This window comes from Zosterops lateralis (genome assembly GCF_965231275.1).
Source record: "Zosterops lateralis genome assembly, chromosome: 10".
Classification (NCBI taxonomy): Eukaryota; Metazoa; Chordata; class Aves; order Passeriformes; family Zosteropidae; genus Zosterops; species Zosterops lateralis.
The window spans coordinates 15,341,222-15,463,117 of record NC_139770.1 but is presented as its reverse complement, the minus strand read 5'-3'; the positions used below and the strand labels follow the sequence as shown (position 1 = coordinate 15,463,117).

The 121,896-nt window shown below is 38.3% G+C and overlaps 2 protein-coding genes across 13 annotated transcripts in view; both read right to left on the bottom strand.

The window, feature by feature from the left end:
* Positions 1–11,968: 11,968 nt before the first annotated feature.
* On the bottom strand, positions 11,969–89,930 carry TRIP12 (thyroid hormone receptor interactor 12). Of its 12 annotated transcripts, XM_083868316.1 has the most exons (43): positions 89,798–89,930; positions 63,900–64,046; positions 55,359–55,484; positions 53,738–54,399; positions 53,600–53,659; positions 44,704–44,809; positions 43,312–43,448; positions 42,292–42,375; positions 40,827–40,922; positions 39,722–39,870; positions 39,369–39,404; positions 39,192–39,287; positions 38,678–38,770; positions 38,380–38,541; positions 36,709–36,777; positions 36,431–36,596; positions 35,620–35,737; positions 35,317–35,473; positions 34,852–35,005; positions 34,094–34,322; positions 33,270–33,388; positions 32,461–32,668; positions 31,389–31,489; positions 31,094–31,268; positions 30,576–30,717; positions 29,558–29,749; positions 28,740–28,891; positions 26,805–26,977; positions 26,292–26,365; positions 25,973–26,172; positions 25,058–25,185; positions 24,609–24,760; positions 24,022–24,164; positions 23,321–23,477; positions 22,235–22,333; positions 21,579–21,693; positions 21,144–21,298; positions 20,455–20,619; positions 19,092–19,256; positions 15,601–15,714; positions 14,739–14,833; positions 14,428–14,531; positions 11,969–13,363 (listed from the first exon to the last, which is right to left on the bottom strand). In XM_083868316.1, the coding sequence occupies exons 2-43, from the start codon at positions 63,995–63,997 to the stop codon at positions 13,167–13,169; spliced, it is 6,123 nt and encodes a 2,040-aa protein (XP_083724442.1). In that variant the 5' UTR covers positions 63,998–64,046; positions 89,798–89,930; the 3' UTR covers positions 11,969–13,166. The 12 variants fall into 12 exon arrangements, with proteins under 12 accessions (XP_083724442.1, XP_083724432.1, XP_083724441.1 ...); XM_083868306.1 differs by having other exon boundaries at positions 53,600–54,399; XM_083868315.1 differs by having other exon boundaries at positions 26,805–26,962; positions 53,600–54,399.
* Positions 89,931–117,766: 27,836 nt separating this feature from the next.
* SLC16A14 (solute carrier family 16 member 14) overlaps positions 117,767–121,896 on the bottom strand; it is a 10,758-nt gene continuing 6,628 nt past the window's right edge. Inside the window, exons 5-6 of the mRNA XM_083868866.1 lie at positions 120,289–121,281; positions 117,767–118,769 (exon numbers count right to left, since the gene is read on the bottom strand). Coding sequence (XP_083724992.1) covers positions 118,621–118,769; positions 120,289–121,281 — 1,142 coding nt within the window. The 3' untranslated portion in view covers positions 117,767–118,620. The remainder of the gene's footprint in view (positions 118,770–120,288; positions 121,282–121,896) is intronic.

The following is a 121,896-nucleotide window of genomic DNA, read 5'->3' as shown; positions in this document are numbered from 1 at the left end:
TGGCAGCATTTCCCACATCCTCACCTGTTTGCTTGGTTCACAGCAACTTTTATCAGCCTGTGTAGGTTTTATGTATTTTTAGAGCAATGAGATAAAATAGACATAGTATAGATATTTCATAAACAGAACAACTCTTGGATATCTATGATCTTTCTCTGAAGAGAAAAAAAAAATTCTCAATGGCAGTTGCACCTTTCACCAAAAAGCTGTACACATCCTTTGAACATAGGCACTCTTTAGCCAAGATGTGCTTTTTGTACTTTTATAGTGTTTTTTATCACCATTTTGTAGACCACCACAGCAAATATTACTGTACTTCATAAAATGAGAAATTTATCATAGGAAAAAACTGATCTGGACCTACCTCTAAGCAAACTGCATTGGGTAGAATTCTCTATATTTATACCAGGTTTGAATTCACTTGTTCAAAAAGTCTCTCACAAAACTGATGTTGTAACTAACAGGTTAGCTCTTTAAATCCTATGATGTAGATACAACAAAGTAATTAAAAATATATAGGATTTGCTATTTACAGTCTTCTGCTTTATTCTTAAGCTGTGACTTAGACTTTCAAATAGTAATCTAATGTAACTACAATTCCAATGGAGATAAAGAAAATAATTCATAAGGTATCACTCATACAGACAGTAATTTTTAGTTAAAGAAACAGAGCAAGTGCAAAGCACAGGATCAGAATTAATTAATGTCAGAATTACCTTAAATCTTCATCCTAGAATTTATAGAGATGTTTCAGTAATTCAAGTGTCGTGCTTAATATGGCAGCAATCAGAAGTATTTGACCGTAACAACTTCAAGGAAGCAAGGTATCTGAAAAAGAGCTATATTTATATCCAGCAATTAAATGACTTTTTATTTATATGAATTTCAAGATGTGTATGGCAGAGGATGTGACGTCTGTGTTCTGGCTGACTGGAAACCTTACACATTAGAAGCTGTACAAAGGAAAAAGAAAAGTAAAATGCCAATAGACACCTGACCCTACCTCTTTGTTCCCCCCTCAAAAAAGAAAAAAGAATAAGATAATTCACAGTTTTTAAGGCTTAATGCCTCTTTTGTTATTCTTCCTGAGCAATAAACAAAAAGGTGATGCCTTAGTTTGTTGGTAGACACAAAAGAGCAGTACCTGAGATTCCCAAGGGGCAGCCAGCAGTAAAAAATACCCCAAATAAAGAACTGCTTTTATTGCTTTAATTTCAGCAGAAAATTTCACAGAAAATACAAAACTGAATTTATATGTTGCATTTTTTTCTTTCATGCAATTTTTCTTTCAAATCTTTTTCAGGTATTCATTTGAAGTTTTTCAGTTTATTATTGCTCCATAATATCAACCTCACTAGTGTTGAAACTCACAGTAAAATATCACTTTTTTTGCTATCTGGTCTTTTACATGTGTTTATAATTAGTAGACTGTGGCTCAGTCTGGACTTGTCTTTTCAATTTCATTCTCTGCTTTAGCATTTATTTCAAGAAGAGATCATAGAATTACAACATGGTTTGGGTGGGAAGGGACTTTAAAGATCATTTAGTCCCAACCCCTGCCATGGGCAGGGACACCTTTCACTAGACCAGAGCTCCATCCAGCGTGGCCTTGAACACTTCCAGGCTTGGGGCAGCCACAGCTTCTCTGGACAACCTGTTCCTGTGCCTCACCACCCTCACAAAGAATTTCTGCCTAATATCTAATCTAAGCCTACTCTCTTTCAGTTTGAATCCATTGCCCCCTGTCCTGTCAATACACATCCTTGTCAAAAATCCCTCTCCACCTTTCTTCAGGGCTCCCTTCAGGTACTGGAATGCCACAGTTAGGTCACACCAAAGCTTTCTCTTTTCAGGCTGAACAAACCAAATTCTCTCAGCCTTTATTAATAAGAGAAGTTGGTGGCCTCCTCTGGGCTTGTTCCATCAGGTCGCTGTCCTTCCTGTGCTGGGACCCCAAGTCTGGATGCAGAGCTCCAGGTGGGTGTCACCAGAGCGGGGCAGAGCAGAGGGGCAGAATCCCCTCCCTCCCTCCCCTGCTCCCCGCGGGGCTTTGGATGCAGCCCAGGACACGTTTGGCTCTCTGGCTGGCTCGAGTCCAGCCTCTAACACACCAGCACCCCCGAGTCCTTCCCAGCAGAGCTGCTCTCAGTCCCTTCATCCCTCAGCCTGGACTGACACCGGGGTTTGCCCGAGGAGCAGCAGCTGGCACTTGCTCTCATTAAGTGGTATATGCACCTATTTTAATAAATGTGGATCCACAAAATATCTCGACTCCTTTAAAGGCTGGATGTTCAGGGTCCCAGTTACTTGAGTGCTGATTATGACTCACCACCTCCTCCTCATCAACCCTAAATCATCCTGATTTATCCCAATTTTACAGGTCAAGCTTCAGATCCTAAACAATTTAAAGAATTAACCAACAAGCTGGATTCTTGCCTAACAGCTACAGAGAGGTTGTGGTAAGTACAAAACTCATCCTAAAGCTCTGAACTACTGGTTTACACAATGCTGAACCTTGCTAGAGAAAACAACCAGGCTCTAATTTCTGTAAAAATTAAGAATAAATATTATATGTTTATGGGAAAACAATGAAGCCCATATGACTTCATTGTCATGAAAAGGAGGGTCACTGTGCATGACATAGTCTTTACATCAGCCCAAACTGAGGGAAAAGTAGATCTGACAGATTCAAGATATCCGTGGTGTTTGCAGAGGCAGTGGATGTGTGCTGGCATCCCATACAGTCCACAGACTTAATGACAGCTTGTTAGAAACTCTATCTACTGTTTCTTAAAACCTTTTCAAAACAAAATGGTAATGTTGTAAGACAGTTCTGGGCCAATTTTCATGAGGCCTCCCACATAAGGAACCTCTCATTTATTTTATATTCAGACTAGAAATATAGATAAATTACAGTATCCAGTCTTTATTTGAAGACCACTAGTGATGAAGACTCAAGGTATATTTTTCTCAGGAATCATAATTTTCCTCTGAATTATTCTAGTTTTCAGTCACCAGATCTAATTTTACTTTTTTCCCTCACAGATTAAGGCGCTACATGCTAATAAAAAAAAATTAACATAGCATTTTTACTTTGTAGGTGATTCTATATTAAGATCAAGCTGTTTTTAACATGCTTTTAGATGAGCTGAACATTTTGTGGTCACTATTTATTACGACTAATGTGCTATAGTTCATATGGACATATCATGGCAGTAAAAGTTGAGTCTTCACCATTTCTCCTTGTGTAACAACTGCATATACATTTTCTTCATGCAGTTATCTCCCACTAAGAATTACTGGCTTCTGAGAAAACAGGTTGTATGTTTAGCTTATGTGGACCTATCAAGATTTTATAGGGGGTAGGCAAAAAATTACATGGACTTTTCCTTATACTGTAAAAATCTTTAGAAAGAAATGCCAGAGTGTGTAAAGTCACATGCACATAAGTTACAATAAACAAACAAATAAACAGATAAATATCTGTTATGAAATGTATTATTAATTCAATATAAAGGTTCTCTGTTGCTTTTGGTAATTGTGAGAGGACCGGGGCTGTCTGGGAGGTGTTCACTGGATCAGCAGTGGTGTTATGCAATCATGGCTGAATGACTTGAGCCCTGCCTGTCTCTTGGGACTCAGAAACACATAATATAAAGACTCTTAATCTGTGCCTTAGTACTAAAATCATTCAGTCTTTGACATCATCAGACAGAAAGCAATGGAGGACTTGCCAAATAAAAAACCTTAGAGAGTGACTTTAATATGCTAACCTGTTGGGTTTTTTCAGACTGGCAGGTACTACTTAACACACTAATGGGTGGAATTACTTCCTTTATTTTTAGTTCTAGGTTAATAAATTCTATATGAATATTTTAAGTTTCTGAATTTACTACAAAATTATAGAAATCTACAATACTAAAAACAATAAACAGCTCACTTTCATCTCTATGGCTGCACCCTAGACATTTCTGTATTAATACAGCAGTGACAGCTATTAATCCCATCCCACTGTCTAGTACAAAAACAGAGCAACAGCACATTGTTTATTCTTTATTAATATCTTCTTGCTTAGTTTATAAGTGGCTATAAAGTTGATGCTCTTACACAGTTTAGCAGGTCAATAATCAAATGCAGAATCATTCATCTACGTTCCACATTCAGCTTTATCACTTTTTGCTTTTTTTGATTTAAAGTGTTTGTGTGTCTCTTAATCTCAAAGAATATGATCACAGGATTCTCCTCAGCAGAGGTATACAGATTAAAGTCCCTAATTTTGCTCAAGTAATAAGAAATCTAAGTCATAAAGACTTGGTGTGCTATCTCAAAGATACGTGTCAGGTTCTGTCAACATCTAGCACATACACTCATGTGTGCAAGAGTCACAGGTGATCTCTCTCAGGCAATTCCGTGTTGGGTGGTAGCTCTAGAAATGAGGCTTTGGCTCTGGAGAGGATACTGGTTGGTTTTGCTGAAGACAGTGTCAGGATCATTTTAAAATTGCTCCAGCAATCATCAGTTCTGAAAAAAAATAAATAAAAATTAACATGTTTAAAAAACTGAAGGAACTGAGTTACTCATCTTTGCAAGTTTACTGATGATTTTTAATAAAGACACATAAATTGGGAATGAAAACCAAAGTGCTATCTTTGACTGCACACAGAGCAAGGGATAGTTCAAATGGTGTCTGGCTTTCCACTGTCGCATGATTTTTTTTTCTACTCTCCATAGTCAAAAAAGGAAGATATTAAGTACTTTATATTACAAAAAAAAAAAAAAAAAAAAAAAAAAAAAAAAAAAAAAAAAAAAAAGGAAAGAACACAAAAAGCATATTGCATAAATAGTCTGTGTCATCCATTTGACAGCTTCAGCTCCATGCAGAGGTGCAGTAGCTCAGTCTCTCTGGAAAACAGCAAGACAAGCAGCAGCACAGCACATCCCCACGCTGTGCAGCCTGTCAGCAAATGGAGAGTACCTAATCCCTGAGTCTCTGCAGGGGAAACGCAGACACTTAAACAAAGCTCCAACAAATGAAAAACGAGGCAAGCTCTGTGGAGGAGTGCTTAACTTGAACTCTTCAGTAAATTTCATAAATGGCCCTGGCTAAGTAAGAAGATTACATTGAACTGAGATTAATTTTACTATAAAAATTGAATGAGAGGTGCATATTTACCCTTTGGAAAGCTGATTCGCTGATATGGTGGAATACAAAGCAAATAGTGTAGATTTCTTAACACCTAAAACTCAATGATGTATAAAAGACATTATTATATAATATCATATTCTGATCTGCACATTAATTCAGGTGTGAGAGAGATGCATTTTCATGATTAAGAATCAAATAGGTAGACCTCTTAAAAGTAGTAACAGGAAAAAAAGCCATATCATCTTTGGTAAGTGCTTATATTGACAACTAACTGGAATTGCCTAATTCCATTTGAGAATTAGTTAAAAGCTAGAACTATTGTGATTAAATTGAATATTTTATCTTCTTTCTCACGTAAGATTAAAAAGTAAATCTCTAGCAGCTGGTAATTTTTTGCTTCCATTTCCAGATTGGGTAACAGTTCTGAGACACTTCTCATAACCACATTCTACTTGATGCTGTGCACAGAAAGGACAAAACAGCCTCTCTGTTTTTTCTTACCATTGAAGCACAAGAGGAGGCAAAGTCAGGCACTACAGAAAAACAACCCATCATGAAGGGCATAATGATACAGTATCAACCATCACAACAAGCCACAAGCATCCACAGCAATTGTCATTTATCATGATCATTTCTGGGGCAAATATTATGACAAAGAAACTTTTTGAAGATTTTTAAATTGCCTGAGGCAACCTGAGAATAAATTCAAGTGCAAGGTGAAGAACAGGAGATGTAACAACACTTCATTCTCAGAGCACTGTAGGACAAGAATTTTATATTTAATGTGGTGGAGGAAAGGGAGCTAAGAAATATACATGGAAAAAAGAGACCATTAACAGGCAAGGCTGCAGTCTCTATCTGTCCTCTGAACAGGAATAAGCCTTGTTGTCTTTACTAGCAAAAAAAGTGAAAAGTTAAATGAAAATGCCAGTTACATAATGGATCTGATACAGGCACTAAATGATGTATGTGGACAAGAGAGCACCTGCACAAAACATCAGCACATTCAGATCCCGTGTGGATGCAAGAACCTTTTTCTGAAGCCAGGGTGACAGGTATGGATATATGGACATCAGTGCTATTACATCAGGACTACAATTTGGTCAGAAATAGTCTGCTTCAGCACAGAAGAATAAAACCTTTAAATTATTAGTATGAAGGAAGCAGATGAATGTGCCTTAGTGCAAGACTACTGAAAAATAAACTATGAGAGAAGAAAAAAGGAAAGCAAGAGTGGGGACAGTAATTGTAGCACATAATGTATGTTGCAAAAATAACAAGGATATGAGAAGATTAAAGTGACATATAGGTGTATAATATACAGCTGATATTGTACAGCTTCTGGCTCTGTTCTAACAGTGCTTCCACAATTCAGAAGCTGTAAAATGTCCACTGCCCACCTAATGCAACTTGTACATCACTTCTGCTCTTACTTTTGGAAGAGGTGTGTTAGAGATCAGTGCTGCTAGGGCAGAGCAGAGGCTGCTGAGTTACAGGGTCACCTTTGGTAGGGCACAAAGCACCTGTGTTCCTCCTATGACGTGCTGTCTGTGCAGCTTTAACTCCCAGCTCTTTTGTTCTTCAGACAAATACTTTGCTATGAAACTTCATTAACAAAGACTTGGTGGATCCATAAATGCCTCTCACCAAATAACTGATACACAAAATTAAATCCTGCTTGATTTGAACTGGTAGTTTCTTGATACATCTTTTTCTGTTTATCCTGTCATAGACATGCAGGGTCTATACTAATTCAAAATCAGGCCTCCCATTGAATTCTGCCAACAGCTGTGAACATTATCAAATGTTACTGACACCTGGAATGTGCAAAGGTCTCAACACTGGGCATAGGATCCTAAACAGCATCTTACTCTGTTCCTTTGCCCATACACGTCTTAGGATCAAGGCTTAATTAATCTGTAACCTGCACAGTGAGCTTTGGGTAGAAAATGTATTTTGCAGGTCTGTATCACTTTGCACTTACACAGTAAAGCAGGGGGTGAGTGATGTAACATGACCATAAATGTCCTGAGATCTTCATGGACATCTCACAGCACTGCTGGACTCTCATCTATCAATGCTCATTTTTCAAACTTCACAATTAAACTTTTTCCTGTCTTGTCCATTTCACATTCCTAATTACTATCTTTCCATTTTCAGGATTTTTTTTTTGCTAATACCTGTGAAAACTGCTCTTTCTAGAAAATCCTCTATATGCAATTATGGCATCTCTCCATAATTGCTGTCAAATCATGTTAACTATTTACTCCAGAAGAAATTGGAAATGACCAGGTGCTTGCTGGGGCAGACATGAACATAGAGTCATAACCTTTTCTCATCACAGTAAGTGCCAATTCATTCAATATTAAAAATAAAAGAGGAAGCCAGAAAAACTTTTGAGAACTGAAACTATTTTGAAAAGTAGAAGTAATTAAGGCCTGCAATTTTCAGACAGTTGAAAAGGAGTGCTGTGGAGATTATGCATAATCTTCAGCTGAAACTAAGACCCATGTATTTTCCATTTATTATTTAGAAAACCCTTTCTCTCTGCATATAAATTTCTCCCATTGAGCTTATTTAAATTGAGGGAACTGATGTGGCACAAAGAGTGCAAGGGTAAAATGCATATCAATTTAGTTTGATGCTGTCATACAGTTCTGACTTTAAATTCTAAAGAGAGTTCATTTTAGAATTGTGGTATGTTTTAGTAAAACAAACACATATATCCAGTTGGGTTTTAAGAAAACCACGGGGACTGCACCATCTCTCCTCTGGGGATATGAAGTGAAGGAAATAATCCCTTCCCTTGAATCACTAGCTGTGCTCCCATCCCTGCAGTGTGTGAAGCTGCTGCCTTCCCTGGCTGACCAGGGCTCAGCCTTTCCAGCAGAGCTGCTCTCCAGCCAGTTTCTTCCCTTTCCCTCCCACTTCTGGCCCAGCAGAAGTAGCAAATACTGCTGGCCCTAAATTGAAAATTATCACTCTTAGAACCCAGTGTTACTACAAATAGAGTAATTTTGCTGTTTGATTAAGTTTTAAAATTATTCTTTTTTTGCCATTCAAATAGCATTTATAGTTTTAGTACCCCAGAACTGGTCCTTTGCATATCAAGAAATATCAAAACTGTGGGAAACCTTTCTGATTGGCTACTATGGTTAGTAACATCAGTACTTCCCATAAGTTAAGCCTACCATGCTACAAACTGAAGGCATAAAGATTAACCTTTTTTTCCTGAGAAGCATAGCACAGACTATGGGAAACACTGTGGGGGAAAAAAGTAATCAGGTAGCAAATTTTCACTGTTTAGCCAATGTCTTGACAGCTTTGATACAGTGAAGTAATAATCTGTAAAAAGGGCTGGAAGATGAGGCTGGGAAATAAAATGCCACCTCTTAGATTGGATACCTATTTCTGGATCAGTGCTTGTATCATCCTGTCTGCCAAAGAGGCTTCTGCACACAAGAAGTCCCAAGAACAGCCGAGCTGCAGTCAGACCAGGCCTATATTTAGCCTGGAACACCTTGGATAGCAGCTAAAGGAAGAGTAAATTAATTTGGAAAACAGCAGTTGAGATGGGAAAACTGCAGTACATCTATCTCCAGAGCATGAAGCTGCCTTGGCTTCCAGTGTGTAAGCTCATATTTCACAAAGGGAAACCTACTCCTTCCACTTCTTCCTGTTCTCAGGCCAGGACAGGGTGGTTGCTGTCTAACATTCTCCCCCAGGCTCATCTACTTTTGTCTTTTCTGGAGGTTTAGTAATCCTAATCCTAAAGGGAGGGGTGGGAGAGGAAACAGGACAGAGGCAGACAAGATCAAACCCACAGTGCATGTGCTGCTTTATCCCAACATACTGCTGCCAGCTTGAACTGCTCAGTGCTCTCCCTACGGAAAAATATCACAGGCCTTAGGAATTCCTCGCCGCTTTGTGAAAGGTGGGTGGGAGAGGGGCTTTCATGTCTGCTGTTACACCTTTTAGGGTAGTTTAGGTTTTTGTTTTGTGTCTTTTTGTAGGATTTTGCTCTTTTTTCCTTTTTGAACCAGTTTTCCAGAAGCTGCTGCCAAACTAGATCTGCAGCTATCAGGAACTTCAATCCAGTCCCCTGAAAACACTGCATGTGTCAACTATTCTCCCTCTGCTTAGTTCTGCTTACAGCCCGAGATGTCACTAGTCCCCAGATGCACACAGGATAGGAAGACACCCAGGATCTGTTTCTCCCTCTGTCCCCAAAGCAGCTTCATACCTGATCAATACAGGCACATTTCAGTACCAGGAGACAAGGACATGGTATTCCTCTAGAGGCATCAGTCATTGCCTCAGCCATTTGCTGTCAGTCACAGGCAGCAGAGGATGGAATGTTCCCCATCTGCTGTACAAACAGGCACCACCGTTCTGATCAAGCACTGCCTGTGCTGCTGCACTGGGCTGGGGTGACCACTCCTACTCTTGGGGCAACCACCTACCCTCACCTGAGAAAAGCTCCTGAAAACACTATACAGTGGGGAGGTCCCACAGGATCACAGGAAGAGATCACACAGCACAGATGTTTTTCAATTCAAGCAATCAAAAGACCAGGAAAGGAAAGTAGGAGAAAGAAGGCAAGCCCAGAAAAGGTTCACCCATCAGCAGATTATACCTCCCTTTTGAACTTCAGCATTTCCAGAACCCATTTCAGCAAAGCTTTTAATTTTTCTCCATTCTGCCAACAGCTTCAGCTATAGCAAAGTTTTGGCTTGGGGGAGGCACATTCATACTGAAACCATGGCATTCTCTCTCATGTCAGGTAGGCCCTAATTTCCTGCCTCTGCAGAGTCCAGGCTGCTCAGAGCATGGGAACTGACACTACTCATGTGAAGACAGGGCCCAGAAACTCCACAGATGACAGACCTACCTCCAGCAGGGACCAGAAGAGAGGGCACAAGTGTCACAGGCACCTGGAATTTCACCAGTCCCTGCCCTTAGGCACCCACCTTCACATCAGAGGAGACAGAAGAAAATAAAACACACGGTTGAGGGGAAAGGAGGAAGAATCTGGACAATTCAATTATGCAAGCAGTCTGCATATGGAAATTTGAGTATCTGATAAAGTTTGGCAGTGGGTATGGGGACTTCACATGTGATCGCACCTTCCTAGATGTGCACCTTCCTAGAAAATATGAAGCACTGTAACTAATTCATGTCAGATGGGATGCTAAAGTGTTCCCCAAACAAGAGATTCAGGTATAAAGCCAACATCTAACAACAACAACAAAATATTGCACAAGCTCAGTAGCAGCTATCAGTGTCTGGATGGCCCTTTCATCCACGTGTGATTTTTTTGCTACTTTTGTTAGTACAGAAACTCAGTCAAAACAGTAACTGGTGGCATTACCTAAACCAGTTGAACTTACCATACTAAAAAAGCATCTATTTTAAAAGACTTCTGATTGTACCTTTTATTATACCTTATAAAGGTATACAAAGCAGTGCAGTGCTATGATGACTACACACACCCGTGGATTGATTTTAGTGAGTTTTTTTCCCTTAATCCAAAATTCCTGAAAAGGAGGAATCCTTAAGATCTTGCACCGCCCCTCCACTCATTCTGAACTACTCTTAGATATATAGTTTGCTTGCAGGACAGTACTGCAGTCATGCAAAATGTGACTTTTCAGTTTATTCTTGTAATTTACTATCTTTACACCTTTTAAGCTAGACTGCTCTTATAATATGCTAAAAGCTGCCCTTGGTAGGAAAAAACAAGCATCACCCAAAAGGGTTTCGTTCACTTTTCAGGCAAACTAAACTTAGTCTGAGCTGAAAATGACAGCAAGAACAACCAAAATTCACAACACCATGTGTACTTATTTTTTCCTTCCTTTTTAAACAGGCAACCAACTTATTTTCCCACTGAAACAGTTACACAAACAGTTACACTATCAAATCTGAAAGTTCCTCAAAATTTCCAAGTCAATGAAAGCCAGATTCTAGAGGGAGACAACATGGGTAAAAAAAGTATCAATACACATGATATTTTAATACAAAATATTAGCTTTTTTCTTTTTTTTTTTTTACACAAGTCAGTTTTTTTAAAATATAGAACCTTAAAAAATGAACAAATTGCTATCCACACACTATAAACACTTGTTTGTGCTCAGTTTGATCAAGTTATCAGAACAATTTAAACACCAGTCCATAGTTTAAACACTGCCTTGAAGTTGGATGCAAACTATGCCGCACTGCGCGCTACCATTATTGTATGTACAGGGTGAAGCGCCTTCGGTCAGGTTTAATACGGTAATAAAAAACTGTTCAGTTATCAGGTTCTTTGTGCAAGGATTTCACATTCTACTCATGCTCATGACAGGTTTGAGTTACATTTCAGTGGCACTGGTCTGAGCAAGCACAGGTAATTCTGTGAATGTTCACCGGAAGAATGTCCGTTACATGTTCTGGAAGTACGTGTTCTTCAGCTGGATAAAAGAAAACTTGTTAGTTTAGGGGAAATAACTAACCTGATTAGCCAGAATTTAACAATTTCTAAGCACTGAAAGGAATTTTGATTTCTCAAAGTTGAATAAAAGTAATTAACTATCACATTTTCATAAAGATTACCTATGTAGCAGGTACATCTCAGGAATATTTGTAATTGCCCGTTTTTTGAACGCATAGAAAGGAAAAAATTTCCCTCAAAGTTGGAGGTCTTAAAAGGTCTTGTTTTAGTAGTAAATCATCCATAAGTTGCAGGTTGTTAGCCAAGTAGATTTAGGATGATTTACTTGCATTACAGTAATTTACACAATTGAGCTTTAGGCATACAGTACAAAACTATGAACAAAAAGGTGAAGCAAACTTTTTTATTTATATTCAGGTAAAAACATTAACCTGATGAAGTAAATTATTGCAGATTTGAGAAATCAGCACATAAAACAGTTGGACAGAGCATTGCTTACAGGTGCTTTATCTGTGTCAAAAGACAAAGGCTGAACTGCTTGTTCCAAGCTAGCACGGGGGAAAGAAAAAAAAGAAAAAAAAAAAACAAAAAGGAGAAAAAACTACAAAATCAGCCAGGAACTCAGATCAAGAACAGGAAAACTGTTTACTCAAACAGGGAATGAAACGACTAATTTGTCTTTTAAAAAACTTTACATCAATTCGAAATGCTCTGGGCCTTACCACAATACACACTGGCCAGCCCAAGCTGTTGGACTTCAACTACATGAAAGAAATAATTCTTCCTTGCCTCCAGTATGAGGCTTTTGCTGCCTGAATCACTGTGTAAACAGCTCTGGAGCGCTCTGGTAACGACTGTTGCCATTATATCCTACCACTACAGTAAAACTATGCTATAAGAAAGGTTCTACCTAGTTACAAAGGCTGAATTATATTGACAATATATATTTGATTTCAGTAAAATTTAAATTATCTTAATCAGAGAAAGAGGCATGGAGCAGTTAAATGCCCATGCTAACCAAAACATAACAATTGTTGAATGTTGCACACAAAAAGAACCAAGTGAATTGCACATCAGACAATACATGAGGATGGGTAAAATTAGAGGCAGGTGAGGGTACACAGAACTAGTCTACTAAACTAGATTCGTCAAATACATGGTGTATTTTAATTTCTGTACTTATGTACAAAAGTTGTCTTTGGAGGAAAAACTTCAGACTTAGCTAGATGGATACACACAGCCCAGTATTAAACTGCACAGCGACATTTATTGTTCCAGCCTGGAAAAACATCCCTTTTTAAATTTCACACAGCAAAGCAAGTTAAAAACTTCACTCATCAAATAAATGATAATTTAAACAAGAACTTGCTAAAGAAACCTTGTCACAACAACTTTTAGGGCCTGATCACTTTAAGTCCATAGGGGCTTTTAATGAATATCAACCAAGTGTCTTTGTTTATAATCTGCAAGCCGTTTTTCTACAACAAGAAGGCGTAACACGTTTCCTTGACTCAGGTGATATATTTAGAAAAGAATCATGAGTTTCTCTTTTGCTGTAACAGGCAGACATTGCATTTTTCATTGTGATCAGGAAAGATGGAATGACTGCTGCCCTTCTCTTGCAGCTATCAAGAGTTTTTCACGCATTATCTCAATAGTTGAATAGTCCGGCAATTTGAGATAGTTCACACAAGTCATTACTGAGGGTAAGAAATCATCGGGATTCTCTGTGGACTCAAACGTCTTCCGTACAATCGTCAAGGGAGGATTCAAACTTCGGAAACCTAGTAAGGAGAAAAGACACTCAGAATGAGGCTGCTCCTCCTGAACACCCACAGCTCACTGCACACATGCCCAGGGACAAGCATGCATCACACAACTGACTTCCTGGACACCTTCAGAAGTTCAGAATACAGCTTTATAAAGCTGCATATAAAGCTAAAAATACCTAAAATCCTGCCTGCAGATTCATCTTCCAAGATGAATTTAAAATAAAGGAATAAGGTAGATGAATCTCCTTTTAATTGTGTTCTGTATGTGTAAAAATTCTATTTCAATCATAGTATTTTTAAGTTAGTTGGCTTCACACACATTTTTTAAGATTCTCAGGAATCATCTACGACTCTAGTACCTGATTATTCTTACTCCAGCTCTCGTTTCTATACTCCTATCCTAACACTCAATTGTGTCTGCACCATGTCTCCAGAGAAGAGATCCCAAAATATATTTAGAAAAAAAGAATAATCAAGTCTTCCCCCCAAATCGCAAAGAAAACAAATATTGGAACAGATGCATGAATTCTGTTTTGACCTGCAAAGCACTCAGCTGAGAATTCAGTAAAATGTGTATTCTACAATAGTCCCTGGCAAAGGCAGCAGACTTCTCTGTTCACTGCACTGTCTCTTACTTAAATGCTGAAATTCAAAAGGGGGAGAAATTACTTAAGATTAATACTACCCTAAATGTTGTCTCCTTTCTAGAAAAGAAGACTATTGTTTTCAGGTTACAATGAATCATTTTGTTGCCATAACTTAACACACCTCTAGCCAAAATATACAGCATTAGGAGCTTTCAGCTTTATTTAAATTTTGAACTCTCTTTTGCCCTCTGACAGATTTTCTGGCAACAATTTAAACCTGGAGAGCCAACTGTAGAAGTGTCACGAAATTAACACAAGCGTTATGAGAATTACGCCTGAAGCCTGCCCAGCCGCTTCTGAAATTAGAAATGTGACAGTATGAACATCACAAACACAAGTTAACAAATTTCTTCCTATACTGAAGTAATCACCTTATTCAGAAATACATCAATAACAGTGATTTTATGCACAGCAATAAGGAAAACCTACCTCCTACAGGCAGTCTGGGGCTGCCTGTCACAAACTGAAGAAACAGTCTTTGCTGCTCACTATCAAAACTACTGAGAATTTCAAAGAGATACTTCACTGCTCGACTGAGGAGGGAAAAGAACCAAGAGAATATTATTTTGTTTGTAGTTAAAATAATTGCATCAGATTCATATACAGCACAGTATGAACATTTTCAAATAAATGTCATATCGTTCCTTTAGCTTGAATAACAATGTATGAAGATTATTTCAAGTAGGTATTTTCTACTGTTTTGGTTTTTTTTTTGTTTAACAAGACCAACATGGTATTACCTGTCATGTGTATAACCGTGATCAGGCCTGCAACATTCCATTAAAGTCTTTGCATCCCAGGTGTCTGTCTTGCTGCCACACAAGAGCTGCTCCAACTGTAAAATTAAGTAACAAGGAGTAAATGTTCCTCTTTGCTTTGCAAAGCACCAGGAATACAGGAGTACCACAAAGGCCTGGCTAACACGCTCTTCCAAAGTGTGCTTTAATGTTTGTTCTTAAAGTCACAGGTTTGAGTTTATAAACAACCCCCTCAAAGTACAATTTTCAACCAGTCTCCCTCAAAGAAGAATAAAACATTCTCTCTCCTGGTCCAGAGAACCATAACTGTGACTTGAGTCAGTCCACTTAAGAGTGTTGAGCATTTTTTAAGGAAATTGACATGGTGGTGATGAGAATAAAGCAAGATCAACTATGCTTATTCTTTACCCCTTCATCTGAATTTCTTGTTCCTATCTGAAGCTTTGCTGAAGACCTGACTACTTGTTTTACTGTTTTAATAGAAGATCCAGGTAGCATCCACATCTATCTACAGCTATTCAGAGGTACTGTAATACAAGGAATTAGAATACCCACACTCCATAGAGAAATGAAGTATGATACATAAATTAAAGCACTTCTGAAAAAAGCTGGATACACACAACTTAAAGAAAATGGAGCTGTTCATAATAAAAGCATTAAATAAGTGACTACTGAACAGAGAAATCTTTAAGAGTTAAATATGTAATTTCAGGGAGACTCAGTTTAACTAACGTGCATCAGAAACGCAATGTCAGACTGTCACAAATGCCCTGCACCCAGGTTAAGACTGCCCATAAATACAGATAAAGGTTATAAAAGCAGCAGCAAAAACCCTTTCACCAACCTCTTCAGGATAGAAGTACTGAAGATGACTAAGGGGGAACACCGACTCAAATCCATCTCTGAAGGAGTCAAACTGTCTGGCAACACCTTCATTTAGTGCCCAGAATATAACCAACTGCAGAGAAAGAAAAGAAAAATAAAAATGAGAAATGCAATTTGAACAAAGGAAGCATGCAGTGATCACTACTGTACAACAGAGTACAAGTGCAGCAGCCAAACTCCAGCAGCCCAGCCATATGCTCACTGGAGTTACCAGAGGCTGCACACTGATTCATGGAGCTGCTCTACAGAATTGCCTCATTCTGCCTTAATTGATAATTTAAATTACCCTTAACATGAACATTTGGCAGAATTTAAACAACTTATTTGCCTTTGTTTTTAACAAAGCAAACAGAACTCAGAATAGCTTGTTAAACTGAACTTATTTAACAGAATAATTTAAAGTAAATCTGAACATTTGTTATTGTTAAAAAGCCTTACCTAGGTGTTCTCTCTCTACACCACTTAAAATGCAGCACCTGAAGCAGAAATCCATAGGGCATCGTTGACAGTATTATCTAAATTTCCCCCATGGAAATATATGGGTCCCTATTCTAATATTAAGTTTAAGAAAAGTAACTCTAGCCTGGTTTGATGTATTAAGTAGCTTAATATTCTAAGAATACACAGGAACAAAAGTAACTTGATTTCAAGTTACTGGAATATGGTTAAGAATCATAATGCAAAAGACAGTAGACACTAATCTAGGCTTTTTGAGGGTATTTTTTCTGTTTTGTTTTGGTTTTGTATCTGTGGTTACCCCCCTCAACATTAAATTAGCTTTCAAAGTGGACAGCATATATTGAAACAACAATCAGTGGAGGTGGGGGCAGGAAGGGCATATAACACAAATAAGACCAGAGTTCTTTTAAATCTCTCTCCTGCAGCCAGTATTTCTCCACTAAATTAAGGAATTTTACATGGCAGATTGCAGGCCAAGTTCAGCTTCTTTTGTCAGTCAGTGCTACTGATGATTACATTTGCCTTGGAGACCCTCAACTCCAGCAGGAAATGAGGGCTGGTTGTAAAAGATGTGTTGTCAACACAGAACTACTAGTTTAAAATGTGTTAAAAGCTCTGGCCTGTGGTGCTGATTAAAGTCATCTATGGATGCATCTGAACAGGATTAGAAAGTCATGGGTCCTGCTGGATTCCTGAAGGAGGTATGTAACCCTATCCCAATAACTGAAGAGATCCTAGTCCCAGAAACCTCCCAAGATACAAAAGCTCATTAGGATCTGCTGGTAAGTTTTCTGATAGAAGAGTCTGGCATTGAATTTCATGTGAGATATCTTGCACCACTTTCACAAACCAGTTTTAATACTGAAGAGGAAGGCAGCAAGCACCAGCAGCACAAAAAAACTCTTCTGCAACACAGAACAGCCTATGGCTATTCTAACAGCAAAGCTGCTTACCTACACTTGTGATTACTTTTTATGATCAAGAGCAGGTGGCATAATTAAGCTGCACTGTATTCTTGCAGATTCAAAGAGAAGATCAAATTGCTAGACAAAAATCTACACTACTGAAACTTTTTGTTCACAAATTTAGAACAAGCAAGGTGGCCTCTTTATAATACAGGGGAGAAGAGGGAGAAAAAGACAAAAAAAAAAAAAAAAAAAGAGAATAAAGCCTTTCACTGTATTGGTAATTGAAGCAGTTCTACTTTCTGATAATGGCAGCTCCTGTGGGAACTGTCCTTGGGGGGAAAACAGGGAGGTAGAGGGAAGAGTGACATGAAGGCAAGAGAGGCATGAAAAGCAACGGTAGGATATGCCAGCTTTATAAACTACTTTTCATGTTAATTCTCACACAAGGTTTTAATGAAAATGACATGGTTAAGAGCAGGGCAGCTGACCCAGAGGGTGCTGTATAGGCCAGCTGATCAATTAAATATATTGTTTCTAAAATGCAATTCATCATATTTGTGATGGAGAGCATATTAAGTTTCCCTCTGAAATCTTTCCTATTTCCTTCATATCAAGTCCATAAAGCTACAAAGATAAGAAAAACTACAAAGAGGTCCTTTAAGAAAATAGTTCCAAAGGTTTTCAGGAGGAGAGCAAAGTTTTCTGTTGTCATTTCCTTTCCCTTTATAATGCCAGAAACCTGCAAGCAGGACAAATACAGAACGCCTGAGCCATCTGTAAGCCTCTCTCAGTGTATCAGATAATTGATACACGTTACTGAGGGAAGGAACAACAAAAAAAGACTGCAAACTAAGGAAATCAGACTGGAATACGTGAATGGAACATTATTCAGTAAATAGAAACTGCAAATTCTGTTTCTATTAAACTGCGCAAGGTTATATTGCTCCTCTGTTAGGTCTGCAAATAGTTTTAAATCCAAATACATTTAATTCTGTAAGTGATTCTTGACTAGCAAATTTACTTTTAACAAGTAATACATGAGAAGTGCATAGGGAACAGTTTGGAACTTTAAGGTGAATAGAAACTGCTCAATATTCACTTCTAAGGATTATGGAAGAGCTTTGCAAAAACTTCTCAGCTGACAGGCAGGAATTTACATGACCCTTATTGAATTGTTTCTACCAAAACATCAGATGTGTTTCTTATCAGTGCTTCAAAACTTAAGTCCTCAGAGTGAAACTAGCAGACCCTAACCTGTCAGGAAATGTATTTAGTAAATGGAATAGTGATCCTCCCCCTCCATCTCACTCACAACTTCATGTGATAATATTGCATTGTTCCTGTCTTTCCTCACCTCTTTTCCAGGCTGCTTTTAACCAATTCCCTTTATCGCTTCCTTAGACAGAAACAGCTTCCTATCTTTGTTCAGCAATATCAAACTCCTGTTTTCTATATCCCTTCTGACACAGGAATGAATCAAAACACAGCTGTACTGTCAATTTATTCTGGCAATGTTTTGTTATCTTTTCCTTATTTATTCTTTTAGGGTTTGGGGTTTTTTCACACGTGTTTGGGGCTGTTTGGTTGACTGGTTCGGTTTTCCTTGTGTTGTTCGCTGGTTTGGTTTTTGCTTTTTGGACAAAAAACTAATGCTTTAATTTTGATTCATGACTGCTGATGTTTCTGAAGTTTGAGCCCCAAAAGATTACATTATTATTACAGCAGTTCAAAGGCCACTGGGTTGCAAATGTTAGATCAGTATTGCTAAGTCACTATTCCTAAAAAATTCATTATCATAACCACTTACAATGAATCCACTTACAATACTTTTTCTCCAAAAAGCCCAACTTCTGATGACTTCATTATATATAAACCAGACTTTTTGTACTACACAATTTTCAAGTCAGATGCAATTAGATTCTAACAGTTTTACTGTAGTAATAAACTAGTACAGAAGAGAAGTCATAAGGAGTAAAATTATTATCATGCCTAGTTCATGAGAACAAACTGAAATCTATATGGAAACAAACTATGTGGGAGCAAGAAAAAACAGAATTTTAATCATAGGTTTGCTTTTACATACTCTGAGATACTCCTCTAAATTGTGGATAGTGACCGGTGTATCTTTTCCCCCTTTCTTCAGCTCTATATTCGGAAACCCAGGAAGTGTGAAGTCCAGCCCCAGATCTTCCACTGAGCAGCCATTCATAGTCAGAGCCTCCAATGCATACTGTAGACTTTCTTTGGTCTAAAAAATTGGAAGTGAAAGCCAATGAAAACAATTAATTCAAATAAACTTATCCAAAAGTTATGACTTCTAAAGCAGCTTTGACTAATCAGACATTTCTGTAACAGTATGACCATTAAAACTGGTACAGCTCTCCTTGCTTTCCTTCTAGAGTTTTCATGCATAACAATAAACCAAGAGAAACCAGATAGGCTTAATGGATAAACTGGAAAGATCACAGGTGTACACTTTTTTTCTGGCAGTTTAGGAATTACATAATATGCCAGAAGATAAGCTATCTAGAAAATACTATTGCAAGAAAAGGAAATGTGAAATATATTATGGCTCAGAGGCTGTTTTCTCCTTAGAACAGTTAATGGCATTCATATTTGGCATGCATACTGACATTTTTCAGCTTTCATCCACCAGATTTCAGGTCTTTAAAATTCTTGGGAAATTAAAAGGCGTGACCAAGGAGAGAGAGTGAGAATGAGGCAAAGAGGAGCAAAGACACACAAGCTTTCAATACTTTCACTAGTAACAAAGCAGACATATTAAATTAGGTTATTACTTCCTGTCATCTACTAACATTGGATGCTAGAAAAAGCATGTGTGCCAAAGACCTTTAATCACTAGTGCCACAGTGAACTGTGGTATTTTTAGCTAAGAGTAGATATCCTTGAAAAATTAATGTATGTCTGCAAGAATCTGTATGCTCATGCATGATGACAGTTCACCTCAGTTCTGCTCTGCAGTAAAAAAAAAAAGAAAAAAAAGAAAAAATAACCCTACATAAAAGGCACTTCTACGAAAATCTGAAATTTTGACTAAACCAACTAGTAAAAAAGCCAAACTTGACTGTTCAAGAAGCAATGATAATTTTTTTCCTCTGGTATTTAAGTTGGTTAGTCTTTTTAAAGTGAACCAAAAGAGAAATCAGGCAAACATCTGACAGTTTTAGACATTTCTTCTGTGTTTAATCACATAGAAGAACCCCATAATGAATTTCTCATGCTACACTTTACAAAAAGACTGTTTCAGAATTATTAGCCACTGATCTAGTAACTTTAAACTACTTTCTGTAGGAACAAAGTAATTATCACTATTACAATCAGTTTCAAGCCTTATGATACATTCTGAATTACTGCTATTTCATAAAATTCAAATATGTAAAGATGCACTCTTCCATTCCATTCCATTCCTAGGGTTACTTTCCCACCTGAGATTTATCCTGTTCAAGTCTTTTCTTTTGTCTTACAATATCTTCAAGGTGATATATTGATTTGGCTACTACTGGATCAATACTGAACAAGTCATGCGATGTCAATGAAGTTTCCTGTCGCAGCATCCACTTATAAAAAGGAAGTCCAAGAGGAAGATCCACCTGGAAACAAAAGCATTGAACTGTTTAGTATTGAACTGTCTTCCTAAAGTATATCTTTTACTACTTCATCTCTTGACCAGATCTACAAGACTATCTCATAGTTCTGGCACACACCAAAACACCATGTCCTAGTGTTCTTGCCTTGGAAATTGACAGTCAGGAAAACCCAAGTGACTGCCTAGTGCATAAACATTAAAGCAATCAGCAACTGCAGTAACAATGAGCCAAAAACATTCTTGAAGGAAGACTAGAAAGATATTGCAACACATAGCAATAATGGCTTTTCCTTTCTATTTTATGGTCTCAAAAGCCAGGATAAAGATCTTCAACATGTATCACCCTTTTCCCTCATCAAAGTTCAGCTGCATGCTTGTCCTCCTCCCTGCCCCATCTCAAACTGCCTTTATTTCTAGAGCTGAAAGTAATACTAATACCATTTAACTCTTAATGCTTTTATTCCTCAACAGTCAAAACTAGTACTGTAAAGTTACCCCTTCAGAATAGATTTTTTATTCTGTTCTCACCAGTCTGAAGTCCATGATTGCCTTGGCCATTAGTTTTCCCAGAAAACGGAACTTCATTTTAACTTTTGCAATATGAGCTGGCTTGGCTGTTCTACCAAAAGGAAGTGCAAAAAGGCCTTGAAGGTTATGAATGTACTTGGTACCTTCCTGGCTTCCTGTTGAGGAAGAAAGAAGGAAAAAAGAAAGAGTTCAGGATTTACTCTGATAGTTTCTTTCAAGACGCAAGTAGCATTCAGATAACCTTAACCTAAGCTTCTTATAAAAAAACCCAATCAAACCAAACACACAAAAACTCCAACAAAACCCAAGAAGATCCACACACTATCATCAGGCACATTATCGACACAAAATGAGGTGCTCTTAACATAACTAAAGTCAACTTAGACTCAATTCAATATTAATCAATATTTATAGATTAAATAGTAGAGCAATTACCTTTTGGATTGGCTAAAGTCACTTCTTCTCCCCTCCAAAGGCCTAAGTCTGCTCTCTGTAGTTCCTGAGATACAAGTGCATAGAACTCTAGTGTAGGGCCTAGGCCGGTGCCAACCTTCGGGGGATGGAGGGTGAGGGGAGAGGAGGGAGAATGAGACAGGTAAGTCCATTAGGTCAGTTTGAATGTAAGTCTTTACTTTGTCTGAGAAATAGTATACATTATTTGCTATAAAACAGACTGCATGGCAAAAAGCATCTAGGGAATCTAACTACAGGAACATTTACAACACAACAGAGGCAGCCTGGAAAGACCCCATAGCAGAGGAAGTAACAGTAGAGTTAAAGTATTAACCACCTAATGATCATGTTATAGAGGAAACACACATTCTTTAAGCTGTTTGTTTAAGAGTTAGAAAAAAAAAAAAAAAAGAGCTCTGCTGACTAGAATTGATGATGAAATTTAGATCAGAAAGAGCTTCTCCTAGCAACTAAAAATCACAACCAAGTGGATTAGGGATAATTAAAGGATAAAATTATTTAGCACCAGCAATGTGAAAGACAAAGAGTCTGACCAAGCCGTTTTAGGAAAGCTGTAGCTATTCTGTATTAATATTCAGCAAAAAGGGGTTAAATTAGACTGCATTGATATCACTTACTTCATTCTCATACTGGATTTCCAACATGGCTCTTGAACTGCCTAGATCCTGCATCACAGATTCTGCCTGTTTCAACAGCTCATCTCTGTTCACAGTGCGCTACATGAGAGAAGTTTTATGCAGTGAAATGATGGCTTTAAGTTCCAGCTCCCAAGGCAGTTACAATAGGTAAAAATCAGTTAGGCACATTTTTCCACCCCATGCCAATAGCTAGCTCCATAGTTTAGTTCAACAATTTGTAAGCTTACGCTTTGATATAATAATTCTTGCTTCTTATATGAAAACTGTTTAGAGTGAATGTGTTCAATATGAAATGAAAAAACAATGCCTTACATTTACATCAATATAACTAATAAGTACTGTTCTTGCCAAGAATATGGCAATAGGACTATGATATAGCAAAGTATTGTCATGTGATGTTATGTATCTCAAACTAATATGCAGAGAAGAAAATAAAGATGCTGAAACCCAAACAAAAACCCCCCAACAGCACTGGGATTCCTACACATGGGCAGCTATATTCTTCTTGAACTTGATTCTCATGTCTCCTGCTGGTTTTCCCCCACACATATTCAAGATCATACAGCATATACAGCAGATCTTATATTAAGATAATGTACCTTCAAATTCAAGGCAGACATCCAAGACTCCCCAAAATTTAACACGGTCACTTCTTAGTTTTATTCTGTTGTGACAAGTGATTTACCTTCCCCAAATACAAGGACAGTATTTGTTTATTAAAGGTCTAAATCTTGTTACTTGAATTCTTCTGAGAATCAAGCAAAACAGAGGTCTACAAGCCAATATGTGAAAATATCACTAATGCTGCCTAAAACTCTGTGCTCACTGTTGGAGTTCAGTTTCAGGAATTATGTCAGGATGCCCCTCCTGCCCTCATGTGGCCGGCACGGAGAAGACACTGTGCCTTCTGCTGGGGGACTGCAGGAACAAAACCCACCTCCCCTTCCTTCACTATTCCACCAGAACACGAAGTTCTACAAATAAACCTTGCTCACAATGATATCCTTAAAGACAATATAAAAGGAAATAGAGCCTTCATTCCATCTGAAAGTAAGATGTACTTACTTTTTTCCTGTCCAGGCGCGGTGCCACTCTGCTATCCTGAGAATCCGACTGATTGATTTCTGGATTCGTGTCCAGCAGCCTTTGCATGGCTCGATCGCGATCAAAGGCCGTTACATAAAACAGCATTTGGCGGGTGTCAAACGGAAAGAAAAATGGGCTGTGAAGAGCATTGGATTAGTCAGCTGTGTTCCAAGCAACATCTCTGACAAGCATTTGGTTTAAAACACAACAGAAATGTAATATGTCCAAAATTAGTGCCTTATTACATGCTGTGGTGAAAGCAGCCTCCAAAGGAAGCCTTCTACAACACGCTTCAGTTTTAGTTACAATGCTTAGGAGCAAGAGTTTTGAGAAATGCAATATATGAAGGAGATAAAAAAATCCAGAAACTTTTGACTCTTCTTGAAAAGTAACTCAAAATACTTGAATGCCTTGGCTCTGCAAAGTTTACATCAGAAAATAAAATTCCTTCATAACTACCATACTACAATTAATAAATCCAACAGATCCAAGATTTAAGCTCAAGCTCCCGTATTTGGCAGCAGAAAGAAATGAGAACCTGCCTAGAGCAGCACCACTATTCTACGTTCCATTATCTGCAAAAAACACTCAAGAGTCCTGTAAGGATGATGCAACTGTGCTGCCCAGCCAAGATTCCTACTGAACTGGATTAGAGACACTACACAGCAAACCACTCATACCATGTTTTTCCAAGTTCTGTCAGCCAAGTCGGGATGTTTCCTGTCATAATTACCAAAGGATCCTGAAGCTGCCTGTTTGCTTTTGCTGTCAGTTTACTGTTGATAAACTCCGAGGTTGGAATTATCTCCTTGCAGACTGCATTCTGTGTTAAATAAAAGCAATGTATTTCTAGTTAGATAAATGCTGAAAAAAATAGCAAGTCTTTGTTAAAAAATAATTTTAATGCTTTTAATTTGCTTATCATGGAAAGTAAAAAAACTTTTACTGCCTCATCCAGAGTCTCAGACATAAAAGAAGGATTGAGTAGATGTTTACTACTAATTTCCTTTTCAGAAATAATGTTGGTCTTTAAACTTAAGGACAAAATATTGTGTTCAACACAGTATAAAGAAAATATGACTAACTGTAAGAATTTACAGCCTTCATCTTCTCAGAAGTTAGAGAAGCATCTAGGGGAAGATGGCAATATTTGCATTACTCTGTCTTCCTGAGGGGCAGTGGACAGGGGGAGAAGGTTATTTAAAATCTTACAGATGGTTCTGTCCTGAACCAAGTATCAAAGTGATTTAAGAAGTGCTCTACTCACATCATACAAGTAATACCAGTATCGACTGATAGCATGTAAAACTCTCAAAAGAAGAATAACATCTAATGAGGGATCTTCAAATGTTATATTTTCAGGTGGAGTAGATATGAGGTAAATTTCCAGAGGATTTAACACCGAAGGGCATACACCATCTAGCAGGAAAAAACAGCATGTTAGTAAAACAATTAAATGAAGTTTTCTCAAGATTTAATTGTTATGAATCTGGGCAGTATTAGCCATGGCATTCACTTAACTACAACAGTTCAGTTAAACAACTAAGTAAATAGCTTACTTCTAGTTTTAATATACAGCCAAAAATATATACTTATATATGCTTACTATTTTTATATTATGCCTACTTTAAAAGAAACTATAGTGTCAGTAAACACTGTGAAAGTTCTGAAAGGACTGAGAGGAAATCTAACATATACCCAAGGTACCACACTCACCATGCCACAATTCATCATGTTTTTTAGAATTTCTAGGGGAGGTTTTTGTGGGAGCAGTTTGTGCTCTTCCTCTTTTACCCCCAACACAGTCCTTATTACCATCTTCATCCTCTCGCACAGGTTTGTACCTAAAAAGTAAAAAAAAGTTAAAAGTTTAGAAGTTTTGAAATGCTAACTTACAGGGAAACAAAAGAACTTTTAAAGGTGTTAGTTCTCAGATTTCCAGAGTTTTACTTGAATGACAGCTAAAAGCAGAAAGACAGGAACACTGCACTGGGATATGATCCAGTCTCTGAAGCAAAGTATTTCATAGGGGGAGAAAAAACGGACTCTTTGGCTCCATGAACTGGAAGGAGAGAAGGTGAATGTGTAAACAAAACCCCAAAGTGATTGAGGTTAGAATTAGGGTTAGGTTAGGTTTTGGCGTTTTTTTGGTTGTTGTTTTATGAGGTTTTATGTGCTTGCTTTTTTCTTTAGCACATTTAAATGTTAAGAAGAAAGTGACTGGTGAACATTAAGATGTTCAGCACAATCATGCGTCTGTTTCTTGCAAAGTATGGCCAAAGAATATATTCACTTTCACAGCAATCAACTGGGAAAACCAGTACGCAGTTGACCATTAGTTGCACATTCTCTAATGTTTGTGGTTAGTTATCTAACACTAAGAATGGTTTCTCCCCATCTAGATGGTGTCATTTAAAATTTCCTATTTCTTGTTCACCAGCTTTACTCAGGACCTAGAAATACTCTAAGGAGCTAGCAGTGAAATCTTACTAAGTTTTAAGTATCTCAAGCACATCAGGAAATTCAAAGCTCCACAGTCCTCAAAGGGATAAAAAAGAAGACAGACAGACAATTTTCTTAATAGCTTAGTAAACTGGAGAAATTATTTCTGGATTTCTTGAGGCGACTTACCAAATGGTGTGCGTTTTTGTCCAAATCCCAGCTCTTCCCAGTGGGTTGCTTTCATCATCTGTAGACTCCCTCTCTTCCTCAGCTTGTAAACTGTACTGCCTGACTGCTTGGTACACAGTCATATTGTATGGCAGCAAGTGATCTCCAATGTAAAACTGCAATCTATGTCTCACATTCCCTGAATTTAAGAATTGAGCAGCCTGGACAAAAAAAAAAACAAACCAAAACACACATACAACTCAGGAAATTTGTTGCATAGCATTTCTTTAAGGCCCTTCACATATTACACCCTCCCCAAACTCTCCAAGCAAAACCTTACCAAAGATTCATCTATTTCTTCATCTGACCCATCATCATCACTATCTTCATCATCTTCTCTCACTCTTCCATAGCCTGAGGCAAGAGAGAAGAAAGACATCCTCATTTGCTTTTTTTCCATGAAAGATAATAGTACTTTGTGACTCTGTTTTAACTTCTAAAACTTTAAAACAGTTCCAAAATGCATCAGTTAAAAGCAGTAAGATTCAGAACTGCTAGAACAAATTTCAGTATCAACACCTGGCATCAAAACTGCCAAGCTACAAGCAGTGTGACAGTAAAGCAGTAATACTTCTGTTAGTATTTTGACTGAACTGTTTACCACAGGAAACAGTTTGTCCCAGAAAAAGAAGATTCTCTACAGCTTTAATCTCCTCCCTTGTCAGCAAGGTATCTTCATAGGTACCTTCTGTTTGTCTTCAGCATAATCCTCACAGGTTTTAACAGACTCCACACTGAAAGCAGGAACTATTCCAAAAAGGAAAACACAAGTGACTGTATAATAAATAAATACCTCTAACTACAAGGTATCTTTCAATGGCTTGTACCAAAGCCAGAGGATCAATCTTCACAGGTCCACCTTTCCACTGTTTCACATTAGCACAGTCTGGATGTCTTTGCAGTTGGCATTTTAATTGATGTGTATTGAAGAATTTTAAAGCTTGGGATCCTCTGTTAAGAGAAAAACTCAAAATAATTTGTGAAAAAAGTTGCTACACAAAGAATCTAATAACCATAATTGCATCAAAATGCAGTAAAATAGGCTTATACATGCATTTACAATTTTATTTGTTCAGAGTATTATTTGTCAGACTATTTCTCTAAAAATAAGCTACTGTGGTTTGGATAAATAACTTAAAAGTTTTCTTCTACAAGAACATCAGAATCCAAGTTGAACAAAATCTGGAAGCTATGTGAATTGAGAGAAAGCCCAGCCTGAGGTCTGATTACAATATACCATCTATACTACATTGTGTATAATATATTGGCCTATACTGACCACCTTTGAAATCTGAAGTAGTTCAATGGTCAGCTGATGGCAAAGGAGACTCAGAGTTGTGTTTACATGCAGTGCAACCCAGATCAGAAATGGGCATGGAAAATGCAAGTATTCATTTAAATGGATTTTTTTTCAATAAAGAAAATAGAAAATCTGAAAGCTCCTCTGTTTTTTTTCCTTGCCAAGAATAGTTTACATATACATTCTACCTCACCAAACTAACAATACTGAAAGCTAGCTGGTTTTATACAACAAGCCTCTTATCTTGGGCTGCTTCTATTTCCAGGTGCTAGTAAAAGACTACCAAAACTTAATGCCTCAAAATCCTCATTGACATAATCCACAGTAAAACCTGTAGTCAAACAATGCTACAAGCACTCTGCCTTCCTATGTTCCATTTTCTATCAAAAAAGAACAGCAGGATTTTGCTTCTATGATTAACAGTTTTTTTTAATTTTAGTACTTTTAATGAAATTATGTAAGGAACCAATCTGAGATTACAGAGCACATACTATTTTCAAAAGCCAGTATAGAGACACTGATTTCTCCTAATAAGAAATCTATGTACTGCATTAACTCCCACTGATTTTATGTTTCACAAATTAATGAAAAAAAAAAAAAAAAAAAAAAAAAAACCCTCTCCACACTACCTTACTACCTGAGACACAGATGATCTTTGGCATTTCTAACTTTAGAGAAGAGTTTTCAAAAATTCATTTTCAATGCTCCTCCTCTCATGCTGAGCTTTTAGCCAGCACCAAAAAATACTTTCAAAACTTAAAAGCAACTGTACTGAAACAGATTCACTGTTATATAATTAATAAAAACTAGTGTTGATTACCAATTGTAGAAACAATTGGTGGTCTTTAGCCACTCAGATTTGTTACTTAAAACACAACTACCAAGCTGGATTCCAAATGAATTCTGTATCTTAAGACTCAGGGCAGGTCTACAGCTATTTTAAACTCAATTGACAGCCAAGACTTATCACTTAATCCACTATCATCCTAGAGAACAGAACCTATATGAATAACGAAGCTGAGCACTGTAATACACTCTCTGCAATTCAATTACTCTGCTAAAAACATCAGTGTCCAAGCAATAAATAGATTGTTTCTTTCCAGTGTTTATTACATGGGGATAAGGAAGACATTTGGGCTTTTAAAGGGTAAATTTAGAGACTGCATTTAAAGTTTGTCTATCACTCCCAATTTAAGTGAGACAAGTTTCAAGATGGTAAGCAAATATTTAGTAAAATATTCCATCTTCCACAGACTAAAAAAACCCCAACTGTGTCACTGTTTTTGTCTTTAACAGGGTCAGAAGTTTCCATTACCTCCTCTTGTAACTGTACTCCTATAATTGTACTTGTCCTTTTAGTGTTGTTTGAAACGAGTTCTAGAAAACACGAGCTTCCAACAAAACTGTTACCTGAGCATTAATCCTTACCTGCTCCCTGTTCCATTTCCACTAGGGAAGTCATGCACTTTAACAGGAAACTGTTCCATCTGACTGAGGCAGTTGTTCATTTTATGGACTAATGCCAACAAAGGTGCATTTTCTAATGGCTCTAATCTTCCAAGGGGCTCCTCTCCAGGAAGCTGAAATATAAGCCAGTCTTTAGTTATCAGCTTGAATTAAACCATCCTAAACAATTTATACCATAAATTAAGAATCCCCGCTCTCACTGAAAGTAGCAGCAGTATCAGGATGAGTAAACGACACAAGTTTATGAAAGGCTTGTTGCAAATAATGTACCTTTCCTTCCTGGTTTCAGCTGAATAGCCCAACAGATTTTGAGCCTTCATCCTTAATCACAAGCAACAAGCTTTTTGCAAGTTTTAGTTGTCTGCTTTCCTCTCTTCCACCTCAAATTTCTTCCTTTAAAAACAGAACACTAGTTTCTTGCAGTATTTAGTCCTAAGTGATAATATTACTATCCAAACTCTTTCCATATCAACTTCTTAAAAGACAGAAACAACTTTTAAGTTGCTCAAGACTCAGACAATTGACCATTTTGGCATTTTTTTTCCACTACTGTGCAGAACTTTCTGTAATTTCAGAGTATTCAAAAAAGTTCATGAACTATGAAGACACTGAACAATGTGAAAATTGCAGTGTTATGCAACTTAGACAAACAAAACATTCTTTCTATATTCTACCTTTAAGATAAGGTGAACACAGAACCTCCGAAATTGTTTTCTGAGAAAGAAAATTTGAAAGAAAGACAACTAAGAATGCCAAAAAAAACAAACAAGAAAACTTACTGGAGAAGAAAAAAATACATGAAGAAATCTTTTCAATCTGATATCCCTGCTAACAGCATCTTTTTCACTTTTAGATGTCAAATAGAGCAGCAGTTGTTTAACAAACCCACTATGCTGGATTTCAAATGAGGAGACGTCAGATTCCGAGACAATGCTACGGATTTCTACAAGGCACTCTGTTCCACCATCCACCTGAAAAATGAGAAGAGAGTATTTTACTACCCAGGTATTAAGGGCTTAAGAAATGCTTGTTTTCCTTCTACTGCACAGAACAGCTCTAAAGGGAGGGGGAAAAAAGGGAAGTCTGTAATGTATAGTAACTCAATATAAGCAGCAACACAGGGCAAATAATTTGGTAAGTATGTCTGTGTTCTAGGGGAGACTTTACAGTCAACATCTACATTTTCTCTACTTTGAGAGAAATACAAGGTCCCATTTCTGTCTTATGCAAGGTAAAGATAAGCTCCAAGCATGGGTGCTTTCTGTTTAAAAAAAACCAAACAATCCCAACAACTCAGATCAGTGTATGCTTTACATGACAACTGTGTGGGAGAGAGGAGGAGGGAAAGTTTCATATTTTAACAATTGCTCAGATCAAAACACAGAACACAACTCAGCTCTTGTGCTGGTTTAGAAGTTCCATGTTTGGATCACCACAACTGTCTGAAAAGCAAGGCTGAAGTTCTTGACATGCTACCACATTTTCCCCAATCTGCATTACTTCTATCATTTTAACAGAATGCTGCTTCCCTCCCCTTCTCCCCCCAGTCTTAAAGCTCTTACTACAAATGATACTGTTCTTTAAGAATAAAGTCGATCTCTGACACTTAACTGTAGAACTTTTGAATCTCAAATAAAATGCTATGCAAATGACACACTGCTAGGACTTGTCTTTTATCCTAAGTGGTGTGTGTCAGAGCTTACACACTCATTCTAAAAAATTACTCCAAGTCATAATGACTCACCAACCAAGCAAGAAATAACTCCCCCACCCCACTCTAAGTGTGCCACTTCTAACCTGGAGGTTGAGTTGTTCAGTTGCAGTGCAAAGTCTCTGTAATACATTTAGTGCAGGATTGCTTCCATCCATGTTTTCAGAACTAAAATAATGTTCTACAAATTTATGGGCTTGCTCCTTAATCCAGCCCTTAATTTTTTCTCTGTAAAGAAGCACACAAAAGGCATTTAGCCACACTTAGCATTTGCATACATCAATATTATAAGTAAATACAGCACCTGAATATAATTCTCTCCATGTTAAACAGCAGTTCCACAAAACCCTTTGCTTTTACTCCAACACAGTCAAGCACTTTTCTCTACAGATCACTTCTTACATTGTTTTTCTCAGTACTCCAATTTTTCCCCACCATGCAACTTTAAACCATTCAGATGTTATTTTCTCTACCTTAATGTCTTGATTCTTTTTCCAATATTTTTTAACTGTGGTTAAGCTCCAGTTTCTTTCTAGCTGCTAGTTAATCTCCTGATCATAGTCCACATCATCTTACAAGTATTGTGATTTTTTTGTGTGAGTACCTGTTATTGGAAATGGTATCCTTGGAAGCAGCCCTTGCAAGACCACTTACTCCTGCTGTTCGTGCTGGTTCAATATTATTACTGTTGGACTGTGTGCTTAATCTTCCCCATGTTTTAGGATTTAAACTTGCCAAGAAAGAAGATTTAGGAGACTGAGTAGTTGTAGGGCTTTTAGCTGGAGGAAATAAAGACAAAATTTAAAAGAATCAACAGGTTTATCACAGCTAGCTCTTTCTGCAGTTTGTAAGCTTACTCTAAAAGGAGATAAAAATATCATACTCTAAGAATTATTTACCTTGATTGTCTACTTTGTCATCATCTCTTGGAGGGGAATATTTTGGTCTCCTTGGCCCTCGTTTTGGCAGTCTTTTTCTCTTTAGAACATCACTCAGTCGTCTGTGAAAATTTAAAAATAAAGTTACTTATTTCCACCCACAAATATATATTCATGCACACACCCCTCCCTCAATTTAAAATGCATCTGCCAACTACTTCCTGGAGAATAAAAGAACAGGTTCCATACCATAACAAGGATATTCCCTGCTCTAGGAGCAGGGGCCTCAACTCTATAATTGACAGGACAAGCAGAAAGGGTTTTTCTGGCTGTCATCTTTCTATAATGAGCAGCCAAATACAGCCAGAAGTGACACTAAAAAGAGGTTTCTCATGATTTTCATGCTTTAACTGTGTAAGCATTTGTTTGTCCATGTCTTTGAACATGCTTAAAATGAAAACTAAATTTCACAAATCTGTACTGAATAAACACTGGCCAACATTGGATATTTGACATGCCTCCCCTACAAAAGCCCAGAAAACACTTCAACAATTTGTGACATTTCTATTCATCAATCACTATACTTCACAAGCTCACATATTTCAATTCTTGTTTAAAGTGACAAATACTTGACCTTTAAAATAAGAGCAAACTAGTAATTGATTCCTTTACTGTATTTTAATTCTACAAGTGTTCAAAATGATTGCCTTCCAACAACACTTAAGGGTAATTTTTATTTTTAGTCCTGTCTCCAGCAGAAAGGAATCATGCTCCACAGCTCTGAAAGAATCACTGTCCTCAACAGTGCAATGAGACTACAAACTGTTGCTCTTGACATTCTCCCAAAACAGAAAATTATTTAACATAATTATGACCTAACTATCACATCACTCCTTTAAACATTTAATATAAAATTAATCAAATTCCCCACTGAAAAATTCAACACCAGTCTGATTTAGTTTCTTAGAGGAAAATACCATAGCAAAATGCAGATGCTACGTGGGCAGTCCCTGACACAAAAAAAACCCCCAAAATTCCACAAGAAAGCACCAAAGGCAGAAAGAACAGATTACTTTTCTGGAAGTGCTCTTACCCCTGTGGGCTGAGATCCAAGGAATCCTCCCGGCTGTGCTGTAAGCTGGGAGAGCCCAAATCCGCAGCTGCGTTGCTGGCAACAGTGGCTGTCGCAGTGTTTATGGTCGTAGTGGTTCCCAGTGTTCCTGATCCATTAGTGCATACTTTTGGGGGGCTTGTTAGCAAAGCCTCAGACTCTGCCAAGTTTTTTACTTGGTGCATCACCCCTTTGAGACAGAAGAGATCTTTGTTTGGTGGGTTGGTCTGGGGTAAGGGGAGAGGAGGGGGTGGTAGAGATGTGGTGGCAGGAACAAGGGTGTTTGAAAATGTAGAACTGAATGTTATTTGAACCTCTGCTTTGACTCTGGCAGTATTTGCTCACCCCACCCATCAATAATAAGCTTTAAAAGCAGTTCAGTCTTTTCTTCAAGAAGTTAAACTAGTTTAAGCCATAGTTTAAAAAATTAGAGAAGCATCAACAGTAACTAAAGAAACCCCAAGCACAAAGACTAGTACAAAGACTTCCTGCCAAAGATTCATCAGTTTTCTCCACTAAGACTTCCCATGTAATTTCAGTGAGCCATCTTCAGCCTGAGTTCACTATATCTAGTAAGCCTGTACAAACTTGCTTCAGATTCTGAAAACACAAGCTCATCTCCTCCAGAGTCTGGGTCAGCTCCTCCCTTGTAATATAAGGACAGCTTGCACAGATGAGCCTTTATTATTAAAGAACAATATTCCATTTTTACAGCTTGGTGAGAGTGGACACACATTTTTTAAATATTATATAAAGAGGTGAAGAGAAAAAAAAAAGAAACCACGATTTACCTTCTCTTCTGAAGTAAACACTAAAAATGTCAGGTAACTTTTGCATTAAAATCTCTGCCATCTGCAGGGCTCCAACTACTATCTTAAGGTCTTGACTCGACAGCATGGAGGCAATATGACTAAAACAGATAATTTATTAGAATTAGCTTTGCGGGTTTTTTTGGCTGGGGTTTTCTTTTTAAATCAAATCAGTTCATCTTGCATACAGTGCACTGGAGACTGAAAGCAAACAAGTTTCATAGTGCTTTTATAAAAACTATCAATAAAAGAACTGGAACAGTTCTCTTCCTACCTATATCAGTTTTACCAAGTTTTAACATGGCATAAAAGAGAGACTTTTATAAATAGGGTGTTCTGGAACTGGGTACTGTCCTTGAAAAACTACTTGGTTTATTTTCCAGTTGCATCCTCATATCCCCAACTTTGTGAGTAACAAGTAGGAGAGATTTCATGAATAAAACTTACCAGTTGAATGTTACTATATCTGTGATTGCTCATATTGTATTACCTCAAAAGTTATCTTGCCCACAGAGAATTTCATAGGCAAGTTTTAGAAATCAAAAAACCAATAAAGGGTAATATTAGGCACTCCTAGTACACACAGCCAGAGGCCACCTAAGCGTCTGGTGAGAATGTCTAGCATTGGCAACCACTGCAGAATCTATGATGCAAAAAAATTCCTGCAGAGCTGGCAGCCTCAGTGTTTGGAAAGTAAGTCTTTATAAGTACCATTTTCCCCTGAAAAAGGTGATACAAAAAAAGTAATCACAAGTTTGAGCTGTAAGCTCAAAATTATTTTCATTTGCGGCAGTTAACAAACCCACCTTGAAACAGCATGGTTTTTCAGCACGTCCTTCAGAAGTTCAGCATCAGCAAAATAAATTATCCTAAGAATTGCTCTAAGGCACTTGTGTCTAACAGCAGGTCCAGCTGAAGAGCTATATACTTCATAAAGAACACCAAACAGTGTTTTGATAAAGGATTTTGCCAGTTCTGGGTCCTCTTTCATTAATTGTGCTCGAGCATCATCCTTCTTCAATTCTGAATGTCCACCTGTGAGAAAGTGTGCAACAAATCACTGGACAGATCTTTGCATTTCTCCTCTGATGATTACTTTCTTTTGTTAAAACTAATTTAATTCGACTCTCAAATTGAAAAGATAAAATTCAAGAGCCAGAAGTCAAAGTAATTAGGCAGGTACAAAGCCTCCTCTTTCAAGGAGTTTAGTCTTTTTCTTCAGTTTTCTTATGAATTTCTGTATAATAGTAAGAAGCCCTCAGATTCTTCATCAAATAAAAGAGCTTTAGGAATAAGAACCGTTTCAGAAATCCTAAGCCAGGAACACCCCCAGCTCCCTCCCATTTCAATACATTTTCAGGTCCCAGGAGGAGTTTACATGTTAAAAAGCACATGCCAACAGTACGAGTTTTGTTATGAAGCTTTCTTCATTCATGTAAATCAGAATAGTTTGATATTCCATAGAGGCCATAAGAAATTTGTAAGTTAAGCAGTAAACTACTGCTCAACCCGGCATAAATTAGCCACAGCTAGAGAGCCCAGGTGTTTCCTGAGCTGTACTTACTAGTGTTTGTATTGGCTAAAGGGTTTGGTTTTCGCTGAATGGCACGAGCTGTTCCAGTATCCTCATTTATTTGCTGCATAGAATTAAAATCAATCGTATAGACACGCCCAAGCGTAGACAGGCTTATCTCATCCTCACCAACCTGATGAGCTGCCTAAAAATCAACGAAGAGTTTAAAGTTAAGAAATCCCTAACAAACAGAAAACTGTATGAAAGGTGAGGAGAGGGATAATAACACAGTAGGAGAAACAATGACAGAAATATAGTAAGAATAGTGATTAAGTGATTTGGTATGGCTGAACACCAAAATACTGCAGGATTATAGCAGGATGTTTGAGGAAATTTGTGTTTCTTACTCAGAAAGATCAAGAGTGATATTTTTAAAGACAGAGAACGCACTTAATTCCCTACACAACTGCATGCAGATTTGAAAAACAGCAACACACAAATGTGTGGAATTACTACCTCTATTATTCGACTATCAATCCTGTTATAGGGATGCCAGAGACCCCTGTCATCTCGCCATTGCCATATTGCACCATCCGTATTTTGTGCATTTCCTTTCTTTAGCATAGTATCAACAGCAAAGATCCCCTCTTTTGGCAGGCAAGGCATCAGTTCACTGTAAAGAATATTAAAACAGTATTTTACTAGAAGTATACAAACTTATATAACCCATCTAAACTGAAAACTGTTTGCCTTATTTTAGTTAAATTAAAGATTTTAACATACCAACCACACCCAAAAACCTAAGACTGCAAGACTTACCAGATAAGAGAAGTAAGCTCATAAAGTTCTTGAGGACTTCGTGGAACAAGGTCAATTTGTTCTTGACAACTCCCATTTGAGGCTCCACAAAGGAGGAAGTGAAGTGTTTCTGCAATATCTATAAAAATTATTATTCATGAGACTGCCTGCATCAGATATGGATTCCATTTTCTGTTTGACACTACACAGAAGAGATAGTTACTGCCCAAAGCAAATGGAGTGGACTAGAGGACAAAAGCGTTTCTTTGAACACTAAGAAATGTGTTTTTTCTCAGGTCTGGGGTTTGTGTTCTCTTCCTTTAAGGGACAACTAGAGGACAAATACTAAATATATCCAAGACATGAAGAAAACAGAGAAAGATAAAGGGCAGTTGAAGTGGTCAGTCAAAATTTGTGAGATGGAACAAAGAAAGCAAGCAACAAATAAGACAGCTGTACAGCAGTTACTTTTGTTAATGGTTTCCCCTAGAAGAAGCACTTAAAAGCACATGGTTCCCCCACGTGGTAAAAACAAAGAAAATAATTATTCAGCTTGTGTTGAAATGAAAATAGTTTGTGTAACCAATATGGACTCAAAATTAAGTGAGCACTGCAGTGACAATAGCTAGAACTAGAAAAAAGGATAAAAACCCCTCTGGATAAAAAGCTTTCAACAAGTTTAACTAAATCTTTTACCCCAGGAGAAACATAGTAAGAGAGAAAAATTAAAAGAACAGAACATTCATATAATCAAGTGCACAGAGGCCCACACTAATTGTAGGCATTATTAACATGAACAGGCCCCCTAGAACATGGAAGAGTAAGAACTCACTTTGCTTCATCAGCTGGACTGCAAGTGTTGGGCAGTTGGAGCACATCAGGGAGAACATGCGCACAACCATGATGAACATTCCTGAGCTCAGGATAGGAGGTGTCACAACCAAGAGCTGCTGGATATTTGTTAACAAGTCCTTGGAAGCAACCTGCTGCAGCAAGTTCTTCAGGAGGGAACAACAAAACGGGAAACGTTAGTCCTTGAAAGATGAAACCTCAAGAGCAGCAAGGTGGGTGGAGAAGAAAGCAGAAATGCAACCCCATTCACACTCTTACCTCTTCATGCTGGAAGTTGTCCACCAGCCGTGCAAAACACAGACAAGTGCTTTCAACAGACTTTTTGTCCTGTTATAAAAAAGTTTTGTTTAAATTGAAATATTTTAACTTGCATTAAAACATCCTGTCATTTTGAGGCATTAATAAAGTTTCTCCAAAAGGGCCAGTCTAATCATATTTTACAGAATATTACAGCTCTGACTTTTAAATTCACTGAGAGTCTAAACTGACCTCTTGATACAGCTTCCTACATATTCCCTGGGAAACACCCCCCTTGCAGCACAGATACTTTTAGGGACCTTTAAAGACTAATAATTTGATCTCTAATATTTTTTTTTGATTCAGCAAGGAAGAAACAATTGGGAAAAGAGCTACAAAGCCAAAGTAACATGAGTTATAGATAATAAGCAGGAGTGAAGGCTACTGTTCTACAGACTACATGAAGCCAGATTTCGATATTATGCAGCACAGACAACACAGCAAATCTAAAGACGCAAGTAAAGACTGCCCTGAAAATAGCTCTAGTTAAAAGTTGAACGAAATGCTCAAAAAAGTTCACCTGAACATCATAAAACAGTAACTGTAAGGGTGGCTGAGCTAACTGTAAGAGGTTAGCCTGAGAGATTAAGTCTCCATTCTTGGAGATTGTTAAAAACAGAAAAAAAATCATCTGGACATGCTCCTGAGCAATCTGCCCTAGCTCACCTTGCAGGGGAGCTAGGACTGGGTAACAGAGCTCTCTTCCAGCGTCAACTATTCTGTCAAGAGGTAACTCAAGATTCTTTTTCAGAAAATTTCCACTTCAAAATTTCTTGAAATCTTACTTTGGTGGGTTGTAGCTTCTCTTCAGAGATCAGGATCAGTACTTGTCCCTACTACTGGTGAGAATGGTGCTTCCTGTTTCTAGAGTACAATCTAAAGCTGGCTTCTTAGAAGCTGCCTCAAAGATTCAAGTAGTCTTTCAGCAAGATGATGTAGGCAAAATTAAGAATAGCACAAGAATACACAAAACCATTACCTGGAAGCTTCCAATTAGTTGCATTTGTTAACAAACAAAATATTTCTCCTTTTTCATCTTTTTAACAGGGATGTGCCAACCAAGCAGCTCACCAAAAATATCTTTTGGTGCACCAATCATTGTAAGTGCTCATTTATGAACACAGCAGCACTGCAGGATATGTATAGCCCTTAAGAGCCCCTTGATTTTAGATTCATCACTTCAAACTACTGTACAAAAGCAGGAACTTTTTAAAATGCCATAAACCCTCCCCCCAAAAAAGATAAAGCACAAAAACCCCACAAAAATTGAAACAGAGTGCTCTGAATTTAAAGTGAGAGAGAACCTTGCAACCCATCTGTTAGGAAAAAATAAAACCAGTAATGCTACTGGACTTACTCTTACCGATGTCCTTGTTCTTACAAGGACTACAAAACCATCACTCATGCTTTGAGAGTTGAAGTACCTTATTTGTCTTCTTTTATAAAACATCACATTTACAGAACCACAAGAGGTCCATATGTACATTGGCATATCACTACTTGACAGTAGAGAAGCTTAAAGTCAATTATCACCTTGCAAAGGCAAATAATACACAGCAAAGAACCAGGTATCTGGAGACATCTTTAAACTGCTTTCAGATCAAAATGTTCCATTTTTTAATAACTCCTTACCTGATGGGTTAACCTTTGTGTTAGCAGTGGCAAAGAGTCTGCCACAAAGTGAAACTCATCAGGTGTTATACTCTGGCAGCAGTTGGCAGCGATAGCTAGTGCATTCCTTTGTGCATTTATACTGAAGAATTCCAGATACAGCAAACAGTCTGCCAACCCACCCTACAACAAAACAAACATTTTCACTCTCAGTACTGTTGAAATCACAGAAAGCTGTTTTCTTATTCCATCTTCAGAGAACATCACCAAGATGCAGAGCTGGCAGAGGCAAAACTGCCATTTTTTTGGTTTTACTTACTGCCTGCAGAATGGCTTTACTGTGCCTGCGTGACAACATCTCCAGGGCTGTGAGTGCCTGCTCTGCCACATCAATGCACTGGATAACTTGCAGCTACAAGAAAATAAAAAATCTTGTACATCAATTTCTAAACCAATTTGCAAAAATAATCATCTTGATTAACAATCAGCCATCCAGCCCCTACTAAGACATATATGCTAATGCCAGCTCTGACCAAGCCTGTCAGTTCAAGGCTACCTCAGCCATGGAGCTACTCCAAGAGGCAACAGCTTATATAATTACACTTTTTGTATGTTTGCAACACCAATCCAACAAAAAGTTCTCAGTGAAGGAGAGAGCACTTTTCAGTAAGGGTGTGAGCAAAGATCAAGCCTGGCTTTAGAAGCTTCTCACACATTTTATATTAACTTGTAAGCTATGAAAAGAAGCCACCATTTTGATGGCATTTCCTGAAGTTAAAACAAAAGGTAAAACCCCCTCATGCTGTTTTATCACTGTGTTGATTTCATTTTACCTTTTCCAAGAAGACAGGAATGGCATCTACCACTACAGCAGATGATCTGGGAAGTGCTTCCATCATGTATGTTAAGGCCCGACATGCATGATTCATCTATTAAATATACAGATATTTGATTTTAAGTTCAGTTAACATTTTTATATTTCAAAAGCTTAAATATTACAAACTACTTACAATGTCAAAGTTGTGCTCCATCTGCAGCAGTGTTATCTGTTTTAAAAAAAAGTATTGATTATTTAGAAAAATGTATCTAGATATCATCATAAAAAGGGTAAAATCACTACTGTAGCTTTTGACTCAGGATTTTGAATGTTACCAAGAATTCCAAAAGAACCACTGCCTATTCTGAGCTATTAAAAATTAACAGGACTATACAGATTTAGCAAAACATCCTCTCAAATCAAATAAGATAGATACACATACACACACTTAGAAGTAAGACAATATAACTAGTGATGACTTAATTTAAGCATGACATTGAGTGAAATATTATATCCTCCAATACAAATCTGAGATTAAATCTTTACCAAAGCTGGTACAACACTCTTGACTGGAAATCCTCCTAATGTTTCTTCATTTCCCATAACCAACAGCTGGCACATCTCAATCACTGCCTGTAGTTGCTGACTTTCATCAGTGGCTTGGAGACCTTGTAAAAGCTGTTGAGCTTTAGAACCTAGATATTCAGAAAAAAATTAGGAAAAAAGGTATTAGAAAGTGTTCAAGAGAACTGTTATGCTATACTTCTGCCAGAGTGGAAGACCAGAGATAGTTTGTTTTCCTCTGTATTTGCAGTTTCATTTCCTTTCCCTGTCATAAAAAGGGGGAATAGGGAAGGGAGACAAAATCTCACTCTTGGCTGCCTTTCCATTGCAGACTGGTCAGCACAGGGAGTCCGCCACACTGCTCAGCACAGCCATCTTGCCAACCTACAGCAGGTGCCAGAACCCAAACCATCCCACTTCTGTGCAGCAAAGGACTTTGCAATACCCCCCAGAGAATACAGCACATGGAGCACCCACGAGACCCCATCCTCTTCTTGGCATGCAGCATAACAGGCTGCCTCTGGACTGGAAGGTGCACATCTCATCCAGCTGCGTAGCGCAGACCTGGTGCAACAAGTCTAAGGACCCACATTCTCACTGACACAACGTCTGAAGGAAATTCATTCTGTCTGAAACCTGTGACACTTTTGAAACTAAAACCAACATAATTTAGAACTGACATCTACTAATTGTTTTAAAGCTAGCTTAAGCATTTGTTTAAAGCTAGCAAAAAACCCAAGGGGGTTGGAGAGGTCTTTTGTTAAGCAGCCCATCATGCAAAAGAAAAAGATAAGGAAGGGGTGAAAAGGCAAGAACCCTCCCTTCCCACCTAGAAAGGAACATTAAGATGCCCCAAAAAATAAAAGCAAAGAAATACAGCTAATGCAAATTTTTCTTCCTTAAAGGAAGACAAGCAAATTAAAATTGTTGACAAGTGGTCTAACACTATCATGACATACAAGTCTCCAACACGTAAAATACTAAATTAAACTAATGAAGCTAATACAAATATTAGATTTACTATTGGCTGAATTCTACTAGTCTGGAAGTGGAAAGAATTAAGTCAAATTAGACAAACTTTGCTTACTAGCTCCACTTCCAATTGTCCTGTGGAAGAGCTGCGACATCCGAGGACCAAGAGGGCCAAACAGGTGAGGAGGAAGACCCCTAGCCTCTAATAGAGCTAAAAGCAAACAGAGGATAACAGCCATTGTCAAAGCTTCTAAGTATATTTTAAAAAGCTTAAATTCCGTGATGTTATCATTTAAGACTACTAGAATTTTGATACTTTAATAAGAGTTAGGATTAGATGACTGAAGCTATCTCGACTTTGAAAAAACACCAAAAAGATGACCTTAAAGGAACACACAACTAATTTTTGTTTGTATCAGAGCATTAAGGTCCTTTACTAAGTCACCCGCTGAGTTTCCACAGCTGTGTATTTCACAAAAGTCATCTCATCTATTAAACTGTTATAAGCCTAGAGCCAGAACAGCAGATACATCAGGCTGTAATTTCAAATCTGAACTCAAACTACACAGAATAGGTTAAGCTTATCTTCATGTTTTCAGGACCTGCAGGCACTACTACTCTGAAAAAAATTACACTGAAAAACAGGTTCAACAGCTTTATTTGCTGATGAGCAGGAGATGGCAGAACTCTGTTAAGTATTAGCGGGTTTCTTTTTTGATTGATTTGCAACACTTTACAGTACCTATTACTTAAGCTAAACTAAGTGGGTGATTCTGACTTTTACTGTAGCAACCATGACTACTGCTGATCAATAAAATAATAATCAATAGTGAAAACCAATTTAGCCCAATATTCCTAATGCATATCTATACTTACTGAGAACTATAAGCAAGTGAACTGATACTGACAGCACTCACTTCCACATTAAATATCCAGATTAACAAAAACCTGTCATTTGCAAGGGAGATCATGATCTCAGGACTCCCTGCAATGTAGTAGTAAAATCATTAGACCAGTTGCAGAACATGCAAACTGAGTTTATACCTGTCATACACTCTGATTTTAAGAGACCAGACTCCTTTAGCCCAAGCACAAAAGCAAGCATTTTAAGAACATTCAGACTTTCTTGGTAAAAGCTTACAGCAACATGGGTATCAATGACAAGCACAAAAAAAAAAAAAAATGTTATCCAGAAGCAGGCAGAGTACAGTAGGCCTAACCTGGCCTCTAAACTTAAAACATGCTTGCAAAAAGTTATTTTCATATTTGAGCTTTCTTAATAGGACTGTGTTCTCAGTTCTCTCCCCCCCACCTCCTACTAGAAAATAATCAGTAGTAGGGTCTTACACACCATTTAAATGAATAAAGACACTATCCCACCTTCCTCCAGATATCTTTGCATCTTTTGTGAATTAAGGCTTGTAAATCCCTGCTTCAGAACTACTGTAAGCAAAAACACATTCACAGACAGTGAAACAAAATACAGCCTTCCCACTTGAATGTGCTACAGAATTTGTGTACATATGGTTATTTATAGGCTGCTAACAACCAAAAAGGTAAATGAGTAACAACTTTTGTACCTTGTAGTCTTCCCATCTCAGAATCATCTGACTCACTTTCTCCAGAAGTTGTCATACCTACAGCTCCAGCAACAGAACTAGAAGCTAAAGAAACAAAGAGATCAATTCAACTTAAAGTGTCTTTAAAAGCCACAAAACTCACATCAAAGAAAGCCTCTGCCATCAAAAGCATACTCCACATTTAACACTGCCACCAGCAAACTCCTGTAAAACTTCCATTTTAAAACAGACCAGTCTAGAGGACTAATACTTTCCAAAAGCTGAAGAGAATGGCTTTATCAACACAAAAAAATGAAGAAAAAAATACAGCTAAGTCCATAAAATTAAGTTTCAGACAGATTTACCTGTATCCTTAATAAAGGTATATTTCTCTTAATTGAGTATTATGCTGTACTTAGTTTCCATTACTTCTTTTTGTACTGATGCAGCCAACTCTAAGCATAGAATGCTTACTAATTTCTGCCATTCAGCATAATTACTGCAAAGCTACTTTGAACTCACTAATTAGGACCAGATGATAAAATTATCTAATAGAACTGTGCAAGTAACAGTATTCAACTTGGTCACAAGTTTCTCCAGTACAGACATGCTTGCAATTTCAATAAAAAAAAACTGTAGAATATTTACAAGTAGTTTCAACAGAGCTTTTACAGGTAATGCATGCCTTCTGTATTCTGAACAGCTTTATGTCTTTTCAGCTGGTGGCATTTATGTAGCATCAGCTGAAGTTACTTTTTTTAAAGTAGCAGAAGCTTAAAAACTGACATCTAGATTACTGGATATAGTTTGGATACTACAAAAATATATATATATATATATAATTGAAACACATAGTAAATAGCCAAAAAAAATCATAATTAAATACAAGGGTCCCTCTCACTCAACACAACAACCTTCCAGCATTATTTACCAGCTTAAATAATTTCTCTTCAGAACTTAATACACTTAACTATTTTTAAATGCAAGAATTTTGTATCAGCAAACTATGATAAAGATTTTTCAGTTGGAATTCGTTCTTACCTGCAGCTCCCTGGGGAGGCTCATCTGTCCGTGCAGCTGAAGAGTTAACTCCATCCTGGTTGTTGTCAGGATCAGCCATCTTCTCCTGTCGGCGAGCTTCAGCTGCTCCTCTTTTGCCCAGGCCAGAGCCTCGCCGACTAAAGGTTCAAAAAACAAAGTTTCAGACTTTATCAACTAAGATAGGAGATTTATTAATCTAAGCCTACTAAAGACTACATAATGTTTATGTACATCACTGCCACAACATCGCACAAACAAGCAATTAGTGGAAGAATCCATCTTCACAAAGTTATCCGACCCTTCTGTACACTCCCTGCCCTGCACCATGGCAGTGATTTGTTTACACTAAGGCATTACAGACAGGTCCTTACGTTATACATTTTACGACCAGGAAGTCTACTAAAATGTAACAGCAAAAATGAGCAAGCTTAAATTGACTGTTAGTCATAAATCATATACACATTTGAGAAGGCTGATGATAGTCACCTTTATAGGAAGTTCTGAACTACTGAAAGCAAGAAGAGGACTCTGACATTCAACTTGGTTTTCAGTGTCAGAACGAGTTGGAGAGCATGAGCCTATTTAGATTTAGATTTGCAGTTTTAAACATTACAACTTTCATAACTGCAAATACATATGCCTTCAAAGTAAACAGTCAAACTTAAACACACACTTGGCAACAAAATCAAGACTTCAGAACTAGTTTTTTAATGGTGTGGAAGAGGGAAAAGAAGGTGTGCTGGAAGTACTAAACAGTCTAGGCCTAAGAACAAAAATACAGTTTGTTAAGGCTTCCTATGTCTAGTCCCATAATATATGCAATTACAGAAGTTTATTGCATCACAAGATACATTAACTCTCCCCTCCCATTTAATCTACCAGTTGCTTAAAATTACTAATCCAGGACTACTTCTCCTCTGTACCAGGAAGTACATTAAGTACTTAGACGCAGTTCAGATGAGACTGCTAACAAGCTGAGTCAGCTGAACAGTGCACCCTATTAAAACTGACTCCTGTGTGGTACCACAGACTTGTTTTTCAAAACAATTATCTATTTCACTGCTCATGACAGACAGTAGTTCAGCACTTACTGCCTGTGTTAAGTAAGTAGTTCAGCACTACTGTCTGTCTTCTTAAACACCTTTTTAAGGACAGGATTATTTGTTTCTCTTCCTCCACCTCCACAGCTGAGGGACTTACTGCAAGTCTGATGGTGACAAATTCTATGTGCTATCCATGACACTGGTGTACAGAGTAATCCAGCAGGCATGAAAAGCTACAGCTATTTTTACAACAGACAAACCAGAGACAGACAAGGCCAGTTTTCATGCATGAAAATGACATGAATACCAAGTCACTGTAGTAATCAAGTTTCATTTCCCTAAGTTTTACCTGGTGCTAGCACAGGAGCCCGTGGTCTTTTGCCGTGTGCTCCGCCGCAAACTGGGGAGCTCAGCAGGTGGTGATTCACTGCGCTTCTTTGTAGATTTTCTTAGACCTATGCAATATGTAAAGAATTGAGAGTAAATCAGTCTTTAAATATACAGCAGTTCTACAAAGAAACTAAACTTTTGTGTAGAGGAAACCTCCACGAAGAAGAATAGCTTCTACATAAGAACCAAAATAAGCCCACATCAATTTTAGTCAGCTTACACTGAATTGCTACACCAGTAAAAGAAAGGTTCAGACATTTACTTTTACTCATTAAGTAATAATAAACTGCAAGGTTTTATGTAGGCACCTTTTATTAAACTATTTACTACAGCTATAGATCATCTTTCTCATGCTGAACAGGTATCACGTTATGGGATACAAGTATATTATTTCCACATTCAAATAATTAAAATAAGATACCTTAGCCTTAAACAGAAAAAAGGAAACTACATTTTGAGAGGGAAGGAAGTGGTGGTTGCCATCTCAAATTTTACTCAGTTTTATTCATACTAATGTGGCTTAAAAAATAACTGTCTTCAATCAGAACCATGCTCTCCTCCAAGAGCCAAGCATTATCAGTGCTGAGATCTATCCCATGGATTATTTGTATTCCTATTTCAACTACAGCCCTTCAGCCCTTCTTACTATCATAAGGCCATCCTTGATGTAAATAAGCAAGCACATTCTCACAGCTTTGGAAAAGGAATTTCAATGTTTAATTTACAAGTATTTGCATTGTTGAAAACTGACCCCATTGATAACAATTCGGTCTAGGTGACAAAGCCATTGTTCTGATAACATCCCACCACAGAACCAGGTTAAACACACAAAAACCCCATGCAATACAACATTCTCAGATGATCCTCAGCAAGCTTACTCTCAGGTTGAAATATCCAATGGCAGCTTCCAAAACACAAAAAATGATAATTTAGGGTAAAAATCAAAAATTTTTATTCGGCCCAGTTTGACATTGCAGTGACCCCATCCACACATCTCCACAATAAACAAATATAATAGAAGAGAACATCATAACACTGAATTCAGACATGTTATTACTAGAACAGATATAAACATTTTTGAAAAGTAAGTTAGATCACTGCTCCCTCTTCTGGCAACAAAGCAGAAATAGAACATACTTAAAACATGCAATGCATTTGAGTTCAGAAGTTATCAAACTAGCTCCTATTTCCTTAATTCTAAAACATTCCAGGAATGCAGAGTTGTGGTACTGAGGGATGAAATGATAACTACACGGCCTCTGACTGGATATTTAACAGAAAAGAAAAAGTGATCTATAAAACTACTACCAATCCAGCCAATAGCACGTCCTTTCAAACACCTATTTGACCCAGAAACACAACGCTGGGTGCAGTTAAGGTCTATGCAGATGAATGTTAACCTGATACTCATGTATTTACCATACACTTGGCTTAGCAACTCAAGAAATTTGACAATCTTAAGAAAACAATGTTCTCTATTTAAAAGCCACCGAGCACTGAACTGAAGCAGGCCAGTGACTTGAATTTTCACATGATCTGTACATACAGAACATATGTAACTTTTCTGAATATTCAGTAAAGTAGTGGCATTTTTACTACATATGCTTTGAAACCAAAACTGTAAGCTGAAGTAACCACAACACAATGACTCAAACCTTACTTACATATAGTATATGTAATACTTGGGGGAAGAGGGGACAGGTGTGACAGGAGAAAACATGTTATAAGGTAGAGATAAAGACAAAACTCATTTGAAATGATGAATTTCAGCAGCAGGATCTCATGCCATAGCTACCCTTCTCAAGTACCCAGAAGTACAATGATACATCAAAATTTCCCTCAGAGCTGGTTGTATTTTACATTAGAAAATGTATTCTTCAAGTGGCACTAGGTATAGCACTGTACTACTCCACAGGTAAAATGTGTCTGCCCCACTGAGTTCAGAGATACGCTTTCTCAAATATAACACATATGGAAAACTAGGTTACTCAGTACCTGTAACACTATGATGAAATTCTAAGTGAAATGCATTTTTGCTTTACATTAGAAGAATAAATTAATTATCTTCATACAGTAGACTTCACTGGGGAAAAAAAAAAGGTACATTCTCATCCTTTATGTCAGCATACCATTTACTACTTCAAATCTGTGGGCAGTCATTTTCAAGTAGTCAAACCTAAAATAGGTAACTTCATATTAGCTTAGTAACAGGCTATTGATGAGACACCACACATTCACTGTAAGTGAAGACTGACTTAGCTTGTATCAAAACAGGATTTCTGCTAAGGGCAAGAGTCTCACAAAGCAACAGAGCCAGCCTAACAACTTACTGTTGTTTAGAAGTATGGCCCATCAATCTCTTATATTCCCCAAATTAACCCCAAGATGTACAAAGCACACGTATGACACACACTTTCTTGTTCTAGTATTCTGCCAGTTTGGTGAGCTGAGCTTGCTTAAGGGTCAGATGAGCACAGACACCAAGCAGCAGGGCAAAGGTGCAATAAAATGGTTGTCCTTTTCCATGAGTGGCATTTAATTAGCTGAGCCATCTCTTTAAACTGAATTATCTCAGAGGGTTGTAGAGAACGTACAGTTACCCAGTTTCTCCTTGGTGGGTCAGCAGCAGAATGCATCACATCCTGAGCATCCAGAAGAACTGAGGACATTTTCTCCTGCTGCTCAAGAATGTTGTACTGATCAGATGTTTCTACGTGTTTCTTTTCCCAAGTCTTTACTTTTCTGTCTCTGAGCATCTACCAGGGTAGAACTGAGCTTCCACCTCCCTCTATTAATTTTAAAGGCTAAAAGAGAAAGCAAAGAAAGTCTTCTCACAGCATGTTCCCTTCCTGCTTTCAATGCCACTCTGCCTTTAAGAAGCTTTCTTAATCAACTTTAAGTCAATCTCACCACCTGCATCTTTTGCAAATCCTTTGAGTCTTCACAATATCCTAAGTTCAGAACTGCTGATTTCTTCAGACTGAGCCTTCTTCCTTTCACTCACATTGTCATTAAAATTTGGGATGGCCAGCACAGTCTCCAAATTGAAGGTTAGTCCTGTGTCTTTAGGAGTTGCAGGAGGCTTAAAGTGGCAAGCATTCACCAGTAAATAGAGCACAGCCAGTGTTCAGGAAAATGAGATTAAAGATGCCCTGTCTGTGCCTGATGGAGGAAAACACCAGTCACACTGTCACAAAGCAAGGGCTCTCAGAGGAATTGGTTTGATGTTCATCTCCAGAAGATGCTTATTCAGCACTACTTCTGTAATACATAGAGCAATGGTCACAGACTCACAGAAAGGCTGGGGCTGAAGTGATCTTCAGAGATCATCCCACCTCATTCTGACAGCAGGTTCACTGCTCATGTTCAAGCCATTTTGAGTATCTCCAGAAAAGCAGACTCCACTGTCTCTCTGGGCAGCCTGTTCTACTGCTCTGTCACCCTAAAAGAAGTTTTTCCTCTTATTCAGTGGAACTTCCTGTATTCAGTTTGTGTCCTCTGCTGCTTGTCCTGGTGCTGGGCAGCACAAGAGTCTGGCCCCAATCTCTTGACCATCACCCCTGAAGTATTTGTATGCATTGGTAAATCATCTTTTCTCCAGGCTAAACAGGCACAGATGTCTCAGCCTTTCCTCACGAGAGATGCTGCAGTCCCCTCATTACCTTCATAGCCCTCCACTGGACCTTTTCAGTAGTTCTTTGTCTTCCTTGAACTGAGGTGACCAGAATTGGACACAGCACTCCAGGTGAGGCCTCACCAAGGCAGAGCAGAGGAGCAGGATCAACTCCATAGATCTGTTAGCAGTGCTCTTCTTAACACACCCCAGGATGTGTTCTTCTTAGTCACAGGATGGCCTTCTTAGCCACAAGGGCTCACTGCTGGCTGATGCACTGCCTGTGCCCTACCAGGGCCCGCAGGTCCTCCACCACAGAGCTGCTTTCCAGCAGGTAAGCTCCTAACCTGCACTGGGGTGTGAAGTTATTCCTCTGCAGGTGCAGGACCCTGCACTTGCTTGTGAACTTCATTAGGTTCCTCTTCACCAAACTCTGCAGCTTCTCCAGGTTTAGCTGAATGGCAGCATAGCCTCCAGTGTATCAGCCACGCCTCTCACTTGTGTATCATCAGACTTGCTGAGGGTGCTCTCTGCCCCCCTAACCCAGGTCACTGATGAACCAGAACAGGACTGAACTGCTGGGGAGCACTGCCAGCTACAGGCCTCCAACTGGACACTGCACTGCTGAGCACAACCTCTGAACTCTGCCATTCAGGCAGTTCTCAACCCAGTCCACTGTCATTCACCTCACCCACACTTCCTGAGCTATGAGGATGCTACAGGAGACAGAGTCAAAAGCCTTGCTGAAGTCAAGGCAGACATCCACTGCTCTCCCCTCATCTACTCAGCCAGCCATTCTATCACAACAAACTATTCCAGACTGGTCAAGCATTACTTCCCTTCCGTGAATCCACATTGACTACTACTGATAACCTTTTACTTCATATGCTTAGAAATGACAATGCAGGATGAGCTCCTCCATCATCTTTCAAGAGATGGAGGTGAGTCTGATGAGCCTATAGTTCTCTGGGTCCTCTTCCTTGCCTTTTCTGAAGTGACACCGGCTTTCCTCAGGCATCTCTGCTGTTCTCCATGACCTTTCAAAGATTATGGAGAGTGGCTTAGCAGTAACATCTGCCAGCTCCCTCTACACTTGTAGGTGCATCCCTTTAGGGCCCACAGATTTGTGGGTGTCAAGTTTACCTAAATGATCTCTAATCCAAACCCCTCCAAGAAAATCAGGTTTAAGCATCTTATATTCAGCACCTGCAAAAACTTCAAAAGTAAGCTTCAGAAATAAAGCAGAAGCACAGGCTTTTATGGCAGATATATATTGCTTATGCCCTGACATCATCCTATTTTGCATGCCAAGCACTCATGTTTATGAGTCAGAAGGAAAATACATTCAAACAGGCTAAACCTGAAATAGCGCAGCCTAACAAATCAAACTAAAAATCTTAACTTCACATTAAGCATGTTTACTTGTCAGCATTTTTTAAGGAAGATTTTGTTGTGCAAAAGAAAGTTCTGAATGCAGCTGTAACTGCAATCACGTATTAAGTCTGAATGTATTACCCAAGTCAAAACAAAGTTAGACAAACTTTCACAGTTCATAACCTAGAAAGCCCTTCATCTGCAGTTCAGAAAGGCAATCAGGAGTGATTTACTTCTCAGGACTGGAATTCTAGACTTCAGATTGGCTCCTGTGCAAGGCTGCTCTTCTTACTAATTGAGATAGGGTAAAAAGAGCTGTAGCAGGGGAAGGCAAGACAGGCTCCTATCATTCTAATATTCCACTATTACCCTTCCTCTGTACCAACCCAGACATCCCCGGCACTTATTAAAGCCCCACACAGCCTGTGACCACAATTAAACCAAGTATCTCCAAGCTAACCATCTTACTGCCTCAATCCCAAGTCCACAATTCTGAGGCTCTAACTACCATCACCCAAGCCAGTACTGTACCCATAATCCCAAATAAACTACTTCAGAGCTATTTTCAGACACTTTTCTTCCTCACCTCTGCCAAATCCCTCAAAGCCAGGAATTCTATACCATTCACACTTCATCGGCACATTCACGTGGCTTCTCAGTGCTTACACCAACAACCTCTCTAACTCCCCAAACCTCCGAGTACTAGGCAGAGACCTTCCAGGTAGGGACAGCTATCCTAAGTCACCTCACTTTTAGCACTGTTCCAGGCACTGCCACCAGCTTCTTCCTACTTAAGGGCCACAAGACAACACACAAAGGACAGCAAAGATTTCCCCAATAATGGAAACATAATTAAGCTTGATTTATATTGTTGCATAATCAGTAACATGACCTGATTTGCAACGTTTAAAAAGTCCCCACAACAGATACAGCCTGAAAGGGATGTGAAAATAGTCAAGTCAAGAGAGCAAAATGAGAAACTTGCTTTCTTCCTCTCTTCTCCCACAAAGAAATATTCAACTACTCAAACAGATGCAAAGAACTTTAGTCTAACCTGTTTTTATTATTCCAACATATTCTTTACCTGTTATTCAGTGATGTCACTACTGTGTAGAGCTAAACACTCTGAAAGTCATCTGGGCTGCAGGATTGGACAAGAAACCTCAAGGTATTCTCCTCATTCTCCTCCAGCATGTGAAAAGCTTCTGCAAAGAAGTGGGCAGCCACATTTCCCCTCATTCTTCTCTTCAGTAGAGTAGGTCAGGCCAGCTGCTCTTATTTTTCATTCATGATCACAGCCCCTAACAATGATTCTTGTACTCCTTGAACTGCATCAACTCCAGAAGGGAACAGCATTGCATTTTTATAGCCATGAACTGACCAGATGGGGTTTTGAGAACCTGGTGCAGTGGAAGGTGGCCCTGCCTGTGGCAAGGAGTTTGGAATTAAATGATCTTTAAGATCCCTTTCAACGAAACTATGCTATGATTTTATGTTAGCCTGAATAATCCCCTTTCTCCTCCCACTTTTTTTTCCTAGAACTACTTCCACCAATCATTTTCCTGAAGTTTTTGCAGTTACGTTTGCTTTTTTGTTTCTCTCCCATTTATTCTGTAAGCCCTATTTCAGACTTTTCCAAATGTGTTTCATAATACATACATCTATAAAAGTCTACCAAGTTTAAGCTTTTAGTTTCTACACAGAGTTACTATAACTTTTAAGGGCTTGTTTCCAGGTAGAAGGGTGTACACCTCAATTTCACCTAGATCACTCTTTCCCCTCCTGCTTTAGAAAGGCCCAGAGAGTTAATACTTGTGTGAAATATCACTTTCTTCTGCTCCCTTATCCTCTAAGGCTACTGGTCTTCTACAGAAAACCAATTTGAACTTACCCATTCTTTCTCAAAAACTTGCCCTGGTGGTTTATTTTCTTCCTATTTATGTGACACACAAGCTTCCTCTTTTTTAGAAGACTAAGCTAACAGTAGTTTTTATTGATTCCAAGATCACTTCAACCTGTTGTGAGAAAGCACTATTTGAAAGGCTGAAACTGTTTGAAAACATAATAGTTCAAGACTTTTGTTCTATGTTGGGCTCTTATAGTGATATTTGGTGATCAATGATATTCATTGGAATAAGTTTTGCTGTAATCTATGGTAAAATAAAGAGCCATTAGACATTTTAGCCTTCCTAATATCACCTGTTAGTACTTTCCCCCTCCCTCAATTGAAATGTAAACTATAGAAAACAACTTAATTCTCTATCACATGTAGAGAAATGTGAGAAACAGATGTTTTTCATAAACATCTCTCACCATACTTTGTGCCCCTCAGCAGTGACATTTTATACACAGACCTGCATTTCCTACTAACTCGGTTTTGTGACATATATCTGAGCATCTTATCTTCTAGCAAAAGACCTTTAGCTCTTCTATGACCTGAAAGTTAGGCCAAAGTATCTTTCTCAGTTCAGTCTCTGCAGTAGCAGTTTAGGCTCACATTCTCCATGCTGTTTTTCAAGGTACACAAAACATACACACACAGCCCTTTACACTGTGCTATTCCACCCTTCCCCTTCTCACTCCTTCAGGAAGTTTTGCAACTTATCACATGAATTACTCTGTCTTCATCTTCTTGTTCACTTGTTGGAGGTAAATTATTTCTCCTTTTTTTTGCCTTTCTTTGTTGCCTGTAGCCAGACTTATCTCAGAACTTATCGGTCATTCCCACTGTTCCCTGACTTCTATTCATTTCCCTCTTTTTGATTCTGGAATTCATCACCTGGTAGCCTTGAATCACAGAGCAGATAGAAAAAAAAACCTTTGCTGTAAAGCAAATAACTCCTCTCTCTTTCCCAAATGCCATTTTTCATCTGTTACGTCATTCCAGAATCAATACTCCAGTCATGCACGTTAGCCAAAACACACCTGTTAAATTTAATCGACCTGTGTTGATTATACAGGAAGACACCCAGTTGCTTTTGATTATTTCACCTATTTCCAGCATTAGTATTTTAACTATGGATGTGTCCCAGTTGGGACAAACTATTGTAATCATGACTAAGTAAAGCAGTAACAGTGAGCAAGCTTAGGAATCCAAACTCTTACATCAAGTTTTAGAGAATACATGCAGTAAATAAATCATTCAGTACACAAAGGAAGCAAAACACGTTTAAAAAAAAAATGTTCAAGACAACAGAGCTACAAGCATATCTGCATCCTAGCAAGCAGGTGCTCTGCTTGGAAATGGCCTACATTTCTCAGTGATCATGTTCAGGAACAGTAGCTGCTATTCAAACTCAGCACCAGAAAGAAAGAACTTACAAAGTTCTTACTTGATAAGAACAACTTGGAGATAAAGTGACTAATATCCCCAGCACTATGTGCATCAGGTTTACAAGACTGAAGTTTTTAAACATCAGATTCTCACAACAAGGAAGAAACAGGAAAGTAAGTTGAAAGAAGAAACGACATATGGTCTATTTGTTTTCCAGCATCTATCATTCCCACTTTGGAACAGAAGACTTAAGAAAATGAGGGGGAATAAAAATCTGACAAAAGGAATATAATCAAGGGTGCTTTATAATATACATGCCCCCATCACAACATTCAGATATTTTGCATGTATTTTATTTTTTAAATTGGTTTGTTAGACACAGAAGCAACTTGAATTCACAAAACACTGACTGAACTTAGATCATCTGCTTTAGCTGTAAATAGTTTCAGTCACAGCTTTACTTAACTCAGCAGAACATACCGAAAGTCAATTTTTCTAGGAAGATCACAAGCAGCTTGAAATAACAGAAGTATTTGTTTAGAAGACTCAATTTTAAAACATATGTGTTTATTCTTCCAGAAAAGAATGACTTACTTGCTAGCTTAGCCTGTAGTCCTGAAGGTCCAGGTTTTGATGTCTCCGACTTGGAAGAGCCTGGTAGAGACAGTTTTGTTTTAGGGAGACTGACTTTAGGGCTGAATCGAGCAGCCCAGTCAAACTTTGAAGAGCCACCTGTTTTACTCGGTTCTTTGTCCCTGCTACTCCTTCTTGGACTGGGGCTGGATGCAGAACGGGAACGTCTAGCCTTACTCTGGTCCTTTCCCTGTTTCACTCTGGCACCCTGAGGAACAGTAGAAGAAGCAGAGGCAACAGCAGAAGAGGAGGAGGAGGTGGAAGCTGAAGAAGAAGAATCGGTGATGGTGCTACACCCAGCTTTGGCTGAGGTCACCGATTTTGAAGCCAGCTTGGAGACTTTTGCTGACTTTTCTTCAGTGCCAGTTGATTCAACTGATGACCCACTCTTTATACAAGACAGATTCTCTGTCCTTTTCCTTTTCTGACTTCGGGAGCTACCAGCAGCTCCACCCTTTCTGGTGTGAGCCTTGCTTGTTGATGGCAATTGTGTAGACTTGGGCTGCTCTTGGTCTGAGTGTCTTCTCTTAGATTTAGTATGTGGCTTGTTAGTTTCTGAGGAAGTTTCAGTGTGTTGAAGTGCTTTGGGCTTTTTAGCAGAGCTAGGAGAATTGGTCCTCCTGTAATCCGGACTAGCACTGCGTTTAACTCCTCGAGAATTGTCTTTCTTAGGCACTTGCCCCGTTTTTTGCTTTTCTGAAGTACTGACTCTCTCTGGATCTTCTTGTTGTGGTATTAAAACAGCAGACGAACTACAGCCTCTGTAGAAGTAAGCAGGAACAGCATTAGAGTTGAACTCAAGAAGCCTCAGCATCGTAAGAATTTCGCATTATAAATGTCATCATTCTTTAATAATGAAGGATACTGCATGTAAGAAACACTGTTAAGTTTACATTGAAGCAAACAAAAACTCCCCATGCTTGTATGCGAACCATCATATCACACATATTTGTTAGCATAAACCCCAAGTAGATTGCAAAATAAAAGCACAATACATTGCTTTTTTAAAAAAGGAAGTTTAACTTGAATAGATTTTACTTTCAGATATATATATCAAACTGATTAAAAACAAACAAAAAAAAAATCAAGCCATGAAGCTATTAACTGAATGTTTGAGAATATAAGTTCCACAAGAGAGTAAGGAGTGTTCAGTAATGCATAACTAGTCATAACTGGATTCTAGTTCAAGAAAGGCTCTTAAAGAAAGGATAGTTTCTCATCAATCTTTAAATTGATGTAGTGAATCACATACAAAATTAGCAAAATTCTCTTCTATGTGATAGAAAACTGTTCCAATGTGTATATAGCAGAAGCATATGAAGAGCAGATAAAGAATACCAAGATGATTACCCTGAACACAGGCCTACTTTAGATTATTGCACATTTCAATTCATATTGGACACTGCTCTAAACTCCTTAGGCAATATTCCCCCAACATGAAGCAGAAGAAGGGGAGAAAGACCTTGCAAGTATTCCAGGACTAGTTATGCAGAAATCATTTCCTCCCCATCACTGATGGAATGCTCTTAGTTGGTGAATTAGAAAAGAAAAAAACAAACAGAAGTGGAAACACTAAAATATACCCAGTGAATGCAATACCTAGATTGGTTAAATATCCATTAGTCATACGTTTTATTAGAACTCTGTATAACTCAATAATTATAAAAATTTTTGAAGTGCAGATAACACTGGTTAACATATGAATATGAAGCACAATTACCTTTTAGAAAAGTGTCCCTTGGACTGCTCAGAAGTAGTATTAGACTGCACTTTGGGTGTCTTTGAAATAGATTTTCTACTCTCAGGAGGGCTATGTGCCTTATGTTTTGCCTGCCCTAAATGTGACCTGTCAGCAGAAAGTCAAAACAGAAAGCTATCAGGATTCCAAGATACAGATACAGACCTGTAGGTGGAATATTGTTTATTTTTGGAGCATTTACACATATAAATTTACAGCTACAACTTTTTCCATATCAGCTCCTAGTATTAAAGCAGCATTTCAAAAGAACCACCTGATGCAGTTACAAATCACTACCAGTGTAACTGTTTTGCAAAGCACACAATTAGTTAGTCATTTTAAATGAATAAAACATCATCTTACATCTGAGTTTTGCAGATAAGTTCAGATCTTTCTGGTGTGCAAGATTACTGAATTATTCACTTAAGCATTAAGCTAGCACAGTAAAGCACAAGACTAGAGCGTCTGTCAAAGATCTCTTCTCAAAAATAGATATATACTCATCTACCTCCGGATTCCAGGCACTAAGTCTTTATAAAGTTATGACTATTTACATCTTTGCTCTTCAGTTTAAAAAAAAAATTAAAAATCAAGTGCTCAGAATGGGAATGCAACCAGTTGCACTTGGTAGGAAAGCTCAACCATACCAGTTATTTTCTGGCTGCAAGATCTACCAGTTCAAAGGATTGAGAGTTGTTTGGTAACAGCTGAAGTAAGAGGAATGAAGAAATGCACACCACCAATGAAGGCAGTCAAATGAGACAGGAAACTTGTGATGTCAGAGACAGGAACAAGTTTCACACAGATAAGCTGTAAAAGGTCTTCTAAGCAGCTTTCAGCTCCATGAAAAAAATGGTTTATTGTATGAGCTCCGACTGAAGGACAAAGATAATAATATACACCACAGATAGAATTTAAGACTTAAGTTATATCTTCATATATTCCACATTCACTTTGAAACCCACTCAGAATTACCATCTGCAAGACTCAGAAGAGAGTGCTCATCAGCATTTAAAACAGGACAGTATAAATAATTGCTAAGGCAAGAGACATCTCACTTGCACTTCCCTGGATAAAATGCCCTTTTGACTCAGCTAGCACCAGGAAAACTACTGCACATATCCTACCTACACAGAAGCCCCAAGAACCACTAACCTTTGAAATACCTCAAGCTAGTCTAGTATTAATGCTGAAAGAAGCAACGTTTCAAAGTTAAAGAACTGCAGATCCCATGGTCATGCGCTATTATTAACCCAGGCCTAGACAGCTTTCGAGTTGAGCTCTGCAAACATCCAGGGAGGATGGGGAGGAATGTGGACTTCAATTTTAAGTGCCCTGCTCCAGCCCATGACCCCAAACATCATTAAGTTTTAGGCCAACAGACTAAGTGGAAGTGGTAAGAGTTCTACAAGCTTTAAAACAGCTTCTTCCAATGAAATGCCAGAAGTCTAGTAGTAAAGCCAGAGCTAAGTAGACCACTGAACAGAAATCTTCCCCATCCTCTTCAGGATTTCAACACAAACTTGAATCTCAGTAGAAAACAAGTACCAAGTTTAACCATCAAGAGGATAACCAAATCCTAATTCACTTAGAGTCTAAACAGTAAAACTTCAGTAATATGACTGTTTTTCTTGATAACTTTCATCCTTCTGCGTTCTTCTGAATTATTCTCATTTAGTCAGTTACTCAGATGAATGCACATAGACAGTACATATTCAACACTTTCTGTGCCTCATCTAAGAGCATGACAGTATGAAAACAGCATCTTCCCCATATTCCAGTAATTAATTTTTATTTATCATCCTGTAAGAAATATTGTTTCCTACCAAAATCAAGTGAAATAAAACAGTTAAATCTTAAGACCACAATAGCAAACTCCATCAAGGTAAACTTGGGAATGTTTCACCTAATCTTGAGTGTTTGGACTTTCCTTTTCCCAACAAAAGATTAAGGCGTGAAATTTAATTTTCCCCGTGAAATGTTTTTATTATGGGAGTAACAGACATTATTACATAATTTACACTTGGCAGGACTCTCAGGTTTTATGTAAGCTAAACTGATCAGGGTTCATTTATTCTGAAGTATATTTTAAAAGGTTACTTTCCTGTAAAGATTTTTGGTTTGCTTTAGATATTCGCAAGACACAATAATTGAAGAACTTTTCAACTAAAATACTGCTAAAACAATCAATGCAAAACATGCACTGAAGAGTTTCCACTTGCTTCCAGCTCCTCCCCTTTCACATTTAAACCCTTCTGATTCTTACAAGTTTCACAAATACACTTTCATAACAATGTCCAATTTGTGTGGACAGCCATATTCTAGGGGTGAAAAATACATGCAGAGTATTAACACTTGCTTTGCTTTCTTTATCCATCAAGATATTGGCCTTCTGAGTAGAAAGGTTACTCTAGAAATGTCACAAATGGGGAGCCCCAACTGAGGAGAAATTTTTTTTTATTACATTTTAAAACATGTACTGTGCTCTCACTTCTCACTCTGAGTTTAATCATTCACCTTGCATGTATTGCAAAGAGAAGGTCCACAATACAATAGCAACTGTGTATGCAGCAGCATGTCAAACAACAGGAATATGACATGAACTCTCCTCTAAGGTTTATACAAGAGCAACACTCAGAATTTGATTACAGGATTAAGGTAAAAACTTTAGCCACACACCAACAAGTATCACTGCCCCAATTTATATTTAAGTTGTGACAGTTTACTTAAGGTCTCCTTTAAAAAGTTAACTCACATACAAAGGTAGAATAGTCTGTAAAGCTCACAATGGGAAATACTTGCAGAGCAATCAAGTGCTGTAAAATATACATGCAAAGCTGGAAGGCTGATTTTTAGGTTGTAAGCTACATGTACTTTTTTCTGTAATCCAAGGCTTTTCACTTTTAACTTACCATCACAAGTTCCTCAGTCTTTTCCATTAATGTATCATGCCTTAAGAAGCAGCATTCCAACAAATGTTTTCAGAGACTAAGTTCCCCATTAATGACAAAAAATGATGAGCTAAATATTTATGAGCTTGCATTCATCCATTTCCACTCTCGACTGAGCTCCTGCTGCACCTTCAAGTTGTGTTTTGTAGGGGTTTTTAGTTTTCCTTCCCTCCCCAAACTTTAAGACAGTTTCATAAACAACTCCAAGGCTACATTCAACTGGGCAAAGCTGTCTGCTGATGCACATTTAATTCACAGGCAGACACTCAAGTTCAGAGTAACACACATACAGAAGTTGACAAGCTAACCACCATTTGGCTGGCTGTGTTATATAAACAATATGGTGGAAAATGCCAGCCCTGAGCAAAACCATAACAAAGAACCAACTAGAACCTGTTCTCAGAGTTACTCTGTGTGTATTGGAAAAAAAAAAAAAACAACCATACCTTTTGAAGTTAGTTAATAAACAAAGTGTTTCATCTAAGTCATGTTCCTCAGCAGCTGAGAGTGAACTATTAAATGTTTCCAAACAAAGTCTGCAAAAACTATCCTTTTACTTCTGTCAAAAATGCAATTAAGAAAAAAGCAATACCACAGATTAAAAAAACTGCAGAAAAACACCTACTTTCTCTCCTCAGAAATACTCCAACTGTCTTCCCCACCAACTCAAACACCATATTTAGTTTTTTACAGGTCTCATGTAAGTTCTTAACAGATCACCAGGACTGGTTCAAAAACAAATCCTGTTTAGAACAAAAGCAATATAACTGACAAAAGCACTCTTTCTGCTTATATCAAAGTCTTACATGCAGCCAACAAGGATCTCATTTATCATTTAGCCTTCAATTCCAAATACACAAGAATGTCTATATCTTTTATTCCAACACATTAAAATTTGCTCATAAAGTATCCTACTTTCATATAGAACAACAGCATAGCAGTCATTTTTGTAAAAGTGACATGCTATTTAAATGCTACTACTCCTAAAGATTCTTTAAGAGTAACAATATGCAAAAAGATAAGCACTGCTGTCATTTAATGCCACCAATAAAAAAGTAATTTTTGCAGCACTGGTAAAAAAAGTTCTAGTACATGGCACCACTTCCATTACTCTATACCAATACAATGAAACACTGCTCACAACTGAAAAGAACAATCAACTGCTCCATGTCCAGAAAAGATCTTATTGTGTGCCTCACAATACCACTTCCAAATTGCTCCCAAAGTAAATCCTATGGCACCACTGGGAACTAAGCCAGGAAGGCACAATTCAACACACATGGCAACAATGTCAATATACAGTTATGAAAATGACAATAAGTACCTTCCGACCCCTCCTCCTACCCCTATGAAAAGAAAGCTTTATTAACATATTTGCTTCAGTTTACTGCTGCAAAGGGAAACTTCAGCACCATTACTCCTTCCTTTAAAACCTGCAAAGTCACCCTTCAGTGGAGAGTGCTCAAACAGGCACTTCAGGGTTCATGCTGTACCATTATAAAGATGCCACTGAGACAGTAACCTAAACTCAGGGGTAAACACTAAATACTTTTCAAAATGGTAGTAAAGCCAGTAAGAACTATAATACCCACAACAGCTGAAATTCACCCAAATCACAGTTACTGCAACATCACTACTGACAACAAAGTGAAGAATCCCATTAGTCCAACTTCACCAAGGCCAATTTGCTTACAATGCATACATTGGGAGGGAATGCACAACACCAGTTCATATGGCCCTTTTCAAACACAGTCCCCTTTCTTCTTTTAGGGGAAAGCACACATCACTGTTAGAGCACAAACTGCAAAAAAACCAGCATCTGTCTTTCTACACTTCCTTGAGCCTAGTACCATTGTTTGTACCTTTGAACAATGCACCTCAAAATCAAACTCTCAAAGCTCCCATCAAGTTACTATGCTGAGTGTGAAATTGCTGGTAAAACTCCAGCAGAAAACCATTACAGGCGTCCCCTGCTCATTGTGACTCAAGTATTGACGTTATGGGGACATCAAACAAGCCCAGTCTAGAGGAAAATGGGTTTGCATTGTTGCTTCCAGGTTAAGTCAGTCTGTCAATACTCAGTGTAACAGGAGGGAGTTTCTGCATTTAGAACAGACCAAAGAAAAGTTTGGAATTTTCAAGGTGTTCATATGAGTGAACAGTAGCAGATCAGCAAGTTAAATTGGCAGGGTTTCAACAAAAGACCTTTAAGCTGTAGAAGTATCAAAGATTATAGAAAGACATATATTAGTACTTCAGCTTGGGAGCACTATCGTTCTCCTGACACTCTCCTTTTTAACATCTTTATCAACTAAAGTCTCTTGCATTCACTCCAGCCAGAGCATAAAAGAGATCAAGGCAACTCTAAGGCTATTACAAGGCCATCTGGCCATACCACACCTTCACCTTGGATTATTGGCCTTCACATCCAAGTCTGAAATCATGAGTGACAAACTGCATCAACTCTCCAACCCTTCGTCACTTAATTTGTATTTTGAAAATGCATGCACCTCAGCCACAAAAAAGCTTCAAGAAAAAAGCTGCCCCATTTCCAGCGCTGAGAAAGCTATTTATACAAAGCAGAAATGCAATCAAGTACACAAGTTCAGACAGTATCGAAACCTGTCCTTGCTCGAAGGGTTATGATTGCATATCTATGACCAAAGTGAAGTAACCTCCAACAGTTCAGAAGGTGTGGCCCTAAAGTCTGCTTACAAACTTTGTGGCTAATTTTAGGCATGAAGCAACAACCCTCTACAGAGTCACATTACTGTCCAATTCCCTCTTTATTGGGAAGGGGGGGAGTTGGCACTTTTTAATCTTTGTGTATTGGTTTGTTGTTTATTGGGGGAGGGTAAGAAATATGTGGATCTAATAAAGTGGCTGAATAAAATCTCACACTGTCTGTACAACAACATCAGTAAGTGGTATGGATCAACAGAAGAAAATCTATAAAGCAAGAGAGGTGCCATTAAGGATCAGTGTCCACCATCTCTGCATTTCAATGATTTCTACTTCAAAGCATACCAGATAACCACAAGTGACCAGCATACACAAACTGCTCTAATAGAGCACAACTTTCAGTTCAGTTTCATCCAGAAAGATTCCAGTTCAAGTGCTCCAAGACCATTCCACACTAGCCAAAACACAGCAGGTGAGGATGACTGACTGCCTTCAAAAGAACATTCCCAGCTCCAACTGAAATACTAACATAGATACATCCCAAGTTCAGTTATTTGCACAATATGAGCATATTATTGAAACTAGCCTTTCCACAGTTTTTTTTTTTTTATTCTATTTTAAACCATTTTACAGCTGAGAGTTTCATTTTACTGACAACAAATGCAAGAATGACTGAAAATAAATTGTCTCAGGCATCCCAAAAAAAACCTTAATGTAAGAAAAGGTGTATTGTTTTTCGCTCAGTGTTTGCTTGGGGGTTTTGTTGGGTTTTTTTAATACAGCAGCCAGAGTAGTGTTTATCACTGGAGTACAGTAAGGCGTAACAAGACACATCACGCTGTGAACTCTAAACCCTCCTGTACACTGCTCAGCAGCAGAGCTGAAGCATACTATACCATTATGTGCTACATACATACATGGAAGGGTGAGTCCGGTGAAGTTTGTGCCCAAAGACAGCCACCAGCTAAAAACTGTTCTCTGAGAGCCTGTCTTTCCTTGTCATCTACAAATTTTATAAGGACCTGACAGACCTATCCCACATTGGTCCTTGTACAATAGCCATTTCTGAGCAGCACCTTAGGAAAAAGGAGATGTTGATGACAGTAAAAGAAGATGAATTCATTTTAAATTTTATATTAACCAGCTCATTTTAACCAGGCCTTTTTATAGGCTTTGGCAGCTCAAAATGCTTGCTCAGAAATGCAAAGGGAGGGGAGGCCCTGTACTTAAAGAGGCCCAGATTCAAAGAGGACTGTAAGTTTCTTCCATACTCTCTACTTTAGCAAGGAGCTCTGGTTCTGATAAAGGTCTAAAGGTTTAGGATAGAGTGCAATACACTCTTGATCACTGAGGTCTGGCATAGTTCTGGTGAGGGGTGGAAGATGTCCAGTAGTTTCAGATAAGTAAATCTTCAATCATATATGACAGCATAACAGATCACAATGCACAGAAACAATGGATGAGAGATTTTCTTAAAAGAAAACAGTGCTACCCTTAAAATTCTTTTAATTTGTCTGACTCACTCACTGTGGAGCTTCTCCCTGGTATTCTACTCTAAAACCTGAACAGTAGATATCTGAAGAAGAAACCCCCATCTTATCTCCAAATAATCTGCCTCCAATTCTTTATTATAGCAAGAGCTTTATTCACTCCAGGTGAAGTTCAGTCTAAAAGGAAAGAGTTGGTAGGGCAATACCTTATTTAAACATCCACTAAGATGCAGAGACAACACAGAATGGGCAGAAGGGAGTGAAGGACTCACTGTCTCTGTTAAAAGAACTATTCTCCGAAACAAATTCTAGCTCACAAAACAATCAGCTACACAAGGCAGTAATTTCCCCTTCCTTATGACACATTATTTGAGTAGAGAAGTCTTGAGTTTTATCATCTGCTCTTCACTTGTACAGTAGACTAGTTTAGAGAATTTTTTCCCCATAGTTCCTTAGAAGCTGGCCTTCTTCACCCATTCAACAGTTGTTCAACACGTTCTCAGACTTTAGACTAGTAAGAAATACACCTCTTCTTCATTAAACTTCATATCCCAGTTCCTTCATAGTAAAAAACATTTGTGCCACTGACCTGCAATATTTTAATATTCATCCCAAAAAAAAAAAAAAAGAAAAAAAAAAAAAAAAAAGAAAAAAAAAAAAAAAATCAAGCCCAAGGTACACATATTCAACAAATGCACCAATAATGTATCTGAGGTAGTAGAACACAAACAGATTTGCCCACCACCCACCATCACACTATGGACTTTCTTCATTAGACTAACTTTTAACAAAGTTAAAGAAACACTTATATCCATACAGGCTGCTTCACTCATGGCAATAACAATAGTCATCCATGGAAAAGTTTTATGGATCTTCTCTGTTCTCCACTGCAGAGGCAATGACTTACAGAGCAAATAAAATCTGGTCCACTTGCTCACTGTATCAGGCATATTAAATGATAGCAAACCTTTTTTTTTTTCTTGAATTATTCAATAACTGCATAGGATTTATATGCAGTACAAGGTAACAGAGTACCAGTTATTCAATCTTCTCAAAGAGGAACACATTTTCCCAGAATCCCAGTAACAGACTCTCCCTGTCATCCTTCTCCCATATTTTTAATATCACAGAAGAAAGAGGGGGAAATAATTTGTTACTACCTGTGATTTATGGAAAACAGCTTTTTCCCCCTATAACTCTGCTACTGCTATTCTAGCTGAACAGTATGGTTGTGAGTTATCCAGGGTTTATCCCATGCAGAAACAGTACAGGTAGCATTCCAGGGGCAAAAAGATTTTATGCAACTTTCAATGCTTGGATTGCGAGGTGGAAAACATTATTCTCTAAATCACAGCCATTCCACTGTTACACATTTTAACACTCTCAGATAGCAGTCATACCTTCCTCCTACTGCGTCGTCTTGTGGCTGGGCCCCGGCAGTGTTCCTCTGTGAACGTCGCAGTGACCCCCCTGGATTGTTATTAGGCCGGTTGGACATTGGCACCTCTCTCCTGAAGGGACATACCCTTTCTAGACACTATCATTCACTGAAAGACAAGAGAGGGACAGCTGTAAGATATGTGGCATGAAGACTCACCACCATACCTCTAGAGGCAAATGTCAAATGCTACTGTTTAAGCAACAACTGAAGACAAAAACTTTCAAACAATTTTTATTTAAAAGACATGGGGACAAAGTTCTTCTCAAGAACATTTAGAACCTTAATACAGACCAACCAGGCTGTGGTATATACAGCATACAGATGATATATTGAACTAAATGACCTTTTAAAGATACCTTCCAACCCAAATTAAAAACGTCTCTATGATTTTGTGATGACATGCTTCTTTTCTAGCAGGTTTCTCTAATTCTGAGGAGTCAGGACAAATGCAATTTAGGGGAATCTGTTAAGGAAACGTTAAGGAAAACCTCAGTGCTTGATAGACAGCAACAGTATTCAGGTAGTTTAGCTTTCATCATGTAAGGAGATTACAAAGCCCATTTCAGGAAAAAGCAGCAGTTTTCACAACATAACTACAGTGCTTTCCAAACAGCTTCTTTCTCTAGTCTGATTTATGCAACTTTCATTTGCATAAAGTAAGATATATAGTCATTCAGGAAAAAAGATCTAGCTTTATAATCAGGAAGTTCTGCTCATGAGAGCTAAATTAGAGGGAAAAGGTATTTGAGACAGAAGGATTAATGAGTGCATACAATTATATCTAAAAAATAAGCTATGATGGCTTTGTATTACTACTTTTGGAATTGCTTTGTGACTGCTAGAGGCCTACAGATATTATTTTGATAGTTATTTATAGAAGACTACCATAACCCCAGCCAAAGTCCTCAGAAACAGACGTATTTCAAGAATAAGCCCTGGTTAATTCCTCAGTGAAGAGAGGCGACTTCTGTATCCTGTGCTAAATTGGTATTTCCACGTAGAGCATAGCAACAGGACCACAACCAGCAAATCCAGTTTTACTGTTTCTAATTTTGTGGAATCTAGTAAAAAAAGGTATTTGCAGGTGAAAAAAAGAAGCTATAAGAAAGAAAGTAATCCAAGTTTAAGAACTCAGTAGTCTATATGCTGATTTGGTGCCTATTATATCCAGAGCACAATAAAAAAGAAGTCTGTCACAAAAAAAGTTTAAAACACTGCAGCTTCAGATTCAAATTCAAATGCCTCCAATGAAATGATTTTCGAGATGTGGCATTGTCAGTAAAAACAGTGAATAGCTGAACATAATTGTCTATTCTTCTGAAAAGGGCATACAGAAGTGAGCAAAGGTGACAGGAGGGCAAGGGGGGACAAAGAAAGAATCCTAAATGATGCAGTTTTACGGTAGGCCATAAGAAACCAGGTATATAAACTCTTATTATGTAAATCATTACCTCACATATGATGCTAAGAGGACCATGTATATCATCTATACACCTGGGCAGCACAGGAAATTATTGATCAGGATTCTGCTAGCTCAGATTCAGTCTTGTTACAATGTAATAATGCAAGCTAATAGTGAAAGGTCACACTTAGCATGCCAGAAATACCTTAAATATTTCCAGAAATTGAGTAAGAATACAAGTCAGGCAGAAGAATTGCTCTCCATCCTAATCCCCACATCACAGGAGTCAAGAGCATCTTTTCAAAGTTTTTTAGGTTCTTTTTACTAAGAGGTCCAACCATAGCAGCAAACCACATACACAGAAAGTAAAATTAATTAACAAATCACTTTTACCTTCATTAGTTTTGGGTAGGATTTTTTTTACCTTATGCTTAGGAACTTGAAATATAAGTAAAGCACAAAATACACAATCCCACAAAAATATATTTGTCTGATAAACCTCTTAGGTAGAAGTCCCTAATAAGCTGAGAAAGCTATAAACACTTCTACTCAAAAGGTGAACTTTCCCTCTTCACAATTATTTCCTCTTACTCAAACTCTTTAATCAAAGCAAATAATCCCACTAACAAAATTTTAAAGCTTTTCAGCAACATGTAAGACCATCAATGTACAACATCTTATACTTTAGAGAACAAAAAGACTTAAAATGAAACAGAAAAAGCTTGCAACTGCTGCAAATCATGCTGGAAATCCAGCTTGCTGGTGTAGCTAGATCAGTCAAGTTGAGGAGATTGTAAATTGTAGCTTTCTCTTCAGAATAACAATGCAAGAAACAAAGCCCAGCATTAACCAGGCTGAAAGCCGAGCACGGGCCCAGCACTACCTAAGGAGTCCAGCTGAAGTCAGTCACAGGCACTGTCAAGTGTTGTGCATTCCCTTTTTATTTTCTTGTATCCAAACATAAAATGAAAAAAAAAACCCTCTCTACCATCAGAAATGAGGTGCATTTTGTGCATTTTCTAAAAGGAGGGAGTAGTGTCCCCTTTTCCACAAAAGTCAGCTGGCACTGGAACGGTATTAATGTCAAACTTTCAGTCAGACTACAAAATGGTTGCCAGAGAACTACTGTATCACCTTGCAGCAATTAAAATGTGCATTCCAGCAGGTTTCATTCTGCAAGGACCAGTGCTCACTTAGCCCTCTGCTAGGGTAGCCACGCACTTTCCCACCCAGGGCCAGAACATGGGCTTCCCCACACACCACCACAAGAGTCAGCTGAAGAAAACATCACACAGGCAATCCTGGCCCTCCCTAGAGAAACTTTAGTTTAACACTGATCTGCCTGGATGTGCTGGTTTTGTCTCTGACAGACTTGAATTTACTCAAAGTGGCTGGTACAGGGCTGTGTTTTGGATTTCTGTTGAACACAGCGTTAATAATAGAGCACAGTGCTGATGATAGAGATGTTTTTGTTACTGGTTGAAAGTGCTTAGACAGAGGCAAGGCCTTTTCTGCTTTTTGTACTGTCAGCCATGCTGGTGAGGAGGCCTGAGGTGCAGGGGAGGTTTGAAGGAGACCCAGGGAGGAGAGGGGTAACCCAAATTGACTACAGAGATACTCCAGACCACATGACTTCATGCTCAGGATATAACTGAGAAGGAGGAAGGGGAGGATATTTAGAGTTGATGGTGTTTGTCTCTCCTGGAGAAGGCTACACACCTGCCCAATCATGGGAAGCAGTTAATTCTTTGTCTTGCTCTGCTTTTGCTTTTCCTATTAGATTGTCTTTATCTCAACCCACAAGTTTTCCAGTTTTTACCCTTTCAATTCCCTTTCCAATCCCACTGGTGAGGGAGTGAGCAAGCAGCTGCCTGGTGCTTGATTGCTGTCTGGGATTAAACCATGACACAAGGGTTAGCCAGACACTTGAAGTAGTCTGTGCTTAGAATTTATGTAGCACAACATGTTGTCATACACACTGTATTTTCAGCTGTGTAGAAGAATGAAATGACAACTGTTTTATCTGTACAACTGTAAGGCATCTGCCAAGTCAAGATGATGTCCAGAGTTATCTTCTATATTGATACCTCTCGACTTAACAGCATTTTTTATTGAGTACTTGTTGCCATATGACTCCCAGTTTGCTTTTAAATATAATGCAGCTTCAGGATTCAGCTGTGACCTTTAACATCAAAATGCTAACTTAAGTGTCACTGCAAACCCCACAATACCAGGTGTCCAGTTAGTCCAGTAATGAAGAGAGATTTTTCACAACTGCATCTTCAACATCCTAAAAAACAAGAAGAACCCAGATGTTCCTAAATCTCAACAGTTATTCAGACTTGTCTCTGTATCTCTGAGCTCACTCCAAGCACTTGGCTTCCTCTTTCCCGTCATCAGACACCTACACTCAAAAAAAAAGTGCAACTCAGTAGGGACCAGCCAAATGTGCAGTCCTGCCAGATTTTAAGACAATCTCAACTACACTGATTCTTCCTCACACCCACAATAATGAAAAGCTGCAACCATCCATCAGACCTCCATGCTTCCACAACAGACAATGCTATTTAGGAATTTTTAAGCTCAGATCCCTTTCTAGCATAGAGTTATCTGCACATGAGCCTTTTTAGGTAATGTTTCATAACTCCATATTCCTAGCTATGATGATGCCAAAGCATGGGCCTGCAGAGGCTCTCATCATAAGGAGACTCTTTAGAATGAGGATGAATTCTAAAAGCCAGCATTTCATATAAACCCACTACGTATCTTCTGAAGCCATGTAACAACACTGCTATCTAGTGCTTATTATGTACATAGTGAGTTTTAGCAAACACTATTTGATTACAATTTAGAGTCACCTTTGTTATTGTACAGGAAAGCAACCAGAATTAATTTCTGTAGAATGAACATGCCCATTGCAAATACTATAGCTAATGTACAGTCAACATATTGCTTGGAGAAGTTCTACAGGAACACAAGACAAAAAGCACCTGTTACCTTGCAGTGAAGCCTTTACCTTTCTTCTTGTGGAAAAGCTAACGGGAAGTAACTAACATGCTTCTGTGTTTTTGAAGCAAACTGGGAAAACAGAACTACACAACAACCCTGTATCTGCCTTTGCTTAGCATCCAAACCACTCTGTGAAGGATACTAGGAACTAATGTAGCTACCCTGACATAGGCTACTGAAGGAAAGACAGTAAGGAAACTGAAGAGTTCCAACGTGCTCTAGGGCCACTAATAGTGTAACAAGGCAAATCAGTAACAATACCTAAAAAATGAAGTGAACTCTTCCACAAGGGCCTTCTTAATCTACTTGCATGAGCTCTAAAACTTGTTTGGGGTGTTTGTTTGGTTTGGATTTGCTCTGTTGTTTCGGGTGGTGGTTTTGTTTGGGTTTTGGGTTTGAAGTTCCTTGCAATAATCTTGGTAATGCAAGAGGTTTTTTCCAGACTCTTGCACTCTCCTGAATATTTCAGGATATGCCTAGCACCTCTGCCTATAATGCTCCATTATAATACCTGTTACCTGCCTGGAGATAAGTACACTGCTCAGCACTCTTCCTCTCTCTTAGTTTAGCCCAAAAAACTCCAGTGCCTTATTCAATGCTGCTCCAGCAATCCAGCTCCTCAAAGTTGTACAGACTTACTGCCCCAAAGTTAGTATTAGGCAAAGGGAAGGGGAAAAAAAAGAAGGAAAAGACAAGAGGGTGTTTATATACTCTGCAAGTTCAGAACATTTTTTCCACAAAGTTGCTCATCTTGCCAGCCAGAACCCAGAGTTCAGCATACATATCAGAAAATATTAAGCCAAAGACTTCAGATTTGTATTCCTTTACCTCAATGTAGACAACCTTAATTTACTTGATCAGCTGTTTCTGTGATAAATCTTGTCACTTAAGACAGAAAAACACTCTAAATATATGAGCATGTAACACATTTAAGAGCTCAGACTTCAACTGTGACTCAGCTGAAGAAATTATTGCCTCTGGTTTAGTAACTGCTGAATTGTTTCAGATTTACATCATTTTCAACTGATCTCAGCTGCACCTCATTTTTGCCCACTGTTCACAAGGTTGTCCTCATTTACCTGCAGACATACACACCTCTTTACTTGCCTTACAAGCAAGCACTTGCAAGAATTCAATTACTACTTCTACTTCAGTAAGTCTACTTAATTTGACTTTTTAGTCCAGGGAGTTGCTTTAGACTCAGTCTTCTGCAAAATCTGTCTGATTTTGACACAGTCTTCCTCCTCATACTGTCCAAATTCAAAAGTTATCCACTTATCCTCGTCCTTTTTCACTGAGGTCCTCACCTTAAACAGATAAGCTCCACACAGGCAGAAGTCTGTATTCTCAGTTTAGCAGCCTCTTGCCCCTTCTGGTTGTAGAAGTAGCTCATGGAAGAATTTTAGGGAGTGGATATAATAACATACTGAAAATTTCCTAGAAAAATTTTCTGCAACATGTCCTAAATTCTTATCATCCCTCCCTTCTTCCTGACAGTAAATGTCTATACACAAACAAGGAGAAAATACATTCTCCCGTGAGCTGCAAGGTGCAGTAAGGTGTATGCATTTCATCTGCATTCATGCAAATCCTGGGTTATTCAGCTGCATGAAACCATTGAACCTTAAGAAAATGATAAACTTTTCTTTTTTGAACATAGGAAGACCAAGCTAACACTTAATTTCTTCATCTGCTCCCATTTCTACCTTCTCCATGAATAGCCATAAGTTGTCTTCATGATTCAAAAATGCCAGAGGGCACTAAGGCTTCCTTGCTGCACTGCATCTAGTAACGTAAAACTCACACAGTGACTTTTATCAGAATAACTTCCTTTGATACAGAAACCACACAAAATCATGCTGAATCCCATATTAGGCTGGACTGTATTCTTTTTGTATTTTCCTTCTCGGATGCTAGAGACAAACTAGAGAACCACACACTTAACAACAAACAGCCATCAGAAAATTAAGGCAAACGTTGGGCCTTGCTAAATTAGGAAGTCAGCTTTCCCTTTCCCAGGCTTTCAAGAGTTCAGCCTTTGCCTGCCCTTCTAGCCAAGAGTGCCAGTCCTGAAGGCCACCTTGACAGAACAGCAAAATGAGTGGCCAAGAGCCTGAAAGGATGTAACCACTAAATAACTTTCCAGACTGCATTTATGTATATATGTCTACTGACATAGAGTCAACTGGGAAAAGTCTTCGTATGAAAGAGGAAGGGAGAAGAGTAAAAAAGCCTTCATTTGTTAGCCTTACTGCTAACTAGCAGTACAAATACTCATTATCTGCAACCAGAAGATTGACAGGTTCCCACAGATGATAAGAACACTGAAAACACTTCTGAAAAGATGCACAGCACTACCTGCTAGAAGAATTCCCAGGCTGTCAGATTATGTGATCCTAAAGGTAATCCATGCCACAGCTCCAAGCAAGCAAAGCAGCACATTTACCTACTGACTTCCGACTATTGTCTTTCTGAGAGGACTGGAAGATATAAGAAGTCAAGTACTGTTTAAGGAAAAAAATCTAAATAGGTGTTTCTAAATCTAATCACACGTTTTGGTGCCGATAAGAACAGTGCTGTGACAATGACTGAGTTGCAGAGGCTGAATAGCCTCCCCTGCTTCAAGCAGGTCGATTGAATTTGAAGTCTGAGACTGCAGAGGCCTTTCACTGAACCTGGTACAGGAAAAGAAAACTAAAGACTACTGCAAGGACCTGGAAGAAATGTAAAAACTTGTTCCATTAAGATTACAGAGAACTGACAACCATCATTCCTCCTTTAGAAATAAAACTATGGATTGGCCTTTATTGGCCACAGCCTGAACCTCAGTAAGTCCTTCTGGGCTATGGAAAAGTCAAATTGAAATAGCAAATGGGGCACTACTCAAAACTACCAAGAAGTACAGGTACCACTGGCAGTCAACAATACAACTAATTTGTCAGCTGAAGAACCAAGAGAAACCTATGGATGGAGGGGAGGGCTATAAGTTAGCTTAAAAAACTTAAAAATTAAGCACCTGCAGAAGTTAGACAGCAGAACATTCCCATTCATCAGAATAGGTTAAAGGAACAAAAAAAACCTAAAGCTTGTACAGGTTACAAGGGCAAGCTCAGGTGTATCAGGTCTGATGTACAACTGATGTTCCCAGCTCATGGTACACAGGAATCCAGAGCTTTATTTCATTACTGAAGAAAAAAAAAATCACTGTAGTTGTGCACCAAGAAATCAAAACCGGGTCTAAATCTTAAATGAACGCTTGCAAGGTGGTTGAGAGGGCTACCTAACATTAAGACAGTAAAAGCTTTTACTCCTGTAGTCCTTTTTTTCCTCCAGAAAAACAGAAACTGCAGTCTGAGGAGAAAAATTAAGGAAGTTGCGTGGAACAAATATAATGGTCTCTTGAGGGCATCCCTCTTCAGTTCTGCCACATCACTGCTTTCTATCTCTTATGTTCATCAAGGACTGAAATATTACAGTTTGGACTGCATTTTGGTGCCCAAAACAACAGACACGTCAGATCTTTGATTCTCATCCAAAGGAGAAACTAAGAAAAATAAAAAGCATTTTATTTTTTTCCTCTTGCTTCTCTGTAGTTTTACATGGAAAGTGCTGTCAACAGCAACTATTTCTTGTTTTTTGAGTGCATGAGTAATAGAGTTAACTATAAAAATAGAGTTAACTATAAAAATAATCTCCTAGAACATTTACTCTCTACTTCATTCAAAGAATTTTCCCTTGTAAAAGAATTCTAATATTAAAGTTGTTCTCCAAATAAACCAAATTTGATACCTTTCCATGTCACCGTTCATAACGTGTCCAAACCAGTTCAGTATAAGTTTTCCTCTAGTATATGGTCTGACTTGAATTTATTAACAAAGGAAGAGAATGCTCTTACTGTGGCAGACAGCCAGGACTCTGAAGCTTCAAGAAAATATTGTCATGTTTACAACATCTGTAGTTTCTAAGTCGAAATTCAGTGTTCCATATTATTTTGGCTTTTTAACCAGATAAATGTTAAAGTTCTGTTGCATAATTCAGTCAACTCTGCAGCAGTTAAATTTTTTACTATGGAGCTATAGAGATTATCAAAAGCATAAGAACCCAGGAACTCCTGAGTCAATCTATATCAAGGAAAAGAATAGTCTGATCTGGATAGCTGCAAGCCAGCCAGAGACAGCTCAGCTTAAGAAGCAGCCCAGAGGTATTTAAGCCATGTCAGTAACACAAAAGATTTGTTAGACCACACACAGAACAGACACACACAAACACAGCAAATGTTTGCTGCAAAATACTGAACCAACTTTCTTATCTTTGTTGACAGATCTTTTTTCCCTTTTAGCCCAGCAATGGGAAACGAAGGAAAAGTGAGGAATGAATACATTCAAAGTTTCATCTTCTGTACACTTGTGTCACAGAGCAAAGTTTTTCTGCCAAATCAGTCCTACGGCAAGAGCCTGACTTCACCTCTACAGGACATTTAAAACTACTGTTTTGTACTGACAGAGTCTACACTATGAGAGCCTCAGAAAGCAATTCTGCTACCAGGTGTTAACAGAAGTGTAGTTTCAACTTGTAACAACAATGAAAGCAATACTTCATTTCCTTTTTAAAATCAAACAAAAGCAGCTCTCTCTAACAGAAAAAAAACACATTTTCCAACAGCCAAATTCTGGCCAAAACCATGCTGTTTGTACATAAAGTGAGCTGATGTGAATTCCTCATTTCTTAAGACTTTTAACTAAAAAACGTCATAAGCAATAGAAGTAAAATCTTACCTGGCCTTCATTTTCAGATTCTCTAGAAACCCTTGTTTTAACAGGGGCCAAAAGTCACTATCTGAACAGTGGTTTAAACTTTCACTAACAGTATAATAAATAAAAAAAAATAAAAACCAAACAAATATAAAACCACATTGTCTGGCAAGAATGAAGGAGAAGAGTCTACTCAGAAGACAGGAATTAATTTGAATGAGGAGCTTTATCTTCTGTGTAAGACAACATGAATCAAAGCATGGAATCCTTCATGAAGTACAGATCAGTGACACTACCAGAAAAGAAAGCGCACTAGAAGTAGGTGGTCAAGCTAAAACCAAGTAAAACAGGTGTGGCAAAGTTGGGAAAAGGAGCATTTATTACCAGAGAAAAAAAAGAGAAACTCAGCTGAGTGATTTATACAAATTTCAATTTAATAGTTTATTTCAGTACTTTCATGCAAGCAAACCAAGAAGTACTCAAAAAATACATCACCCACTCTACATCTGCCCTGCCCAATGCTTCATGCCCAGCTGCCTTTGAGCTGCATTTACTTACAACATTGAGTCTGAACACAGAACCTACTGCTCCAACACCAAGCCTCTTCCCTGTTCCAATGCCACAGACCAGATGGTGCCTTACTGCAGTTTGCCATTCACCTGCATCTGGTACACACAGCCCTTAAGCAAAACCAAGTGCAGCAGCACAAGACAAATACTGATAAGGTGCACAGCCATGTCCTACCTGCAGAGCCCGTTAGACAATACGTGCCCCAAGTTGCAGCATGGAAGGTTTTCTGAGACCTGCCAAATTCCTAATCAACTTCTGCCAAGCTGTCTTAAATTACTGAGACACCGAGTGAACTCAGTGGCTAGCAAAACATTTTTTGGTCACCCAAACTCTAAATTAACACAAGATGATCCCTGCCATCTCCTAGACAACTAAGAGAGGTACAGGAAAACAACAAGCCAAAAAAAAAAAAAAAAAAACCAAAAAAACAAAAAGCAAAGAATTTTAATCAGCCACTAGACTGAAGAAATTCAGATACTAGATGTCACAGAAGCTACTGCTGAAAAACAAAAACAAAAACAAAAAAAAAAAAAAAAAAAAAAAAAAAAAAAAAAAAAAACACACCACAATCAGTTAACTCACAGATGTGGACTAGAAAAATGTCACAGATGAACTCAAGACCACAGGTCTAAGGGTATTATAAAAACAAGGTAAAGAAGCAGAAGACTGGGTCTTCATTTTGATAATATTCAGCTTCAGCTCTATATCAGTCTACAAAAAACTGTTCAGTAATAGTGGCATGCCTTAAAGATAAAAAACAACAAAGATAAAAACAGATTTTAAAAAAAACTTATGTTTGCAAGGCCAAGTAGAAGGTACTCATCTATTTTCTACTCACCTAGAATGGGTTTTCAGATTTTTGCATCTTCAAAATATAATTTAGACAAGTTTGGGACAAATCAGGAAGATTTCAGGAGTTTTCCTGTTGTTTTTCTAATCACTGATGTTTAGCCCTGATTCAGACTGATGCCTGTTGAGGTTTTCTTTCCCACACTGGGCTCAAGCAGGTTCTGCTGTTCTCCTGAACAGAGACTTCATCCAAATGCTACACAGGAAAGTCATAGGCCTAATGCATAGCAAGAGTCCTATGCCACATGACACAATCTGGGAAATGGTTTAATTGCAGTCATTGAGGAAGAAATCCAATTAAAACAGGTTAAGTTTCCGGCCTCCTCAGCACTGGATCTGCATATGGATCTTTTGCTATCACAAGAATACTGTAACAACAAAAAAAATGGATTAAAACACATCTAGGATTTCTAAACTGGGGAGTGCTCAAACCAGCAGCATCCTGGAATTATGTGCCACAGATGTATTCTCTCAACCATAGAAAAATTTATACATTTACATTATATCTTAAAGTGATGTAATTAGGAGCAAGCTCCAGGACACATACCAAATTACTGACACAAGCACAATTAAAGACATTTACCTGGTATGAAATCATAAACCAAACTGCCTACCAAATATCTGTACAAACAGAAGAAGGTCTGTGTAAAGCTGAGCACAACAAAGTCACAACCGAAGAAACGCCTGTCAAACACTAAGGATTAAGCTGCCTTTAGACCGATCCTATAAATTGTAAGATCATGATTTTACAGTGCTTTTCACGTTAAATACATGGAACAACATACAATATTAGCTCCCACAATTTTATTTAAGGAAGATTCAAACTTCTACAGTCATGGAAAAAGCTGTCAGAAGCCAGAGCTTTATGAAGGAATTAAACAACTTTATGGCACACTTTTTTGACAAGTGTCTACTCCGCTGCACATTTACACCTTCTCAATGCTCCATAAATAAAACAAGGGAATGTTGCAGGAACAAGGCATTGTACATGATGCCGAACTTGAGCAAAACTACGTATTAGAGCTCTCTGAAGTGCTTTTTAGCAGGATGTCAGATTTAGTCTTAGTTTTAAGCTAGACAAGAACTCAACATCATCGAATACACACAGAAAAAGGTCTGCTACAAATTCCTCTCCTCCTTTCCCTATGTGCAAGTACCACTAGGACATTTTTCTGCTTTACCTCACCAATGCTTTTTACCTCATCTTTCCCAGGCTACCCACACATTTTCCTTGAACAAGAACAACTGTAACTATGCCCATATGCTACAGCTCACAAGACTAACAAGGTAACACTAATGAGGTGGTTTTCCTAAGGTCCTGGCATGGCCAGATTTCTCCAAGTCTGAATTTCTTGTCAATAGTCAATCACTTCACAGCTGGAAGAAAGGCTCCTTACTTTCTACCAACAAAATGTTCCAATAGGTACTGCCTAAGTCTGTTCAAGGCTTTTTGCTACCTTCCAACTAAACTGCTGCTCTCTGATGAATACAGAACACGTATCAGAAGAACACAATCTCTTCACCACCCTGAGACACTCATAAAATGACAAGCAGAGCTGCAAGTTTTCTATAGCTTGATCAAAATGATTATTTAAGAAGTAGATATTACAATAGCTGGTTTGATAAGCCTTTGCTCTTGCAATTTGCTCTGTGACCCAATCAGAATACCCAAAGAGCTGTCTCCTATACTGGTGACCTTTCCTCCAACACTAATGATTAACTATGCTTTATGAGCAAACCTACAATTTACTGCCCCCCAAAACAACACATTACTTTTGGCCTTGTCTAGGACTGAAAAAGAACACAGTGAAGAGGAGAAGAAAGGAAAACAATGTTTCTTCTAAAGTGCTTTGTGTATACATCAGTGATGTAATACCTTGAAGCAGTGATGAATCTATCTTGCTACACTCCTAACATGCATTTTGCAAACATGAAAATAATGCAAATATTTATAACTGTTAATATGACATTGAATTTGAAGCAAAGTTCACTCAATCCCGATGCAACATTTCTTATCTTTCTGGTTTGTTTTCATGGTTTGGGCTTTTTTCTTTAAAGACTATCCATAACACACTCCAGAACTACTCCACATCATCCTCTTTACTCTCATCTTCTCATAAGCCATTAAATAAAATGCACTCATTAAGGAAGACAAACTAAAGGATATTTAACTGGAGAGGGCAGCTCCATCATGGTGCCAGATAAAATAACTCTTTACAACACTTTAGTAAAAAACACACAGAGAATGGAGTGGCTTAAGGGAAAGATAAAAGAAAGAATATGAAGTAGACAGGCTTGTAAAGAAAGACAGAAAATACCTGTAGGCCCAGAAGTAAGCCCACTTTCTTCCCTCCCCTCTGCACAGTGTCCTACGTATCAAATGTAAAATGTACATATTTCCTACAGGCTGCAGCCTGTCTTACTCTTCCATCTGTCCTGCAAACCAAAGGCACTCAGCTGGGAGCATGCACATCCCCATCCCAAATATGATTAATGAGCAAAAAAAGCATTCTAGTAATCCCAGTATCTCTAACACCTCCATTTCCCCATGTCAAGTCTTGGAAATACATCTTTTCTCCCACCAACTGCTGGGATGAGGTGCTTGGAGAGCACCTCAACCTCTATCAGCTACCAAAGGTGCCAAATTAATTGCATTGACTTTGGATCTTTATTCTATGCTTTCCAAAATATATCTGTATGTTTACTTTGTATTTAAAGGCTCCCCTGACAGACCAGTTTTGGGACACAGACATCATGTACTGCTATTTGAAAGCAGCCTGATCTGTCCAACACAAATCTCTTCCACAGAGCTGAAAGTTGATGAAAACACTGCTCTCCAAATATGCAGTTATCTAGGAAAAACTAATTGAAACTATTTTCTATTAAATGTCTCTTTTTGTTAGAAAGTGGAGGATATAAAGCATTTAACACTGAATTTTCACAACAGAAGCCTAGAGTTTTTTTCTTATATCAAGGGCAGAATATACCACTAGCATATTACTAACATGGCAGTATTTATTACAGCTGCATGATACAAGCCTTAAAGTTTCAGAAGTACTTTTTCATTTTCAAGAAAAATATTTCAGATGTGGCATCACAGTCTGTGTTTTATAATGAATACTTTTTAAAGTGACAGCATAAACATTCTGTACATATTCAAGTATGACAGACATTCTGAGCAAAACATCTATTTGTTTTTTGATTTTTTTTGTAACTCCATTAATTCTAAGCTTAGTGGTGATTACACTTCCTTATACTCTTCATACAATATTTAACTCACTACTGAAGTTACAGCACAGACTAAGGAGAGAAAACAAGCAGGCCACACTTGAGGGCATTAGAGCCATGAGGCTGTTTATGCAGTTGCTCAGCTGAGCTCCATTATATCTCCCAAAGAATACCAAGTACTGACAGAAGCTAAAAATTACAACTAAATTTCTTGGGAGACATGCTGGTGAGTATGGTCACCTAGATAAAATAGGCTACTCTAATCCAAACCTACATGGAAGTCTTGTGTACTATACAGCTTCACTATTATGCTAGTGCAGACCATTTTCATGTTAAAATTCAGCACGTGAGATGTAGGAAGCTGGTCAAAAATATAGATTGCATCTGTACAAGTTGACATAGACAATTTAAAACCTGACACTTTGATCTATCACCAACTGTCACAAGTTAAGCTCTTCAAATTTTGATGAAGCAACTTGAAATTACATCAGCTTCTCCTCCACTCTCCCACCACAAATACTACTCCAGTCTATTCAAGCACAAAGAACAAAAGAGTTTAAATGATAGCCAGTCACAAATTTGTATTTTCAAGTTATTCCCACTTCAAAGCTGGGCCACCAACCTTCCCAACAATAGAGCAAACACACCCCAAGAGTAAATGCAATTCTGGTTTGTTGCCACAACCTGGAATACTATTAAGTAGTAACAAACTACCTGGCATTTGGATGCATCTAAGCTAAACTTAGACATATAAATCATTATATTCTGCCATAGGTTCAGCTGCTGCTTCTAGCTGCCACAGGTCTGGGCTTGCACTAGTCACATCCTGCTTTTGATGCCGTCAACAGAAAGCCCAAACCCTTCTGTAGCAGGCTTTTTAGCCAGGTAGATCATAAACATAAGGCCAGGATAGGGGTTCACAAGCCCCAACTCAGCTTTGTCTCACAGAGTTAGGTGAAAATTTGAGGAAATGCAGTAGCCTGCATCTCCTCTACTTGTCACACTCAGTGACCTCTGAGCAGCATTCCTGAACACAGACACAAAACACTGGGCTCCTGAATTCCTTGACTCAGTCATTCGAAGCTCAGGCACGGCAGGTTAACATCTTCAGAATGCCCTCCCCTAAGGGACATAAGCACACAGATTCCCACAGGAGCAACTATCTTCCCTAGTGTAGCTGTAACATTTATGGCAACACAGCTAAAATCAGTGGTATGAAAACTGAACACTTGTACATACTTTTGCACTTAACTGGCAATGAAGTATTTTACACAAAAATCAGGCATTTAAATTAAGTCCTCCAACCTAAAGCAGTACAAAAAATACAGTAAGGAAGAATCATCTCTTTGCTTTTAAACACTAATTACTATTTAAAGAGATACCCTTAGTCCCCACTGTATTTCCAGTAATAGGCCCTCTCCTTTCCTGAGAAACAAAGTCTGGTTTTTTCAAGCACTTTTCAGAGGACAGCCTATCCTCCCTCCCTATGACAGTAGTGCCATGACATTATATTTGTTTACTCCATGAACTTATGTAGATTAACATTCTCATGGAACTAAAGCTTCAAAGGTTAGCAAAAAGTACTCCTTGATGAGGACTAGAGCTTCCACCCAGTGGGCTTCAAAGCTGCGTTCCTGCAAACACACTCAAGTAAGAATATTCTACCATTCAGACATAGCTGGACTTAAAATATTCACAGCTACTCTGAATGTACAGTCAAAGGCCCAAGGTTTTGAAAAACAACTGAAAAAAGCGTCTCCATAAGCTGTGGGTGCTTACACATTTTTAACACTTGAAGGCAGGCAATAATGTCTAACTAGTAATGGTATTAAATCTTGAAATCATACTTCAGTAATTACAGGACATCAACAGACTCCAGAAGCAGAAGATTTTGTTTTTTGACAGCAGAACTCTAAACACTTGTTACTATTTCCTGGCTCATAGAAAAGAGGTTACTTTATTTGTTTTGTTAAACCCAGGACTATTTAAATTGTTGTTAAGTAGCATCCAAACAGATTGCATCATTGAACAAGTTAAACAGAAAGTGTTTGTAATGATGGAAGACTATTACCAGTAGAAGAAAAATATAAAAGCTTTATTATTACCACCTTGCTTATTTCCAAATAATTACACAGGTGATCTGGTTATCTAAACAGAGCTGCTCCCTCAAAATCCCCCTTTTTCCAAAATAATCAAAACTCGCAAGTTCTCTTTTCTTTCGTCTGTCCCTCACCCAAAATAGTAAGGATATATCAAAATAGGGAACAGTCAATTATTCTAAACAGACACTTGAAATGCTGTGAAGTACAATATTACCACTCAATATGGAGATGCTGTACTTCAGTACTGAACCCAAAAAGCATTACTGTAAGCCAAACCCTGTCAGTTGATCTAAGCATTCGTGACTTATCGTTCCAGTTCCTCCCAGAGTGATGCTGGAGGGGAATAGGAGAGGAGGTGTGGAAGAGGAACCAATGCTTAGGTGAACACATCATTACAGAGTAACTGAGAATTCTCAGTGCTTTTGTAAAAACAAGTGTTTATCTGGAATACTCTACCTCATCACAGTGGCCCTTTGTCAAGAGACATGAATTCCAGTTGAAAGCCAGAAGAGTGACCTTAAAGGAGTTAACTAATAAAACCTGTATTATTTAGCCTGGCAACAAAGTTGTAAATACTTCCAGTAAGTGCTAAGAGTAAAAAATCAACAGAAGAAAATAAAGAGAGGATAGTATTGATACAGTTAGCAGGCAAACACTTAAGACAAACTTTCAGGCTGGAAATTAGATGATCCTAAATTTTGAGACATGACATGCTGAAAGAATATCCCAGGATGACTGAAGAATTAAAACGGCAAGTGTGAGGTTTCTTACTAAGCCTACTCCCAGAGAGTCTTCATTGTCCTTACAGACAACTAACAAGTTCTGTTGTCCTCCTGTGCCCACCAGAGAGAGGAGATGCTCAAGCTGCAACAAAAATCTCTTTATAAAGGCTCAGTTCCTACAAAAAGCTAGTCCCCTCCCACTTTGGATCTTTTGGCTAAGGAAGTAACTAGAACACCATTCTCACTATCATAACAGCCATTTTCTTTCTCAGAAGGTATAAGAAGTTAGAGAAGACACTGCAAAGAAGCCAACACCTTTATTACCTACAATTTGTGAAGCTTTTCCTGTCCTTCTTGTCCCATGGTACCTCCCACAGAAGCTCTGTTATGACTGAAGAGAAAAAACTTGTCCCCACACCTTCTCCTGAGAAAGAGGAGGGGAGACAGAAAACAGCCCTCCACAAAGCAAGTCACTGCAGTAAGCAGCAAGTTCTAGGATTTAAAAATAAAAAAACCACAAACCATATACCACAGTTTTGGATAGGGTTAGTCTGTGCAGAGGTTGTTTATCCAGCTTGATCCTTCAATTGCTGTGTCACTCTGTGCCCATATGTTCATGTTTGATATCTGCCACATGGGGGGGGGGGGGGGGGGGGGGGGCAAAGGGGGGGGAAGGAGAGGGCGGGGGGTGGAAACTTGCCAAAGTTAATATATTCCAAAAACCAAACCAGTTAATCCATTTGTGGAAAGAGCTCCATCTAGAAGTAGCAGACAAAAACATAGGAGACCTATGAAAGTGCAACAGAGCAATTTTGTAACTGAGTTGCTAACATTTAACTGCTGTTTCAGAATGGGTTACAGAACACAGGAAGTCAAAATACTAATTAAAGTCTGCTGTTAGATCAGCACTATCACCTGCTATCTGGTTTTGATTTGCCATCTTACTAAGCTGACCTTCCAAATAGCCTGACATCATTTTGGTGAAAGAAAACAGTATTGCAACTCTGTGAGTCTAAGGAAGAAACCATTTCTTAGCTGAAGGGGAACAGCTTTTAAATTAAAACACACTGTACAATCTGGTGATGCAGAATGATCTAAATGGCTTACTTCTGATAAAAATTTTTAAGAGGCTCCAACACCACTAAAATAGGATTAAAATTAATTCAATTAAAATTAATTAATTAAAATAGCACAGATGAGTCCTAATAGGGTTTCCAGGAAGTGCAAGGTAGATGTGAAACTGCAACAAATAGATGCCACAAACAGAAGCAACACTAGTTTGGTAAAACTAAAGGTGCTAGAATCATAGCATTCAAGCGTGAGATCTCAATCTAATATAAACAGATACTCAGATTTCATCTCAATAAAACGCATGAGTTAAGAAGTTTTGAAAAACAAGATGACAGAACTGTTTATCCATTGACTTATTAGTTAATAGGAATCTACTTTTATCTAAACTACCAGAATAGTTTCAACAGCTTTTGGCTAAGTCTGTGACAGAGGAAGAGCACACAGGGAAAATACTTTACTCCAGGCAACCTCTGGAAGCCATGAAGTCTAGCAACAACTACGGTCACTGCATTGTATTTTGAAAGTGACAGATTGAGAATACTTTGCCTGCCACTTCAGCGGAGTCTCACAGCCAACTTTACATTCAGTTTAAGTGTATTCCCAAAAATGAACTCATTACTACATTTCTATTTACCTTAAGTTTTTAAATATAAAGTTCTCAGGTTCTAGTTTACTTGAGTTCTTCTCCATAAAGCACAAAGTTAGCATTTTCAGTGCCCATTCTGTTCCAACTCCAGCTTGATTTGGACAGTATGTCAAGAACCTCTAAACTATTTTATTAAAAGTATGGCCATAGTGCTCAAATATGTCAACATTAACAGAAGGCATTAAAGTGGTACAATTCCTTCACATTATAAATTTCACAAAATTCATCTTTCCTCTTCACAGCTAATGGGAAGAGAGCTCACTTTCCACCCACTCCATGGAGCATTTAAATGTGCAGACTGAAGTGTGCAATGGCATTTCCCTCAACACGCTTCTTCCAATTCTAGCTACAAAGTGCTGGTGAAAGTTCTGAGGGGCTGTCAAGAGTCAGGTATCCAGGAAGTCTGTGTTCATTTGCAAGTCTACAAATATGCAGCAGAACTATATCAACTTAAGAGCGGCCACAGAGGAACTTTGACAAACACATATTTCCTATCTTACTTTTGGAAAAGGAATGTATCTGTTCTTCTACCAAGCTTCTTGTAACTGAGTAAGAGAGTGAAATTAACTTCTTTAATCCCCAGTCTTATAGTATAATGCCAGTCTTCATTTTTATTACCAGTCTTTTATTGTAGAATATTATCTGCTAAATACAACAGGCAGAATACTACTGGAGTAAGGTATGGCAGCATCCACTGTCATCACATAAACTTGAAAACCACTGCGGAATAGACTGCAGCAGATCTTTAATATACAAGCTGTAACACTTGGAATTGTGGCTTAAAGTTTTCCTAAGTCATGCAGCTTCCATCCCTTTCATTAAATGAGATTCAGCTGAAATTGTGTTTTCTCCAGCTGTTTAACTTAAAGATCACATATGTACCTGTTTCTCAGGTGCTGTTCACTCAGCTTATTGACACAGCTTATGACTGTCTGCTACCCTTGTTCAGCTGAGCAATTTCCTACCTTCCCCCCACCCCTGTACAATGGGCAACTTCATCAAGCAATCACACCTGGAACAACTGCAAAGCTCAAGACAAGTCAAGTTTTAAGGAGAAATTAGTTTACAGTCAGTAAGTTGATTATAAATAAAGTGTATCCTCAAAATAAAGAGGAAGAAAACACTCACTCTCTAACAAAGGCAGGGTTCCAAGTTTAAATTCAGCATACAGCCTATTAATATGCACCCTCAGTTACTTTCTTCATTTGTTCTCTTTAAATGCACAGCCACATCTCACCTGTGATCAGAAGATTCAGTTACACTGCACACACCTTCCAGGACAGGACACTCCCCGCACTGAATAAGCTAATTGCATAAGGGATTTGACATTAGAAGACACAGAACATTATTAACTTGGATAAGACACCATCCTCTAGCCCTGACACTGACCACATCTTACAATATTACCTTGCCCAAAAATACACATCTGCCACATATTCCACAAAGGCATATATAATGTAAAGAGAGCTTCTCCTCACTACCTACAGGAGTTAAAGTAAGCAACTAATCATTATACCAGTATCAAGGACATGTAATTTAAGTCCCCTGGTGAGTGGGTGGGATGCAGGTGTGTGTTTTTCCTTTTCTCTTTAAGTTTGGAGGGAAGGGGGAGGAGGGCAGGCATGGAGGATATCAGAGTCCACCCTGACTAGTGTTACTATGCATTGTTTCCACCTTTCCTATTTTGGTGCCTCAACTCATTTATGTTGCTCCTGATGCTAAAAAACCCTCCATGTTTTCAACTCAGAAGATACTATACAAGAGTGTATTTTTGATTTCCACATTTATTTACCTGTACTTTTACATCTAAGCAGTCTTGGACTGGAGCAGAGGCACAGAACAGACTTCGAGCACATAAAAGCTCCCACGTACAGGGAGATAATTTCTCCTACCCAGAGCTCGTAAGACAAACTATCACAAGCTCAAAGTAAGGCAAGTAAGACAGATATGAAGAAAAATGAGGGAGAACAAAACAGCATTAAAAACAAATACAGCAGAATTTACACTTAGTTACATTAAGGCATGAATTTGTCAAAGACCTATTTTTCTTTATAGTTTTACTATTAAAAACTACACCTGAAAATCAAGGTAAAAAATTAGAGTTACTGCTCTGCATTAATAAAACCTGGTATTAACCACACTTCAAACAGCCAGCCACAAAACTGAAGGCACACACTGCTAGTATTAAGTCTAATGGCCATCTCAGGGCTTGACAGCCTCCTGAAAGTTTAACACTTTTGTTCCCAAAAACACACGCATACATCAGAAAATAAAGAACATGTTTGTATTCTTTTATTTCCAGCTTTACAAAAGTCTAGCAACTATTTGCTCTTCTTTACACTAAGTTTAGTTATTTGGACTTCATACAATACAACCCAAGTTGTCAGCAACAAGTTGCTCTGAAAGCAGAATAAATGCGAAATATACCTTGCCTTTCAGATCTTAAAAAAAGCCATCTTATTCAAAAAGTACCAGGGAACCTCAGCTTCCATTTTGAAACACCAAATTGCTTCCTACAACTCAAGGTTCACATTCCAGAACATGACTCAGACCCTTTCATACCTTTTATGAAGGTCAGATCTTTGCAGTTCAGCATGTGCACTTTATTGTGAACACTATCAAAGCAAATAATTCAGAAAACACTTGAGAAAATGAGACTTCCCCCCCCAGCCCAAGAGCCAGCATAGTATTACTACACACTGATAGAATCATTCTAGTTTCTTCTCCACATATACCTTTGTATGTTTGTAAGATCCGGGGTTTTTTCTCCTTTCTTATCACTCAAGAAAATGAGTGATTGAGAAAATGAGATGACTTTTTAGCAGGCTGTAATCAATGAAAAACAATTCAAGGGTAGAACAAGTCAAATGTGAGAAGGGCCAAGTAACTTCCTAGGGTCCCTTCCAAACAGGCTTTCTGTATGAATCCTGACATGAGAGGCTTGTCTGGAGCAACCGAGGGCAACCATGGCTCCAACATCATTGCTGGTATTTCTCATGCATCTTCAATATCGAACTCCAGTATTAAACTATCAGGATTAACTTTTTCAATAATACACCTAAGTTTTCCATTTCTCCTATATGAAAATAATATTTCCATTTTTCCTTCCAGAGTTGACCATCTACTGGTCTCAGGGCAGTTTGCTGCCATATTTGTACCAAGAACCTTCATGAATCAAGTCAGACTGGCAACAGTCAGTACCTTGCCAGACAAGGCCCATCACAGACAAGGAGAGTAAACAGATTGGGTCTGTGCGCTTGAACCCTGGCTGCCAGACACAACCCAAGGAGAATATGACTGCATATTGACACAGTGGGACTCGACCAGCCTGATGGCAGGATTAGGAGCACAACTGCTCCTCAAACTGAACTTCGCACTAAAGCAACCACTGCTGGTATCCTGAGAGCAGGAGAAGCCAGTTGACCTAGCCCTGTCCTCCACAGACACTGTACATTTGATACACAGTTAAAATTTCTTTATTCACAGAAGACAGCTTTAAAGCATGAATTCAGCAACTATTTTGTTAAAAAAAGTGATCCTGAGTCAAGTAGCTACATACAAACATTTTTTCATTATTGCTGACCCTTGAGAACTCTGAAAATAGTTTTGTCTCTTCAGAAGCACTTTATTTCATATAAATTAAAAAAAGAAATACATCAGTAGGGAAAAAGTTCATATGACTTTTTCATATGACCTCAAAACTGGGCTATGGAAACTCTCAGCAAGAAGTTGCTTCATATACTGCCATAAATTTGTTGTGATACTATGTAGTGATTAAAATATTAAGGGCACATTTAAAACATTGCTTCTTCAGAAAACTAAGCATACTCACCCAAAGGTAATAAGTTACCAAAAAAAAAAAAAAATCAATGTACTACTACCTCTTCAGAGTCAGTAATGAATGGGGGCAGTGACACCTTGATGAAAAGGGCATAACAGAGTCAACAAAGTGCTTTTTAGGGAGTGTTACTAATTTGACAGGTGATGACCAGGACTGATCATCCAACAGGCCAATGGGAGATCCCAGAAACATCCTGGGTTAAGATTTTGCCAATGCCATAGCTCACCATGTTGTACAACTTCAGTATTTGATTATACTTTGTCAAAATAATTTAGCCCCAGTGTGACAAAAGAGATCCATGATCACAAGTGTTCTACATGATGCTTACCAATTAGTTTGTTAGAATATGTAGCATGGCCTACAAATACAAGATTAACACAGATAGAGATCATTTAGTTGTGAGATTTATTTAGCTGCAAATTAGGTACAAACATGTAGTTTACTTACTAACTTTCCTGCTTCAGCTTCATCACTTAGAAACAAAAGAAATTTAGTCAGGTTATGTTTCTGGACTATTGCAGAGTGAGTAACTGTACTTATCAGTGATTAAGGATCCACATGGAATTAATCATGTCTCCACTGACCACATTAAAGACAAATGCAGTTTATTTTTGCTACACTGCTGCAGAAGGAACAGTGTTGTCACCTACAGCTTTAGGCCTCAAATTTAGGAATGATTTTATAAGAACAAGTTTTCATCACCGGTTTTGTTTGTTTGTTTGTTTTGGGTTTTTTTTTTTTTCTTTTTTTTTTCTTTTTTTGGTTTTTTGGGGTTTTTTTGGTGATATTTACACTCCGGGTTTGAAGACAGTCAAAGAACAATATAAAAAAAGAAACTTAAAAAATAAAATAAAATAAAATAAAATAAAACCAAAACCAAAAAATAAACTTGTGCATGATTCCTGATTAGGAATGACAGCTTTGATTATTCATTTTCTGGGAAGACGCAGAGTATTTCCCCTAATGGTCACTTCGACCTGAAAAACTTTTCCAAGACATCAAAAGACCCCATTTTCATAAGCTCTTACTCAACAGGTTGGCACTCCTACTGAAGTAGCTCTGCTATATTAATAAGCAGTAATGTCACACTGTGGATGACCTACAATCTCTCTACTAAGAGCTAAGACATGTTTAGGTTCCTTGCTATGAAACCATGTGGAGACTGAAGATTTAAGGTTGTTAATTCAAGTTTACTACTCATTTTTCTCAGAAAGACCCTAAGAATGGGAAAAAAATCTGATTACGTGTATTTCTAACAATAAGATACACCAAACAATAAAAATGAAAAATATCTTCACATTTAAGATCAAAAGAACTAAACCACTCACAATGAGCTGCATTTTACAAATATAGAAACTATTACAAGTTAAAAATATGCATATTGCCAAAAACCTCTAAGTATTATTTACAAAATTTATTCACCAGACCACTGTTTTTAAACTTCCTAGTTCAAACACAGCATATTCTGTTAAAATATCAGCTGTAAAAACTAAAATACTAATACTTTCATAAATACATTTAACTCCTATCAATATTTATTAAGTAGGTTACCAAACAATAGAAAGCTCCAGTGATTTTTCCAGTGCTTTCACATCCATTATGTATATTTTTACATACCTAAAATAAAACTTGTTTAAAAACTTTTATCTTAAGGAAAATATTAATAAATCTCAGAAACCAAATACAAAAAAAAAAAAAAAAAAAAAAAAAAAAAAAAAAAAAAAAAAAAATCCCAGCCCTGTACAATTAGAACTGTAATTTGGGGAGTGGAAGAGGAAGAACTGAAAAGAAAAGACTACACAAGAGATAAACAGAAATAATCACAGCAATGCTTGCTAGCTTTTAAAGTGTTACAAAAGTATATCCACAGTGTCTGTTCCCACAAGAAAATCTTGAAAAATTAATTTAAGTGCTCAGAATTCTTCTTCTTTCTCATTATGATAGATGTACTTCAAATTTATCAGCTGGTAACTACTCAACTCCTCTTTATGGCAGCCTTTAAAGAACCAGGAAACTCAAAAATCATATTACACACGACACAAACTGTGGAAGTTACTCTGTTTGAGTAAAGTTTTGCATTAGTGTTAGAAGCTCTGAATCAGTATTATTTCTGCTGAACAAGACAGGAAGAAGGAAAAAAAACCAACCTGAACTGTCTTTTTAGGAGGAAAAAAAGGATTTAAAATAAAAATGGTTACTGGATTGCTACACATAATAAAAACACTCCCAAAACAAGCCACACACTCTCTGAAAGCTTTCCTAAGTTCCACGCCAGACTTAGAGAATAAATTTAGGCCAGTACCAAGCACTCATTTCTTCCCCGTGTGTAAATGCGACACAATCAGGCCTCACATGCAGGCCTCTCTCTCCAACACAGGCAGGACCTTTGTTCGATACGTCGATGTTTTTCCCCCAAAGCCCTTGACATAACTTTCCATTCTTCCCCCTATTATTTTCCGGTTCCCCGTCTAGACTTGGGGACTCGCGGGCCGTGCGAACCCCCGCCTGCCGGAGAGCCCGTGCACTCGGAAGGGGGAAGGGGGGAACAATAAAAAAGTTGGACACAGGAAGACGGGCCTGCAGGTCTGGCGAGAGCCCCGGCCTCGGTTCCTTCCCCTGCCCGGAACGCGGGGGCAGGAGCCGGGATTCCCAGCGGCCCCGGCCCCCCGGCCCTGTCCCACTGCCCGGCCCCCCGGGGAAAGGGAGGGGGAAGAGCCAGGCAGGAAAGGCAGAACCCAGCCTTTGATCAGCCTCCAAGTACGACGCATTATGCAAGCAAACGCAAGGACCAGGCAACTTGCTTCTTGACTGAAAACAAGAAAAACATCAGCTCGAAAACATTTAGCTGCGAAAATAATCCCTTTCGTGGGCAGCCAGCTTTGTGACTCCGACCCCACGAGCGCCTCCGTTTTCTGCCCACCTTCTTCCTCCCCCCAAAAAAAGCTTGTGAAATATGGACGTCGGCCGATTGTTTAGCATTTTTACCGAGCTGGGCAGGAAGGAAAGAAAGAGAAAAGGCTGTTTTTCCCTTTAAGATATTCCCTACCTTCTTTAAAGGGGAAAAAAAATAAATAAAAGGGGGGTGGGAAAGAAAGAACCACTAAGGAAAAGGGGGCCAAGCGGAGTGGGGGAGGGAAGACGGGGAAGGGCATCGAAATCGGCACGGCAGTGTCAACACTGACACTGCCCTTTTGTATCAGCAGCCACACAGGGCCCGCCGAGGGGCGGCCGCGCTGCCGCCCCCTCCCCGCCGGGCGGCCCGGGAGAGGCGAGGGGGGCCCCGGGACCCCTGCCCGGGCTGGGGGGGCGAGGGATGTCCCCGCAGCGGCCTCCGGGACCGCCTGGCCATTTTGTCAGCTCCGTTTCCACCCCTTCCCTCCCCAGCGAGGGCCCCATTCCCCCCCTCCGGGCCGCCCCGCACACTCACCAGCGCGGCACCGTGTCGTTCCCAGCTCCCCTTCGCCCCCCCACCCCCATCCGCAACAATGCTCCGGGATGGCGCCGCTCCCCTCCCCCTGCCCCGGGCCGCCAGGAAGGGCAGCTCGGCTGGTGCCAGGATGACACAACAGGCCCGGCCCGGAGCCGCCGAGGGGCCCGGCGAGCACCCCGCCGCCCCGCGCCCGCCCCCCCCGGCGCCCCCCGGCCGAGCGGAGGGGCCCCGGGTACCTAGTTTGTCCCGGTGCGGCCTCCGCAGACGCTCCGTGCCTCCCTCCTCCCGGCAGCAGCCGCCTCGCTTCCCTTCAATTATCAGCTGAAGCCGCAGCACCGAGCGACGCCTCGTCCGCCGCCTCCGCCGCCGAACCCCTTCCAGCGGCGCGAGGGGGAGGCCGCGGGACTACTTTCTCCTGGCGCCGGGGCCCCGCCGGGGCCCGCGCGCGCCCCGGGCCGGCGGGCGGCCCCTGCCCCGGCTGCCGCCCCCCGCGCAGCCCCCGCCGCGGCCCGGAGCGCGGCCCGCTCGCTGCGCTCGGCGGAGCCGCCGGCCGCGGTCGGTATCCCTCCGCCGGGGTCGTCACCTCGGGTCCGCGGGATCGTCCCCCCTCGGGGCGGCCGGGGGGCGGCCGGGGCGCAGGTGGCGGGTGGCACCGGCGGCGGGGGTCAGACCCTGCCCGGCACGGCGGGGCCGCCGCGGCTGCTCCTTTAAGAGGGGGCCGGGCCAGCGGTGACCCCGCGCGATGTCCGCCCCTTCCTGGTTGCCTTGGAGACCGCCCGCCAGCGTCCCAAAATGGCGGCGGCCAGGCCGCGCGGGGCGCTGCTCTCCCCGCCGCCCTCCCCGCCGCTCAGCAAGCAAGGAAGGAAGGAAGACAGGCAGAGCGGCAGCCTGAGGCGGCAGCGGCTTTAGCGAGGGTTTTTCCGTGGGGAAGGAGCCCCTCCGTGCCGGGGTAGGGCGAGGGGCCCCGTTAACGCCGGCAGGAAGCGACCCGGGAGGCGCCACCAGTAAGTGCCGCTGGCCGGGCCTGGCCTGGGCTCCCGAGGGCTGGGAGCGCCTGGCAGCGTGAGGGCGGCCACCAAAATGGGAATTTCCAGGCGAAACGGCGTCCAGACGAGGAGCCCCAGTGTGTGGGAGATTGCTTCTACCTGGACTTCCCCAGCCTGTGGGATGGGGCTCTGGGAGAGGAACCAGAGGAAAGGACAAAATAGAAATGTTTCAAAATGGTGAGTTAGTAACCTTGCAAAGTAGTATATACACATCGTGATTTTGTACCTTTAAAACAGACATAAGTCTACTCTCAGAAAGGCCTCACAAGTAAAGTAAATGCGGTGCGACATTTAACATAATTAAACACCAAATCCTTAAGTATTCCTTCCAAAGAAAGATAAAGTTAGCTGCACTTTTGGGGTAATCAGACTTAAGGCAATAGGGTAAAAAGGGTAAGCAATAATCCAACTTGTCATTCCAAAACCATAAAATTAACATCTGGGAATGGGAAGGCTATATGTATTTTCCACATTGTACCTGAAGATGTTAGGTGTCCTGCCTTTCACCAGTGTAAATAACTATTTTTTCAAACAGGGAATAAGCAATGCTAAATATCCCAGAAGAGTTTTTTGAACCCTTGGTTTAAACTGTCTTGCAAAATGTGCAATATGAGTATTTTTCAGAGTAATGTAATAGAATCACCAATGAGAAATGTTGGACAGTAAACAAATGAAATTTAACATGAAAATAAAATTAAATCTGGATATGAGTTTATAAGGAGGGAGTTTTCAGTTTGTTTTCATAAAGTAAATCAAAATAATGAAGATATATTCTTTCAGGGAAGAACTGCTGCACAGTAACTGGGAAATATGTGCTTTTGAGTGGCTGAAGTCTTGTAATGGGCCTGTCCCACTGACCCCACAGGAATCCTACCAGTGCTCTGCTCTTCTGTGGAATGTGAATGAGTGTGGTGGGGTCTTTGCTATTCATTTTTGCACTCAGATAATAAAAATAGGATGGTTTTTACTACTGTTGTCGGTTTTTTAGTTCTCATATCTGTTTCCTGTCACACACTTCAGGTATCTGTTCTTGGGTTTGTTTTCAGCTGCTCAAATATATCCTGAAAACAAACCAAAGCCACTTAACAAAAAGCATGCAAAAAAAGCTTCATAACTGTCAGTGTAAGTAAGTTCAAACTGTTTTGCAAATGTTCATTGTACAAAGCATTACCAGGAAGTTAGTGTCATTGAAAAATAACTGGTTTGGACTATTTTAAAAATTCAGCTTTGATTTTATGGCAATAAGATCATTAGAGTATAGTACAGTGAATGTATGTATTTGAATATATCACTATATTTTCTGAAGCTAATGTATCTGATTCTAGCAAAACTCCCCAATGCACTCAAATTTTAATTCCTTACTCCTCAAAACACCTTCACGTAAGTAGTGTCTCCAGTTTTAACTTCTGTGCATGTAAAATTTCTGGATGCTAGTTAACCTTTCTACAGGCCAGGAATCTCCTGAGAAGAGACCTGTCAAAAATGGCAGTTGAAAGTATGTACATCACTGATGTTCCAAGTTGTATCTCATGTGAAATATATCTATATACCCATCCTGGGTTAGCTTGGAGGGGAACTCATTATTGGTTCAATGTTCCCAGTTTGTTATTTTGCAGTTTCCTAATAAGTAACAGCCTTTGCCTGAGAGGCCTCGCAGTCTAAACCTCCAACCTGGCAAGGGTTACATGAATGCTGAAACCTCCTACTTTGAATAGCCCCGTTCTTGGAAGTGAGTGGTTTCAGCACTGTCTGTTGTTTTTCTTTAAAAGCAAAAAGGGGAGTTTTGCTGCATGGTGGATTTGTATGAAAGCTCCCATAATTCTGTCCAGTGTTGCCCTTCTTTGAATGGTCTATTTGGGCTTTACATGAGCAGTAAATTCAGCTCCTTCTATCAATTGAAGTTATCAATTTACTGGGCATGTTTTATAAAGCTTCAAGGCTCGTGTACCTGTGGTCATGGCCAGGATTTCCAGGTACCACCTGACTATCAAGTCAAACTGTCACAGAACCAGAAATCCTGTACAAATACAGAAGATCTTAAGAATTTATTAGGGTAAGAAACTTAGTTGCATAAATAAACATTCACAGAATAGAGTTCACCCAGCTGGATTGTGTGGAAGGAGAGAGCATGTGAGCCATCAGTGAAAATAATTTTTTTCAAGTAGCTATTTTAAGTCAGCAATCATAATTTTACAAATGCACAGAAACTATTCCACATATTTCCCCTGTGTGGGCCTCTGCCAGTTCCACTGCAGAAATATAAGACTGAAAAAGACAACTTCAGGTCATCCAGTCCCAGTGCCTGCTGTTTCATCCAGCTACATAATAGATCTTCATAGCATAAATGGGATTAGGTGGGTTTCAAAGGTAGTGAAGCTTTTCTTCCTCTGCAGCTTCATACAGACAACTGCTTCAGATCATCACATCTCTGATGGTTAGAAGTGCAGTTACGCAGATTAATTTACATTTATTTTGTTTGGATATCTTTTGTGTAGGTAACAATGCTGTAAATATGTATATATATATATATATGATATACTGTATATGTTTAATAAATACACACTCTGGATAGGCTTTGTTTTGTTTTGTTTTTTCAGTCTCCACTTGTTAAACGGACTCTCTGCTTCTTGGTCACTCTCATCTTTTCATTGCACTTATTCCCATTAATACTTTTGTTCTTAATAATAATAAGCCTAACAAATACCATGTGCAAAAGCATTGTTATTTCCCATGTCTTCTGGAAAATCCTGGGTGATTTAAATTTTAGGACTGTATTTAACTTTCTCTACCAAAATCACATTAATGACTCTTGATCATCCTTCGATTAGTTATTATTCCAATGTCTTTCTCCTCTGTCAACTTTCAATTTATAACCTTCTGTTTTATGGCAGAAATTATGTCCAAATGAATGACTTTGCCATTTGTACTTTTCAATTTTTTTATTATTATTTGTTTTCTTTTTTCTTCTCCAGGACTGCTCTGAGTTTTTATGAAGAAAAAGTTGGTGTACATGTCAGAATAAACATGATAAATAAAAAATCATTCTTGGCCATAAAATGTCTTCTAGGAATCCTGCTAGTATTCTTGGGAATGGTGAATAGTTTTTGTTTTGTTTGAGTGCATGTACTATTACACAGAATGGGAATCTTTTTGTTCAAGACTGACATGAGGGATGGCAACTTGTTTCTTTCACGTATACCTTTCACTGCACATGTTTTTCAATCTTGAAATGCCAAATTAATATTTGATATGCCAGTTATAATTTGGCAAGGTTTATCACAAAAAAACAATAGATGTTATCTGTTTGTACGAGGCAGGTGATTAATTCTATGGCTTCCAGCATTAAATGTAAGATGGCTTGAGAGAGCCACACAAATAACCTTTCAAAATAACGTTTCTTATAAATCGTCTAACAGATGATAAGTACAGGTTTTGAAAAGTGCAAGAGGAATCCAGATGGTGGGGTAGTGGTAGGAAAGATCAGTCACTCATTTTGGTCAAACAAGGAATATAGACACACATCCCCCCCCTCAAAAAAAAAGTCTGGTGCTTAATCTGCTTATAGGGCAGGCTGATAACTGGAATGATGAGGTTGGTAACAAAAGAAATGTAATGGGAAAATGATCCGCTCAACATGTAATTAATACTAGCATCTGTCACCATTTAATGAATGCTACACTAATCAGAAGATTTTGTCATGTTAGTAAAATGTTCAGCTACTTACCCACAAAAGACCAGCGTGGTACATTCACAGGGCTGCCGTGGTTCTGTGCAATATTCCACACATGATCTGCTCCTGTAACAGCCAGGATAACTGAACTCTGTCAAATATGCAACTGCAGAATTGTGTGTTTGGCCAGAGATCAGCAACTGAGCTCTCTAAAAGATATACACAGGACATGTAGATGAGCAAACAGTGTAAGTAACTGGGCAAACAGTTCTGATGAATGTTCTTGTTCTTTACCCCTCATTGCTCCTATTGTTGAGTGTTCGCCTCTACGTCTTCAATCAGCTTCTGATTAAATCAATACATTCTGAGCACAGTACATTATTTTGGATACTGAGTACTACAGTATTTGCTTAAAAGATACTATTGTTAATTGCCAATTAGTTGTTTCAATTTTAAAAATACAGGGATTTTTCTGGGTTTTTTAGTTGTAAGCAAAAATTCTGAACCTACAGCACTTAAATCTTTAAGAACCTTTTTTCTTTAAAAAAAATTCCTTTTCAATAAACAACCCAATTTTGTAACTGATCTTTGTAAGTCCTACACTACAAAAACCCAAGCAAACAAAATACCACCATCACACCACCCCCAACATAAGCCAAACAAGAATTAAACAAAACAAAACACCCCAACAACTTATCATTTTCAATAAAATTTCCATTTTAGGAGACATTAATAAAAATGATCCTTGTAGAGGTAGGCTGGCTGATTTTCAGTTATGAGAACCTTCATGATTTATTAAACCTGCAAAGACAGCTCCTCCATTTGGAAAAAAGGTACCATACGCTTAACTGTTACATCTTGGGCTGGTTTTTAAGTCTTTATGATGACATTTGATATGTAACCTCTTTGATTGACAGCAGATGCCATTTGAAGTGCTTAAGCCAGATGGATGGAGGGGGGGGAAATTAACAGATGTTCTAATAGTAATTGAGCTGAAAATAATTTCATGTTACACAAAATAATTTTAGAAAGATAAGTCTTCTTTTAAGTAAAGATGTGTGGGAGATGAACCTTTTTCAGAATTCTACTATTTTATTTACATTTGAAACCTGAGGGATGCCATACCAGTTACTACCTAGCTGGATTCTATCCAAGTCTCTTCTATGACTCTTTAAACAGAGATTTGTGTTCTTAGCAAACAAAAAGAGCACAGAAATTTCTCAAGAGGGAATTTAAAAAACTATATTTTTATTATGAGCTATTTGTATGGAGGATTTCAACTGCATAAAATAGAAACTTGTTCTTGTTGTAAGGTAGAAATATTTCAAGTATAGTTTGTTGAGACCAGGAGAAGGCAGCCATTTTGTCCCAGCTCAGGAAATGCTGTGCTATGCTGAAAAAGAGTATTTCCAAAAGAATCAAACATTTTCATGGTAATGGTGTCACAGAGTATTAAGCAGTTATTATCAAGAGAATGTTTGTTAAGCCTAAAATACATAGAGAAATCGCCTTTGCTTTTTTGCTGTCTCTAATTCAGACATCAAAGTAAACAGTAGAGCTGCTTGGAAAATGTAGACAGTTTCTCTGGGGAAATAATGCTGCACTGGAACAACATGAATATTGTTGTCCAAGTGTTTCTGTCCAAAGCTAAAATAAGTTGGCTTAGCAGTGTTGTGACATGTTATGGTTTGGATGGCTGATGGTGCCTCTCACTCTTCCCTGATGTGCCACATCTGGGTGTATGCAGTTGCTAGATCTTATCCATAAGGTTTTGGGGAAGATTTGGGAGTTCTTTGGTCATGATGCAATATTGAAGATGTAATACAGCACAAGAACTGACATAGGAAAATTTGGGCTTTTAACAACTGAAATGCAATTTGTGATGTGTTGCACTGTCAATGCTGGAATTTCAGGACTTTCATTATTAGTGGAGCAAGATTTCTCTACAGAAGGCATTACGTACAGCAATGTAAGTGGCGAGTTTTTACCTTCGCGGAAGACACAGAATTCTCTTTTTTGGAGGATGGTTGTTTTGGCTTTTTTTCCTCACAAACATTACCAAATGCTTAACACTGTTAAACATTTATTTGCTGATTTGAAATTAGATCTATAACTGATAGGGAGTGATTATTACTTGTGAAGTTGAGTCCTTAGTGAGCCCATGATGATGCAGTGCTGTTGTGTGGGCTTATAAAATTCTTTTTCAATAGTGGTTGAGCTGTTATTTGAAGATGCATAGGAATATTCTCATATCAGTTTCAATTAAGGTATGTTAAAGGTGATAATGTAATCTTAGTTAATTCACTATTAATCTGGTTTTACTATATCTTTGGTAGCCTAGATATGTATTTTTTTACTTTTGTCTCAGCTGGGTTTTGTCTACTTATAACTAATCTTTAATATACAGATGGCAGGATCTCACAGAATTGCAATGTTTAAGCTCTCATTTTAAGTTTTCTGCATGGTTTTAATCTTTGTGGCTTTCTTTAAAATATCATACTTCATCTAGTCCTCCCTGACAAGGATGATTTTCAGGTCATGAAGGTGTAATAGTTTCTCAAAGTAAGCAATCTCAACTACTTTCTGCTTAATAATGTAAACATTTCTTGCTATAACTAAGTCATGTTCACAAGTTCCTTATTGCCACTGCTTGTTCTTTAGAAACAAAGATTTAGTTATATTTTCCACTTTCCTTACTTAGGTAGTAAATCGTTATTAATCTTGTTCTCTGTCCAGGTGTAATTCTCTTTTCATATTACCAAAGGTGAGTTTGTGTTCTCTCCTGTTGTCTTGTTTTCCTTTTTCCTGCTTCAAGTTAGAAAAATAATTATTTCCTTTTTTCTGTCACTTTATTAACCAAGAGCAGTATACATTATTTCATTTTCCAAATACACAGTAGCTAGCATTCATGATGAAGAAATGTCAGAGATGTTTACTTGACTAGGCATACCATGTATTTAAACATTTTTTCATTTATCAAAAGTAATTAAATGCACTCAGCAAAGTGTTCAAGAGAAAGAAGAAGGCAAGAAGTGTAGACTGCAAAGCCAGAAAATGTTCAGAATTTTTATCTCAAAGTGAGAGAGGCTACAAAAGCTCTTATCTAAAGATGCACCAGTGCGACCTAAAAATTATTTTTAAACAAAGTTGTTAGTCTAAACTGCTCTATGGATTTTTATTCTAAAGATTTGCTTGATTTTGATTAGGTATAAACTAAAATAGTTTGTTTTAAACTGAAATAAGCCTAAGTAAAACCAAAGTAAAGTGCCTGCAGCTTTTGGATGGACTTGACAAAATTAGATTAAAAACTGTGCACTGGGTACAACCAGTGTAAATGTAATTCGTTGGCTGAAACCTGACTTACACAAATTATCTGGAGAAGGGTGGAAACTAGAAGAGTGAACACTAGTGCACAGTAAAATGATAGAAATCATTTGTTGAAAAGCTCAATACTGTAGAAGCAGAAGCCTGGGAGACTGACTGAAGGCAGAGTTCTAAATAACATAATAGGATGATAGTGAACAATAGAGTGAAAGGAATGACAGCAGATGGGGATTGCAGGCAAGAGAAGCTGTGTGGCTGGAAAGCATCAAAAAAGCAAGCAGATACTTGTGACAGAAAATGCAATGTATGTTTTAATACGTGTGCACATCAGATTATCATGACAAATAATAATGAGAGATTTCAGCTTTTGGTAGGTTGTACTACAGCTGAGTTGTACAGTTGTTTCTTCCTGTGCAGTTTACAATGAGACTGAAACCTAAAGGTAACAAATGTTAAGTTTCATGTAAAATGAGTAATTAAAATTGGGCTGAAAAAACCCTACTATTTGAAGAAACAGGAAAAAAACCAACCAACAGGTAGCACATGCTACCTGTAGTATGGGCTGATAACTGATGGCGAGAAAGGTCACACTTGTTAACACAGCTTTTTCTGAAAATGAGACATGCGTAGGAGTGAGTATATCGGAATGCCTGCACCGTGTGATACATTCTTTAGAGTCCCTGTCCTCTGATTTGAGGTGGAATTAAAGCTGTAAATAGGCACCAAGAGAACTTTGAAAAGCACACTGATAATGTCAGTTTGTTCTCAAAAAATGTGATGAGATTTTAGGGGCCAGTCCAATAGATGTTCCTCAAAATTTAGAGTAGGAAATGTCAGTGCTGAAAGTGAGCTGCCCACGTAAGAATATAGGAAAACTGTTTTCAGCAGATATTAGATTAAGCTGGTGGCAGATATATGCAAATCAGGAAAAAAAGAAGTATCCAAGAAGGGAGCAGTGGGATGATTTATCTAAGGCTTCATCTGTAATAAAAAGGATTGCCAGTTATATGTACAGACCCTGCTAAAAGAGGTGCAGATTCCCTAAAAATTACTTTGCACTGTAACACTGCAATACTTCGGGACATTTTATTCAGATAGCAGAAGCATGACTGCTCTGTTCTGTTGTTTGGAGTTTTTTACTATAATAAAGAGGAAACAAATTCTAACTCAAATGCAAAGGCAAAAAAAAAAAAATCATTGTAACAGGGAGATCTTGAAACTGAATTAAGGAGGACAAAACTAAAAGAAATGGTTTTAAATTAAACCTGTCAATGTCTTATCCATCTAGAAAAGAATGTTATGTCTTGCACTTAGCTTGCATGCTTTGTTCTGTTAAGTAGTGGAATAATCTCTTTGTGGCGGTCTGATCTATGTCTGCCTGTTTAATCACATTAATAAATGGCAAGTATCATGCTCATAATTGAAGACTCTGATCCTCTAGAGTAATATTTTATTCCCTCTGATAGTTTTGCTTTCCCTTCAGCACATGCCCTCCCCCCTGCATTGTTTTGCTCTTGTATTGTTTCTCTAATCTGTGTGCACAAGTCCACACAAACTAAGGTAGACCTTAGTTTCCAAAGCACCGGTGCTTAAGCAACTGTGATAAATAGCTTTACCTTTTTTTTTTTTTTTTTCTTACTTTCTTCACTTTTTATTTATTCTCTCTCCCACCCACAAGCTCTGGGGAAACCATGGAAGAAAGATACTAAAATAGGAATAAACCAGGTATGTAACTGAGAGAAAGGGAGGAGACCATGGCAAGACAATAGATTTTGTGCTCAATATAATTAATTAATTAATTATTTCCGCAAATGAAAAGTCAATTATTATTTCCAATCTTTTTATTGTATTTTCCTCCTGTATTTTATTGAAACATTTTTCAAATGCTTTAAGTGGGAGCCATTGGTAGTCATGCACACACACACGCAAAGCTAATCCCTTGGTTTAAGTGGGTTGATGTTTCCAAGTGTAAGTGAAGTGAGGGAAAAATTATCAGCTTCATGGTTGCTACATGTGAAATTTTGGAATTGAGACTTTTCTCTCCATGCACTTGAAATATTTGTTAAAAGCACTGCACAAAACAGTTTGCCTTGACACCAGGAAGTTATCTTTTTTCCATGTGTCATTGTCTTTACCTCTGGACTCTGCTACAGTCACTGTTATATTTTTGTTTGCTAACTAAGTTGTTTTAGCTTTCCTTGCTATTAATAGTAAAACTTCTTTTTCTCCAAAACCAAAGCAGACATAAGGAAGGGAAGTATGTGGGTTTCCAATGATGACTAATGTGGTCCTGAGAATAATCTGTACAAACTTTCAAGTACACACTGTTGTCCAGAATTTCAACTCAATGATGTGTACAGCTTTTTTCTTGTAGAACAGTTACTTTAGCACAGCTGGGTATTAGGTTTTACACTTTAGATTTGTTGGCATATATGAAGTGTACATCTCTTAGAAATACTGAAAAATGGACTATGTCAAGTAAATGCCAAATAAACCTACTTTTTCTTCCCCTGAGTGCATTTCAGAAGGAAACTATTATCTTGTAGAGATGTAATCCTATCAGTGTAGACAAAATAGTAATTTGTATAATTTCCTTTACTATACCAAATGCAGATGTTGAGGTTTTGTATCAGTTGTGAAAGGAAGCAGGGACCTTGTAAGCCCTACCTTAAATTTGAGAAGAAAGTCAATAAATTGCCAAAAGAACAAAAAGCATCCAATTCCACAGACATATTAGGCAACAGCCCTAACCTATTTGATTTCATATTGTTCATCCCTGAGATGTGGAATGGCACCAGTACATAGTTTAATTTCAGTTGAGTGGACTCTTGCACTATTGCACCCAGATGTGTTTCATTTTTTGTGCTTTCTCCTAAAAAATTGTCTTTCAAAGACTTCTGAGAAACTCAAATAAATTAGGACTTCATTAACTGCAACCTCTTGATAGTCCATTTTACTTTGTTTTTCAGGTCAAACCCTGCCAGTAATTTTGAGCTACATACCAGCACCAGTCCTGAAACCAGTATAGTCCCTTTTTGCGGGCTGCATTTGCTAGTGTTCACATTCTTGCATATTAACCAAATCACTCTCAAAATAATCTGCTTTGGCCAGTCATATATTTTTCATTACCAAGAGTCTAACTGGTTTTGGAAGCAGGAAGGAAAAAAGGAGACTTAACAGATTCTTCAGTTCCACAAGATCTGCATTCTTGCTTTTATGTTAATCACAATATGCCGTTGTAGCCTGACATGAAACAATTGCCCGTGTGTGTTATCGTTCCACAGCAGCTTATCCCACAGGGATCAAAATAGCATTGGCTTGAGCTGGGTCAGTGTCCATGCCTAAGGATAACCTCACTCCAGCTCTTTGTGACGTTATGAAACATTTTATTTTAGTTCTTTTGCAAATGCCTGTCCATTGTCAGGGCTCGCTGCTTCCATAGTTTAGACACAAGATATGTTTAGACACAAGACAATTTTCTTCTTGGTGAAAATTGAGTAGAATTTTAAGGTACCTTTTTTACATTTTTTAAAGTTACCTAGAAGCCTCGGCTTCATTCACTTGCAGAATGAGCATAGTTTTGTCTAAGCATAAAGATTTCTGCTGTCCAACTCAAATTTTCCTTCATTTCTTATGCAGTCAAAGCTGCAGTGTGGATGTAAATGTAACTGTGTGAAAGACTTCATTATAAAGTAAAAAAAAAAAAAAAAAAAGAACAAACAACCCTCTACTACAGTATCAGCTTCTCAATTAGATGCAATGATGTTAGAGTAAGAGTAGAAATAATTATGATGAGAGGATGCCTTTTCATAAGAAAAATTTTAGAAATATCTATTTTATAGTTATCTCCTTTAAGATATTTCAGTAATGCTGATATTTATTCCACTTTGATTTTGTAAAGATTTAAATGAGGGTGAAGTGGCAATTTCTTAACCAAAATGGAAGTGAATTGTTTGAAAACCAATAGATCAATTTGAAATTGTAGTAAAAATGCAACAACACTGTGCAAGAGAAAAGAAGATGAAATTATAAGGTAAAATTATAAAATAAGTGACAGAAGCATTTGAATGCTCTCATTTTGAAATGAAGTTTTTATGGTCTTCTCCAATCTACAAAACACAACCAAAAGCACAGGTTGGTTTTGTTTTTTTTTTAATACAATGGAGAAGTAATATAATGTGGGATAAAATAGGTTGGGAAAAGGGATATAGTGCAAATAAAGTCTCTAAGACTAACTGAGAATGTGACTTTTCTCTGTAGAAGACACAACGGCTCCTTCACTGTAAAGTGGAATGAGATCTTGGACTGTCATAACAAATCCAAGGCTAAAAACAAAGACTAGGGATATAGGCCATTCACCTGGGACAGAGGAAAATGTTTGAATCTAGATCTGAATCTCAACAGTATTATTTTCTAGATTCTGTAGTCACCTTCCTTCTCCAATGAATGGTTAGCTATTTAAAGGAGAATAATTTAAGGGAAAAATTAACCTCCATATAGCCTGTAATCTGAGAAATTGTATTTTGAGTTACTAGTTTTAAGAAAAACAAAAAGCTTAATCTGAAGAAGTTTGAAATCCTAAAAATGTGTGCTGGGGAATGAGAAAGTTTCTCATATTTGCCTTTGTACAGGGTTTCACAATTCACACTGTCTCAGCTTCCCCCAGAGGTTTCTTACTATACAGTATGAGTCTGATGTGTGAGACTTGTCTTTACTTCTGTAGTTTCCAAATGAGATTAAAGAAGGAGTGAGACCCATATCCTTAAAAGCTGGCTCACCATATGACTAATTTCAAATATTATTTTCTCATACAATGTGAAGAGTTCCATGCTTCTGGTAATCTACAGTTCAGATTCATTTTGACAATAGATACTTCCTGAAGAGTTATTTTTTGCTAATTTTCACTTAAATATTTTAGTTGTTTTATTTGTTTAAAAAAATGCAATGACTTTTTACCTGAAGCCTTGTTTGGTTGCTGCTGTTTAGATTTGGGTTCGCTCATCCTTTGCTCTTCTCTCTTTTAATGAAGAAAATGCCAATGGAATAAGCAGTGTGGTAATGAATTCTTTTACCACTTGCACCTCCAAATAACATTGAGAATTGAATGTGTCCATGGTAACCAGGATGCACTCATAGCACTTTCCATTCTTCATCTTTTAATCTATGCAAATAGTATAGTATTATAAAATCTATGCAATATTTTTATTTGAAATAACCACATGCTAACAAATTACCAAGGTAACAGCAATTTGTCCTGGCTATTTGTACATAAAGAAGTTTTTTTAATGGAGTGGTGGTATTGACAGTTTCTTCCACTATAAATCAAAGAATAATGTTTCAAAAAATCCCAGTGGTGTTCAATAAAATTACTTGAGTATTTTACTTTTTCTGTGCCTCTGCATGTTGGGCTGATCTTTCCATTTTGGCAGAGTTCTATGGCAGTGTGCTTCCTGGTACAGCAATTCAGAGGAGGCAATGTTGTGGAAGTATGTATTTCTGTAGGTTTTTTTAAATTCCTATTAAAACGCCTTGGAATTATACAACAATAATTTGGAATTGTATGACAATACTGCAATAAAGTAATTTTTTATACCCATATTAAAACATCTGCTGTGAGGGACAAGAGTATTTCATTTGCAGAGTATTGACTTACATTTTAAAGTTTGTTAGATTCTGTAAAGATAAAAATCTTTTTCAAGAGTCTAAACACACATATGCCCACTCTAGTGTTTGGCATAAATATGTTCTTGGGCACTCACATATATTTAAGCTTACATTATAGGTAAATTCACTCATACACACAAACTAATAAACAAAAGGTATATAGAATACTTACTATTCTATATACTATTCATTATACTGTGAAAAGTTTGTCTTGCTTACAGCAGTGCAGACTTTGAGTATCTGCTATCTGTATGCATTTTGTTTTGTTGTATTGTGTGTATCCCAAACCGAAAAGTATTGATTAATGTGTCTTATAACAGATCCCAACACATTGTAATCTGTGGTGCAACATAGCTCTGCTTTTTGAAGAATCAGATTTCTAAAACCGTGTATAGTTAATTTTCTGTAGAGACAGATTTAATCTGTAGAACATTGTTAGGTATGCAAGTTCAAAAGTTTAAAAGCAACAGTTATTAATCAGTTTTGGTAAGTGGCTTTGGGGGCAGGTAGCTATTTTCTTTTTCAGTTACACTTGCCATTTTCATGCTGAGAAATGGGTTTGTTTGGTTGGTTTGGTTTATTTTTTAAAGAAATGTCACTTCCAACAGTAACATGAAAAGACCAGGAGAAAGCCTATTAATCATGTTTCTTTTCTCCTTTAACAATGGGGATTTTCTCGTGTATATACTGTATTCTTGTGGACCCTGTTGAAGAGTATGCAAGCTGAGGAACATGTTAGAGATGTCTCTTTTTTCCTCTATTTGTGTATCAGATTTGTTTTGACCTTATTCTCACCTCATGTTTTCCACAAATAAAAATGGAAGTAACCTTGTGTGCTGCTTCTCCCTACACTGCTAGAGATAAAAAGAGCTTTAGGAAGTACAGTACAGCATTCACTGTCCTATTATCCCTGTGCTGGGCTGCAAACATTCGAGTTCTAAAGCCTTCCCAGGTAGTAACATCATCTGTGAAAGCAGAATGACAAGGGCTTTGTAACCCCCTTTGCACTGAATCCTCATTACCACTCATGTATGAAATGTTATTTTAATGACATGGTAGTCTATATTGTGCATATACATCAAAGAAATATTCATTTCATGTATCAAATATTTCAGTGGTATCATTTTTTTTCATACATTAAATTCTAGAATGCAGTTTGGATGAATATGGGCTTTTTTGCCTTCAAAAATGTAACTGTTTCAGTGCAAAGGACTAGAGATTGTGTATTGTAAAATAAAACTAACTTATGGAACTGAGTAGGACTTTTTCCTTTTATTCACACAATAAGGTTCTTTTACAGAGTACTGCGGATATCTCTGAGTGTTTATCAAAGCTATTTTATATGATATATGGTTTATATCAGATTATATATATTTATATCAGATACATGATTTAGCCATTATGATTACTCCAGATCAATATATATTAGCCACAATAACCGTCAAAATTATAGATTTTACCTGGCTATATTTGACATTCAGATAAAAATTTTAAGCATTTATTCAAACTTATTTGCTGTTGCTGTATGTGGGGTATCAACAGGATAAAAGAAAAACTTGAAAAACATGGAAAATATTGGTGTAGGCCTGCCTTAGTAGATAGTCTGGAATCTGACCTTTAATCTGAGAATTAGTGATTAAACTGAATGCAACTCATTAGGAGCTACAAATATTTAATGCTCAACTTTAAAACCTACATTTTAGCACTGAAATACCAGAGAGATCTAAAGTTAAATTTGATGTTGAGAGATGTAAACCACTGTTGTAAGATCTAAGATTTGTAAAAGTAACTCTGTTTTTCAGTCAGTAAATGGAAGTATTGACAGTTAATTCAAGGCTTGCTTTTTATTTTCCTTTTTGGCATGCCAGTAGAAAAAGTAAAGATCTATGGAGTATGTTTTTTATATATACATGTATGTGGATGTGTTTATAAACGTTCACCTCACTACTCTTCTCACTTGTCAGTTTTATCACTCATGTCAGGAACCCCCCTATAGATATGACAGTGTCAACTTCTGACTTTTCTCAATAAATGGAAGGAAATAAACCAGATTAATTTTAGTAACACTGGAATATATGGGGGTTTTAACCTTGTCTAGAAAAGCAAGTGAATTTTACTTGTGGCTTGGAGCGTGATCTTTATGAGCAACTTGTGTGAATGATGACGACTTTCCTCTCGTGTAGGCTCAGCTGTGACAGCAGCAAAAAGAAAGTCAATATTAAAAGCCAACACACTGTTCAAGCACATATATAATGTTTTAAGAGAACACTGGGAGAATTACTGGTAGTTAGGACCACTTGTATTCCATCATTTCATAGCTGTCTAGTTTACTATTCATGTTAAATTTTTTTTGTCTCAGTTGCATGCTTTGTAATGCAGATTTTCTTTTTCTATCTCTGAAAATGTGAGTTGAACATGTATTTCTGGAGAGCTTTTGCCAGAGTTTTCAGACAGTCTTAAGTGCTGAGCTTCAAACTGTCCTATTAGTTTTGATTTTTACATTTTTACAAATGTTAAAATCCCAGTTTAACTTCTAAGCTGCCACTGAGCAGTTGGATGGGTATTTCTACTTAACCACCTAATTTAACACCCAATACATTGTGATTCTATGAATAAAAGAAAAACAAAACCAGAATCTTTATAGTCTTGCCAGTTGAGATATCTTTAAGGGTGTGTTTATTTCTATGAACAATTTACATGTAGGGGTTGTTAAAACATTTTACACTTGTTGCAGGTGCATTATGGGATGTTTATTGTCCCTTGTAGCCACTGGTAATATAACTGTGGTCTGATCTTTTAGGAAAACTTTCTTTTGGGACTGTAGTAAAATTTACATAACCCAAACCCTGAATCTGGTAACATATTTATCTCGTGGTACTTGATATTAATTTCTTCTACCTTTTTTCTTTTTTTTCTTTCACAGTTGTAGGCAATTTTCAGGTGGTGGAAAATTTCTCTTAGGAATTAATTTTGTCATTTAAGACTTAGAGAAATTATAGCATCCCAGGAGGCTAATAATAATTACAAATGTTGGGTGGCATATAATGGAATAATCTAACAGAATTGATCTGCAATAAATTTCATGAAAGATGGGATTGCTTTGGCTAACATACTTTTTCCTATAAATTAAATTAAGATTATTGTATGATTAATGGAAAAGACAAAAACATGTGACAGTAAATCTAAATATATGAAAAAGCCCAGCAACACTGATAGTTTCATTATAAGACAATGACAGAGATTTTAGCAACAAATACAGGCCAGAAAGCAGCTTTCTTATGGCTAATAACTCATAATGCTCTGTGCCACCACATTTGTTTCTATAGCCATGTTATGAGCCACCCAGATTTGAACTCCCTAATTTGACACAATCAACTGCTAATGGAACAGGTGATTGAGGCTGTACAAGTGCAAAACTACTTCAGGAGCAGACAGCCAGGAAAAGAAGGGCAGTGGAGACACCACTAAATTAATCTCAGAAGATAGACTGGCCTCTGAGAACATCTGAAATAGTGATGCATTTTCCCAAATTCCCTGGAACTATTTGCCCGAGGTAGTTTTTGCTCTGCATCTTCTTGTAATGTTGGTTCTCAGTATTGGATTAGCTTAGCAGGTGGTTATGTCATAAGATACATTGATCATGGTTCACAGGGGAAACAGTCCTCTGAAAATACTAAGCCAAAGACACCTTAATTCAGTAAATGCTGGGGGTAGATGAGGTGAGCTATGGCCTAGTCTGGAAATGAAGGAGTTCATAAATGCAACTGAAGTCTCTTTGGAGCAACTGCTCTATCAGCCTGAGACCTGATAGCACAAAACCACCTTGGATTGGTGCGATCTTGATTTTTTTTAATAGACTGCTTTTGTATTCTGATTCTGTACAGACATTAAAAAAATATGTACAGATGTGACTTCCTAATTATCCTGATTTTATTATGAACTTGAAAAGTGTAATTTTCAAATGAAGTTTTGTTTTTCTTATGAACAGCTTTGGTAGACATCATCTTATTGAGTCATCTTATTGAATCATCATCTTATTTGAGTAAGTTCTCCAGGGCGGTTCTGGACTCACTGTCTCTGGAAGTGTTCAAGAGGTGTCCAGATGTGACACTTGGAGAAGGATTTAGGGATGATTGTGGTGGTGCTGGGTTGATGGTTGCACTGGATGATCTTGCAGGTCTCATCCAGCCTTGGTGATTCTGTGATTCCGTGATTATTTACACCAAGGTGGAGGAGATCTTCTTTCCCAAGAAGTAAATGAATCTCGGGAAAGAGGTATGGTGGCAAGGGGAGGGTACCACTATTTATCTCTTTTCAAGAATAAACTTGAGTGTATCTTCACTCAGTCTCAGAGAAGACCAACACATTCTCTGTGCTTTGCTTATTAAAATCTAACACTTCCTTCAACACAACTGAGAGGTTTTTAGGCCTGCTGAGTTCATGTGGCCTGCACTTCTATGTTTAGGTTTGTGGTTTTTATATTTGTGTTTCTGGTTCCCTGTTACAGCTTTTGCAACTGATCAATTTCAAGTGAATTTGATAGAAATAATAACATCACCTTAGGCTCTTGGGTAGGGCTGCAAATGAGCCCTGTTAGTGTTCCATGGATGGAAAGGCCATTCTGAGCTCAAGGGACTGGATATATGCACAAACCATGGAAAAAGTTTCAATCAGCACTCACAGCCCATGACAAAACCAATCTTTAATTCCAGTTATTACTGCTTGTTTTGACTAGAAGGGGAATGAATATGTCCTGAACCAACAGAAAATGGACTGCCTGTTGAACTTGGCTCAGGCTCAGAGACTCTTTAAATATGCTGGGGTTTTGCAGATGTTCCTAATTGCTCCATTAATTGAAGCAAAAAGTTGTACCACATTTTAATTCCTGGCAAAATTGTTCATAATTTTTTTATAAATTAGAACTTTCAAAGAAGTAGTCTTCTATACTTCTTTGTTGACCTTTTTTTTTTTTTTTTTTTTTTTTTTTTTTTTTTTTTTTAATTTACCTTATAAAAGTAGATTTTAGATGTGAATATATGCTGGTGAAAAGGATTCTAGCTGTTTGGTTTTTACTCATTGCTTGTAGTGTAAGGTTTTCCTGCAGCATTTGATATTAATATAATGTCAGAATGAAACATCTGTTTTATATTACGTGGGTGCAATGATTTAGATTGTTAAATTATTGTTAGCAAGCAGTTTTCTGCTGTTATTCGGTGGTTTTAGTAGGTTACAAGTAATTCAGTAGGTTATAAATAAGATCTGCCTGCTTTTTCTTGAAAAGTCTTTTTGGTGGTTCAGAGGTTTCCTACCCTATAGGAAGTATTGAAAGCCACAGTTGCCATTTTTTTTTCTAAAATGTAGTAATTTCTTCCTCCTAAAAGTATCTCTAAAATTGGGGGGTTCCCCTCTATTTTTTAATTAAAATTGTAATATAAAATAAAGCTGTTTTCAGAAAAATGCTAACATAGTTAGGAGTATTACAAGTATAAATTACTATGTTTGTGACTTGTATTGTCATACTGAGATTATTCCTGTCCATAGTTCTTGCTGTTCCACACAATCAGATGTTTTTACACCTCCTCACCTCCTGTTAAGAGCTTTGCTGCTTCTAAGTATTCACACACTATTATTTTTCTATTAATTCTCCACAAATTTACATATATATATACACACACACATATATATACACTGGAAGAAGAATAATTGAATAATATTAAATAAACTAGAATAATTGAATTAACTGGAATAATATTCCAGTTATCCATACTGATTTATTTGCCAGCTGAGGGTTCAGATAAATACTTCTCACCAGATCTATGGCTTGCTGTTAAATATTTGGTACATTCCTGCCACTAAAATGTTTTCCTGTTAAGTGTTGGTATTTCCTGTCATTATCTCCTGGTTTTCATTCATATGATTTTATCTCTTTTCATGTGATTGGGATTTTTAGAGAACTTTTTTTTATAAGGTGGCTGAACTATTAACATTACCATTTTACTAAATTTATAAGAACTACCATACAGCTGTAAACATCCATGTTTGTTTTGAGATGTTTTCTGTTCTTTTTGGCCAGTGAAATAAAGTGTCATTACATTTCTTTCAATAATTTCATGAAGCCAAAAGAATAGAGCAAGGTTTTGTATTTGGTTTTGCTGTGATGGAAAATTAATTGATGATAGTGTTGAGCAAGAGAAGAGAGGTCTACTTATATTTCTGGATGAGTGAACAATTAGTACAAGTCATCAAATATTCTCCAGCACTCTCAGAATGAAAATTTCATAGAAAACTTAAAATTCAATAGATTTTCAAAGTTAGTTCATTTTAGCTTCACATACATTAATTTAAAAATTAAATGCTAAATATATTTTAGGATAGCCAAACTACATCACACTATTATTTCTAGAAATAAATAATTTCTAATAAAGAAAAACTCAAATATTTGTGTGGTAGCCTGCTTGATTATTCAACATTAAATAAATGTAGAGTGAAAATATTATTTATCTTCATCATTCCCAGGATGTGAAGATTTGGAGCATTCTTTCATATCAGCTTGAATTAGATCAGCCCAACCATTTTTAGATGACTGTGTAGATCATTTTGTACTTGCATAAGGAATTTGAGGGAAATTACCAACTATATAGAACTGAGATGCTTGGAATGCAAAAAAGCAAAGGGGAACTGACAGCAAACTGATTCTGCAGTGTGATACAACATGGAAAAGAGAGCTGCAGAATATTGGGCCATCTACCCAAAGACATGAAGGAAGAAAAGGTGGTACCTTCCTCCCATATAGTTACCCCAGGAATATCTGGGGGGAAATAAAGAAAAAATCTTAACATCTTAACAGTAAAACAATGTAATTTTCAAAGCTCTTTCAAAGGTATTCACATAATCTTGAGTTTTGTTATTAATCTTTCTAAATACTTTGGAAGGAAAACTGCTGCATCAAAATAGGCCTATAGTCAGTATAGTTTCAATTTCCATGAAAAATAAAGAAAAAAAATCCTGTACAAATCTGGATGGCTGCATTCATTTTGTTAGGAAAGAACACGCAGCTTCAAAATGTACTGCTGATTGTTCATTAAAAGTGTAGCAAATTGAATTCAGGATTCTGTTTTATAGTGAACCAGTAATTTTATTACAGAAATTTGATAAAATAGGTAAGTGATCTGAAGAAAACAGTGGTAAACTCAAAAGGCCAAGTTCCAAGTTGGGCACAGAAGCAGAAATAATCAGCTGATGGTGGAATGGGCAGTTGCTCACTAAGTAGGAGATTTACAGAATGACAGCTTGGTGTTGTACTGGATCACAAAGGAATGAGTCAAAAAATGCCACATCTCTGTAGAAGGGAACTGCCTTCAATTTCATGTTGATTTAGCTGTACTTATGTAAGATAAGAAGCAGAACAGGGATTCGTGGTGTCAAAGCCATCATTATTTTCCCCAAAGCATATGACTGAAATACTTTTTTCACTTGTTTTACTAACCTCCCTCTGAGTAAATAGCACTGTCTTTACATAAAAATCTATATGTAGGTGGAAAAGTTGATCCAAAAATGAATCTGAACATTCATGTTAAATAATATTTTCCCTAGAAAAATATAGAAAAAAAATCTTTTTGTTGGGTTGGTTTTGGTTTGGTTGTTTTGTTTTTTTAAAAGATGTACCTGCGTAACTTGAGATTATTGGAAAGAAGTTTCAGATTTTTATAAATCTGTTGTCTCTTGGATTTGGTTTCATTTTTCCCCAGTTCAGATTGCTGTAGTGTTTGGTGCCAGAGTTCTGGAACGTCCTCAATCTGTGCCAAGGTAACTATGACTTCCTGGAACAGCTTCCTGTCCTGGTGCTGCTGTACATCATTTCCTTTCTGGAGCTTGAAGATATTGCCAGACTTTCTCAAGTTTCACACAGATTTGAAACACTAAAAATTTAAAACTCCAAAAATTCAAATTGAAATTGTTAGCTTTGCTGAGCAGCCTGTTGGCTTTGATTCATCTCATTGGTTTAACATAATCATCAATCTGTCTGCTTTACTTAAGACAACAAGTAAATAAGAATTGTCTTTTTTTTGAGACAATAAATGAATCAAACTGAATGGCTGCAGTAAAAGCCAGATTTTAGAAAGGCTGTGTTTATCCTGCAAGCTTTTGTTTTATAATAAACACAGTGATCCAGGTAATTCCATTACAACCGTGGCTGGGTGTTGCACACTACTTCCAGGATTAAGTATTGGAAATGTGAAACCTTTGCTTTGTGTTGTGATTTGTATTATTTAGTGTCTAGAAACTTCATCCACAGACTGGGACCCCCTTATACTGAATTAATCACCAAACAAAAATTCCTTACATTTTGTGTCTTTGACAAAAGATATGAGCACAAGGAAAGAGGGGGGCTTTTTCATTATTTTTTTACTTTGCAGCAAGGAACTGTTAAAAACACAAGAGAAGAAAGGGGTGACTTTTGCTTACTTGCTAGGAAGCTCTTCCCAGCTCTCAGGAGATTATGGGAAGTAGTATGTACATGTTGAATTGAAACTTTAAAGAGTGAATAACAGAAGTTGCCATTATTGGACAACTGGAGCTAAGGGTAACCTCTCCATGCCAAATGAGGGGTAGGGGTTTGGAAGGATAGCCTGGAAGCTGCAGGAGAATAAGGAGCAATCTATTGGTGTGAAAGAGAGAAGATGTATTGGGAAGCCCTTTGGTATTTGGGAAGCTTCCTGGTCTATGCAGGGTCAGGAAATTGGGATGGAAAGCTGAAACATTCAAACTATCATGTAGGAAGCTTATTTTTGTGGGTTTGAATATCTAAAAATTGTATTTTCCATCCCTGTCAGAGCCTGAACAAAGGCTGCTGCAATAATTCAAGTAGGAGAAAAAAAATATTTTTAGCTTATGGAAAATAGGAAGAGAAATGTTTTAAAGAGAAAAATAACTTTCTTCTTATCTCCAAGGGTGCTGTAGAGGCCTAGAATGAAGCCTATCAGTTTCTCGGTGGAGCAATTAATGAGAACATAAGCAACAGTGAGACCTTATGAGGGAGTAAAAAGGGGTTTAGTTCTCTTGATTCTGCTGTGACAACTGGATTTGCTCTGAAAGACTTCAGAGAGGCAGATTAAGCTTGTAGTATGGAGAGTGGGACATGTGTGGTGCAGAGTACATCCCAAGCAGAATGAGATTGCTCACAGGGTTTGTATTATTTTGAAGCTGTGTGGTACCAGATTTCAAGAAAAGTTCTGTGTCAGACTGGCAGTTCTAGAGAACATGGCTGTGCTGCTGTTCCTGTAGTGTGGCTACCAAGGCATTACAGATATTTCAGTGAGAATAAGTTCAAGTGAGCACAAGAAAAAGGGGACAGGGCAAAGAAAGCACAGGAGGAAATGGCGAGACAGGAAAATAGAGCGTGTCATTAATTTAGAGATGAAGGCCAGATGGGAGTAGATAAGCTTGCTGAAGTTCTGGGCTTTATTTCAGTTTGAAGATAAATCAGTTGATATTGTGACTGGGGAACAGCTGAATAGAGAATAAGGGAGCAAAAATAACTAAAGGAGAGGAAGAGAATGGGTTGAAGAGAGACCAGGAAATTATTTGTCAGTATATTTGGAATTCATCTGTCATTTGAAGAGCGTGAGTGGAGTAGGATAAGGTACTGTGGAGGGCAGTAAACTTTTCATTAGTTTAACACAAAGCCATGGATATTTTGGAATATAAAGAAATCCTACACAGAATTAAGTTGCATAATAATAAAAATATGATTTGGGCATAACGCAGTAATCTATCAGAACTAGTAAACCATGCTCCCTTTTTCTCATTTCAGCAGTATATTTAGGGACTTAAAATTTTGCCAAAAAATATGAATTTTTATTTCCAGATCAATTTATGCATAAGCCGGAATGCTGCTCTCTGTGGAATTACAGAGTTGCATATTCAGATTTCCAAACCGAGGAAATAGAACAGTGTCTCCAGTCTGGAATGGAAAGTGGAGTGTGGGAGCTCTGTGTGTCCATCCCATCCTTGTGGGCTGAACCCAGCAGGTATCTGCATTGTTACCCCGAGCATGGCAATTCTCTGGCTGGAGTTCTGAGCATAAATCCGGCTCTCCGGGAGATCCAGACGCTTCCAACGTGCGTTTCAGAGGATTTCAGATTTTTCATGATTCTTACGTCCTGTAAAAGAAGCTCCACGTCAAAAGAAACAACGAACAGAAGTCCCAACGTGGACACCGCCGTGTGAGCACTGTCTGTGTGTTCCCGGCACTTTCCCCGGGAGCTGCAGCTGTTCCGCGCCGTGTCCGGGACCACTCCCGGCTGGATTCGTGTCCCGGCCCGGTCCCGGCGGGATTCGTGTCCGGGACCACTCCCGGCGGGATTCGTGTCCCGGCCCGGTCCCGGCTGGATTCGTGTCCCGGACCACTCCCGGCGGGATTCGTGTCCCGGACCACTCCCGGCTGGATTCGTGTGCCGGCCCGGTCCCGGCTGGATTCGTGTCCCGGCCCGGTCCCGGCGGGATTCGTGTCCCGGACCACTCCCGGCTGGATTCGTGTGCCGGCCCGGTCCCGGCTGGATTCGTGTCCCGGCCCGGTCCCGGCGGGATTCGTGTCCCGTGTTCTGGACGAGCCCCGCCAGGTCCGGGCGCTGCGGGGGCTGCGGCCGCCAGAGGGCGCCCCGGGGCAGGGCCGCTCTCACCGCGCCTCGGGACAGCCGGGGAATGGCCGGGACAGTGCACAGCCAGGGAATGGCTGGGACAATGCACAGCCAGGGAATGGCCGGGATAATCCAGAGCCAGGGAATGGCTGGGACAGTGCACAGCCAGGGAATGGCCGGGACAGCCCAGAGCCAGGGAATGGCTGGGATAACCCAGAGCCGGGGAATGGCTGGGATAATCCAGAGCCAGGGAATGGCTGGGATAGTGCACAGCCAGGGAATGGCCGGGACAGTGCACAGCCAGGGAATGGCTGTGATTATCCAGAGCCAGGGAATGGCTGGGACAATGCACAGCCAGGGAATGGCTGGGACAGTGCACAGCCAGGGAATGGCCGGGATAATCGGCTTTGCTTTTCTTCCTGTGGTTTTTGGTGGGTTTTTTTTGTTGTTGTGGTGGTGGGGGTGGTTTTTTTGGGTTTTTTTTTTTTTTGTTTTTTGTTTGTTTTTTTTTTTTTTTTTTTTTTTTTTGTTTTTTTTTAATAGAGCACTGTGTTTGGAAATAAAAATATGCAATAAAATAACCAGTCTATATGGTTTTTAACTTCATGCTGTCATTCATTTTTTTTGTGGGCAAAGCAGATTGGCAAGAGGCAGAGAGTAAGCAGAAATGTAAAGAGAACTTTTAAAAGGTTCATACATTTTCATTTCAGCACTTACACACATTTTCCCCCAATAATCCCTGCTTTTGCTCTGCTGGAATGTGCCAGCATGTTGTGTATGCCTGCATAAGAACAACCAGCACCACATGTACTCTGAGACAGATTTACTGTAGGCAGTGAGTGAAGCAGTTCAAAGTATCCAGCTACATCTGCAGTGTGTAACACAAGTTACACCAGGATTTTTGCTTTCTATTTCTGCTACCACTTGCATTGGAGTCATTGAGTACAGCTGCACTTAGGCTCCTGCAACTGCTCCTGTAGAAAAGTGGAACATCTGGGGGGAAAATCAGTGTTTCTGTGCTCTTGTATAATTTACAGTGAGTAGATAACACATGACACAAAGTATCTTCATAATTTTTTGTGATGGTTCTGTCATCTAAAAAATTACTTCTTTTTTTTTTTTTTAACTCTTTGTATTATTTCCACCTGATTCTGTTTATGGAGTCATTCTGAAAGAGGGAAGCATCTCCTGAGAAACAAGCTTAATCCTTATAGTACATCTGAAAGTTTTCAAAAATCACATTTCTGTTCAAACCCCAAGGCCTCTTTTACTTACCTTGAAAACAGATTTGTATTTCTGATGCAATTTCTACATCCTGACAGGTTTTTTGGCATCAGCTTACACAGCTTGGTTGATTTCAGAGCAGCTGTATGAATTACACACCAGGAAAGTACATAAGTACGTGGCATTACAGCTGCTTTTTTTCTTTTTACAGTGGCAGAAGGGCCTTGGATATTATACCAAAAATAGCTTCTCAGATTTTTCACAGAAGAACATGTGATATCTTGCACTGGCAACCCTGGGCAAAACTTCTGCTGATCTCCTGTGAGTTTTAATTACCACTGTGTCTTTGAAAATGCGTGGGCAGCTTGCACTGCAAGTGACCTTCATACAAGGCCTCTGTGCTGTCTAAACACATTTTGTGCAATGGAATAATCAGCAGTGAGTAAGCCAAATGATGATTTTAAGCTTCTACTTTGTCTTACAAATAGCTGTGTGACAGGAATGTGCTTTGGGAAGCTCTCAGGGAGAGCCTGCGTGACACAGCCACACCTGGCATGAAAGAGCCCCCACAGGAAGAGAGCTGGGAACTTCCACACACACAAATGTCAGCTACAGCTCCAAAGGAGGCAGAAACAACGTGCTCAGAACAAAAAATTAACTGAACAAAGGTGCATGTTCCATTGAGCAATTGTTGCAATGCATGGCTGTTTATTGGGTCAGACACATGGACTTTTCTTCTTTACTAGGGAAAACAGACTTTTTAAGAACTGAAAGAGGAAAAACAAAATATGTCTTACCAGGAGCAACATGTCAATATTACAGTGTTTAATAGGTTGAGTATCCTGAAATTGTGTTTTAATCAGCATCATAGCAGTTACTGCAACAGAACAGGTTGTGGCTACTTGGTATTTCTTCATTCCAATTTCTCTGGTTTGTGTCTATGCTACACGTACTCCATGGCTTACAGCAGATGCTGTGGCATTGTCATTTATAGAGGCTGATTAATACATAATATACAATTTACTAGATTTAGGACCCAAGTATTAAAACCAGTTATTTCAGTATTTGGATATAATAGTTTCATATTTGAAGAGTGTAAGGAGTTTACAATTTTTTAACATGCCAAGTACTAAACATGAATTTTATAAATTGATTAAAACCCATGAATACAGGGTTCTTGTACAATTTTGGTTTTTTATAAACCAGTACTTTAATACTTAAATATTCACTGATTTAGATTAAGGAATTTTTGTTCTACATCTATATACCAATACGTTGGAAACATTCAGTGATTGTTGATCTTTAGGTATAGGAAGCACTTCCATATATATTCTTTCCTCTTTGTAATAATTTCATTTTGGGATACTGACAAATACTAATTTCAGTATGTGGCTAAAATACTATACTAACTTAATAAATGATCAGAAAGTGTATTTTTGGATAATGTAAGTTTATTCCCAAGACATGGGCCTGTAAGAACCTCTATAGAAAGATCTATTGCAGATATCACAAGGGAACTACATATTTTTTATTACTGTAATATGCAAATAAAGTTGCTTTTGACAAAAGACAAAGTGAAGATCTACGTATGAAGGATACATATCTTTCAAAAAAAAAAAAAAAAAAAAAAGGCAAATGAGGGAAATAATCACTACAATATATATTTCACCAGTAAAAGATAGCTCAGTTCAAATGAGCCATCAGCAGCATTCCCACCAAGAAGACATTTAATCTGTAACAAAGAACTGATGTGAAAATTTACGTGCATATTTTTTCCAATTACAAAAGCTGATTTTAAGAAGTTACTGACTGTGTGTTCACACCGTGTGTTGCAGTTCAGTGCCACCTCAGTTGTCTTATGTGAGCTTTAAAGACCATACATAACTACCCTATATGATTGCACTGATGTAAATCTTAAAGCAATTCAGGGTTTCTTAAGGTGAGGTTTTATTTTTTAACTTGGCTCATTTCAGGGATCTTTAAGGAATACTTTAAAATATGTCCCTGCCAACAGTTGTAGAAGTGCAAGACTAGGAAGCTGGTGAATTGCAACATAGAAAATACACATTCAGAACTTTCTGTTAACCAACCTTGCAGCTATAAAAAAGATCAGGATATTGATATTGTTGCGTACTGAAGTGTTTCCCAATAGTTCTTCAATATAATTGAATAGTTTCAGTTGCTTTTTAAGGAATTCCAGTAGCACGTAGCAATATTAAACTAAGAACCTGATTTGTCATGCGAAGAACTTTCATAAGGCTAAGAGGATGAAAACTTACAGTGGTTCTTATTTAATAGGAAAATTAACATCAGACTCACCTCTCAAAGCTGAAAAAATATGGCCTGTACCACCATACATCACTTTCTGCATTGGTTACCATATCCTCAGTGTTAAGAAAATTTATTTGAATACTTTAAATGCTCTTTAGCTATCCCATGCTCTACAGTATCTAATTTTCTAGTGAATAAACTTCCCAAACATGATGAATCTTAATCAGTTCATGGTGTACATTACAAGCAGCAACATGACTGCTGATATGGAACAGAGTTTGTGAACAATTCAATTAAATTATAACAAAATTTAGTGCACTGTAGTAGAGTTCATTCTCATGAAAGGAGTCAGTGGCGATGTTATTAAATTCTACATTAGCTTTAAATAGCTAAAGGGGCCAGAAAACTCAAACTGTTTGTGGAAACATTTTCCAGTCACAATGATATTTTCCATATGTTTCCTGTTCCTGCATTTACAGTTTTTTTACTTCAGGTGCATTAAGTGTCACAGCATTTAAAATGCAGCCAATGTATTGAGGATGGCTACTTCAGATACAGTTGATACTTTAAAAAAAATAAAATTAAAAATCATTGAAGCATAATCACAGAATATACTGGGTTGGGAGGGACCTATTGAGTCCAACTGAATCATTTCAGAAATATATGAGAACTTTTCTCCAGATTTGCATCACAGAAATAGTAATTTTACTATGCTGAATTAATGGAATTATTATACTAGCATTTCAATAGTACTTGACTAGCCAGGCAAGAAATACAATCATTTTCTTATACTCAGTAACTAATCTTTCATTACATTGAATACAAAGTAGAAAGCACGTTTATAAATCATTCATGTCCTGACCAAATTCTCTCCTAGGACTAGTGTAAATCAGAGTAACTGCACTGCAGTCAGTGGATTTCCACCAATGGTTAATGGTGAAAAGTTAAAAGAGAAGCAAGGGTAAGGGTTCTTAGCATTGTTCTAATATTAAAATCCTAGCAGTGTGCTTTTAATCACTGTGTTTGGTAGTTCTAAAGTAAAATACCTTAACTAATTTTAAAAGCGTATTTCTAGTAATTTATAAACGTTATGGAGCACATTTGCTTTTCACTTAAGTGCAGCTAAATGTGGTTGGTTCTATAAGAAAAACATCTTCATAATATCACACACAAAAACATGAAAACAAAAAAGTTATGTAAAAAAACTTCTGGAATTTGTTCTATACTTGTGCTTCTTCTGTAGATTTTTCTCTTGGCTGTTTCTTCTGAATACAAGGTTGTATAAGTAAAAATATTATTCCCACCATGTATAGCAATCCAGCTATGTAAAAAGAAAAATCGTATTTTTGTGTGATGTCGTAGATCCAACCTGGAAAATAAGGACAAAACATGTTTGTTACAAAGCTTGACAAAAAAGCACATTTCATGAGAAAATACAAAAAATACTTCACATTTCTTTCACAACATTTTCATCAAATCCACAGATGCTTTGTGGAAAAAAATATTTTTCAAACAAGTTATCACAGGTCTGATTTTAAAATCAACATTTTGTAATCCCAAACCAATTAGTTCTTCCTCCCTTATCACTGCCTCTGTAAAATGCCCAATACTGATTAGTTCAAATGCTGTGCCCTGTGCAAGCAAATACATTCCCCATAGCTGTCTCCAGGCCTCACATACCAACAGAAGACTGTTCAAGAAATACAATCTCAATACTGCAATGACTCTCATTCCAGCCTCGATTCCTTTGCAAAAACACATTAAAGTTACTTCTTCATCAAAGTTATTTATTCATTACTTCGGGAAGGTTTGAAAACCCAAATGAGCAAAACTCCCTCACTCCACTCTGGCCGCACTGTGATGTGCCCACAAGATCAGCAGCTCTCTTTACATCAGCTACTTGCATCCAATGTGCTGCGTAACCAAAGAGCAAATACAGAGACAGGTTTGGCACAGACTGGGAGGTGTGGAGGGAATGTGGCAGAGTAAAACACTGCTGCTTTCAAGGGGCACTGAGGGAGCTTTCTTCTCACCCAGTGGTGGGGAGAGAAGGGGCTCTTGCTTTTTTGGGCTGCTCACACTGCTGCTGGCTTCCCTTCAGCCTAGAGCTGCCCCTGGCTGACCATGGCCGTGACTCCCAAGATTTCTCAAAACTTTCTTCTCAGCAGCACCTCTGTAAAAGAGAGCTGGAGTCTGATTTAGTACTGCCAGTCAGTACCTATATCTCTTCTGTACTCCCTCACCTCTTTCTATGAGGAAATTTATAATGAGTGTCTTTTTAAACCTAAGTAACTCTGGGGACAGCATACATACACTTCTCCCTTCTGCTGGGGATGGCAGTAAAGAGGTTATGAGCAGTGCAGTCCCCAAAGTAGGTATTTCAGGCTGAAGGTAGGCAAAGCAAAGTTAGTTAAATCAACACATCAGTTGGCAGTTTGGAGTGGGGACACCCAAACACACAGCATAGTCCTTGGTGTAATGCTGTGGTACAAACAGCTGCCTGCCCTGAGGACTAATCACCATTTCTTCATGTGGGTAATGAGTACGTATAGTGTATACAGTCTACAAAACATGAAAAAATAGGTTACACCTTTCTCATTAAAAAAGTGTATGATAACTATTTCAAGGAAACATAGATCATAAGGATAGGTTGTCATAGGTTTGGGGTTATGTCCAAGAACTGTAATTTGCAATGTGAGGGCAGTGAGCTGGAACGCAGCAGATGTGACCTGTACATCTGTACAATGTAAAGCTCGATGTTATGTCCATTCTGGAGCAGCTGTGATGTTGTTAACTACACATACTCATGGCATAAGAAAGGTTAATAATATAAAGAGTCACACAGTCATTACACAAACATCTGGTGGTTAGCAATTTGAACTTTTTACCTGCAAAGGGTGGTCCAAACAAAGCAGATATTCCGTTGGCACAAATGATGATGCCATAGGCATTTGCAAGGTGTTTAGTTCCAACTAAATCTTCAGTCACAACAGGCATTAGAGAAAAATAGCCACTAGAAAATCCTATTAGAGCACAAACCACAGCCAGGCCAACGTATGTCTGCATTAGTGGCAAAGTAAGAATGCAGGTGACCAGGGTAAAGTTAGCCATGAGGAAGACATTCCATGTGCTGATGCACGGGAGATCAGAGATGATTCCAAGGATCACTTTACCAAAAATATGAACAATGGCTATGATGGATGTCAAAGGAAATACGTTGTCCTGCCTAGATAAGTTATACTGCTTGACTATTTCTGGGAGGTGAATAAAAGGAATGACAAAGCTGCTATAGGCAAACAAAGCCCAAATGACAAAGGCCACAAATACTCTATTGGTAAACAGTGATGCAGCTCCAAAGTAGCTGGAGTACCAGAGTGCAAAGCCCTTCCTGACTGTCACTGTCAGCTGGCTCACTGTCTTAAACAGGCGCAGTCCATACATGCTCCTTCCACTTCCAGATTTACCTCCAATTTCTATGTGCTGCACACTGCCAAGCACTTCTTCATTTGCTGCCTCTTCTTTTTTCTCTGGTTCTTCACCAAGGCCTCCATTAGATTTTATAGTCTCTGTAGAATGGGACAGAGCTTTTCCCCGATTTTCTTCACTATCACTTCTCACCACGTGTTTTTCACGGAGGTCTTTGGGAGAGAGTGGTCTCATCAGTGCTCCGCAGACACACAGGTTCAGGGAGATGGCCCCCTGGATGAACATGGCATTCCTCCACCCAAATTCAGCACAGAGGTACTTCAGCAAGGCAGTCATCAGGAAAGCTCCAAACCCTGTTCCCGTGGTACTGAGTCCTTGTGCAAGTGCTCTTCTCTTCTGAAAATACTGCCCTACCATGACCACTGCAGGCAGATAAACCATGCCACTTCCAATGCCTATTAAAAAAAAAAGTAAATCTGAACTTTTTGCCAATAACATAAAAAGCAGCGAAAAAAAAATCAGTTTTATTCCTAACTTTTGTATAAGCATAGTAGTAAAACCAATAATAAATATTCAATTCTGATGTTGGCTTTCAGTTCTGTCTTGTAGATTTTACAAAATCTGCAATATTCATTCCAGCAAGAATGCAATACTGATATTTATTACTGGAAAAACTAAACATGGAATATAAAATCTATATCTGAGGTCAGTATGACAACACTGGAAAGTTACAAATGTGTCACAACCAATCAGTGACAGTTACTATGGGCACAAACATAGACACAGCCTATTTTGAAATATCTGCAATTATCTGCAAACCACAGCTGATGGTATCAGCGACCAGAACTGCTTAGCGAGCACATCTTGTTGCTTTCACCTAAGTTCCCCAGCACTGAAGATTGACACTGGGCTGCTGTCTCTGTGCAGTAACTGTGGAGCCACAGTGACATGTATCTGAGGAGGCAGCACACGGGGTTAGGGCACTGGTGGGACCTCAAGTCCAGAGTGGTTCTCCTTGGGCAGCCCAGGGAGGGCCACACAGCAGCTGCTCAGTCTTACAAGGCAGATCT

What these genes read in the sequence shown, in the direction of transcription:
- TRIP12 (XM_083868306.1), bottom strand. Translation starts at nt 63,997, where the DNA reads ATGTCCAACCGGCCTAATAACAATCCAGGGGGGTCACTGCGACGTTCA. An exon ending in TTGATAGTCGAATAATAGAG is followed by an intron (nt 35,006 to 35,316) that starts GTAGTAATTCCA and finishes GTTGATTTTTAG; the next exon opens with GCAGCTCATCAGGTTGGTGA. An exon ending in ACAGAACTTGGAAAAACATG is followed by an intron (nt 23,478 to 24,021) that starts GTATGAGTGGTT and finishes TGCTCTTCACAG; the next exon opens with CCCATTTTTCTTTCCGTTTG.